The 113,247-nt window shown below is 52.8% G+C and overlaps 3 protein-coding genes, 1 long non-coding RNA gene and 2 other non-coding genes across 7 annotated transcripts in view; 3 read left to right on the top strand and 3 right to left on the bottom strand.

Annotated features, from left to right (window-relative positions):
* Window positions 1–2,920, bottom strand: part of CREG1 (cellular repressor of E1A stimulated genes 1) — a 10,729-nt gene extending 7,809 nt beyond the window's left edge. The window contains exon 1 of the mRNA XM_070396169.1: window positions 2,538–2,920. Coding sequence (XP_070252270.1) covers window positions 2,538–2,900 — 363 coding nt within the window. The 5' untranslated portion in view covers window positions 2,901–2,920. The remainder of the gene's footprint in view (window positions 1–2,537) is intronic.
* An 18,667-nt stretch (window positions 2,921–21,587) lies between these two features.
* Window positions 21,588–23,822, bottom strand: LOC138995385 (uncharacterized). Its single transcript, XR_011468620.1, has 3 exons — window positions 23,678–23,822; window positions 23,428–23,514; window positions 21,588–22,448 (listed from the first exon to the last, which is right to left on the bottom strand). It is a non-coding gene; the product is annotated as an uncharacterized lncRNA (long non-coding RNA).
* RCSD1 (RCSD domain containing 1) lies at window positions 23,751–67,662 on the top strand. Of its 2 annotated transcripts, XM_070395758.1 has the most exons (7): window positions 23,751–23,832; window positions 54,520–54,624; window positions 55,616–55,705; window positions 58,201–58,272; window positions 59,124–59,327; window positions 63,408–64,091; window positions 65,907–67,662. In XM_070395758.1, exons 1-7 carry the CDS (start codon window positions 23,827–23,829, stop codon window positions 65,937–65,939), a joined length of 1,194 nt encoding a protein of 397 aa, XP_070251859.1. In that variant the 5' UTR covers window positions 23,751–23,826; the 3' UTR covers window positions 65,940–67,662. The 2 variants fall into 2 exon arrangements, with proteins under 2 accessions (XP_070251859.1, XP_070251860.1); XM_070395759.1 differs by lacking the exon at window positions 55,616–55,705.
* A 3,594-nt stretch (window positions 67,663–71,256) lies between these two features.
* Window positions 71,257–71,328, top strand: TRNAP-CGG (transfer RNA proline (anticodon CGG)). Its single transcript has one exon. It is a non-coding gene; the product is annotated as a tRNA-Pro (tRNA).
* A 610-nt stretch (window positions 71,329–71,938) lies between these two features.
* On the bottom strand, window positions 71,939–72,010 carry TRNAP-AGG (transfer RNA proline (anticodon AGG)). The gene has a single exon. It is a non-coding gene; the product is annotated as a tRNA-Pro (tRNA).
* A 3,765-nt stretch (window positions 72,011–75,775) lies between these two features.
* On the top strand, window positions 75,776–107,100 carry MPZL1 (myelin protein zero like 1). Its single transcript, XM_070397552.1, has 6 exons — window positions 75,776–75,950; window positions 95,618–95,784; window positions 96,882–97,095; window positions 97,761–97,893; window positions 100,298–100,400; window positions 105,172–107,100. Exons 1-6 carry the CDS (start codon window positions 75,860–75,862, stop codon window positions 105,271–105,273), a joined length of 810 nt encoding a protein of 269 aa, XP_070253653.1. The 5' UTR covers window positions 75,776–75,859; the 3' UTR covers window positions 105,274–107,100.
* The last annotated feature ends 6,147 nt before the right edge of the window (window positions 107,101–113,247 follow it).

Raw genomic sequence — 113,247 nt, 5'->3', positions numbered from 1 at the left:
GCTGAGCTCTTTAAAGGCAAAGGGTCTTGTGCGGCGAATTTTGCCATGTCATGGTGACCCATCAAAACAGTCAGTCAGAAGAAATCTCCTTGAAACCATTTAGCCAAATATTTGCGTCTATACATTCTTAGGCAAGGCACCCAGGAAAGACAGAAAAAGAGAGGGCGGGAGACTAAGACACGGTCTCCCCTTCTGTGAGTTTATAGTCTGGTTGAAAAGTCAGACATAAACAAAACTTAAATACTGCAAAACAAAGATATGGAAGACATCATAAGGCAGCACATAACTAACTGCCAAGTGACTGGTACAGTTAAGTGGTTTTCAAGTTCAGTGTGAAGAGTCGTCAGTAAGGCCTGGGGTGACACAGAAGCTGTAGGGAGCTTTGTGAGGTATTCAAAACCAGGGACCTGTGTCTGCAAAAAGACAGAGCTGGGAAAGTGTAAGAGGTGACTGAGAGAAGTGAAAAACCCAACTTGCTTGAAGGAGTGGCTTTCTGAGGGGAGTGGGTGGGGGAGGGTGGTTCAAAGCCAAGCTCGGGAGTCGAGGTGGTCTCTTGTAGCCTGGCATCGGCTGGGGATATTTTAAATGCTGATTTTGGGGCTCCCTTCCCAACCTGGGTTCATGCATTTCATTTCATAGTGGTTCATTTTTTTTTTAAATCCTCACCTGAGGATATTTATTGATTTTAAAAAGGAAGAGATGGAGAGAGAAACATCTTGTATGAGCCCCAACTGTGGACCAAACAAGAAACCTAGGTATGTGCCCTGATGGGAAATGGTGTACAGGATGATGGTCCAACCAAGTGAGCCACTCTGGCCAGAGCAGGTACATGCATTTTAAACAAACACTCAGGCGGATCTTAAGCTTCAGATGTAAAGGTTTCCGAACAGAAGGCAATTCCAAGTGGTTCATGTCAACCTGGTGGGCAGGGTGGACAGGAGCAGACAGAGGTCAGAGGAGGAGGACAAGTAGAAACTGTAAACCAACCCTGACTGGTTAACGATGGAATCCGAGTCAGACTATCTCTGATGTGGCCTTGCGTTTACGCTCCACCGTGGAAACCTGCAATCCTGGGCAGGGTCTGTCTCTTCCCAGACCAGTCAGACCTGGGCTGAGTCCCGGCCCCTCTGAGCCTGTCTTCGTCACAAGTTTAAACATGCCATGTACAGCAGTGATTCTCAACACTCCCCCCATCAGAAGCATCTGGATGGGAGGGGGCTGTTTTTCAGTGAAATGTATTTTAATAAAATGCCTTGTAGAGTGTTGGCTCGAAGACTGAAGGGGCCCAGGCCCGATTCTGACCAAGGGCTCTGATCAAGGGCAGGTATCTGGGTTGCAGGCTCGATCCCCAGCCCCCATCCAGATGTGTGTGGCAGGCAACCCATCCATGTGTCTCTCTCACATCAATGTTTCTCTCTCCCTCTTCCACTCTCTCTACAAATCAATGGAAAAATATCCACAGGTGTGGATTTTAAAAAATGCCTTGGCATCGTGTTTAAAAGTCCTCCCAGGTGACTGTATTTGCAGCCGAGGTTGAGCCCCACTGACGGAGTGGACTGAGCCTGCTTTGAGCAGACGTTCCAGGAGCAGAGTGGGCTGGGAATAAGACGGTGAAGGGGGGAGGGGAGCCTGGGCTAAGGAGGCAGCTGCTTCTGTTTTTGCTCAAACCGTGCGACCCCCACTGTCACCTGATCTTCCAATTTTTCAAGAAGTTACAAGTTTAGGTTTTTAACTGAAATCTCAATTTTTAAACGATGGAACTAACTCAATTTTATTTTAAAAACAAAACAGAACCTTGTGTGGGCCAAGGAAAACTGGTTGGTGGACATATTCAGTTCATGAGCCTGTGGGATGTGTTGTAAAGGGGATGGACCTGTTTGGCCACTGGCTTTGGGAAGTTACTTAACCACCTAAACCTCACAATAAGGACAGCAACACCCCCTCAAAGCGCTATCAAGAGACAAGGACCGGAAAGTGATGGTCCCCCTGGCACATAGTGGGTGCTTAATCAAATATCACTTGCTTTCATCTTATCTTTACCGACTTCGTTGTCTTTTCCCAGTTAACCTCAAATCTGGGATCTTTGTCAAAAGACCCTCCACCAAATCGAGCTTCAATCGGAAACTCTGTGTGGCTCTAGCGTCCCGCTGCATGCCTGACACCTCTCTTGGGAGGGCAGGGGTCCCCAGTAGCTGTAAACCTTGCCCCTAAAAGGTGGGCAAAGGGTAAGGGGGATGGACTTCCCATCAGTTCTGCCTCCCGCCGAGGTACCAATGTGCACAGGAGGCCCACAGGCTGCTATAACCATTGTTACTGTCCATGATGTTGGATGCTAGCTTCTTGGTGCAGAAGGGAATTCGGAAGGCGGGGCAGGCAAGAGAAACCCTTAGGAAGTGCTTAACTCCCCAACAACCTCCGCGCCCTGTACAGCTTTCCCTGGTAGAGCCCAGAGTCAGGGGTGGCTGCCCGGGTCCCTCCCGGGCAGGTGCAGGTGACAGTGGAAAGCCTGGCCCTCCGGCCCGGGTGCCCACGCTCACCTGCAGGTTGCCCACCAGCTGCTGCATGGGGCTCAGGTAGAAGTAGGGCACGCCGCTGCCCGCGCCCGGGGGCCCGTCGCTGAGCGACAGGACGTCGGCGAAGGCCCAGCCGCGCACCGCCTCCTGCGTGGAGATGGTGGCCAGCGCGCCCCAGTCGCAGACGTGCGTCACGAAGCGGGCCACGCGCGCCGCGTCCTCTCGGGGCGGCAGCGGCGGCAACAGCCCGGCGGTGTCCCAGTCCCCGTGGTCCCGGCCGCCTCGGCCCCGCGCCGGTGCCACCAGCAGTGCCACCAGGGCCACCAGCGCCGGCGCCAGCAGGGCGACGAGCAGCGCGCGCGCGGAACCGTGGACAGGCCCGGCCATGGCGGCGACTCCGGCGACAGTCCCGGCCCGGGCCCTCCAGCGGCCCTGTATTAACTCTGTCTGGGCCACGCCCACCGCTGGGAGACCACGCCCCTACTGAGAGGAGCCAATCGGAGCCGGGGGAGGAGGGGCGGGCCCCTGGTCGCCCAGCAACCTGCGGGCTTGGTCTGTCAGTCTTCCCGAAGCTCCGCCCGCCAGTCTGGAAGGATTGGGAAATGCCCAAGTGGGAGGTTGTTTTGTTTGACACGCGAGAAACCCGGGCCCCCAAAAAAGTAAGCAACTTGCCTAAGTCGTCCTCTGGGAAAGGAGCGACCCCGCGCGCGCACCCGCACACGCGCGCAGCCCCGGGCGCCTTCCCGGAGTACCTTTGGATCTGGGTCTCTGGCCTCCGAGAGGAAATGCTGCCTTTTCTACAGTTTCCCTTTTCTGTTTGCTTCACTGTCCGCACCAAAGCGCAGCAAGGTGCCAGGGATAAGGAACAGGGCCCAAACTTTAGGACACTAGTCCCAGCGTCTCTCGGACGGTATTCTGTGCGCGAATTTGAACTCATCCAAACCATTTGGGGACCTTTAAGTCATCAGGCTTGGGGGGGGGGGGGGGGGGGCGCAATGCTTTCATAAATGTCTTGTCCTTACTGACTCTCCTCACCCCATGTAAGTACCATGTCCTTCTCTCCCCACAGCAAGGTCCTTTCCATTCAGGGCTGCCTCCTCTTTCTGATGTTCCGGGATGGTCATACCACCTGACCTACATCCTTTATAATTGTGAGCTTTGTCTTATGTCCTCAGAGTGAGTCCTAATCTTTTGGCCTCAAGATCCCACCTTAGTTGGCATGAATGCTGCCCCTGTGCCATGCAGGAGTTTGTCAGCTGGTGGTTCTGGCTCTGGCCCTGGAGGCTGTTGTTCTACAAGGTGAAGTCATTTCACCCAGCAGCTGGGGCCAGTCATGTGAGCAAGGGTGGGCCACAGGTGTGTGAGCCAAAGTCTCCACTTCCTGTCTCAAACTCAGCTCCCTCTAAGCAGCCGAGGGTCCCAGGTTCCTCGGTCAGAACTTGGGTATGAGAACAAGCTGTTTACTCCGGGGGCCCGGATGTCATTCCCATGGCTTTCACATTCAGGTCAAGGGGTTGTGAGCAACCCTTACACCAGGTTGGTTTCCTTTTTAACGACCGAGTTTGGAAAAGCGTCAAGCTAGATGGAATGCTACGTGGGAGAAATTTCAGAGGAGGAAAATCAGATGTATCATTTTCAAAACAAATACTCCATCCAAATAGTGTGAGTGCTGCCAGTGACGAATAGTTCCTCCTAAACCTGTGAAGGGAAAAACATGTCCGTGATTTCAAAGTCGGAGTCCCAAGCCTGCTCCGCCACTGTCGAGCCATGTGGCCATGAGGCTTTCGCCTCACCTTTTGGGGCCTCAGTTTTTTCATCTAAAAGGAGGAGTTGGGTTAGACAATCTGCCTCCTCTTCTGGCTCTAGATTCTATTTTTCTAACGTGCCTTTTGTAAGTTTCATAGTTTGAATAATTTGCGTTGGTGGTATAGTGGTGAGCATAGCTGCCTTCCATAGTTTGAATAATTTGTTTGAAAGAACATAAAAAATATTACTTGTTGTTTATTGCTGTACCACTTAGTGCTGGTGGACAAAATCACAACAGCCTCCTATAGCTGCATCACAAAACAGTGCCTGGGCTTGGTTCCTGCATCGGAGCAGGACAAGTCGCTCTTTGGGGGCAGAAATCGAATATTGGGGCCTAGCTATAATTATAAAAAATATTAACATGCTCTGTTATCCAGGATTGTTTTGTTCTGATTAAAGAAAGCACAGTCTAACCTGGCTGGGAGTTGTACACCCACCAGGACCTGGGAGTCAGCCTTGGACCTGAGAGTCTACCTTGGACCTGGGAGTCAGCCTTGGACCTGGGAGTCTACCTTGGAATGCCTCCCATTCTCCTTGAAGAACTGCCTATTATCATGGAAAGATTAACAACCTTCTTGCCCAAACAATGGAGCGCTGCCCTCCCCGCCTCCAACCCATTGCCTATTTCCTCACTGTAATACCTATTTTGCATATCCATTCTCACTCCTTTTGCCTACTTCCCCATGTAATCTTTATCCTGCCCAATATACCCAATATAAGCAGCTGGCTTATAGCCGGCGGTGGGGGGGCGGGGGGGGGGGCGGCGCGCGGGGGGCAGGAGCGGGTGCAGAGCCAATGTTTGTGGGTGACCTGCTGCTCTCCCACGCTGCCAGCACTATTGGAATAAACGCTCATATATGATTCAACCCTGTCTCTGCTGTCTGGCTCAAGTAGTGACAGGCAGCTGGGATCCCTTGGTTGTCCAGTTTCAGGTCTGCAAACCCCCAGTTTGAAGCACCTCCCCTCAGGGTCTGTCTTTGCACTGCCTATTCCCCACGCCCAAAATGCTGTTCCCTCAGTATGGAGGTGGCCACCTCATGCCCATCCAGATCTCCACTCAGATGTCACTCTTGGAGGTGCCTCCTTGACCACTCTTTCTAAGAGGCCTTCCTCTCCGTGGACAGTCCTGCCTGTTTCTGTCACAGCAATCACCGCACAGGGAACTCACCCCATGTATTCATTTAGTGACTTGTTCGTGGTGCCCTGGCTGGAAGGTGAGCTCCAGGAGAGCAGGAATGTTGCCTCCGCGTCCACCTCTGTTCTAGATCCCAAGGCACAGAGTAGGCACTCCGTAAATATTTATCGAATGACTGCCTGGCTTCATAAATAACTGATGAAATTCTTATCAAATCAGCAGTGGGAAGAGATGATGGAATGGAGCCACTCAAGAATAACCACGGGGTGCTTGGGCTCTTAATTAGCAAGCCCTCCTCATCGGAGAACTGGGGGAAGCCCCCAGTCAGGAGTGTCTGCATCCGGCGTCCAGACCCGGCTGCTTCTCCTCTGGACTTTCTGGCTGTATCTGAACAGCCTGACCTGAGCCCCTACCCTCCGCCCCAGCAGGAACAGGACCTTCTCCTTACACCTGGGTTGGTCCTGGTCCAGAGCCCGATCTGCCTGTGTGCCTTTCACACGGTGGACCTACCAGCCCTGGTTTCATCGCGGGCAGGAGCTGTGGCTTTGTCATGTCCGTATCCCGGGTGTCTAGCAGGCACACCGGACAGTCACGCCATCGCCGGTGGTCCGCGGGCCGTCTGCTGTGGCTCCGGAACTGTCTGCTCTGCGGCAGGCACGCACACCTCACACAGCAGGGAGCCAGCGAGGGTGAGTCAGCCACGTAAGCGTGACCTTGAGAGGATGAGTTCCTCGTCATTAAAAAGGGGGAAATAATAGCTCCTACCTCATTGGATTTTTTATGGGATTAACTGAGAAAATGCAACTAAAATGCCCAGCCTAGGGCCTGGAACATAGTAAATGCCCAGTGAATGCTAGCTGTGATGTTGGGACTGCTAACATCTATTTGACTCTTTGTTAACCACTTAAATTGCGTCACTTAATCTCTTTTTGAGATTGAATGCTTTCTGTGACCTCTGTAAAGACAAATCAAAAAACAAAAAAACCTCCTGAAAAATGTTAATGTAAAAAAAACCATTGAAAACTGTAAAGAATTTTTGTGAGTTTATTTGAGACAAACTGTCGACATATGCCGGGAAGCAGAACCTCAACGAATTGAGATAATGCTCAGGAGGTTGGCGGGTTACATCTGTATTTATACATTTGCAATCAAAGGAGGGACATAGGTGGGTTACGTGAAATCCATTGGTGATAGACTAGAGAGGCGGGAGAAAGCAAAGTGCGGAAGCCTCTGGGATTGGATAAAAAGTAAAATGATAGACACATGCTTAGGTGGGTGCAGGAACAATTAACATGACAATGAAGGAATTTGTGGTCTCTGTCCTGGTGCCCAGGCAGATTAGGTTGTGCCCCAAGGGGTCCAGAAAAAGGGAAGTTACAAGTTACCCAGACATTTCAAGGGTGTGTCATTGAAGTATGGTAGCAATCATCTCAGGTAGAAACTGTAGTTTAACTCTGCTGTTTGGCTTCTGTACTTATTTGCTTTGTTTAATAATAGAAAAGTTACTTTGATTTTCTGAACTTTTGTATGCTATCCCATTGATTGTGATCTCACTGGTTTTAGAAAGCACATTCTTCTGTACCTGGGAACCAGGACAGCATAATTATCCTAAATTGCCTCAGTGGCCACAGATAATGCGTTCCGGTTGACTCAGTGGTCCCAAGACCAGGACAGCACAATTATTCTAAATTGCCTCGATGGCTCCAGATAACGTGTTTCTGTTGATTCAGTGATCCGGAGACCCACAACTATAATTTAACTAACTTGCTCAATTCCACTTCTGTAACTGCTTTGTGCAAACTAAATTCCTCATTCCTAACCCCGTGATGTAATCAATACCTTTGTGATTTTTGCCTATATAAATCTGGTGTTGCGGCCATATAAGCACTATGAGATTTGAGAGAGCAAAATGCCCCCTCGTAGTCCCGGATTTGCAATAAATGTGACTCCTTAATTGGACTTCTTGAGGCGTCCTTGTGTGATTCGAGGGGGACATTACAACAGTATCAGAAGTGTTATAAGTAGAAGAAAGTTTTCCGTTAGCCATTGATGGGAGGGAGGGGATGGGAGGCAGGGTGTGTGGGAGAGGCAGGGGAGGGAGGTGGAGCAGAGCGATGGGGGCGGGGCACATGGACTGACCTGGTGTAACTACCACACCCCATTGGTCACTGTTTCCCCCTCTCCTCCCAGAGCCCTTCTGCCAGGACCTCCCTGACACCACTGCCCTTGCAAGGGCACCTTGGCTTCTGCTGGCCCTGCAGGCGCGGGCTCCGATTCCTGGCTGGGGTCTCTGGCCATCTTCTGTGACACTGGGGCCCCGTTTGTTTCAGATTTTTTTAGAGGCCTGGGAGGACACAGGACGGAGGGTCAGCAATCTCACACTCAGCTGTGTGTTGTGCTCCGGACACACGAGGGCGCTGTGCCTCCAGTTTACAGTATTCAGGGTGGAACTCAGGGCTGGGAGCACGGAAGGCTTTGCGACATGTTCTCGGCTGGGCTGGTCGGGTTTTCTGGAACAGACGGGACACTTTCTAATGTACCAAAGGAACAATGACAAGGGTGTCAGAGCCTTCGAGCTGGCCTCCTGGCCACGGGGCTGCCGCGTGGAACCTCGTTGGGATCAGAACGGCTGCATCTTGCCTGTCTTGGGAGGACAGTTAGCACCTGCAAACACCAGCTTTGGAGTCTGACCTTGAATCAGGGATGCGACCTGGAGCCAGGTGCTTACACTCAGTTAAAACAGGACTGTGGGAGGAGCAAGTGGGGTGCTTCTGTCTGAAACAACTAACACAGCATGTGGCACATAGTAGGGACTCAATAAATAGCCACCAACGCTATTTGTGACTTAGCAGTGCTGACATATGGTGGTGCCCAACACCTGTGTAAGCAAATGAGTGGGAGAATGAATGGGGTTGTGGAACAGACAAGCGTATACTGGACTGAGGAGGACTAATATTTCAGAGCCTTCGGTGTGGAGTCAGCTCATTGACTCGCTTGGGGACAGTGTCCAGTGGGTCTGCAGGGAGCACTCTAGGTCTGTCCATCTGTCTCCTCTCCAGGTGACCGGGAGGAAGGGAGGTCAGAGAAAAGCGCTGTGCTCAGGACTCAGGTCCATGAGTCCGCGAGCCCCTCGGCCTCAGGCAGCTGGGCCCTGGCACCCGCCTGAGGAGCTGGAGCTGAAGGGGGAGGGCTGGGGACCTTAGAGGACTGACCCTAGAACACAATGAGCTCTGGGCCTGGTTTTGGGGTGCTTGTGAGGGGCACCCTTACAGCGACCCACGCGGGTGTGGAAAAAGCCAGAACCGCAAAGCCTGTTGGCCTGCTCCGGGGCCACCGGGGGTTGGCCTGGAAGCTGAGCGGATCTGCAGGGAGGTCTCACTTCCCCAAACATGCCTCTTCCGGTGTCGCAAGGAGCCTTGGGTCACCCCCTCCCTGTGTGCAACCAGAGCAAAGCGCAGTTTCTGCCTCTGCTCCCCCTTTCCTGTCCCACTCGGTTGTCTTTTCCTGACCGATTCCCAGGACGCAGCCCTGAGGCCCGGCTGGTTGGCCCCTGTGTCAGCGGCTTCCCCGGCTTCCCGCCTGGGCCCCGACCCCAGGACCCTGCCTTCCCGTGGTGGCACAGGCTGTCCTGGCCGGGCAGCCCCGCTCTGCTGAACGGCCCGCAGGAAGCAATAAAAGGCCCGGTCCACGTGCTGCTGGAACGGTAGTTTCCAAATCCAAGAGCAGGGCTCATCACCAGCCGGGACGCGTGCCGGTCTGAGGACTTTCAGACAAAAGGCGTGAGGCCGGACCACGCCAGGATGGTGGCAGCCAGGCGAGCACCTCCTGGGAAGTTCTCTCCTCTGGGGATGTCTGCCAAGGTGCCACCTGCATCTGCCAGACTCACTGCTGTGGTCGCGGCTCCTACGCCAGCCACGGGTCACCGGGCACCCCTGCTCTGGTCTGCAGGGAGCCGGGTGCAAACAGGAAACCTGTTCGGTTCTACTCGCTGTGTTACCTCCATGGAGACCCTGCGAAGGCTTTGCAGGTGCTCTGACTCCGTCTCCCATGGGTTCTTAAAAACGTGCGCCTTTAAAAAATACCAATACAACCACTTAAGTATCTGCAGTGAATGCAGCAATGACCAGTTTCACAGGGCAGGGCCCGCTGGGCTCCGCCAGAGATAAATGATGCAAGGTGCCCCTCGCGCTCACACCTCTGAGTCCCTCTTGTGGGCATGAAATTATGAAGTGCTGGCGGAGGTCTGGGGTGGTGCTCGCTCACTCGGGCAGCCCCCACTCCTCCGAGATCAATAGGAAGTAATAACACCTGCCTCCAGGCTGGGGGAGGGGTAAATGCAGGCTGGTTGTCTGTGTGACTTAATAGATGCTGATTTCCTCCCTCCCTCCCTCTCTCCCTCCTTCCCTCCCTCCCTTAAGGAGCTTGGAGGCTGGCAGATAGAGCGGGCTCTTCTATAACTAACACCCGCTGCAGACCGCCATACGGGCTCAGCCAGGGGTGAGGTACACCTTCTGTGGTTTGTGGCGTAGGGTGGGGCGGAACTCTTCGATTGGCATCACCGGGGGCTGCTGGCCAGCTTCCTTCCTGGGCTCCACCCAACCCACTTTGCCAGGAGTCAGTTTCAGGGCCTTCATCAGCCCTCAGTGCTAGGACTCAGAGGTCCAGCGGTCCGGTCGCCAGCGCCCTCCCGCACACCCCCAGGAGGCTGGGCACAGGTGATTGGTCACAGCAGGCCCGGCCAGGGAGAGGTAGGACTCCCTGAAGTTCTCCCTGGGAGTGGAAATACAACGCAGAGGAATTCCAGGAATGCGGTTTCACCCTAACCCCAGCAGGCTCAAGTTTTAAATAAAATTCAAACAACAAAACGCACCTTTACCGAGCTTGCCGCCTCCCCTAGGCTCTCACAGACAAAGTCTGGGCTCTCGCATCCCAGCGAGGTCAGCAGACTAATGATCGTTACTTAATTGTGCAGGCGGGGCGGAGCGGGGGGGGGGGGGGGGGGGCGGGGGGGACAGGACTGGACAGAGGTTCAGGGAAGGCACACAACTTGCCAAAATCACAGCCGGGGGGCACACTGTGGCGAGAAGCCAGGTGATCTGACTCTAAAAGGAAACACCGGAGGCCTTTCAACTCCTGCAGAGCTTCCCAGAGCTCCTGCGGTGGTGCCCTGCTCTTTGTGGCCATCCTCCTTTTCTATCGCAATAGAAGTTTTACTGCACATGTGGCAACGCAGCTAAAAACTAGGTTTCCCAACTTCCCTTGCAGCTAGAGTTGTTCGTGCAGGTACGCTTGGGCCCCGCGAGAGGAGAAGTGCATGCGCCCTTTTCCAGGTCAGTTACGATGAAGGCCTGTGCTCTCCCCTCATGGCACCAGGGGTACAGGTGTGGCGGTGGGAGCTCAGGAAGCCATCCCGGGTGTGCCGCCTCCCAACTGCTCACGTGGAATTTATGGGAGTTAAGCTATCGTATTTCGGGTCTCTTTGTCACAGCAGCCTCTGTATCTGGTAACAGTCATGATAAGAAAAGATAACAGAACTAGTGGAACGTAAAGTAGAGCATTCTTAGGCCTGTTACGGCGGTTGTGTCTGATGCTGGAGGACCACACCCTGAGGCACGCAGAAGGCCCCAAGTTCTCTTGCCTTGAAGGGCGACAGTGCTTGGCCTAACCCTCAAAGGATTCCAAGTGGCACAACTTGAAAAGGCCTGAGGTCTGACTCTAGCTCTGTTTTTTCCGCCTTAAGTGAGTTACTTAATCTCTCTGAGTCTAAATTTCCTCTTCTGTAAAATAAAGAGGATGGGGCCAGCCTCCGGGATCCCTGTGAGGCGTGGCTTAGCACAAGCTTGGCACATAGGAGACATTCACTACCGCCTCCTGCCCTGACCCCCCCCCCCCCCCCGCCCCTCAGCCTTGTGACCCTTGAGCATGCCCCACCCCTACTGTCTGTCTCGCCGGCTCTCCAAAGAAGAGTACACAGGAGTCCAGCAGCCCGTCCCATGGGGCCTGGCATTTGATGGGCACAGAGAGAGAGCGTGTGCAGTGTAACGCTGGCATAGTCAGGGGGCTTTCTACAAGCAGGGTGCCCCATGAACCCTGCAGGGAAACGCCAGGTGTGGCCAGGATGTGGCTCAAGTGCTGACTCAGGACCACAGCCTCCGGACTCTCAGCATGACCTTTGGGGCCAGAGGTGCCCAGGCAAGAATGGCTGGGTGGTTTGAGCTCAGGGCACCCCCATTGTGGGGGCTCCAGGGAGAGCCCTGGGGACAGCCCAGGGCTGACACTGACCTGGACGGGGCATGGCCAAGTGTCAGGAGAAGCTTTCTTAACAATCAGGAGCAATGAGACACCCTCGGACAGGGAGAGAGCAGTCCTGGTGCAAACCCCTCAACTAAGAAATTCATGTCCTTGGGTGTCAGCTCACAGCCCCTGGGGACAGGTGCTGTCCCACTGAGACCAAAACACCTCAACCCACCCTCCAGCCAAGTGCTTGACCCCCACCCACCCTCCTGCAGCGCCTCTTGGGCGGTGAGGCCCCACCACCCCCCAGCCTCTGCTCCTCGGGCCCTGCTGGACTCCAGAGGCCCTCCCGCCGATGCCACAGTGAGGACAACGATCATTCTGATGTCCGTCGCCCTCGACTTTGTGTCTGTTCTAAATGTCAGAGCACGGGTCTGGCTTCCGCTTGGCATTCTGGTTTTGAAGTTCATCCATGCCACTGGGCGTGTGGCTGGCTTGCTTCTGTTTATTGCCGAGTGACATCTTTTTGTACAAATAAGCCATCCTTTGTCCGTTTGTTGGCATTTGGGGTCTTTCTAGCTCTGCACTCTGATGAGTAAAGCTGATTCGGACATTCGTGTACACGTCTTTTCATGGATCATATCTCCTTGGCGTGGGGCTGCTGGGCCCCGGCACCGACACTCAGAGTTTTAAAGAAATGAATGAAATAAGTCTCCCACCACCTGGAGAAGAGGACGGCCGTGCAGCAAACCTCCGAGCAGATAAAGATGCACTTGTTCCTCTCCAGGTTCTTGGTGCCCTGCCCTCGGCACCCTCACCCCGAGTCTCTCCGTGTCCCCGTTATTACGGAAATGCCTGAGACCACGCAGAGACCAGTGCTGCGAACTCCCACCTGCCCCCTGAGCTTCAGCGACCATCAGTACTAGTGCAAGTCCGTTCGTGCCGAATCTATCCCTCTAGCCAATTTGTCTTCCTGGAATACTTTAAAGAAAACCCCAGAGGTCACATAACTTTAACCATGAATGCTTCAGTGTGTAACTCTGACAGATAAGAACGTTCCGTTTAGCGTAAGCACGACAGCACTGCCCTGCGTCAGAGGGAGCACGGGTTTCTCAGCATCCTCTGCCTTCACGTTTTTCCAACGTCGCAAAAACATCGGTGTTTGCACCGGGGCCTAACACTGGATTTTGTTAATACGTCTCTTTACGCTTCCTTCTTTCTCTTTCTTTATTTTCTTTAATGTCATTTTTGTTGAAGAAACCAGCTCGTTTGATCTATAGAAATGTTTTGCATTCCGGGCTCTGCTGATTAAACCCTCCTGGGTCGCACAGGGAATGCGCGCTGTGCTTCCTGTGAACTGAGACCTGGACCTGGAAGCTGATTAGACTTGGCTTTAATGTATGTGTTTTTTGACTTTTGCAAAGATCACAGCCTGCGTGCGCCTCATTGGCTCCTGTGGGGAGGCGCGGGGTCTGAAAGATGCTGAGATTGACAGTCTGCCTCCCCTCCTCCACCCCCACTCCCACCCCCGTCCTCCCCCACGGCTCTGCCAGCTTCCTGCTCTATTCCCGCCCTCCCTCCACCCTGAGTGCTGCGCACCCCACCCCACCCAGCCCACCAGACACGTCGTAGACGCTATACACCCCTTATCCACCCAAACCGGCCTTCAGTCTGTGGCATCGACAGTTCATCGAGTGGCCCAATCGCAGAGTGAGATGAAGGGCCCCTGCCCCTGCTGTCGCCGCTCCTCAGCCCAATTTTGTGGTTTCATCTGAGAACCTCCACGTTGGAAGTTACTGTGAAAGTCTAGCAGTTCAACCCGAGGAGAACGGAGGCTTCCATCCCGCCCGAGCCTGCCCGAGGCCGGCTGTGCTCTCCTCTGCACACACCATCCTGCCGGCCGGCCGGCTCTCTCCTGATAGATGTTCCCTTTGTTGGTGCCAAATGGGCTCCCCTAGAACTTGTCACTGTTGCCAGGGGCATGGCCTCGGAAGGAAGCCAGAGGGCGGCGCCCAGAGGTCGCTGATGGTCTGGCTTCTTCAGTGTTTACACTTTTCCTTTTTGCTTCCTCTCCAGTGTTAATTGCGGTAGAACACACACGCCCTGTAAACATTCCCCTTTACCATTTTTAAGAGTCCATCCAGCTCAGTGTTCCCTACGCACTTACGGCCGAATCACAGCTCTGAACCTCTCCATCCTGCAAAGCCAAGTCCAGACCCCTGGATACAGCTCTCCGCTCCCCTTCCCTGCAGCCGCAGCCAGCTCTGCTTCCTGTGTCTATGAAATGGACCCCTCTGCACCTCTCCTGTCCTTGGGAGCACGCAGTGTCTGTCCTTTCAGGACCGGCTCATCTTGCTCAGATGTGTAGCGTGTGACAGGGCTTCCTTCTCGTTTGAGGCTGAATAATATTCCACGGTAAACATGCCACAGGCATGCACCACACTTTCTTCATTTGCTCATTTGTCAATGGGCCTGTGAGCTTCTTTATTCTGGGGCGTTTATAGTTTTAAGTCTTATGCTTAGGTCTTCAGTCCATTTGGGTTACTTTTTGATTATGGTGTAAGGTCAAGGTCAAACTTCGATCTTTGGCACATGCTATCCGGCTTCCCAACCCTGCTGAGGAGAATGCCCTTCCCCGGTGTGTGGCCTGGGACGCTGTCGCAGACCCTGTGGCCACGGTCACGAAGGTTATGCTGGCCTCTCTGTTCGGCCTCACTGGTCTGTCCATGTGTCTGTCTTCATGCCAGACCTCGCTGCTTTGATTACCGTAGTGTTGGAATATGTTCTGAATCCAGGAAGCGTGAGGCCTCCAATTTTGTTCTTCTTTTTTAAGATTTTCTTTTTCTGGCAATTTTGGGTTCTATTAGATTTCACATGAATTTTAGAGCTTTGAATTTTTCATTGTTGAGTATAATGTTCACTGTGGCTTTATATAGCTTGCCTTTTAAAAAATAGGATTCTTGGACTAATTTTGAAATATAACCTGGGCAGACACTAGCCGGCATCTGAAACGGGAGCCCAGGGTTACTCGTGTGTAGACTTTTCTGGATGTGGCTTCCTGGAGACCTAGCCACACCTGCCGTGAGGGCTACGCGAGCTCGGGCTCCGGCTCCGTTTCAAACGCCTGCCTGACGCTCAGTCGCTGCCTCAGGGACTTCTTTAAAGCCAGCCATGCAGCTCACTCGTGTGATTTCCGCGGGCCGGCCGCTGTCATGAATGGGGGCGCACATCTGCCGAGGGAACTGGAGGGGGAACGGCCTCCGCTTTTCTTCTAGCCACTGGGGGGCTCGGGGCCTCAGCGTCTCTGCGTTTGGAGGTCTTCTCCTTCTAGACTTGAAGGAGAGGCTATGGAAGAAAAAGCAACGGAGACTGACCCATGTGATGTGCTGTGAGTGAGAACAGACCTCCTGGGTCCTACGGGCCGTGCATGTGAGCAGCTGCAGGGACTAAGGCACATGGGAGCCCTGTCGGCTTTTTAAGTGACAGTGACTTGGGATAAAAGGAAGGAGAGAAACCTCCTGCGTTCACTTACCTGCCACTTCCCCAGCGAGAATATGTGAGAATAAGGCCCCTGGTGAGCAGGCACCGGTGGGTACCGGCAGGAGGAGGGGCCCACGCATCCCTGAGACAGGAGGTTGAGAGAGGCACCCGGAGGGGCGAGGAGGGGTGAGGAGGGGTGGCAGTGGGCGAGGCACAGGCTTCATGACTCAGGGCTTGTCCTGAGCATCTTCTCCGTGACCATCCCTGGGCCAGCGGTCACCCTCCTTCAGGGGTCCTCAAACTTTTTAAACAGGGGGCCAGTTCACTGTCCCTTGGACCGTTGGAGGGCCGGACTATAGTTTAAAAAAAAAACTATGAACAAATTCCTATGCACACTGCACATATACAAAACGGGAACAAATACAATATTTGTATTTGCATGTGGCCCGCGGGCCGTAGTTTGAGGACCCCTGCCCTCCTTGGCCAACAAAGCTGCCCGGCAGCCTGAGCGCTTTCTTACCACCCACTTCCTTCTCACCAGCCAGGGCCTCCTCTGGTCCCCTGGCCTCACGGGGACCATGGCCTGTACATGGGTGTGAGAGGCCAGGCAGACAGACAGACCCAAGACACACAGACACAGCTCATGGAGCCGAGACACAGCTGCAGAATGAAAACAAGAATGTCAGGGAACAGAGCGTTCCAGCTAACAGCTTCCTGTTGATAAGTCTCTGGGGCGGGGGGAGGGAGGGGTGGCGGCGGGGGTGGGGGGAGGTCTGGAGTCCTGGGGCTGGGGTGGAGGGGGGCCTGGGCTCGGCAGCCTCTGGGGAGTAGGGGTCCATTTGCAAAGCTGTTGACACTCACTTTTGAGCTGGCCGTGGTCAGGGGCGCTTTCTGTCCTGTAAGGGTGCCCCTTACAGAAAAACAGGATGTTAGCTCTCAGGCTGGTTTGGCCATGAGATGCAAATCCCTTCCCCACCGCCCCCACGCTCCCCTACTCCCCCCCCCCCGCGGCACCCACACATCCCCTTCCCCGCTGAGCTGCACCGTCTCCTGCCTGACCTCTGCCAGGGCCTGGTGGTATCCGTGCCTTTGGCTTCACCGCCAACTGGGCTGTGTGAGGTCAGATTTAGTGCTGAACCCGTTTCACGATGGTTTAGATTTATGTTCATTCTGACTGGGAGCTCCTTACCACAGCCCTGGCGATGAGAGAAGGAACCTCAAGAGGAAGTAGAGGGGATGTGACTTTGCCTGGGAAGCGCACATGGCCCTGGGGTCCCCGGGCTCAGGGGCCCCTTCCGCAGGGCGCCTGCTCCTTCCCACCACAGCTCCCTCTCCTGCTGCTGCTTCACAGCCCCCCGTCTGCAGGAGGGAAACAGAAACGGAAAGTACAGGGCAGAGCAACTCCGCTCAAGGTCAGTCATCCTCAAAATGCAAATACCGTCTATTTTCACCGACGCCAGGACCGAGCATGAACATTCCAGAACAGCACTCACGGGAAGAGGAGGCCGGTGGCTTCCGAACTTCATGCCCCTCGCACAGGCTAGTGTGTGCCCTGCTGGAGGGGGCACAGGCCGGGGACAAACCCTGGGGCCCCTCTCCACTCCATCCACAGACTTCTGGAGCCCCACCATCCTGTCTCCACCGAACATGCCCGGGTCTCTTCCTCTTCCCCTGGCCCCAGCCCTGCCCTGAACCCTCCATCTGGGTCAGGTCCCAGCAGCACTCAGTCTTACACGCTCAGGACAAATAGCATTTAGCTTGAGTTATGATTCAAATGGTCAAGGGTCTGTAATTGCTCTATCGCCTTCTCAGATAAATGACACCTTATAAGATAGGGACCCCTTTCTTTGTACATCTAGGAATAGTCCCAAGAAGAGGAACATCTAAAAAAGTCTCCGATGCAATCATAGGTCAGAAAGCAGAAGAGGGGAATGAGGACACACGTGCGGGAATTAATAACAACTCCAAGACCGTACAACCGTGGCTAGACCTGGGCACCAGGAGGTGTGAGGGCTTACACCGGCTGAGGGCTAGGAACCGGCTGCTAGTGGTGACATTTAGGAAGGAGGTCAAACCCTTGCCGATGCCGGGAAAGCCCCACGGTGTCTACATGAAATCTATGCATTATTTAAATCAGAACAACTTAAAACTGGTTTCCAAGATTTAAAAAACACACCACTCAAGAAAGTGAAATTTATTCAGAATTGAGACGTGAAAGCCCCCCACCCCCTTTTCTTGGCGGCATGTGTGAGAAAACACGCAGAACCAAATGTGGACTCCGAGAACTCAGAACTGCGGGTAACGTAGGGATGAGAAAAACAAGGTGAGTCTTCGCTCCAAGGCCAGGCTGCAGCCAACTGAGAAACGTATACGAAGTAGGTGGGATTCACAGCGCCGGCCCAGAAGTGAGATGAACATGGGACCACATTGTCTGCTACCTAGACCTGCCCTTTTATAATCGTGGAAGGTAACGGCCCGGCATTTATCACACTTGCTGTTCGTTAGCACTCTTGTAAGCATTTCACGCGTATTAACTCATTTAATCCTTAAACGCTATGGGGCAAATTCTTATCCCCATCTTACAGATGGAGAAACTGAGGAGCAAAGTGGTTAAGTACCTTGACCAAGGTCATGTCCCCAGGAAGTTGGTTTCAGGGTCGATCGTTAAGTCTCTGCCATCCTCTAGGCTCTGAGTCTGTTTGTACTGCGTTTACGAGATTCGAGAACTGGATCGCTACGGGGATTCTCCATGTGTTTTGCCTGGAGCCAGGGTCTGGTCATTCATCCACGTATTTACCGAACTTGAACCAGGAGCATAGAACGTTGACCAAGACAGAAAGGAATGTGCCCTCATTAAGTTTGATGTTTGGAGGGAGGATAAGGAGTAAGGGACATTATAGCACACCCTTCGCAATGACGAACATCACAGGCACCGGTGCACGTGGGATGCGCGTCTCTCCCAGGGATCTCGGGCAGGACAGCACTGTGGGTCTACAGGGCACGTCTTCCTGTGTGTGTCCTCATCAGAGGGGAAGTTTCCTCTCTGGTCCCACGGGCCAGAATCCCCTCCCTGACGTATCCCTCCCTGCACCCGTTTTTGGCAAAGGGAGTAGCACCCACAGTCGGCTTGGTCAATCCTGCCTGTGTCACTTCACTGAGGCTAAAAAGACCACGGACAGCAGGTCTGCGGGTCACTGCCCATTGGTCTGGGTGGGGCCAGGCATCGATCCCCGTGTTCCTCTACTTCTTAGCAGGATGGAGACAGGCCCAGTGCTCTGCACAATGCACTTTTTGGGTTGGGAAGGCTTGAATGTCCTTGTATCTGTGTCTAATTTTACTCCTAAACCTGGGATAGGCCTCAGAAGGAGAAGGATGTCTCTGGGCATCCCCTTTGGTTTTTTCATCAACGTTATCCCTCGTCCTCGGTGACTGGCCAGTGTTCTCCATCAGCAGGTCCTCCCCTCCCCGCCCTCCTCTCAGCTGCAGACGCAGCTCCTTCCACAGGGTGCCTGGCTCAGTGCATGGAGGTTCCTGTTTCTTCCTCTCTCCGCCCCCCCCCCATTCTAAATTAAAACTCTCCTCCAAAATTATGAAAATACATGTGTTTATTGCAATCCCTGAAACAACACAAAGATATTTGTACAAAGAAAGATTTGAATAATCTTTTCTTTCTGTCTCCATTCTCTGTCGTCCCAAGAGGCTGGGCCCTCTCTCTCTGCCTGCTGCCCCATGGTCACCAGCATCATCAGGCCTTGCCCATCCTGTGGGTTTCTGGGGGTGGGGGTGGGGTGGCAGGAACGAGTGATAAAGGGACTGGGGAAGGGAGGGGCCAATCTGGAATCAAAGGAAATCAATTCTTACCCACACTTTTTTTCTTAACTTTTTAGTTTGATGTCATTTTAAACTTTGAGAAAAGTTGTAAGATGCATACGAGGAACTGCCATGTACCCTTCACCCAGGATTTTTTACAGTTTTGCCAATATCCCTAATAATCTCTCTTTTTTCCAGGTTTATGGAGGTACAGCTGACAAATAAACTTGTAATATACAGTGTACACTGTGATGATCTGATATATGCATATATAATAATCCCCTTAATAGAGTCAGAGAGCCAAGCCAGACCACAAAGGGAACCCAGTCGCCACTTGGCTCTGGTCTCTAACCTGCAACCCCGCCCAGCCTATCTGTGACCTTTCAGCATTGATGCTCTTGAAGATCGCAGACCGGCGACTGGGAGGAACGTCTTCCCACGTGGCTTGCCCAGCGCTTCCTCACCATCAGGGCCAGGCCATGCACTTGCGCATGGAAGTGCCTTTCGTTCCCATTCAACACAAAACCCAAACCTGGGTGCCTCCATTCCCGCGTATCTGACTCCCCTCCTCAATGCAAGTTGACTTGCAACACGAGTTGTTTTTTGCCACCCTCTCAGGATTTGGGGCTAAAGTATTCCATATATTTGAGTTAGTATTTGTAGTCCTGAAAAAATATTTGCTTCTTGCTCTGTGTTTTAACACCGGGTGGTCATCACAGTGTGAACACTTACCAGGAGCTGATTGAAGCTCTTGGCAATTCTGCCTGGAAACTAATTCAGTTCCTGCTAACTTAGGGGCTCTTTCCTCACATTGGCGACTCCTCAAAGCCTCTGCCTCTGATGTAAAAGCAAAAATCCTACCAGTTGGCTTCATTCATTCAGTCAGTCATCACCTGTTCGCCGAGTGTTTGCTGAAGGCCTGCCGTGTGCTGGGGCACAGGGTCTCCCCTGTGGGGAGGGCTCCCGCCTGGTGCCCGCACTGGCCTCTGTTCACTGCTGGCTGGCTCTGATACCAGGGTGTGAAGGAGAAGTGAGAAAATGGTCCTGGGGAGCCGCCCAGCCCCAGAGAGGGCAGGAGCCACCCCTAGAGGCACGTTCCCTTCCCCTGGGGTTGGCAGCTCCTCTCATCCACAGAGCGGGGAGTCACTCCCCAGGTGCCCCAGCAAAAACGGGTGTTTTCCAGCTGTGTGGTCTCCATTCTGGCTTCTGGGATCTCCTGGAGGGGCAGGAGGGGGGATAAAGGGAGCTCGGGCCCGGCCTTCCCGTGGCCGGGCTGCTGAAACAGCTGTGGGCCCAGGCCTCTCCCCTGTTTCCTCTCCTTCCTCCCATGAAGGTTTCTGCCCAAGCAGCCCGGTGCAGCGGGAGCGGGGGAGGCCGAGCTGCTGGCCTGTGGGTGGGACTGGGCCTCGCTGGCCGAGGGAGGGCCTGCGCAGGGCCTGGGTGCAGCTGCAAGCACCTTGGGTGGCGGCGATGCTATCTGTGCCTAACGGTTTCCTCTGGGTCGGCACTTCCGCCTCCCGTCGGTGAAGCCAGAAACCTGAGCCGGGGCAACCCCATCTGAGCAGATAGGACCCCATGGAGGCAGAGAGGGAAGCCCCAGGAGTCAGAGCCAGAGATGGGCGAGGCCAGGGTCCCCCACCAGCTCAGTCCCGCACCTTCACGGAAAGAAACAAGATCACAAGTGCCAGCACGCAGAGCAGGGTCCTAGGCCTAGGAAAAGCCCTTCCTGCCGCCAACTCTGCCTGGCACCCTTACCCCTGGCACCCTCACCCCTGGCATCTTCACCTCTGGCATCCTCACCCCTGGCATCCTCACCCCTGGCGCCCTCACCCCTGGCGCCCTCACCCCTGGCGCCCTCACCTCTGCCGCCCTCACCTCTGCCGCCCTCACCTCTGGCATTCTCACCTCTGGCGCCCTCACCTCTGCCGCCCTCACCTCTGGCGCCCTCACCTCTGCCGCCCTCACCTCTGCCGCCCTCACCCCTGCCGCCCTCACCCCTGCCGCCCTCACCCCTGCCGCCCTCACCCCTGCCGCCCTCACCCCTGGCGTCCTCACCCCTGGCGTCCTCACCTCTGCCGCCCTCACCTCTGGCGCCCTCACCTCTGGCGCCCTCACCTCTGCCGCCCTCACCTCTGCCGCCCTCACCTCTGGTGCCCTCACCTCTGCCGCCCTCACCTCTGCCGCCCTCACCTCTGCCGCCCTCACCCCTGGCATCCTCACCTCCTGCGCCCTCACCTCCGGCGCCCTCACCTCCGGCGCCCTCACCCCTGGCGCCCTCACCCCTGGCGCCCTCACCCCTGGCGCCCTCACCCCTGGCACCCTCACCTCTGGCGTCCTCACCCCTGGCACCCTCACCTCTGGCACCCTTACCTCTGGCGCTCTCACCTCTGGTGCCCTCACCTCTGGCGCTCTCACCTCTGACGCTGTGCCAGAGGGGAGGGGACTCAGCATTAATTCCCAGCATTGGGGACCTCAGAATGCCCAGCTCTAAATAAGAAAAATACTGGGTCCCTATGCTGGGGTCCAGCCCCAGTGGTCCAGGGGTTCCCAAAGGTGTGGACGGAGTCGGCGAAGAATGTTTTACACGGAGACAGCGTTCAGAACTCTCTAGCTTTCCTCAGTCTCCGCGGATCTTCCCTGTGCCTGGCTGAGGCCACAGAGAAAAGATCCCAGAGCAAGCTGAGCCTTTATTTTATAGCGAGAGGTAAACAAGGTAGTGGTTTCTGTAGTTACACAGTTCTTGTGAGTTTCACTTGTTTTGACCATAGTTACACTTCCTGCACTTCCCTCAGCCCATTAGCTTCCCAGATAAGATCTAGAGAGCCTCATAAGGTCAAGCCTAATTATGCTAAGAGGACTGTGCCCTCTAAGCTGGGAATTGTTTGTGACTTTGCCCACAGGTCAGTCCGAGGCTTAACCCTATATCAGCTCCCCACATCCCTATTCATTTGAACTTGCACATGGGGCTAAGCATTATAAAAAGTTACTCTTTTCAGAGTGCCTATTAAACTGTATAGGTGAGGAAAATGAGGATCAGAGAGGTTAAGCAACCTGTCTATGGAAACACAGCTAGAAAGCAGCAGAGCTGGAATTCAACTCTCGATCTGTTTCTGAAATCCAGGGTCTTGCCCCATGCTCAGCTGAGTTCAATGAACGTGGGAAACACTTTGGCATCAGGGCTGTCAGTGTTCTAGAAGTTCAGGCCTTGGAAGGCTGTGTGACGGGAGGGAGGCCACGTGTCTGAGGCTGAAAGTTGGCATGAGGAGCAGAATCCAGGCAGTTCTTTGTAGCGGGAGCAGCGCTCAGTATCACTGTCCAGCTCAGGGATGGCTCTCCTTGCTGCGGTGGTGGCGGGTCAGGGCTTGGGGATGGGGGCGGAGTCACCGTCGGCTGCAGGACCACGCAGAGGCTTCCCTGCCAGCCCCCTCACGCACAGGCTCCGAGGCGAGGGCTGGTGGCCAGGCCATACCCTGGTAGCAGAGAAAGAAGCTACTCCAGACCCCAGGGGGGGAGCCCCTCCCTCCCACACAGCTTGTTCTCCGCCTCCTCGCTCCCTTCCCTCAATTAACAGGAACAGAGAAGGCCCTCCAGCCAGCAGCTCACGGAACTGAAATCCCCGCATCCATCAAGGTCTACTGCTGGGGGAGCTTGGATACCTTGTTTCTCTCCTCCTCCTCCTCTGCCTCCTCCTGCTCCTCCTCCTCCTCTTGTCCCTTCTCCTTGTGCTCCTCCTCCTCTTCCTCCTCTCCTCCTCCTCTGCCTCCTCCCTCTTCTCCTCCTCCTCCTCCTCTCCCTCTCCCTCCTCCTCCTGCTCCTTTGCCTCCTATTCCTCCTCCTCCGTATCCTCTCCCTTCTCCTCCTCCTGCTCTTCCTCCTCTTCCTCTTCTCCCTCTCCCTCCTCCTCCTGCTCCTCTGCCTCCTCTTCCTCCTCTTCCTCCTCTTCCTCCTCTCCCTCTCCTTCCTCCTCCTCTGCCTCCTCTTCCTCCTCTTCCTCCTCTCCCTCTCCCTCCACCTCCTCCCCCTCCTCCTCCTCCTCCTCCTCCTCTTCCTGGCATGCAGAAGAGGGATGGGCAGGTTGGCTGTGAAAATGTGAGGCTGGGAGGTGGAGCGGTAGGGCTGAAAGGGGAAGGGTCCTGTCCCTTCCGCACGGTGAGGGGCTCCGTGTGCACTGCTGTCTTCTGGGCCAGGGGTCCACACGGGCATCCACCTCACACAGGCGTCAGCCGGGCAGGGTCCTGCTCTCCAGCAGGGAAAAGCATGTGTGACATGAAAGCAATGAAAGGAGGGAAGAGATGGAAAGGAAGCAGGAAGGATGTCCATAAAAGAGGGGAGATCAAAGAGGGAAAGAACAACTCTAACTTTCAGGGCAGGAAGAGGAAGAAGGCACACTGAACGAGGGAGAGGCGGAGAGGGCTGAAACCGCGGCAGGGACCGGGGTCCGGGACATACCTCTCCAGAAAGAGGCACCGGCGGCTGTCCCATCCCATGTTTGGGCACATGAATGGAGCGAGGTGGCTCCCTCGCTGGAGCCCTGCCCTGGGAGGGGACAGTATCTGTTTAGATTTGTGTCTAAATTTAAACCCCGATGGCCGGCCTCCCTCCCCTGCTCCTCCTCCTCCCCCGCCCTCCCTCTCCACCTCCTCCTCCCCCTGCTCCTCCCCGCCTTTCCCTCCCCCCACCCCCCCCCTCCTGTCCTCACCCAGAGGCCGGAGGCCGGCTGTCCCGCAGCAGCTAGCGGAGCAGAGCGGCAGCCCACTAGCCCTGCCGCTGAGTGGGACCTGGTGGGGCAGGCGTGGGGACAGCGGAACCGTGAGCGTGGGCAGAGGAGTGCAGTGGCACCTGGAGGGCATGGAGGTAATGCCGGGCTGGCGTGGTGGGCGGGCGCGGGCTGGGCAGGGCGCGTCGGGTGGCCCCGCTGCCACCCGGGAGAAGGGCAATGCCTGCCTCCCACCAACCCAGAGCACACCCAGCGCACCTGGCAGACCCTGGGGCAGGCGGGGCAGCCGGAGGACCGCCAAGGGACAGGGGGCTGCTAGGCTCCAGGCACGTTGGAGAGGAACTGACACGCTCAGGACAAAACTCCGTAAGCGGGCGATCTGCGAGCCCAGACCTCAGAAAGCAGAAGCCCCTGAGTCTGGAGCCCGTTTTGAAAGAGAAACAGGGCTGGCAGCGAGGCCTCCTCCCCACCCGCTGCCTCCCGCCGAAGGTGGCCTGAGCTCGGCTTCTCCAGTCCCGCAGTCACAGCTCTCAGAACTTTCTGCAAAGCTCCCTCTCGGGCGAATAGCACTGGGGATGATAAAACCTGAGACTCTGCTGCTGGGGCGCACGGGGCGAGGCCCGCCCTTCTCAGCCTCGGATTTTCCTGGTCCTGTTCCAACCTCAGGGGGTCCGGGAACCACCCTGCCGCGGAGGAGTAGCTGGCTGTATGCCCAGGAGGAGCGGGTGTGTTCCCCAGCCTCCCTTCTCCAGGTCTCCAGGCTTCCTGGATTTCTCCCTTGAAGCCAAGACCTGACATTTCGCCCACGTCCATCTCAGCAGGACCTGGGACTTTTGAAAGGAGCTTCTAAGGTGAAGCTCTGCGAGAGGAGACGGGCTCCCCCGCGGCGGGGCCATCAGGTCTGCTGTCTCCTCCCCGCTCCAGCTCTACCCCGGAGCCCTGCTTGGCTCGCGAAGCCAGCCCCTCGCGTGGCCTGTGGCTCTGTGGGTTCCCTGCAGGGGCCACGGTGTGTCCTGGGCAGGCACCCTGCCTTCTTGTCTTCAAGGGCTGGGGACCGCCTGCAGGGAGGCTTTCTGGAGTGTGGGGGACCACGGGACCCACAGGAGTCTGAGCTGGACCCTCTGTAGACAGTTTGGTAAACAGGGAAACTGAGGCAGGTTAGGGCGGGGGTGGGGTGGGGGGGTAATGCACTCGAATCAGCAGGTGGTGTTCACAAGTCTACTCCATGGTCTCCTGCTGCCTCCAGCTTCAGGGCAGGAGGGGAGATGCCTGGGGAGGCCCTCCTGGGGGGTGAGGCTGCTCTGGAAGCGGGTACCCTCCCTGGGAGCGAGGGCATCTCGGGGCCCAGGCCGCAGGTTCAGTCTGCTGCGAGCCTGCCGGGGCTCCTGCAGATGTGGGTGCGGGGGAAGAGCAAGCAAGTGGAGCCAGGCTGCTGCTTGAGGACCAAATGCCAGTTTGAATCTCGTTCTAGGAGGACAGGGGGACCCCTGCACCGGGCACTTCCTTCTCCCTCGGCTGAGGAAGGAAGTGTGTGTGGCACAAACCCTGAAACTGTCCCCCGAGCTGCTTCCGGTGGGGGGGGGAGGGGAGCCTTAAAAACCAGGCTGTCCGTCTGCACAGCGGGGTGAGTGGGGTGTGTAGTAACCGATGGGCTCTACCAGGAGGGCAGCGGGAGCGGTGGGCAGCGTGTGCCTGTTGGGGCGCCCTGAGCCCCCCACAAGCACAGATCTGCGGGGTGGCAGGGACTGCTTTTGACGTTTCTTTGTGGAAACACCTGAGTGTGGAACAGCGGAGCCCGCGCCGGGAGGGAAGTAAGAGGAACCCAGGAGCCAGGAAGCGAGGACTCTGGGCGGGAAGTCACTCTGTGTGGGACGTGATATGGGGAGTGGGGCTTGGGGTTTCTGGACGATCTCAGAGTGCACCCCTTTTGTGAGTGGCGAAACCCACTTTGGAGACACGAAGGGACCTTGATATTTGGGGAGAAACTGAGTCATATTGTTTCCCACTAATAGGAGCCCAAATCAGGCCCACAGGCTCCTGAGTTCCTTCTTGGGAACCCACGTACCCACCGGAACCTGGGACATCTTTTCTTTTCTTAAGTCACTGTGACCAGGATCGACAATATTACTCTTTGTTCAGCCCGCGAAGCCTCTGTAGGGAACAGGTGCAGGGGCTGCGTGAAGGCCCACCGTCCAGCAGGCACGAGGCTCCCTGTGTATCACGGCACAGGGACCATTTCCTATTGTGTGAGCGCCACATGAAGGGCCGGTGTGGACCTAGTCCTCGGTACCACTGAATCTCCAGAAGGGAGCCTGAGAGAAAGGAGGGTGGTGGGGAGGGCACGGCGGGTGCAGGGAGAACAGCCGCCTTCCTCTGGGGAGCAGGCGGGCCGGAGAGGAAGGTGGGAGCAGTGAGAAATGAAAGCATGAGACAGAACCGCGTGGCCTCTGCGTATGGTGGACGCTGGCCAAGCGGCAGCTGGACTCTCCCCATTTGGAGGAAGGGGTTACTTTTTCTTCATGCGAAGTCTCCTTGCCTCACTGTGCCCCAAAGGGGTGCCTTTTTCTGATCCAGACAGAGGCCAGCTCTAGTCTGCAAAGGCCAGATGGCGGATGACCTGGACTCAGCTCGTGGGCAGTGGGCAACGCTGAGAGAAAGATGGGACCACGGTGTGGCCAGAATGACGTGGCAGGAATGCCAGTCACAGACTGGGCCCGGGAGCAGGCAAGGTCTGACTTGGAGAGTAAGAGGGGAAGGTGGGAAGGAAAGCCTGGAAGTTGTAGGAGGGAGGAGAAATGACCGGTGGGCGGAGCTCACGGGAGCCCTGGATGCCGAGAGGAGGCCGTGCAGCCTCTGTGGGCGGGACCCTCACTGGTCTGAGGTCTCTAGAGATCAGCGCCTGCCCTCACCATAGCCGTGCAGTCTCACCAGGCAAGGTTGGTTAACAAGCAGGAGCTCCTTCCCCTCCGTCTGCAGCAAGAATGTCCCCAGCCCCAGACGCCTCCCCAGACGCCTCCCCAGATGTCCTCCGGCTCCACGCCCCTCAGAGCCCTCTGTTCAAACCAAGTTAGAGCCCCGCAGCGCCATCCGCCGGGGCCTCTCCCTGAAGGTTCCTGGAGTTCGGGAGCCTTAGCGCCTGTACCCGTGGCCTGATGGGCACGCGATACTTGCTTGTTGAATGAGAAACAAATGAAGGTGGGAGAAGGATCGGGTGTTCTTCTTTAAAGCCAGGTTCAGACCTGTTGGTGTTGACTGTTCTTGGGAGGCATGTCCCTGGGGAATACAGACCCCTGAGGACGCAGATATGACTCCTCTCCAGGAGCGGTGAACGGTGAAGCTACGGCAGGAACGGAGAGGGAATGTGTAGTAGAGAGAGGAGACTCAGGACATGGGGGTTAAAGGACACTCTTCGTTACTTACGCATGGGCTGTAGTCAGCGAGAAGAGCCAGGGAGCACTTGCAAAAAGTCTGATTCTTGTGGACTAAGTCCATCATTTGCTTAACAAAACGGTAGACACGTGAAATCGGCTAGGGTTTAGGTGAACAAGTGGAGGGTTCAGTCGGTGAAAATTAGACTTCGTTGCCATCGGTTAAACGGTGTCTGCTTTAGGTGGAGACCATTGGTGAGCCCTTTTCTCTGAGGTAACTCCAAGTCCCTCCCAGCTGTTAGCTGCCCTTCACCCATTTATTCCGCATTTATTGAGCACTGGTTACATACTAGAGCTAGTGCTTTAAATGGCACCAAAAAATTATTGGGCTATCACATCTGTATCCTCACAGAATCGGTATCACTGACAAGAGAGAGAGAGAGAGAGAGAGAGAGAGAGAGAGAACATGTATTAGTACATATAATGTGTTCATTTTACTTCATGAAGTATTTTCTACCCCAATCTCACCAACAGCCTTTGCTGTTTTGGGATCCCCCCTCTCTGAGCCCTGGGTCATAACTAGGGACTGCGTGGCCTCTGGGAGCTGGAGTCTGTGGGCATGGCCACGTACCCCACTTTCCTGTCTGGCTCCCAGGCACTCTGTGGGACCCTCGGTAACAGTGGCTTCCACTAGGACAGTGGTCGGCAAACGGCGGCTCGCGAGCCACATGCGGCTCTTTGGCCCCTTGAGTGTGGCCATGAAGTTTCAATAGCACTGTACATGCGCGCCCGCACGTGGTATTTTGTGGAAGAGCCACACTCAAGGGACCGCAGTTTGCCGACCACGGCACTAGGAGAGCCTCCCATTGGCTGCCCGCAGTGACGGGGAGTTGGGGTAATGGGACTGAAGGGCCTGGGGCCTGTCACAGAGGCCGAGCGCATTCTGGAAGGGGGTCCAGTGTCAGAGCCTGCCAAGGCGAGGCCCCTCGCAGCCAGGCAGCCAGAGCCTGGCCGGTGCGTCGGTTCCGTGGGAAACCTGAACACTGGCAGCTCAGCGGCCCTGTAATCTTATCGGGGCCACAAGAGAAAGCATTTTGATTCCAGAGAAATCTGCAGGCAGCTCCGCCTGCTCCAGTAATAGCTTCAGGTTTGCAGAGCCAACTCTACTAACCCTGCTCCCTCCCCAGCATGTAACAGCTCAGCGCTGGGTGGGGGGAAGCCACATGGTCGAGGAGAACCTGAGACCCTGGGAGGGACTCCGAGGCCCTGAGAGGGACGCCGAGGCCGCGGGGACTGGGCACCGTGGGCCTATGCAAAGCTCGCAGCGTGTCTCTCATCTGAGCAGTAGCTCAGCCTAAGCCCTGAGAAATAAGATTGTCAGTTTCACCACAAAAGCAGCATTCACTCCTGCTCGGCCTTCAGGGCGTTCGTAGATATTTCTATCTCCGTGGAAACAGGACGCCGTCCATCACTGAGCACAGAAATGTAGTGGCTGCCAGGGCCCTCCTGAGCCAGGCCAGAGAGGACACCAGCTCGTACCCCGGTCTTTTGGGCAGTGAACTCCCCAATTTTTCCCTCTGGGCTTCCTGAATGCCTGACTCCTGGGATTGTGGGACACGAGCGGCAGGCCTGGGGGCTCCGCTGTGAAGTCCCACGTGGAGGGCAGGGACTCCCCAGGAGAGGTGAGGTGGACATGTGGGACACCCTCCTGGTGCCATCAGGGCCCATTCTCGATGGTCAGCGTGGGCCCAGGCTGGAATCCCTGAGAAGTTCCAGATGTTGGAGCCGGGCATTCTCTCCAACCAAGAAGCGAAGCGTGGGCTTCATCAGATGCCCCAGACCCTGGTTTCGAACCTGCTCGCTCCAGGTCCTGGCCACCCCCCCGGAAGTCACAACCCTTCCCAGGCTGGGTCTGCTACCGAGGCAGCAGCAGATGACTCTGAGTTGAGACTTGAAGGATGGGTGGGAGTTCAAAGGCAGTTTCTCTAAGAGGAGCTGGAGAAAACGCGTTTCCTCTGCTTGGGACTCCTCCACGCGCAGCTCTGCAAGGCTTCCTGGCAGCTCTGGGGGTGCCCGGTCTGACCTCGGCCCGATTTCAGCCCCCCGCCCACCCCCACACACTCTGCCTGTCGCCGGCCCCCAACCGCAGCTGCTGAGGGGATGTGTCTGAAACAGGCCCAAGGGGTCGCCTGTGGTCACGCTCACCAAAAGCCACCCCAAGACCCTCCACCTGCTCCCCCGGAGAGAGGCCCCTGGGAATAAACCCCACGGAGAAATCGCCTGGGCCCCTCACACCTGGACCTCAGCCCGCTTAGTCATGGGCACTGTGCTGCCAGGTGAGACCATGGCCAGTCCCGGCTCTCGAGATCCATGCAGCTGGGTGGAGAGGGCCAGAACCCAAAGGATCACTCAGGAACAAGCAACTGGCTCCGTCCAGGCTCCATCCAGGCGGGAATAATCAGTCCAATGAAATAATCAGTCAAATGAGGACCTGCGGCTGCAGGGGGTCAGCTGGTGAGCTGCTGTGAGACGCACTTCACAGCGTTCGTGATGAACCGGCAAAGGGTTATTTCTACTCAGGCTATGTGTCCGTCCAGGGTTGGCAGGGGCTCTGCTCCACGTCACTATGTCCCAGGGAACGGATCAGCTGCCATAGGGAAGGAACATTCTGGAAGACTTGCCCCGCTGTGGCCCTGGCCTGGGAGGGTCAGAACCAGCCACCACGCGCTCTGCTCACCGCAGGGATGGGGAAGTCAGTCCTGCCAGGTGCCGTGGCAGAAGCTGAGGCGTTCTCCTGGTCAGGAGACTGCGAAGCAGCCATCTGGGAGCTGGGTCTCGGGTTAGACCGCGTCTTTCAGGCCGGCAGGGCGGAGGCCGAGGGAGAACACGTGTGTCTGTGCCACTCGGGACTCACTCACGGAAGACTTTGTGCAACTCTGGTCAGGGTGTTCAAAAGCTGTTGCAATGTTTTCAGGGATTTCCGTTGCTCTTCGTGCTTTGGGTGTGACTAGGACGGGCAGGTAGGTTTGAGGGGAAGTCATGGGATGCAGATATGCCCCATTTCTACAGGAAAGGTATCAGCGAAACATAAACCTAAGTCGGTAGGGGCAGCTGCTTAAAATGTTTTCATGCATCTTAGCCCCAGAACAGCCCATTTGATGGATCAAGCCATCGAGAGGGACCGCTTATCGCCATCCTTTCTGATTTGGGAATTTCCCCAAGTGAATAAGGAGCTGAACCTTTTCTACAGGGAGTTACACAGCACTCAGAACTGCCTCCCCCCCACTTAGCCTTGGACAGGAGCCCTGCCCTTGAGCCTAAGGATGTGGTGAGGGGAAGTGGCCTGCAGGTAGCGTTGGAACCAGGGGTGGTTTTGAGGAAAATGGTAGTGACAGCTGCCCTCTGCCCGGCTCCCTCTGGGTCAGGGACAGGCAAGGGGGCTGCCCTGCAGAGTGATCAACCTGGAGACCTGGGTTCCAGGTCCAGCGCCAGGCACCCGCCCTGGTCCTGGCTGGGCCCTCCATCTGTCGAGCTGGTACCTGCTTTCCTCACATTGTCAGGCTATTTGTGAGGAAGTAAGATCATGCATGATGCATGAGCTAATCTATGAAAGCACCTTGGAAAATGAAAATATCCCATGAAACCCTGGTGGTGTGGTTATTAACAAGAAGTGGATTTTGTGAGAAATTGTAACAACCCGAGGGTGTCTTGTGTAAGAAAGTTCCGGTGTTCTCTCTGCCTCGTGGAAGGTGGCAGCGGGCGTGCAAAGACAGTGACGTTGATGAATAAGAGCAAAGCTAAGGCTTCCATTATGGACCAAAGAAGATGCAGGAAAGAGGCTCTGAGAAGGAAAAGACTTCACAACCCCATCACTGCTCCCCAAAGCACTTTCCCTCATCTCGGAACCGAAGCAGCAAGTCTGAAACCCCATCACTGGCCCTCTGCCTGCAAGGAGCACAGTTCAACACGCCCTTTCGCATGAAGGCTGGAGAAGGACGCAGGGGTTAAGAGCACAGACCCGGAACCAGACATCCTGACTGCCCATTACTAGCCTGTGACCTCTCTGGGCCTTGGTTTTCCCGTTTGTAAAATGGAAATAGTAACAGGACCTATGCAATTGGGTTGTTATGAGGATTAAATGAGTTCATAGCTGTGTGAGGTGTATAGAGTTGTGCCTGCACATAACAGGTGTGGTAGCGTTGTTGTTGGATAAGTAGGCTTCATAGTCATTTAGAGGGGAACGCCCTCCCTTGCTATGGGTGCCGCTTTGACTGGGACCCAGGGTGGGTCTGAGGTCCTCTTCCGGCCTGAGAGTGTGGGAAGAGGGGTGCTTGGTGCACCCGGAGTGCAGACCTCTGCGGGGAAGCTCGGGCCTCCTCCAGGGGCTGGTCCTGGGGGCTCTGCTGGGACCCCCACGTCCAGATGAGAGCCTGGAAGACGGGGAGCTTAGGCCCTGGAACGGCAGGTCCGAGCTGTAGGCTCCCAGGCAGCCAAGGCCTGGCTCAAGCCACGTGCTTTGAAGAAAGGGAGGGAGGAGAGGGGTGTGTGGCTTCTCCCTGGTGGAGCCGCGACATGAGCAGGTGGGAAGCGGCAAGGACAGCAGTCCAGCTCACCTGACCCTGACGGAGTGCTACCTCTTCCTCTCTCCCCGCACCTGGCTTACCTCTTCCCTGCCCTGTGCTCCCCTGTCCCACCTGCAGGCAAGGCCCCGGACAGGTGGGATCCGGAGGCAGCTGTGGGATTGGAGAGCGAGACGCTAACCATTCGCACCAGGCCCCCCTCAGCCGACATCCCGCCTGAGCTTCTGGCTAGGCTTACGAGTTGAGCGTTTTCATGTGCCAACAGGACGTTCGGATTTCTCAGCCACGTTACTTGCGTCATGAAGATTTTTGGCAAGATGCACTCAGCAGGTTGAACACCTGGCCCACAGGTAGCTGCGCACTTGGGAACGCAGGTCTTTCCCGAGGGCAGTCTCCAGGGACAGCCTCAGGGCTCTGTCCCTGGCCCTCCCTTGCTAAGTGTTTTTGTTAATGACTTGGTTGAAAAATAGAAAGACTCCAGATGACCCGCAGCTGGGATAGTTAATGCGCTACATGACATATTCAAGTTCCAATGATTTACATAGGAAGGGATGCTGGGCCAAAACCAACATGATGAAATTAAACAGGGACGGATGTAGAGTCCACCGCTTAGCTTTCGGAAAATGTCGTCCGCCAGCGCAGGGAGACCTGGCTGGGAAATACGTACCCACGTGTCCAGGCATTCCACAAATATCTGCAGGGCCTCCTGGATGGATTCTCGGAGGAGGTCAGACCTACAGATGCCATCTCCACACGCTGAGCGCTCAGTGGTGGTGATGCAAGTGGCCTCCTATCTCCACATCAGTGTAGTATCTCCAAATCAGTGCAGGCGTCCTAAGTGGCAGGCAGGCGACAGCTGCGGGGGGCGCCTGGAGATCAGAAGGGAGGGAGGCTGTAAGGACGGGGGAGGGTCCTTGGTATGTGATGTCTGCCTGGAGGCTGCTGCAGGCGGTGGTGACACAGAAGGAGCCTGAGTGACTGAGTTCAGGCCGGAGCAGGAAGAAGCATTTGCTGGTTTGGGACCAGAGGGGCTGCGTTTGATTGAGGCATTGGCAGGATGATCAGAATTGGGAATTCAGAACTGGAGATTGGAAGGCATTGGGCTGAAAGGGGTCCCCCAGGCGGGGGCGGTGAGAGGTGCCTGGAGAGAGAGGGGCAGGCCGAGGACAACGCTGTGGGCGTCTCGTATGTTTGAGGGGCACCAGGACAGCGAAGGGCGCTTCAGTTTATATGCAAAGGGTTGGGCGTTCAGCTTCACATAAACTAACACTTTTCAAAAAAAGACTCCATCTGGGGCTTCATCCCTGTGCCCCACAGATGTAGGATGTGGGATTTCTCCCCTGCCCACGCGCCCTCCCCACGACCCTTCCCAGATTCTCTCTCAAGCTCCAGGAGCACAGGCCTCGGGGGATGGGCCTGACTCAGCGCTGTGACCTGAGCTGGGACCGCAGCCCAGGGGGAAGGGTGGAGGGAGAGGGGGAGCATTATGTGCCCAATAGGCAAAGGTCTTGTAGGTGCTTTTCGTGGCACCAGGCTGCGGTCCCCGTCCATCCTGGGTAGGCCCCCAGCCACGCACATCGGGAATGGTCTGCACCAGGCACATTCTTGTTATTTCTAAAATGACAAAATCCCAATGGACTAAAAATCCTTTCAGAAAACCTGCAAGGTTTTCTTCATGTTCTGGGTACTCTCCATAGTCTTAAAATGTAAATTTATAATTCAGCTAATAGTAAACCTTTTAGGCAAAATTGTAAAAATGTATCATGCTAACACAATTACTTTCTCACTTCTGATCCTCAATTTTATCCCTTTTGTTGTTAAAAAGACTGGGAGAAAAAGACAATTCCGCTTCATGTAACTACTTCCAATTCTGTGTGTCCTTATCATTTGTAGCCACACGGATCATTCTCACAAAACTGTAATCATGGCACACCTGTAACTCGACACGTTACCTCTGCCCTTCACGTCCTCAAGGCGGCACCCTGCAGTCCTCAGCTGCATCTTCGTGTTAAACGTCCGCATGGAATTCTGTTGTACAAATATGCCCGAAGCTACTATATCATTTTTCTATTTCGGGGACTGGCCTTTGTTTCCACTTTCTCCGCATTATAAATAACATCGCTATAAACAGTCTGTGGGGTTCTTCTTCTTCTTTTGAATGACTCGGTTGGAAGCAATTCCCAGGAGCGGGATTACTAGGGCGAAGGTTCTCAGTGAAGGCTGCCACACCGCCTGGCCTGCCTCCCTTCCTCCCGCAGAGTCTCGGTCTACATGGTGAGCACACACCTTACGGTGCCTGGAAGGGACGTGAGGTGACAGCCATCAGGCCCAGCTCAGCACAGAGCCCCTCCTCCCAGGGCCCTGCTGTGGCCCCCTCCTCCAGCAGGGAAGGGGAGGGGGCAGGAAAGGGGTGTGGACACCCTGGGAAATGAAGCAATTCTGTGGCACTTCCTGCAGGACAGATGCAGATGGGGGAAATGACATACCAGTGGAGGGGGCAGGGCAGAGTGGTCCGGGGACACGAGGAGCCCCCCCCCCCCAAACACACACACACACACACACACCAGCGGTGGATGGAGGCAGAACCCTGAAGTTTGCCCTGGCCTGAGGGAGCCACGGACTGGCACCTGGGAAAGCTCTGGGTCACGGGCAAGAGTGGTCTGTGTGGTCACTCTCCCACCTGCTCGCTGAGGACGTATTTGATGAGTGCCCACTGTGTCCGACTCTGTTGGGAATTCTGGACACGGAAGGGAATAGAGCTTGGACCCTGCCCTCAGAGCTTGCAGTCCAGTCAGGAGTCAGAAGGATGACGGTGATGGCCACAGGGTGAGCCGGGTCCAGTCACTGTGGTCAGGACCCAGCTCAGGCCATGAGCTGGGGAGGAGGTGATGTCTGAGCTCCATCCAGCAAGGAGGACGTGAGAGCTGGGGCGGGAGAGAGGAGTGTGCAGTAGGACAGGAGCAGCTGGCAGACCACGCCAGACCATGTGAGCCTCACTGGGACTTGGCCTTGGAGGAACCAGGAGCTGAGGAGCTCGTCTCTCTGGGGAGCACCCGAGGGGCTCAGTCTCTCTGGGGAGCACCCGAGGGGCTCGGTCTCTCTGGGGAGCACCCGAGGGGCTCGGTCTCTCTGGGGAGCACCCGAGGGGCTCGGTCTCTCTGGGGAGCACCCGAGGGCTCGGACTCTCTAGGGCAGCGGTTCTCAACCTGTGGGTCTCGACCACTTTGATGGTCAAATGACCCTTTCACAGGGGTCGCCTAAGACCATCCTGCATATCAGATATTTACATTACGACTCATAACAGTAGCAACATTACAGTTATGAAGCAGCAACGAAAATAATTTTATGGTTGGGTCACAACATGAGGAACTGTATTTAAAGGGCCAGAAGGTTGAGAACCACTGCTCTAGGGTATATCTGAGGGGCTCGGTCTCACTGCAGGGAGCACCTGAGGGGCTGGCCTTGAGCTGTGTCTTCCCAAAGCATTCGTCCAGCTTCAGTTGGAGATGCATTTGGCCTGCTGGCGAGATGACAGGAAGTTAAAGCTCTTGAAAGCTGCCCCTGTGCTCTCAGAGCAATGGTGGGGGAGTCATGTGATCAGATTTCCACTTTAGAACGATCGCCGTGGCTGTGGTTCAGAGAATGGATTGCAGAGACATGTCATAGAGACGTTAGGGGCTGTTCAGTTGTCCGGACTGAGGACCAGGCCAGCTGGGCTGCAGAAGGGACTGCGAATGCAGAGCAGGGAAAGGAGTCTGAGGGGGCCCTTCCTCTGACGGCCGAGAACTCTCCTTCTGGGGCCTGGCTGAGGACTAAGGGGAGGGGCAGCGGGGTTCCCAGGGGCCTGAGCTCAGGGCACACCCAGGCGCAGCCATAGCCTCTAAAGGGCAGGCCGGACTGGGTGTCTCACACCCATAATGAAAAGCAGCTCACCTGGACCCCCGGGTACCTGTGCAGGTACATTGTGTGTGTCGGGGGGCGGGGGAGGGGGGGGGTGTTCCGTGTAGCCAGAAGAAGCGAGGCATGGTGGCACAGGAGTCCTGGCTCAGGACCAAACGCCATGGCCCAAGTGCTGCGGGATCTTGACTCAACAGCACAGGCTTTGGGGCCTCGCCAGGATGGTAATTCCATCCGTGCCCGGCTCAGGGGGATTAAATGAGATAACATTCATAGTCAGGAGCTTGGAAAGGGAAGAAAGGACCCCATAGATGGAAGGTGTTGTCACCTCCGTGTTTGGAAAACGCAGGGACATATCTGAAGTGACTTTCCCTCGGAGAGGAGCAGGCGCCCCGGAGCCGGGCGTGCGGAGGGGGAGCCCTTCCACGGGGCCTCTGCTTCCTCCTGTCGGTGTGGCCTCCCTTTGAAGCTCAGAGCAGCTGCACGGAGGACAGCCAGGCTGGGCCCGACCCAGATCGCTCTGCTCAGAGCCAGAGGCTGTGTCTGAAGCCGCAGAGAGGAAACCAGTGGTGGGCGGGCAGGACTTCCTGACTAGTGCTTGGGTCTGGCCCGAGCCCCCAGGCCCACCAGGAGGCCCAGGGTTGTGAGGAGAGGCCTGCTGTCCACACCAGGGGGCCCTGTCCCTCCAGCCTGGAGCCTGACTGTCCCAGCTAGTCAAGGGCAAAATTCAGGAGCCACAGGGACGCCCCACCTGTCCAGTGAAGTGTTGTGAGTTTCAGAAACAAAAGCGCCATTAAGAACAGAGCCGGGAGGTGAGAGGCCAGGTGCCTGCCCGGCCCGTGGGCCTGTGACCTGGGCGGTGTTCCCCGAGGAGGGAGGAGGATGCAGGTGCTTTCACCTCGACACCGTGCCCTGAGCACCAGCAGGCGTGGCATGAGGCGGGAGGGGATGTGGGGACGGCCCAGAGGCAGCTGCCACAGGCCGAGCTCAGCGCTGGGATCTAGTGCTCCAGCTGCCACCAAAAGAACCAAAGGCTGGTGCTTAAACCACTGCGTCCCGCTCACCGTCCCAGGCTGGACATCCAGGATCGGTGTGGGTTGGGCTGGCTCCTCCTCTTGCTTTACAGGGTCCTCCCTTCATGAGTGTCTGTGTCCCAAGCTCCTCCTGTAGGGACACCAGCCACATGGGTCGGATCAGGGCCCCAGGACCTCATTTGAACGTAACCACCTCTTTAAAGACCTTATCTCCAAGCGCAGCCTCATTCAGAGGTCCTGGGGCCAGGACGTCAACACTGGGGACACAGTTCAGCATGTAACAGCCCCAGCCCCAGCCTCACTTCTGGCCGTGGGTGAGAACAGAGAAGCCTCCCACCCTCCACAGTGCCTGGCTACTCCTGTCTGCCTGTCCCGGCCACATCCGAACAAGGGCACCGGGCGGCAGGGCGCATGCACCGCAGGGCGGCCTCCTGCAGGCCTCCTCACTGTCCCGTGCTCCGCATCCCTCCCGGTGCAGCTCCATCCCGCTGGGGGGATGGACTCAGCCACCCGTCCTGCCCGCTCAGAGCGCAGCGCCACGGACTGTGGTCACGGCGTCCCGGCCCCTGAGCTCCTTCCAGCCTCTGTCTTGGAGGCCTTTGCTCTGCCGTCCCTCTGCCTGGAGCTGCCCTCTCTCCTCCGTCATCCTGTAGGTAGTCTTGATGCTATGGGGGTCTTACTCCTCACTCACTATTCCATTTGGGGGGCCACGTCTGCCCAGCCAACATGAAGGGGTGAGGCCTGGCAGGGACCAGCCCGCTCCCCATCTGCCCTCTGTCACGGGGGCACCAGGGGCCAGGGAGGGGGGAGGCTGAGCCTGTGACTGGCTTCCCACAGTGATTCCTGAGGAGGACTGCACTCCCCCTGCCCCTGGCCTTATCTGAGGGAGGCCCCAGATGTTTCCTCTCACCCAGACAGCCCCCTTCTCCCCCGAGGGCGGTGCCTGCGACCCTGCCCGGCCCTGGGAGGTTTCCCACCGGCTCCTATCTCCCTGACTCGTTCCTCTTGGAGCCTGGGAGCCAGCTTATCTGGACTGGAGAGCCTTTGAGGTGAACAGCAGGGGGGCCCCTTTAAAGCTGAACCAGCTCGGAGGCCGGGAAGAAGGACAGCAGTGTCTGAGGGAGCCAGGCCTGCGCCTGGAGAGGCCCCCAGGCCCCGCCGGCCGCGACACACGTTGTCTAATTAGGAAAACTCTGGCCGCCCTCAGAGTTGGTGAACCCGTGTCTGCCCGTCCTTCCGCACTCACTGCCCGGCTCTGTCATGTGTGTGTCTATGTTTCTGTGCGTTCCTCGTCACTGAGCCTCGTCGCTTTCCCCCTTTCCACACACAGCCCCACGTGTTAGAAACGTGTCTTCATTTTAATGGGAGCATGTGTGGCCTGCAGGCTCTGTAGTTCACTCCAACTTGCTCTCTAAAATGTAATATTCAGACTGTCCCTAATTTTGCACCTTTATGTGACTAGCGATGCTACGAATAACTTTGGATCAGCTGCCTTTTTCTTCTTTGTTTCCTCAGTGTATATTCTAACCATAGAGCAAAGCGTTTCCGAGCTCCTGTTGTGTGGTCCCGGCTCAGAGGGCGGGTCCCCACAGTCCAGGCAGCGCCGGCTTTCCCAGCATTAGAGCTACTCTCCAGGCTGCTTGCTGTGCAGCCACCTCACAGCCACGGCGGTTTAGGATGGACTAGGAAGGGCCCACGTCTGCCCAAAGCGTAACTTCGGCTGCTGTCGCCCTTGGCTTTGGAAATTTATCTGCTTTGTCACCATGGGAAGTCATTTAGGCCTAAGCTCTGATTCCGCCATTCACGTGTGATCATAATGCTTGTCTGGCTGTTGCTTGTGACGTGACATCATCTTCATAAAGATGTGAGGCCACGTGCAACCTCGCTCACGGCACTTCCTTTGCTACATGGCGCCGTCTGCCCTCTCGCCAGAGTGCGAACCTCTTAAAGGCCTGTGCCGTGGGCTGTACCTGTCTCCCTACTCTGAGCACAATGGCCAACACATAATAGGTGTGTAATAAGTATTTACTGGTTTCAAGACATCAGCCATTGGATGAAGACTGAGGCTCTGGTTTCTGGACCACGTCTCTGGGCCTCGGGGTCTCCATCTGTTGATGAGACCAACATCTGCTTAGCACCTTCGTTTCCAATGAGACCCCCGTAGGACGCTGACATGCACCCAGGGTTCTGACCTAGAGGAGGCTGCCATGAACCCCAGGAAGCAACTAAGCTTGGATTGTACAGTGGGTTCTACATACAGTAGGTAAACCAAGCAAAGCCAGGCCCACACAGATTTCAGACATGGTTTGGGCAAGAACGGATAAGGCAGAGAAGAGCAGAGGCAAAGAAACCTCTCCCCACGGATCGAGGGAGGTGACGGGGCCTTTAAGCGCAGAGGCTGCAGCATGGACGGAGGGGCCAGACTGAAATACGTGGAGAAGACAGAATGGCTGGGCGTGGTGACCTAAAGCAGCGGCCGGCAACCTTTCGGACCTCACGGTCAGCCAGTGGTCCGCGCACCACCGGTTGGCGACCGCTGCTCTAAAGGGTGTCAGAAGGTGAGGGAGAGAGTAGGATCCGATGGGTGCTCATTCCACCACCTTCAGAACTGCTCTGTGCTCGGCCAGGCCCCACAGAACAGGCCAGCCATCACATCCTCCTCGGTGGCTCCCAGGCCTGACTTCCTGGGACCGGAGACTGTGGCGGAAGAGCACAAGGACCCCTTGTTTCCAAAATCAGATGGAGGCTACACCTGTCCCCGAGGAGAGGAGCTCAGCTTCCTCACCCCCTCCCTCCTGCAAAAGAAATCTCCAGCTCGGAGGCGGAACCTGAGCCTGCTCACACCGTCCTGGCCGCCCGCTCTGGCACCCGCAGGTCCTGGGCGGGTGAAGCATGTGGTCCAGCCGTGTGTGTCGGCGAGGGCGCCTGCAGAGAGGAAATGGCTCAGACCAGATATCGCCTTGTTTGTTTTCCCTGTGAAGAAAAAAGAGCGCTTCGCTTATTTTTTTGGGATCAGGCAGATATTTTTAATCCCTCTAGTTTCCTGCCGCCCACAGGTGTTTCCTCCGGTGTCACTGTCAGAAGGACAGAGCCATGACATCATCAGCTTTGTCCCTGAGATCGCCAAAAAGTGTCCCTGCCCCGACCTGTGTGTGCGCCACCTCAAGTCCCTCAGGACAAGGTGAGGCGAATACATGACCCATCCATCACCTGCCCGTTCTCCACGTTCTCCTGGGGCGCAGGTGGGACTCACTCCTGGTACCGGGTGGCCAGAGGTGCCCCTGGGCAGAGTGGAGAGGACGAAGGCGCTGGTCTCCAGCAAGAATCCTCGGTGGCGGAGTCCCTAGCTAAGTGACGTTAGTGACAGAGCAGCTCGGTAGCTCCAAGGCATATACTCTTTACTCCCCACACGTGGGACCCTCCCCCCAAACGGTCACCACAGCCTACTGAACAGGCGAGGATGCCTGGCCATTCAAAAGGCAGAATACTGTTTGTTTTTACCCCAAAAATTACACGTAAGCCAAAACTTTGGGGAACATCATGTTCTGCACGCCCAGAGAAGGCCTGGTGGGAGGTCCTCCAGAAAGTGAAGAAACCGGCATACTTCTCTTGGCTTATCTGCTGGGCAGTCGTGTGAGTCCGTGGAGACATGCATCTGTCTGCTAGAAGGAATGGAACATTTATTGAGTTCGTTTGTTACACAGCTTACCTTTTCAACTCTCGGGCCATCATTCTGTGATTGGGAATTACCGAGCCCTTTTACTGCGTAGGAGACCCTGGCTCGGAGCAGGGGAGGGGTCTGGGGGCTGCAGAGCGGCAGGAGCTGAACTTGAACCCAGGTCTTCTCATCCCTTCTGGAGTCCTACCCCACAATCCCCAGTAGAATTCGATGAGGGGGTAAGAATACCTTTGCTATTATTTAATATTCAGAACAACGATCTAGTGTTGTCCATGTAATAATTAGAAATAAATTTGTCTAATCCCAGCAGACACCTCCTGGGATTACCCAGGAAAACAGGTCGAACAAGATAAACACAGTCTTCGTGTAAATCACGAGTAGCCAGCCCCTGGCCTCTGGACCCAGTGCCACAGGCAGGCTTGACTGAGGTTTGCCTTAAATACAACAACACTGAGTTGGTGTGTTCAAAACAAAATCAATCAGTTTTACCTAAAAATACGAATTTTAATCTTCTCTTGAAAAGTCAGATCATTTGGTGACGCTGGGCCTTGAGTGACCTTTTGAAACGTCACCCATGTGACCTGGAGTTGAGTAGCAGCGGCCCCTCCCACCCACTCCTTGGCGGTGCCTGCCTGGCCTCTGACCTTTGCAGCGCCCGCCCTAGTGATGGGGCGGAGGGGCCTGGACACGGGTGCGAGGTGCCCCCAGGATCACAGCCTGGCACATCGGGAAACTCCATTTCCCATCTAGGCCCGAGAGCGGTCATGGCTCCCAAGTGCCACACTGGGTTCTTCGCTCCAAAACTGCCGCGTTGACATGCAGAGTTGAGACGGATTTCACAGAAGGGAGGATGGCTGTGCCGTCGGGCGTCAGACTGGCCGAGTCTGAGCCCAGCTCCACGGCAGCACGTGTGACTGTGGGAAAGCTTTGCACACGTCCTTGTACAACAGGATTAGTCACCTGACAACACTCTCCCAGGGCTGCGGGGATGACTGAGCCAGCTGCGCCTGTGATGTGCTTGCACAGCGCGAGCTTCGGTCACTCCTTCCTGTTACCCTTTTCCTTTCCAAAGCGACCAGAGCTCGACTCCTCTGGGGACACAGTCTGCTGGTCGCCAGGGACATGTGATGAGGGCTGAGTTGTCCAGGACCTATAGAAGGTCAGGGCGGGGGCCGGCAGGAAGTCGCCCGTGTCTTTCTCCTTTCGCCAGTCTCGCGACGTGCTTGTTCTAAGAGTAGATGCGGAGACGGAAGGGGGCGTGTTGGCTTTGAATGGATTGTTTCCTTGAGCAGAGAGCCGGATTTGGGGAGTTAGAGCTTGAAACTCTCATTTCAGTGTTTTTAAATTTTTTCTTTATGTGATACTTTCCATGTTATATATCTTGGCAACGTGCTTTCTTTCCCTTGAGAACATGTCATGGCGCTAATTCGCTCCCTTAAACACATGTGCACAATCTCACATAACTGATGGAGTGGGCATGCTGGGGTTTTACAGGCACGTAAAGATCTTTAGGTTTGCCTCCCTCAAACCAGCTCCTGTCCCTGTGTTACCCTTCCTATATACCCTCTGTAGCATATGCCATATTCTAGAACTATATACATTCTTATATATGTGTTATATACACGCTCGTATAGATACACGCGGACATGCACATATCCTGGTAGGGGGAGGTGGTGAGTTGTTGCTTTATAGAACGGGGGTCACATTATACACACAGGTCTCTGCATCTTGCTATTCTGACTTCACAGTTTCCCATGGAAATTTGGAGTCCTCTAGCTCATTCTGCATCATGGTTTCATAACGGCCCGTTATGTGGATGGACCGTACACTTCCCCCTCGTGCCGGGAGCTCACTGTGTTTCCTGGGTTTTGCTGCTGTGCACGCTCCGTCGGCCTCCGTGGCCGCGCACCTGGGCTCAGTGTCTAAGGAGTGGGTTCCAGGAGCATGGGGCTGAGTCGAAACTGTTACCGGGTCCAAAGGCTGCAACAACTCACATTCCCCAGCAATATGGGGGGGACCACGGTTCCTTTCTCCTGTATCCCAAGAGCAAGAGCTGCCTCTCTCGCCCGCCCCTCGCTCCCTGCCTGCCTGATAAGCAGAAAGAAAAATCTTAGTGTAATTTCATTTGCATTTCCCTGACAACCTAGGGAGTCTGAGCATCTTTGTATGTGTACTGACTTTTTGAATTTGCTTTCCTATGAATTGCTTATTTATATCCTTCGTGATGTATTGGTTGTGTCATTTTGTGAGAGCGCTTTATATAGCATAACTATCTCCTTTTAATCTGTGTGACAAATAACTTTTCAAATTTGCTGTTTTTGCTTTCCGGCATTTATAGTATCTTATACAAAAAAATGCTTTTCTTTTTTTTTTTATAAAGGGTTTTTAAATATACGTATAAAGATATATATATATATATATCTTCTGGGACCTCTCTTAGTTAAAAGGAAAATGTTTCATTTTAACACTCTTATCCTGTACTCTGCTGTTACATCTATGTTTAGGCTAATCTCAGTTTGCCTTCAAAATGTCATGAGCCAGGCGTGGGAATTCAGCAAAGCATGCTGGGATCTGCTATCACAGGCTCCCCGTAGACCACGTGTCCTTCCTCTCCAGATGCTAGACCTGATACTAGCCTGGAATTTTTCCATCTCCAGCTCTTAGCCTCCGTCTCCCTTCCCTCCCCCACCATCCCCTCCTCCATTTGCTCCTTAAATGGAAGTTTCCTCCCATTTTCCCAGCTTTCTTCTCTGTCCTGTCCTTCTTTCTGGCAGGATGATGTGGAATGTCCCTGAACTCTCCGTGCCTGGCTCCAGGGCCTCCGGGGTCACAGGGCCCTTTCCTGCCGTCTGAGCTGAGTCGCCCACCCTTCCCGAGAGGACGCGTGCAGCACTGGGGGACTGCCTCCATGCCTCTCTGCATGGACAGAACTCGGGACGAAGTTTCCCTTTAAACGCCCCTCAGGATAAATCCAAATACCTTAGCTTCAGGTCTAATAATCACCTGCGGCCCTGGCCAGCGTGGCTCAGCGGTTAGAGCGCCAGCCTATGCACCAAAGGGTCTCAGGTTTGATACCCAGTCAAGGGCACGAATCTGGGTTGCAGGTTCCATCCCTGGCCCTGGTCGGGTGCATGTGGGAGACAACTAGTCAATGTGTCTCTCACATTGATGTTTCTCTCTCTCCTCTCTCTCCCTTCCCCCCCCCCCCCCCCCCCCCCCGCTCCACTCTCTCTCAATGGAAAAAAATGTCCTCAGGTGAGGAGTATCAATGAAAAACCACCTGCGTTTATTGAGCACTTACTATGTGCCACACTTGCGCTCTCTCACTAGAGCCCACACAAGCCTGCGATGTCAATGTTGCCGTCCTCACTTTACAGACGAGGCTCCTGAATGGTACATGCGTTCAGCTACCTGCCCACGGTCACCTGAGGAGCAGAGTGGGAGATGAGGCAGACTTTCTGTCTCCGGAGCACTGTCCACAACCTCCCTCTGAGCTGCTCTTCCCCATCCTTGCCCCATGGCTCCTCCTTCCTGGCTCCTCAGACCAGCCACAGGGCAGCCCACGCTGCTCCTTGGGCCATTAATCACGCCCCACGCGGACACAACATCTGTGCCACTGAATTCTCAACTCGCGCTCGAAGTGGTTGCTGGGACGGGAACCAGGCTGACCCTTAGCTTCCACAGAACAGGGACTGAGAATTAATTTCCTGTAACCGCCCCCCAACCCCCAAAGTGGCTGATAGATTTTATTTTCAGGAACTCCTCTGTCACTAAAATGTTTAGCCAAGACTTCTGTAGGGATACCGACTCTTCCTAAGTCTCCCTTGGCTTTAAGATGCCTGCACCCATGAATCTACAGAAATTCCTGCTTAGTTTGGGATCTCGACGACCAAACAGGTTGTAACCCCAACACGGGCCAGTTGTTGGCCATATTAAGTAAAGTCAGTGGAAAGCAGGAGAGAGAGAGAGAGAATTGGCTGCTAAGGCGCATCCCCCACACATTTCACTCGCTGTGATAATGACCCTGTGTAGGAGGCATCGCCCCCTTTAACAGACAGGACGTTAAGCCCAGAGGAGCGGGCCTGGGACGGGCCTGGGACGGGCCTGGTTGGGACGGAGTCCTCCCTGCCATGGTGTTCGGATGGCAGGCCGATTGCAGACAGGCCAGCACAGGCCAGCCTGCCTCATCCCCAGCCCCATGCTGCCCGGGGATGGGTGAGTCTACTCTCTACTTTCTGTGGGGGTTAAGGAAGTCCTTTTGCAATCCCAGGATCCTCTGGGAGACGTGGCCCGGAAGCCAGGACGTAAGGAGCCAGCTCCCCCTGGGAAAGGCCCAGCCGCCCCCGTGCAGGGCTCCCCAGAGGCACGGGAGGTGTGTGGGGGCAGTGATGGGGGGGAGCACCTCCAGGGCTGAGCACGGCTCCTCTGTCGATAAGAAACCCAACTCACCTCCGAGTCATCGCCAGGCGCCTCCCAAGAGCAGCTGGCTGGTGCCCAGCGAGGCTGTGCCAGCACAGATGCTGCTGAGAGGGCGGCCAGGGGCGGCCGGGCTCCTGGACCTCGCAGCGGTGCGTCCGGCCAGGGGCCAGGATATTTCTGTGCTCACTACCAGGAGGACCTTTCTTGGATTTCCTGGGAGGAATGGCTGCTCAAAGGCTGGGAACCCCTCCCACAGGCCTCGAGTCCGCACCTTGCCGTGGGGAAGAGCCTGACTGTCCCTCGGGCCCCTGGTGTCTCCGAGGCCCTGGTTCCCGAGCCCCTCCTGCTGCAGGACCGTGTGGCTCTCAGGCTGAGCACCCAGGGCTGAGCCTGTGCCTCGGAGGTCCTCCTGTCTCAGACAGCAAAAGAGTAGCATGCCCAAGGGTGTGAATGAAAGACATTCCTGAAGTCCCTCCTTCTTCGGGTATCATTCCCCATCATTCCCGAGCCCTGCAGGGGGAGGAGCCCCTCCCCGTCCAGCTCCCAGCTTACTTTTCCTGTTTCAGTTACGCTTCTTTCTGCCTTGAATCCCTCCCTCCAGCGTGGCCAGGGCTCTTTTTATCCTCTTTAAGTAGAGGAGGTAGGCAATATTCGGTTATGTTTGCAGGTGTACAGTATAACGTTTGGCAATGTGCTCACTCCACTAAGGCTAGGAACCACCTGTGGCTGATGCAAACTCATCCCAGCGCCATTGATTCTATTTTCCTCTGCTACCCGTCGTCCCACCCGCTTGCCTCCCCGCTGTGCGAGGTCTCCTCTCCTGAAACTCGGCGTCTGAAGAGTGGCTGGCCTGGTGGCTCACTTGGAATGAATGCTCGTTGGATTCGGGTTTGAGAGTGGGTCCGGGTCACACTCCTCCTGTGTGAAGATGCTGGGGTGTAGGCCGCATTTCCTTGGGGTTCCTGAGCTTCCGGGCAGAGCTTCCCCAGTTCTTCCGGATCCTAGTTATCCAGCTCCCTCCGTGTTCTTCCACACGAGCCAGAGAGCCGCAGTGTTCCCAGTTTTCTTCACTGGGATGTCAGTCAGCCAGAAGGGCCTTGGGTGGCAGCTCTGCAAGCCCTGAACCTCGAAGATGAGGACAGAAGGGCTGAGAGGGGCAGGAAGTTCACACAGCGCCCCCACCCCCACGGTGGGTCAGTGGCCTCCCCGCCCCGGGCTGCTCAGCTCTTGAAATAGCTCATCTGGCTCTTCCCCCCTGACTGCAGGACAGAGCATGTTTGCCCAGAGGCTTAACCCCTTAGTCCCTCTGCCTGGACACATACCTGTCACTGGGAGAGCTCCTCAAGCCATCCACCCCCTGTGGCCCCTGAGGGCCCCTGCCCCCCACTTGACAAGCCAGCCTGGTCAGGCCTGCCTCAGACTGGCCACGGGGCTGTCTCTTTATGGCCCCTTCATGCCACAGGGCCCTGGGTGAAAGGTGAGACCCTTCCCCAAGCCCAAAGCGGTCCTCCCTCTCTGGCTGGTCCTGTCTCTGTTACCCGCCCAACAGCCTGAGACACACAAATGGCCCCGGGGCAGGAATGGCCCTGCTATGAATTAGGCGACTCAAATCTGGAGTCCAGAGTCACACCCCATTGGCCAGCCTGCTCCTTTGTGTGATGCGGAAGGTTCCCATTCGTAAATTCCTTGGGCTCTGAGTGCCCACCCACCCAGCTCCTCTCAGACTTGCTCTGCAGGATGAGATGAAAAAGCCTGGCAGCAGCAGACCCCTGCGCCCCCCTTGCTATTAAGTCCTCAGAGCCGACTGGCAACAGCCCGACGTCCCTACAAGGTGCAAGGGAGCCCACGCTCCATCGGACACCTACTGGGTGGCGACCAGTCGTAGGTGGCAGCAATGACAGCTAAAATGGGAGCGGAAGCTTGTCAGGTGCAGGGCCTAGATGCGTGATCTCATTTGGTCTCTCTGACAATCACAGGAGATAAGTGCTCTGTTGTACAAGTGGGGAAACGGACACTCGGCAAAGTTAAGTGTCTTGCCTGAGATCACACCTCTAGGAAGAGGCAGGGTTTGGATTTGGACCCAAAATCATCAAACCCTGTCTCTGAGCATCAGTAATAAAGATTAAAAAAAAAAAAAAGACTTGTATGCAAATATTTAGAGCAGCTTTATCAATAGTCCAGACCTAGAAACAACCCAAACACCCATCCCCATGGTGCCCCTCCACCCCGTTCCCGCTCCACCCCAGGCCTCACCACCCTATTGTCTGTCCATAGGTAATGCATATATGCATATAAGGTCTTTGGTTAATCTCTTTCCACTCTCTTTCCCCCTTCCCTCTGAGATTTGCCAGTCTATCCCATGTTTCCATGCCTCTGGTTCTATTTTATTCATCAGTTTATTTTGTTCATTGGATTCCTTGTTCATTTATTTTGATTTTTAGATTCAATTGTTCATAGATATGTATTTATTGCCATTTTATTGTTCATATTTTTTTCTTCTTCTTCCTCTTCTTAAAGAATACCCTTCAATGTTTCATGTAATACTGGTTTGGTGGTGATGAATTCCTTCAGCTTTTCCTTGTCTCTGAAGCTCTTTATCTGACCTCCAATTCTAAATGACAGCTTTGCTGGGTAGAGTAATCTTGGTTGTAGGTCCTTGCTACTCATCACTTTGAATATTTCTTGTCCCTCCCTTCTGGCCTGCAAAGTTTCTGTTGAGAAATCAGCTGACAGTCGTATGGGTACTCCCTTGTAGATAACTAACTGCTTTTCTCTTGCTGCTTTTAAGATTCTCTCTTTGTCTTTAACCCTTGGCATTTTAATTATGATGTGTCTTGGTGTGGGCCTCTTTGGGTTCATCTTGTTTGAGACTCTCTGCACTTCCTGGACTTGTAAGTCTGCATTTTCACCAGGTAGGGGAAGTTTTCTGCCATTATTTCTTCAAATAGGTTTTCAATCTCTTGCTTTCTCACTTTTCCTCTGGCACCCCATGATGTGAATGTTGGTACACTTGAAATTGTCCCAGAGGCTCCTTACCCTGTCTTCATATTTTTTTAATTCTTTTTTCTTTTGGCTCTTCTAATTGGGTGTTTTTGCTTCCTTGTATTCCAAATTGTTGATTTGATTCTTGGAATCCTCTACTTTATTGTTGAATCCCTGTAAATTATTCTTCATTTCTGTTAGTGTATGCTTAATTTCTGACTGGTGCTTTTTCATGTCTTTGAAATTCTTACTAACATCCTTGAAATTCTCACTAAGTCCCCTGAAGCGTTCATTAAGATCCTTGAGCATCCTTATAACCATTGTTTTGAACTTTGTATATAGTGGTTTGCTTGCTTCCATTTCACTGAGTTCTTTTTCTGAAGATTTCTTCTGTTCTTTCATTTGTGACATGTTTCTTTAGCTTGACATTTTGGCTGCTTCCCTGTGTTTGTTTCTATGTATTAGGTAGAGCTGCTATGTGTCCTGGAATTGGCAGAGTGCCCTGTAGGGCCCAATGGCCCAGGCTCCCCAGTCACCTGAGCTGCGCACTCTAGGTACATCCCTGTATAGGCTGTGTGCACAGTCTTGTTGTAGTCGAGCCTTGATTTCTATTGGCATCACTAGGAGGAATTGACCCCCAGGCCAATTGGCTGTGAGGACCAGATGCTACTACAGTGGAAGAGCTGCTGTGCAGGAGGCATTCCTATGGAGCAGGACTTGCTTCAGTGGGGCTTTGGTGCTCTCTGAGTCTGCCCCTTGAGTGTATCACTCATGGATGGATGTATAGAGTTGTAATCTGGCCTGGTCTGAAGCTGTCCAATGGGTGCACTGGCTCTGGGGCCTCCCAGGAGGTGCAAAGTCAGCCATTGCCTGGGGCCACCCATCAAGAGCTACAGAGTCGCCGAAACCGGTTTGGCTCAGTGGATAGAGCGTCGGCCTGCGGACTGGGGGGTCCCAGGTTCAATTCCGGTCAAGGGCATGTGCTTGGGTTGCGGGCACATCCCCAGTGGGAGATGTGCAGGAGGCAGCTGATCGATGTTTCTCTCTCATCGATGTTTCTAGCTCTCTATCTCTCTCCCTTCCTCTCTGTAAAAAAAATCAATAAAATATATTAAAAAAAAAAAAAAAAAAAAAAAGAGCTACAGAGTCATCTGCAGATGGCTGCTACTTGTATTGGGCTTGGACATGCCCAGGAGAGGCCAAACTGTAAAGCAAGACAGGCTGCTGCTAGTGCCTGGTCTTGGGCCTCTTACTGATATGCATGGGGCATGCTGACGCCAGCTGCTGCTTGTTTAAGAGGTTTTGGGAAAGTCTGAAGCCTGAACCAGGACAGGCCATTCGTTTGGAAAAGCTGCTGCAAACAGCTTGGGTGGGGCTGCAGATTGGATGGGGTGAGATCTCAGGGAGTCACCAGGACAGAGCGGTGAGCCAAGCTGATATGGGTGCCAGTTAGCTCTGCTACAGGCGAGGTCCCAGCACAGGAACAATGACCCCTGCAAGCACCCCCATCTGGGAGAAAGCTGCCCCCAGTTCTTACCCTGATGCCAGACAATCCATTTCCTCCCTCAATGTCCCGGGTGCCTTTCAAGCTACCGCCCCAGGGCTGGAGCTCAGAGGGATTGCATCTAAGTAAGTCCATGTGCCGGCCCTTTAAGAGGAACTGCTGAGATTCCTGCAGCTTCCATGTCACTCAGCCACAATCCCAGCTGGTTTTTACAGCCTGAAGTTTTACGGGGATTCTCTTCCCAGCTCTGGAACCCTGGGTGTGGGGCTGGGATCCCTTGCTCCTCATAGGTGGCCTCTGCAGCCTCAATATCCCTCCTGATTTAAAAAATGCCACATGGGGGTGTCAGACCAGCCCATCCCTCCTCCGCCCCTTCTACTAGTCTTGAGGTGCTTTCTTCTTTACTTCTCTAATTGTAGGACTTCTATTCAGTCGGATTTCAGTGGTTTGAATGATGGTTGTTCTGTATCTTAGTTGTAATTTTGATGTTGTGGGAGTCGGCAAGTACCATGTTTACCTCACCACCATCTTGGTTTTCCATGCATACAAGTCTTTATGGAGACGTATGTCGTCCTCTCTTGGGCAAATACCTAGGGGTGGGATTGCTGGGTCATGTGCTTGGTGTATTGGGCTTGGACATGCCCAGGGGAGGCCAATGAGAAGCTGCTAAGATATTTTTACAAGCAGTGTTCCCACCAACCATGTGTGAGCATTCCAGTTGCCCTGCAGGCTTGCCAACACTTGGTGTTGTCAGTTTATTTCATCGTTGCCATTCTTGTGCGTACGTCGTGGTATCTCTTTGTAGTCTTAATTTGTGTTTAGCTAATGACTAGTGTGCCTATGAGCCATTCCTATTATCTTCCTTCATGAAGTGTCTGTTCAAATCCTTTGCCCGTTTTTCTCTTGGGTTGTTGGTCCTACTGTTACTAAATTCGATGGGTGCCTTTGAAACCCACAATATGCCCTCCCAAGTGCGCTGGCTTCAGAGGCAGCATGAAGCTGTGTTTAGGAACACAGGCTTTAGTAGACCATCTGAGCGTGGACCTAGGGAGGGAGGGCAGGCGTGGGGAGCCATTGTAACAGGAGAGTCCGCAGCTGACTGGGAGGCAGGCCCAGGTCCTTGAGCAACTTGTTCTAATCTTAGAAGTTATGCCTCAGCTTTCTGCTGTGGCCTGAAGGACAAGCATCCCAGACCTCAGGGCACAGATAGTCACTCCCACTCAGGAAGCAGAAATGGCCCCTAGCGACAGGGATTCCTCCGGGGCCTCTGGGCAGCCCTGGTGCAGTGGCTCCCTGGGCCCAGCCCACCCCTCAGACTCACAGGGGCTTCAGTGATACCAGGTTTCATATGGGACTGGCCCACGTGAGAGGAGCACATGACAGGGAGCCCTAAACTTACCCTGAAGAGCAATGGAGGGTCGGTTTACCTGCTGGCCTCAGAGCCAACCCGTCTCCATCACCCACCAGCCACAGAGGCACTTTCCACTTTCCACACTCTCCTCCCCCCCCTCTCTCGCCCCCCCAAAAAAGCCAAGCTCGGCTGGTGTGCTCAGTGGTTGAGCATCGGCCTACGAATCAGGTCACATGTCAGGGCACATGCCCAAGTTGTGGGCTCAATCCCCAGTAGGGGGCGTGCAGGAGGCAGCTGATTAATGATTCTCATCATTGATGTTTCTATCTCTTTCCATCTCCCTTCCTCTCTGAAATCAATAAAAATATATTTTAAAACAAATTTTAAAAAGCCGAGCTGTTCAGAGGCTGCCTGACTGACCAGGCTGACTTGACCCCCCCCCTCCGCCTCTGCGCACCATGGGTGGGAGGAGGGAGGAGGAGAGAAAAGCAGGCGAGTAGCCCAGCCCATTGGTGGTGGCGCACCCAGCAGGCCCTCCAGCTCCATGTGGCCTTGCTCCTGACCTGTGCTGAGGCTCATCCTGGTTTTTTCTGCACTTCAATCCCAAGCAGGTGCTTCGGGGTCCGTCCTGGGCCCTCTGCTCCGTCCACTTGGTGAGGACTTTCCACACCCTGGGCTTTGGGTGAAATACTTGATGGGCCTCTTAGGAACAAGGAAAGAATGCAGAGTCCTGGGGAAGCTCAGGGTCCCAGGAATGTCTGGGGCAAGGCAGGGACACCAAAGTCCTTCTCAGAACTAAGACACAGCCCCGGTGAGAGCAGTGCTTAGCAAAACAGTCTTGGGACTGAGCGAGCTCCCAGCACCTCAGCTCGCCAGCCTGGGGCCAGGGTGGGGTACCCTGGAACCTGGGGCCCAGGTGGGGTGTCCTGGGACTCTGGGGGTTAGAAGTCACACCTGCAGGAACTGCAAGGCAGAAATCCAGGCAGAGGCTCACACAAGCTGAGCCCTGCCCCCCCACCCACCCACCCAAGGCTTCTCCCACTGTGCCAGGCAACCCAGCGGCTATAGCTCCACTAGTTGTATAGCACGTTTGCAAAGCACCTTCAGCAATTACACTAGAGTGGGGCCTTGACTTATGAGTTTAATTCATTCTGAGACCCTTAAGGAGCTCTTTAACTCAAATTACTCTGTCAACTCAATGCAAAAAATCAGCTGAGAGACAGCTGGTATCTCAAAAAACTCGTTAGTTGGGACACTTGTAAGTCAAGGCCCCACTGTACTTAACTGGTATGCATTGCTAGGCTATCAGGGGTTGAAGTCAATTATTTCATAGATTGTTCCGTTTGGCTTTCCTGTGTGACTCTGCCTAAGTTACTTGCCCTCTCTGGGCTGCAGTGAGCCCAGCTGTGTGAGGGCAATACTGGTCCTCCACACAATGACCGAGAAGGCTCTGGAGAGTGGACTTGCTCGGCTCCAGCCAGCTCTGGAATCTGCAGGCATTCTAAAGGAAGCCCATTCACTGGGCTCCAGGAAAGCACACTCGGACGAACTGTAATCTTTCTTTCTTTAAGCCCTAAATGCTTCCAGAAGCCTCTCATTCCCTCGCCTCCAAGCCCCTTGCCCAGCCCCATTCGGGACAGGGAAGTCCGGGAGGCCTTTGATCCCTGCGCGGCTCTATTTTTGTCTGGAATGTGTCTCCCTGCACCGCAGCCATGGGGGCCTCGAGCCGAGGTGAAGTGCACGGTCAGCAGGACCCGAGCAATAAATAGCAGCGGACAGAGAGACCGATCCGTGATGTGGGCAGGAAGTTAGACAGATGCACAGACCGATCGGCGCTGTGCCAGGAGCGGCTCAGTGAGTCTCACCGTCCCTCAAGCTGCCCTTGTTCCAGGACAAGACGTTTGCCTCCTGGCGCTACTAACTCGGGAGTGTGCTCACCGGTGTGGTCCCGTGAGCTCTGCCTGCCAGGCCCCACCCCAGGCCCGGGACACCCGCCTTCGGTGTTAGGGGGAACACCGGTGTCTTCGCTGGAGGGGACTCCCTTTGGTCGAGTTTGCTGTTCAGGCTGGGAGGGGTGAACTTGAACTAGAGCAGGACACAGGAAGAGGACCATTTCTCTCCAGAGCTTGTTCCCAGGTCTGATGGCCCGTGGCTCCGCAGTTTCTCCCCATCTCTAAACAAGCCTTCTTCGCAGAGCTCGGTCCGTGTCCTTAGCATCACGGCGGGAGGTTAGTGGGGTCGCATCTGCTCCTCCCGCACCAAGGCAGCAGCACCATAGCAGGACTCCTCACATTCACTTTGGAGGGACACCCAGACCAGAAAGAGTGGAGATGCTCTTAGCATAAAAGGAGGGCCTAGGGCAGTGATGGCGAACCTTTTGAGCTCGGCGTGTCAGAATTTTGAAAAACCCTAACTTAACTCTGGTGCCGTGTCACATATAGAAATGTTTTGATATTTGCAACCATAGTAAAACAAAGACTTATATTTTTGATATTTATTTTATATGTTTAAATGCCATTTAACAGAGAAAAATCAACCCAAAAAATGAGTTCGCATGTCAGAGGTTCGCCATCACTGGCCTAGGGAGTGTGTGTGTGTGCTTATGTGTGTGTGTGTGTGTGCGTGCATGTACGTGTGCATCTCTGTGTGCATGTGTGTGCATGCATGTGTGTATGTGTGCATGTGCATGAATGTGTATCTGTGTGTGTCTGTGTGCACGTGTGTGTGCGGTACACAGGGAGGCAGACCTGCTGCTGGAGGGACAGCCTGCCCAGGGAAGGGAAGATAGAGCTGGACCAAACCCTGTGTCTGGGCAGCAGCTTGCCCGGAGAGGGAGTCTGAAGTCTGTGCAGTAAATGCCATCGTCCTGGTCACAACAACAAAGGCCTAATGTCTCTGAGACCAGACGTTTAAAAACATGATTAAAACCAGGTGGTTATGTGAGCTGTGCGTGACATCACAGATGTGGGGTGGCCATTTCCAGCGCTCGCTGACTCACCCATGTGTCTGTGACAAATGGCCCACGGGAGTGAGCGGAGTCCAGGGTGCATCTTGGCCTCTTCAGGGAGCCTGCAGGCCCCTTTGGGGGGACGGTCACTGTAACCCGATGACCTCCCTGGAGACAGAGCAGGGCAGGAACCAGCCTACTCCTTCCACGAAAAGGAACATGGTGGTGGGGGGGCGGGGGGGGGCAGGGGGCGGGCAGTGAGTCTCCCAGTGAGGACTCTGTGGAGGGAGTGACATCGCATGTTACCCCACCGGCCTTGCCGAGGGCTCCGGGAAGGGCCCCGTCGCCCGAAGTGGTGACAACCCTTCTAGAGGCCTGTCCTGCACTTTCCGTAGGAAAGCATTTCATCCACAGACCTTCCGGGGGCTGCGCTGCTACTGTCCTTGTCACTAAAGGCCTTGCCCGCAGCCACTGAGCTAGCAGCACCCAGGACAGCTCATGGTCGAGTCCAGCTGACAGGGCCTCCTCCACCAGGCTGCCTGCACTCGTGCTGTGCCTTTATTAATTTGACAAATAGTTACTGAGCACGTCACCATCGCACACCTGGTGACGTGAGGGGATGAGGTCATACACGCGTGGGAAGCTCAGCGAGGGCACCAGTCAGCCGTTTCATACTCTTAAAGGCCCCGCTCTCCAGTGCCTGCCACCAGCCCCCTGTGGCCAGTGCTGTCAGTAATACAACAGAATGAAGGCCCGTCTGCCTCCCAGACCCCTGGGCTCCTCCAGGACAGGGCCCGGCTGTATTTCCCTCAGCTCCCCAGGGCCACCCAGGGCCCAGCACATCGTAATCATTCACTACATGTGGCAGATTGAGAGTTGTTGTTGTTTTAATCTTTGCATGTAGGAGCCAATTGCAAAATGCAGTTCAAAGATCTCATGGTCACCACCTCTGGCTGTGGCCACAGAACAGGTGCCGGCGTGGCCCTGACATGGCCCCAGCGTGGGTGCTGAGCTGAGCCAGTGCCCGGCTCCCATTAACTGCCGCTTCCCCTTGTTTTGCCAGGAAAGACCCGCAGAGACCAACGCCAATGTGGACAACTCGGCGTCCCCCTCGGTGGCCCAGCTGGCCGGGCGGTTCAGGGAGCAGGCGGCAGCGGCGGCGAAGGAGGTGAGTCAGGCGGCTCGCAGGCTGCTCTGGGAGGGGGCTGGCGGAAGGGGAAGTCTGGGTCAGGCCAGAGGAGAGGGAGGGAGGGAGGGAGGAAGCGTGGTAATTACCAAATTAGGAAGAGAAGCCACAGAGGGTCCCCTGCATGTGAGGAATGTCATGGCCACTGCTGGGCCAGGCAGGATCTCCCAGCAGCGAGGCCTCCACGCAGGGCAGGGGGAGCGGGGCCAGAGCCACCTGCCGAGCAGTGGGGTCTGGATCCCAGCTGCCTCCATCACCCACTGATAGAGACCTAGTCGTGCCGGCTGTGCCAGGCCTAGTCTGGTCAGAATAAAGACCTCCCCGCTGGCTCCTGCCTGGAGCTTAGGAATCCCAGCGAGGGAGCAGGAAACCAGGGTCAGGAAAGGGAAGGGACCCATTGGCCAATGGGTTCTCGAAGGATCCTGCTGGAGAGGACAGTGTGAAAAAGCATCGTCAGGTGGAGATTCACACTAGGGTTTCCTGAGCGCCAGTCTCACGTGCTCGCTGGAAGGGGACCACACCGGTTCACAGGCCCCTGGGGCCAGCGAGGGTGCACTCGTCAGGCTGTTTCAGGTGCATTTATTTTGTGCTTTTGTTTTCTGGTCTGAGAAAGCTGTCCATCGTTTCTAGACACATGGGATGGCATAAAGGGCAAGGAAGGTGGTATTGGTCAGAGGTGCTGGCGGTGCCTGGAGCTGGGCGTGGGTGTGGTTTGGGGACATTTCAGGCCAGTGGCTGCAGCAGGCGAGGGTCCCGCAGCCTGGAGGGAACGGGAGCCGGGGCTGACTGCGTGTGGGTGGCGGGGAAGCGGAATTCACTGACCCAGCTAATGCCAGCCTCAAGGACACACCACCCCTGCCACCATCCTTTCCTCCTCCCTAACATCCCTGAAGCCGCTTCCACTTCCTCATCCTCCCTGTTGCCTGACTTGCTCTCTCTCTGTGTGTCTGTCCATCACTCTCCCGCCCTCCAGATGCCAGCCAGTAAGCCTGCCAGGAGGAAACCGCCCTGCTCCCTCCCCCTGTTCCCCCCCAAGGTAGAGCTGGGCCAGAACGGAGAGGAGGTAAGTGCTGGGAGACGCTGAGTATGTTTTCTTCCTCCTTCTCATAGGAAGGGGGCAAAATCATCACCCTGACACCTGTGCAGGCCAGGACCCCCCTTGTAGACTCAGGGATGAACTTCCTGCACCCTTGTCTGACAATGAGGCTTGGTCCATGCCCCCCTACTGAGCCTTGTTTGTGATCGGTCAGGGGCAGGGAGGCTGTTTTTCAAGCCTGGGAATTTCAGCAGAGAGCAGGCCCTGTGGTTTCACCCCACCCCCACCCCATCCAAGGGCCCCGAGAGTCATGCTTGCCCCCCAGGTCTGACCTACACGGTCTCCCATGCAGAGACGCGCCTGGAGGGAGGGCTGTGCTTAACCTCAGGCAGAACTGTACCGTGGGAATCACGACAGGCCACTGCTCTGGACCATTGAAGCAACCCAGAACGCACAGGGGGCTCGCTGCCCTCAGAGAGAAATCGCCCACGTTACCAACACGGGAGAGGCCCTGGTGTCATAGGTCACGCCAGCGATGGAGGCCCAGGCAGGAAGGCAGGACCCAGTCGGCCCCTCGGTTCCTAGTGTGCAGTGCAGAAAGGGTCTCCCACCTCTCGCACCCCTGCCTCTCCCTGTGCCTGCACAGGCCTGAGACCATGGGGTTACCCCTCCCGGGAAGGCACAGCCAAAGGGTGTCCTAATGTGGCCACAGGGGGTGCCTTGTCTGCCCAGAGAAGGGCTGAAAACACTTCCGTCTGAATAATCAGGCTCCTAACTTCTAGACGGCACTAGAATGTTCTATATGGACATAGAAACACCCATATTGAGGGTGGACCCTGGCTCTTCTCCACCACCACTTCCCCCCACCTCCCTTCCCCAACCACTTGCCTGGAGCTGCTTAAGTGGTAAAGGAAATGCTGCCCTCTGCTGCCGTTTGCAGGAACTGCATTGGTGGCAGATGTATTCCTAGAGCGGTCTTTCAAGGGCACTTGGGTCTTGCATTAGCCGCTATTTAGAATCCTGCTTTGCAGTTCAATTCAAATCAACAAGGATTTCGTGGATCCTGAGCTGGCTTCCCAGGCCTGTGCTATGGCAAAGGGGCCGGATTTATTAAATTTCCACTCTCTTCAGAACATAGTGGTCAGCTGGGGAGAAGGGTTCACAGTACAACGTAAGGGAAGCTTTGTCAGCAGCATCATAGCTGCCATTTCTACAGCAGCATCTTCAGAAACACCAGCTCCTGGGAAATGTCACCTTAAAGCACAGAGATTAGGGACAACCCAGCCTGGGCTGGAAGCTCTTGTGCTCACCATGGACAAGAGTTCCTTGAAAAACCACTCTAGGAATACATCTGGGTGTGAACTCAGGGGCCAGGGGCACCCTGGAGCTGGAGGGCGGGGCCTTTAGACTCACTGACTCCACCTGCTCCTGGGCCCTGGCCGAGGAGGCTGAGGTGGGACAGCTCCAGTCTGAAGCCGAATGAGCAGGGGCAGGGGCTCCTGGGTCCCGGCCAGTGACTGTTCCTCGCAGCCTCTCGCCTGAGTGCTGGGCCTTACAAAGGTCCCAGGAGCTCAGAATCCATCTCCTCCTTCCTTCGCTGAAACAGCCGCTTCACTCAGAACACTCAGACCTCTAGGGGCTGCTGTTATTCTTCCCACGATGCAGGAAAATTAGAACTTGGGGGTGAGGGGTAGGGACTAGGTGTTGGGCCCCTTATAGCTGCCTCAGCCTCTGTCCAACACCATGAAGTGTCTCCTCCTCCTCCTCCTTCCTTCATTTTTCTTCTTCATCATCATCGCCATCATTCCTACATGTGAGGATGAATATATCTGTGGAGCCAGACTCAGTTGTAGGGATTTTGCACAAAACAGAAAGGAGTTTATCTTTTTGGATGACATCAAATCAAAGCAAGATAAGATTTCTACATCCATTCATCGTAAAAATATCTTCCCCTAACAGAGTGCAACTTCATGCAACCAGCATAAAGCCTGGAGCGTGGGAGAGGCCCCATAAATGTCTGTTCATCAAAATGAATATTCAGTGCTTTGGAAAATGATAATTTTTTGTGTGGGATTTTCCAAATACCACTAGTTCAAGGGGGGAATTTCCAAAATACCTGTCAGGTTTCACTCCTGGTCAGTGGTTTCTTGTTTTGTTTGTGACCAACGGCACGGGATCATTTTGTCCTTTCTCTTTGAAATTCCCTCCGAGTGAAGTTGAAGGTCATGAGGGACAGAGAAGTCCCCTCTCAGGCACCGTCTGTTCCCTCGAAATGAACATGAGATCATCTTGCTGGTACAGGAGACCTCCTGTATTTTGGGCGTCTGTCCTGCCTGCTCTGATCCTGCTCGGGGAGAGATGGGGTGGGGGGAAGTCCGCCTCACCAGGCCCTGGGGAGGAATGTGGGCCTCCAAAGTGGAGTGAAACCAACTGCTCCTCCTCCACCTCTGGCTTCTGGGCTCCCAGAACCCCGCCTCCCTCCACCCCACTCATTCCGTTGTTTTGGTCCGTTTGCTCTGCAGAAATCACCACCCAACACAAGCCACCTTCCCAAGGTGAAGGTGAAGAGCTCGCCTCTGATCGAGAAGCTTCAGGTGAGTGCAGCGCCCTCTTCCCCAACATCTGCATGTCCCTGTGTCACCTGGAGAGTTGACCTCCGACCACCAGCTAGTGACCAAATTGCCCTGGAGGACGAGGGCTCCACCTGGAGCCAAAGGGCCAAAACGAGGTCCCTGTCAGGCATGCGCTCCGGTAGCTGACGCCTAGCAGTGCTGGTGGAGAATGGAGCGCCGCAAGAGTCCTCCAGGAAACGGGCATGACCCTGCAGGAGGCACTCCCGGAACCGCCGGGCCCTGTCCCCCAAGGCCTGGAGGCAGCCACCAGCCATGCCAGCCTAACACAGGCTGCAACTCGGCTGCTGGCCCTGGGACGCCCCGACCCCTCCACCCATCACAGTGCGCCCAGAGCCGAGCAGACTTCCCTGGGAAGTAGATGAAGCTCACGTTGGGGCAGTGGAGCTCACAGCCTTGTTGGGAGACAAGATTTTCCCATGCGGTACAGCAAAGCCGTGTAGGAGCGTAAATACCCGAGCTCTTCATTGTAACTGCCTGGCTCCTCCTGCCTAGACCAGGGTTCCCCTCTGTGGCATTGCCTGGGCTGGGTCCTTTCCTTGCGCGGGCGGGGCTGCCTTGTGCATTGGAAGATGTCCAGCAGCGTCCCTGGTCCCTTCCCACGAGGTGCCAGGAGCACTTTCCCCGCAAGTGTGACAACAAAAAGCGTCTCTAGACATTGCCAATGGCCTCCTGGGCACAGAGTCGCCCACCCCCACCCCAGGTGCCCCACCATCTAGAACTCTGAAGCTATGCAAGGCCAGATGACCAAAGAGCTAGAGCAGAAACTCACCTCCTCCCGCCCCGATTTGAAATGTCTCATCTCCTCTCAACAGGCCAACCTAGCCTTCGACCCCGCCGCCCTGCTGCCTGGGGCCTCACCCAAGAGCCCTGGACTCAAGGCCGCGGTGTCACCATTTCACAGCCCACCTTCCACGCCCAGCAGCCCCAGCGTGCGGTCTCGGGCCAGCGAGCCAGAGGAGGTGCCCATCAGCTTCGACCAGCCTCCGGAGGGCAGCCACCTGCCCTGTTACAACAAGGTACTGCTGGGTCCGGAGTCTGTGGAAACGTGGGCACTGGACGTTCCTGAACCAGGTCTACCCTGTGGTTGCCCCGGAGAGAGGAGGGCACATTGGAGCCGTGGTCAGGACTGGTTATCACAGGAGGAAATGTCCCTGAGCCGGGGTCAGCCCCCTCCCTGCCTGCCCGTCTCCGCTCCTGTGTAACTGTCACCAGAAAGGCAGGCTTAGGGTGGCGAGCACTTTCCTTGGTGGAAGGAGGGTGGGAACTTGGGATTGAGCCCACCTGCACAGAGTTATGTCAAAGCTGAAAACCAAAGCTAAAGACCTGGTCAGTGACTGGGCAGGGTCGCTAGGACTTGAAAACACCCTGCTCTGGCCTGGTGTGACGACTCCTACGTGCCCAGTATGGGCTCAAAGCAGTTGTTTTTATGGTAGGAATTCTTGCCCCAGTTAAAGACCATCCAGACTGGTCCCTCTGCCGAAAGCTGTGAGGCCGGGCTGGTTTCCATAGATGCTGCCCCCATGCTCCCTGCTCCCTTTCATTGGATCCCTGGCCCTACCAGGAGGTGGTAAGTTTCAGAGACACAGTGCAAGCAGGTGCCCCAAAAATGTGGGGTGGAGCCAGGCAGGGCTAATGCCAGGGAATGGCATTGGGTGTGACTTTGGAACTAGGGATGGAGGGAGCGGCACCTTCGGGGACATTCCAGAAAATCTATCTGGGGAAAAAGGTCAAGTGTGTACAAACAGGTGGGGCCCAAGGAAGCAAACTGGCGTATAGAGCTTGAGCCTGCTGGCTGCGAGTCAGGAGATCCTGCAGCCCAAGGTGACAGGCAGAGGGGCCCAGAGGACAGCCTTGTCTCTCACAGGAGTCGGTAGGGAGTAGGGGCAGGGAGGGAGGTGCTGGCACCTGGTCATATACCAGGCTTCAGTGTTTTGATGGCAGCAAGGGAGGAGAGATTAGTTCTGAGACCTCCTGGCCCTGAGGCCTGGGCCCTGATCCCCTGCAGGGCAAGCCTCCTGTGGTCTCAGGACAGGCCTGGGAAGCCTTCTAAACCACAGGATTCATTCCAAACCCCTGAGATGGAATTAGGGTTGACCACTACCAAAATGAAAGTCAGTAGGAAAATAAAATTTATGAAGGTTCAATTGACATCATTAAAGGACACATCCCTTGAGTGGAGTCAGGCATAAACCTTTCCAGGGAACTTCTGACGAAGTCCGGAGGGCCACAGTGAGTCCTGACCTCAGGTCCACATGCTTCCCGGGGAGGAAAGGACCTGCACCCGCTCTGCTGGGCGCTCCCGAGACACAGCTTCTGGTCAGGGTGATGGCCAGAACGGAAAGACCTGGCTGCTCAGCTTTCCCAGGGTCACCCAGCCTTGTGTGGACAGGAAGGGTCGAGCTGGGGGAAGGGAGGAAGCCGGTCACCAGCTCTGCCCCTCTGAGGTTGCTGTGCCAGGGCTGGGCCACCTGCAGGCCCCAACCCTCTTGTCTGTTGGGTTTACCTTTGTCAAAGTATAATTTTCAAAATATTAAAACATGTCTCATGCAAAACAGGTATCAATTTTATCCTCAATTTATGAGGAAACCTGCAAGATGGTGAAGCTCATTCAAAGAACATTAGAAGAGGGATAGAACCAAGATGGCTGTGTAGGTAAACGTGGTACCCACCGGCTCCCACAACCACATCAAAATTACAACGAAAATACAAAACAACCATCATTCAGAACCACCTGAAATCTGGCTGAATGGAAGTCCTACAACTAGAGAAGTAAAGAAGAAAGCACATTGAGACTGGTGGGAGGGGCAGAGGTGTGAAACGGTCTGGCCCGACACCCATCTGTGGCCCCAAGCAGTGGCTGACTTTGCACCTCCTGGGAGGCCCAGAGCCAGTGCACCCAGTGGACAGCTTCAGACCACACCAGATTACAGATTACACATCCATCCATGAGTGATACACTCAAGGGGAAGATTCAGTGAGCATCAAAGCCCCACTGAAGCAAGTCCTGCTCCATAGGGTGTCTCCTGCAGAGCAGTTCTTCCACTGTAGTTGCAGCTGGTCCTCACAATTGGCCTGGGGGTCAATTCCTCCCAATGATTCTAACAGCAATCAAGGCTCAACTGCAACAAGACAGTGCATACATCCCACACCAGGGGGCGCCTAGAGTGTGCAGCTCAGGTGACTGGGGTGGCTGAGCCACTGGGCCCTACAGGACACCTACTACACAAAGCACTCTACCAATTCCAGGAGACAGAGCAGCTTTAACTAATACATAGAAACAAACACAGGGTAGCAGCCAAAATATGGAGACAAAAAACCATGTCACAAATGAAAGAACCGAAGAAATCTCCAGAAAAAGAACTCAATGAAATGGAAGCAAGCAAACTACTAGATACAGAGTTCAAAACAATGGTTATAAAGATGCTCAAGGATCTTAATGTGCACTTCAAGGGACTTAGTGAGAATTTCAAAGAAATTAGTGAGAACATCAAAGACATAAAAAAAAGACCAGTCAGGAATGAAGGGTACACTAACAGAAATGAAGAATAACTTACAGGGAATCAATGGTAGAGGAGAGGATGCTGATAATCAAATCAACAATTTGGAATATGAGGAAGCAAAAAACACCCAATCACAAGAGCCAAAATAATAATAATAATAATAATAATAATAATAATAATAAAATATGAAGATAGTGTAAGGAGCCTCTGGAACAACTTCAAATTACCAGCATTCAAGTCATGGGGTGCCAGAAGGAGAAGAGAGAAAGCAGGAGATTAAACACCGATTTAAAGAAATAATGACAGAAAACTTCCCCTACCTGGTGAAAGAAATAGATTTACCAGGAAGTGCAGAGAGTCCAAAACAAGAGGAACCCAAAGAGGCCCACACCAAGACACATCATAATTAAAATGCCAAGAGCAAAAGACAAAGAGAGAATCTTAAAAGCAGCAAGAGAAAAGCAGTTAGTTACCTACAAGGGAGTGCCCATACGACTGTCAGCTGATATCTCAACAGAAACTTTGCAGGCCAGAAGGGAGTGATGAATAGCAAGGACCTACAACCAAGATTACTCTACCTAACAAAGCTCTCATTTAGAATTGAAGGTCAGATAAAGAGTTTCCCAGACAAGAAAAAGCTAAAGGAGTTCATCACCACCAAACCAGTATTACATGAAATGTTGAAGAGTATTCTTGAAGAAGAAGAAGAAGAAGAAGAAGAAGAAGAAGAAGAAGAAGAAGAAGTATGAACAATAAAATGGCAATAAATACATATCTATGAACAATTGAATCTAAAAATAAACAAAAAAAGAAATCTAATGAACAAAATAAACTGACGAATAAAATAGAACCAGAGGCATGGAAACATGGAACAGACTGACAAATCTCAGAGGGAATGAGGGGGGAGAGGGTAAGAGGGGGGAGAGGTTAACCAAGGAACTTACATGCACATATGCGTCACCTATGGACACAACCAGTAGGGTGGTGAAGGCCTAGGGCAGGGTGGCAACCGGGTGGAGGGGGCTGTGGGGGATAAAAGGAGGACATTTGTAATACTCTCAACAATAAAGTTTTTTTTTTTTTAAAGAGCATTCGAAGAACTGGTTATTTAGAGGCAATTGAAAAAACCAAGGTTAGAATAAAATGGCTAAATTAGATACCTAACCGATGACTGCTTACTGGGCAATGAAATCATGGCTACATTCTTTTCTTTTTTTAAAATATATTTTATTGATTTTTTTACAGAGAGGAAGGGAGAGGGATAGAGAGTTAGAGACATTGATGAGCTGCTTGCTGCACACCCCCTAGTGGGGATGTGCCCGCAACCCCCTTGACCCGAATGGAACCTGGGACCCTTCAGTCCGCAGGCCGACGCTCTACCCACTGATCCAAACCGGCCAGGGCCATGGCTACACCTTCACTGGGTGGGAAGGCAGCACCTTCCCGAGGCTGCGGGGGTTTCACAGCCGGGCGCGGGCCTGCGGGATGGGCGGGCGGGGCCGCTCCCCGGGAAGCCGCGGTCCCTGGGCCGCCGGAACCCGGGTTTTTTCGGGGGCCGTCTGCGGGTTCGGTAACTTTCCTTGTATCTGCTTCCAGGTGCGCACCCGGGGCTCCATAAAGAGGCGCCCCCCGTCGCGGCGGTTCCGCAAGTCGCAGTCGGAGTTCGGGGAGCTGGGCGATTTCCGGGCGCCGGAGCCGGCCCAGGAGAACGGGGCCCAGGAGGACGCCGGGGACCAGGCGCGCCCGCCCCTCCGCCCGGCCCCGGGCTCCCCTCCGCCCGGCGAGGAGGCGGGAAAAGACGGGAGCCGGACCCCAGGGTCCCCCGAGAAGCCCCCTCTGAGGAGGACGCCCAGCAGGACGGACCCGCAGGAGGGGGAGGCCCGGGCCCCCGAGGAGGCCGCCCCCCCAGCCCCGGGCCCCGGCGCAGCGGCCCCGGGCGCAGAGGAGCGCGGGTGCGGGGGCCCCGCGGAGGCCGGGCCGGCGGAGCAGAGGGAGGAGGCCGGGGCCAGCGGGGCCAGCGGGGCCAGCGGGGCCAGCGGGGCCAGCGGGGCCAGCGGGGCCAGCGGGGCCAGCGCCACCGAGGAGCCCGCACAGCAGGGCCCGGACACGCAGCGGCCGGAGGCGGGGGCTGGGGGGCAGGGGGGCCCCCGGAGTCCCCCTGGCGGCGCGGAGGGCAGCCTCGCCCCCGTGGAGGGCAGCGGCGAGGAGGAGCACGAGGAGGGGGCCGCCCAGGAGCCCGGCTGCCACCCTGGGACCGGCCGCGAGGGCCCCGAGACCGAGGTAGGTGGCTCTGCCCGGCTCCTGCCCTGATGGGAGGGACTCGGACCCCTGTCCGGCCCCCCCCCCCCCCCCCCCATTTCCTGGCCGTTCCCAGGACACCTGTGGGCCACGCTGTGCGCATAAGCAGGGGTTAGACTAGGGGCGTCCGATGTGGTGACTCTTCTGTTTCTCCTCCCTCCTCCTCCCCAGCTCACCCCCTTCTGCCTGCAAACATGCCCCTCGCCCCCCCCCCCCCGCCCCGTCCCTCTTGTGTCCCCGGCGACCTCGCTCTGATCGCTGACTTTGCAGCTCACCGATGCCCTCCCAGCCACCAAAGACCAATGGCCCCTGGGTTCTTGTCACCCTCCCCTCCGCCACCCGCCCTGACCCCTCCCGCCAGCCCTCCCCCTCTGTCTGGGGAGGAGTCCCGCCTGCTGAGCTGGCCGCTCCTCGGGCTCCCACTGCCCAGCCCCGAGTGACCGCTGGGCCCGGGCCTCACCGCCACCTGCTGGCGACTCCGACTGCTCAGCACAGGCCTGGCTCCCGGGCCTCCAGTCCCCATGCCCCGCGCCCCACACTCATCTATTCACTCAACAGACTTCCTGTGCATATGCAGCTGAAACCCAGCCCCTTTGCCAGCCCCCCCGTTCCTGACCCTGAAGTACTGGCTCCTTTCTCTCTGTCACCTTCTCCCCCCGCCCGCCCGTCCACAGGCAGTCAGTCCACAGGTCTTCCTGAGTCTCCCACTGAGGGCCTTTGGTCTCTCCTCCTCACCACTGCCCGCGCCCCATGTTACCCACCCCTCATCTCCACAGTCACAGCCTCCTCAGAGTCCTGGTCTCCAGGCCCACCCAGTGCACCGGCACCTCATTCACCTTCCGAATGCCAGCTCGATGCCTGCTCTCCTGCCCACACCTCTCTGCCCTTTGGTTACCTGAGTTCATGTTTCTCTGCTGGGGTCCCCAGCCTTCACCGTCCCCCATGACAGGGCCCAGGGCTCCATCCTTCCCCACCTACCATTCCACAATAGGCAGTGGCCCTGCCCCAGATCCCCCTGCACACCAGCCAGATGCTCTGGGCAGCTTGGGCCACCTGGAGCCCGCCCACCGCCTCTCAGTCTCCACGGGCGCTCCCTAATTGCCCGGGGTCAAACGCCCCAGCTCCTCGCACACCTTCCACTCAGTGCAGTCCATGAGGATGGCCCACGCCACACTGTGGGTCCGTCCGTAAGCCTCTCAGCCTCTCAGCTGGAAACCTGATGGTGATGAGGCCCAAGCAGCTCCTAACACGTGGGGAGCTGACAGCGGTGTTCCCACGAGGGCTCAGTCAATAGCTGGCTACCTGGCCTTTGCTCCAGGGTCAGTCTTTTCTTTCCAGTTCTTTCTGTTCGTTTCAATTTCCGAGCAGTGTTTCAGGACAGTGAACTTGAGTGGGAATGTGCGAGTAGGTAAGCAGTAGGGCAGGGAGGACGTGGGAAGCCAGGCATCAAAGAAGAGGTGGCATCACCTCAATGTTGAGGGCTTAAGCTCTGGTCCCTGGGTTTAAATCCTGACTCCACCGCTTGCTAGCTGTGTGACCTAGGGTAAGTCACTTGACCTCTCTGTGCCTTCATTGCCCCATCTATGAAACAGAGCTAATAGAAGTATCTGAGTCATATTGCTTTGGTGAAGAATAAATGAGTTGACGCATGTAAAAGACGCATCAGGCACATGGCACTATTATTACTATTACTACTACGGTTGCTATTGTTGTCTGATCTGGCATCCCTGAGGAGATGGCTGGTGTCAGGATTGCCCCACTCTCCTCCCAATTCATTCTTTCCTCCTCTGCTCACAGGATAACACTCCTGTCCAGGACACGAGGATGTAAAGAGGAGGCCTCTGTGCTGGGCGGCGAAGGGGCTAGAGACGGCTCCTCAGAAGTAGCAGCCGAGATGGTAGCAGCAAATGAGACGTCAGCAGCGGACTACGGGCAGGAGTCCACCTGCAGACACGGGTCATGCTTCCTGGCCTCCACCCCGGCCGGCAGAGACTGGGGCTGAGGGCAGCAGATTTTATCAGCTTGCGTTTGTGTTATCTGACGGACTTGGTTTAGAAAACAAAAACAGAACACTTATTTAAAACAACTCGCAAGAGTGACTACTCCCTGGGGATACTGGTCAACCCCTGGGTCCAGACACTGTCCACAGGCACCCACCCCTGCGCTGACCTCGGGACGGACTCTGACTGAGCTGATCGGATTGTGTGTAAAGTGTTAGCCTTTTACTGCCCGAAAGTTTTTACCTGCTCTAATGTAAGCAAAACCCAATTTCAGGTGGCCAGAAACAAAAAAGAAAATAGTATTGCTGAAAATGGGAATCCTGCGACAAAAAGACCTTAAATTGTGTCAAGACCCCGAGACAGCCTTCCAGCAGGGCCCAGATGTGAACTAGCCAGTCAACTCTTAAAACACTGGACTAGCTTGTTTGGCTCAGTAGATAGAGGTCCCGGTTTCAATTCCAGCCAAAGGCACATGTCCGGGTTCTCGGCCCTCAGTGGGGGGCATGCAAGAGGCAGCCAATCAACGACTCTCATCATTGATGTTTCTATCTCTCCCTCTCCCTTCCTCTCTGAAATCAATAATATATATATATATATATATATATATACACAAAAACAAAACACTGAACTAGGAGAGATAATCATAGAAACAAAAAATAATGCGTCTGTGCCAGCAGCAGGAGCTTTTGTGGCCCCTTGGTTTCCTAGGTGCCAGGCTTAGTCACCCCTTCTGTTGGGAGGAGGAGGCGGCAGGGAGCAGATCCCGTGGACAGGCCTCCGTGGACAGGCTGATCCAGTAGGTCTCTGGGCTCTGCTGTAGCTCCCCATCCTGAAAGCAGACCCGTGTGGACGACGCTTGCCCGCTGATTCATCCAGGGAGATGCTTTGAGCACTGGGATGTGCAAACTACATAATAAAAACTCCCTCCCCGGCTTCCCTGGGAAGCCGTCCTCCAGGGAAGCCCAGCTCTCCTGCCGCCTCCTGAGGACTGGCGCGTCTTCGTCCATTCTCACGTAGCTCTTGCTGTCTGCTCTGTGGAGGGGACCGGAGGCTTTGCAAGGACGGGGCCTGACTCCCCGCTCCTTGGCTCATAGCCTCTCCCCCATAATGCACTCCTGCTGAAAGGTGTTAATTCAAATAAACGTTTCATCGTTAGGCTTGGGCCTTATGAGTTCAGTGACTCAGCAGCTGAATCTGCTATTTCTCTGGAGGTCTGTGACACCACACACTCTCCTCCAACTTCAAAAATCATCTCCCAGGTGAGGAGGCCTTACCTCACCGCTGGTACCTCAACTTCCACTCACAGTTCTCCTAACTCCAGGATAGTGTTAATATTTGGGATATTGTTTTTCAAAACTTTTAAAATATAATGCATTTTCTAAAACATGTAACCTAGTGAGGACTGGTGCTGTAATAAGATTTGTATTTTAGCAGAGTTCTGGAGCCATGGAGTGTCTATGAAATATCTTTGTCTCTCTATCTGTCATCCATCATCTACCTATCCAGCCATTGACAGAGATGTATCCTCCCTGAACAATACATGGTTTTATTTATATTTGTCTTTGGGTCATTTGTACACTCACACACAGCACCAGGTAAGAATTCTGTGAATGGCCCTAGCCAGTTTGGCTCAGTGGATAGAGCTTCCGCCTGTGGACTGAAGGGTCCCAGGTTTGATTCTGGTCAAGGATACATGCCCAGGTTGCAGACTTGATCCCCACCCAGTAGAGGCATACAGGGGGCAGCCAATCAATGATTCTCTCTCATCATTGATGTTTCTATCTCTCTTTCCCTCTCCCTTCCTCTCTGAAATCAATAAAAATATATTTTTAAAAAAGAGTCCTGTGAATGTGTGCATGGTTGTAAGTGTGTGTGACCAGAAGAAAAGGAGGGAACAAAGTGTGGGGTGTGGGTGTGAAAATAAAACTCCATTTTGCTTCTGGAGGGTCTGTCCCTCATAGTCGCAGATGAGAAAGGAGCAATAACAATGGACAAGAATGTGACGGTGAAGGAGCGTGAGTCATGTGTCAAAACACATTCCCACCTCCCCATTCCCTATTAGTTACAGTATTTGATCTATTTGGGGGGGGGGGTGGGGGGAGGAGGCCCATTCCCAGGGTTGTTATGTGACAGAGACTCACCAGGTGCTGCAGCCTGGCTGCCTATAGCTCTCCTTTCCCGAAAGGTGTCACATTTGCATGGTTGATCCCGGAATGTCATAGCTGGGCATGAAAGAAATCCATTGTGTTAGGTAGCAACCAGGAAGACTGTTTCATTCAGACTTTCTTTTTCTTTTTAATATATATATTTATTTATTTCAGAGAGGAAGGAAGAGAGAGAGAGAAACAACAATGATGAGAGAGAATCATTGACTGGCTGCCTCTTGCACGCCCCCTACTGAGGATCGAGCCTTCATTCCAGGCATGTGCCCTGACCAGGAATGGAACTGGTGACCTCCTGGTTCATGGGTTCAAGCTCAACCGCTGAGCCACGCCAGCCCGGCTCATTCAGACTTTCTTCATCACAGGACGCAGAGGGAGCCATGGAATTGGGCTCGGATGCCCCTGGGTGCTCCCGTGAGTCATGAATGACTCTGCCCCTTCATGCTGTCATTTTACATAAAACTTTGAGAAAATTTCTTGGACTTAGACAAACCTGTCATGTCAGTTATCTCACTAACCGCTTCTGTTTTAAAGAAAACGTGAACTGAATAGCTCTTTAACCAGCATTCTACAATGATTATATGGTTGGTATTCAAAGGATGGGTATCACCAAGAGGCAGGCACTCCCTCCCCTTCAAGAAAACTACAGGACGTCCAACATAGTCACTGCTGTTGGGCTGTCTAAGGAGCCCTGTGTGCCCGGTGGCGCCAGGCACTGCCCCTCAGGAGGGACGGCCAGTTCACTGCCGCCTCTGCAAGAAGTCAGAGCAGGAAGGCACAGAAGGACCTGCTCTGCGTCCTCACGCTCTGTCTCCTTTCATTCCACCAACACAAGGAGATGCATAGTTGTAAGAACCCTGTTTTCTTTGTGACTTAAAAATGTTTGGTGCCAGATGGGTACTAGACTTACAGGGGGGATCACTTCATAAGGTCTATACGTGTAAACCACTATGCTGTACACCTACAACATATAATAGTGTATGTCACCTATAATTGAAAAATTAAAAATAATAATAAAGGCCAATTATCTTAATATCTCTCATTATAAAAGCCTTTATTTTAGAAAATTTGTGGAGGAAAATAATATTTTAAGTAAATAAAAATTCATTCATAATTCCAGTACCCAGAGATAACAATATTTTATGGGTGTTCCTCTAGTTTTTTAGTGCATGTATCCATGTTTTGTTTTTCTTGCTAATTTTTGGTTGTTACAAAATTAGGATCTTACTCTATGTATCTGTGTATCTTTCTTGTTGGTAACACACTATCCTCAGCCCGTCTTCACAAACAATCACAGCTTAACCTCTTCCATTCGCCCAGGAACATCCAGAGCAAGACCCAGTCTGTGTACAACGCGGGGTACTATGATCCGCGGGGGAAATGAAAGCGTTCTCAGTTTTGTTCCTGATCTAGACCTTAGATCGCTGCCACCTTAATGACCTCATGCACCCTCAAAACTTAAAACAAGGGACAACTTTTGAATGAAAACTGAAAGGACTGAGGCCAAAGTTCATTCCTAACGATTTAGTGATGGCAAAATCCAAAGGGAGGCATGCAATCAACCTTAGACAAAAGGATCAGCGAGCGGAACCTCATAGAAATGTTTTTCGGGAAAGTAGCTGGAACTACCGTAGGACGTTAGGCTGGAGTCTGGAAAAAGACACAAATTTTCAATCAGATCCAAGTTTCTGTTCGGATCAGGACATGGCTTTCAATGGACGAAGCAAACTACCCTCCCTACCCTCCCTGACGTGGTGAGTCCGTCAGTGCCTCACCCCCCAGGCTGCAAACCAGGCTCAGCACAGCCAAGAGGCCCGTCCGTGTGCCAAGTTAGCGGACCAGGCTGCGGCTACCGTCCCACGGATCCCGAATTAGGGGCAGCTAAGGAGGGAAGAGGGCTTCAGAATGGAGAGCCTCTGCAATGTGACCACAATCCGCAAGGAGAAGGGGCGTGGGGGGCGGGCTGGGGAAGAAGGGGACGCTCAGGGCTAAGGCAGACAAGGCCAAGGGGGAGCCCAGACCAGGACCCGTGACGCCTGAGAACCAGCGCTCCTGCTCAGCTGGGCCCAGGGCCTCAGGGTTGGTGCCCTGAAGCCAGGGGTGGGGGGTGTGGGGTGGGACGAAGGCCCCTCCCACCGCCACCGCCCCTCCCCTCCTCCTAGCACCAGGGCATCCACCAGCGCTCCCTCCTCCACGCCCTTCAGACCAGCTTCTCAGGTTCCGGGGGTTCCTAGCCAGCGCCTCCTCTCCTTCCAGGGGCCTCAGTAGCTACCTAGGTCTCTGGGCCTGGACTCCTCACTGCGACATGAGGACAGCAGGACCCAAGGGCAGGCTGCTGTGAATGTCCCGCGAGTGCCATGCGCGCAAAGAGCTTAAAAGAAGGCGCGATCCATCCTGCACGTTGGGGGAAAGTTGGCTGTTAATTCTCCTTGGGGATTGTTTTCTTCCTATCGCCTTCCGAGCCGGGATAAGGGTGTCTTTCTCTCGCCCGTTCTTCCTGCCCTCGTACCCAGACCCACCCTCCAGCGGGCGTCGGGTGGGGGCGCAGAGTGGGATGGGCCCTGGTCCGTGGGCGCACCAAGGGTGGTCTCATGGGAGAGTGGGGGGGGGGGGGGCGCTCCCCACAAGGGGCGCAAGCTGGAGGCGGGGAGACCCTGGGCGGCGAGCACTCGGCGGCGTCCGGCGCGTCCCAGAGGCTCTGCCTGCACCCTCCCAGCCGGTTCCCGGCGCGAGGGCGCCCCATTGGCGGAAAGGCCCGGCGATCCGGGCTCCGGGACCGCGGCGTCCCGAGGGGACGGTGCGAAATGAGCGCCCCCGCCGCCCTCCTCCGCGCGGCGGGAAGGGCTCGGCGCCCAAGGCTGGGGGAGGGAGCGTCTGGGCGGTGAAAGAGTCGCTGGCCGCGTCCGAAGGGAAATAAAGCGAAAGGCGGAAGGAGAGAGGCGGGTGAGGCTGAAGGGAGGCGCCTCGAGCCCGTCTGCCGAGAGCGGCTCGTTGGTCTAGGGGTATGATTCTCGCTTCGGGTGCGAGAGGTCCCGGGTTCAAATCCCGGACGAGCCCAGGCTCTTTGTTTTTTCTTAAACCTATAAATTAAAAGCTTTTTCTTTTTCACTCAGGCCATTTAGCGGTTTATATTCAACAACTCCAGCCTAGAGCTCGAACGTTGATGGCCCTAATCGTGCGAGGCAGGGCATCGAATGAGGTCGATTCGTACAAATATATGATTGCCCTGCATCCGAGAGTGAGGCACGGCAATTGCTTATAACCCTTCAAAACACGTGCTTGCAAAAAAGACGCCTCGTGCAGAACCCGGGGGCACCCCAACCCCTCCTAACCGGAGCAGAGGGCGCCTGAGTTAGCCGGTCCCAGGTGAGGGCGGGCCAAGCTCCTCCAGCCGAAGCCCAGCCCCGCGGGCGGTGGACGTGCCCGGCTTGGGCAAGGGTAAGCCTCACCCACCAGCAGGCAACCCAGGTCGGAACTGTGCGCCCGCAGCGTGCGCGCTGCACTCCGGAACAGCCGCGTCTGTAGTGTTTTCATGTTACATCTTTTAATGGTATTTAAATGTAAAGTGCGCCCTCGGTTCAGGAAGTTCCATCTTCGTGTTTTGCAACAATACGTATTTATAAGATGTATTTATTTAGAAATTTTAAATTTTTAAGGAAAGAAAAGTGGGCTCGTCCGGGATTTGAACCCGGGACCTCTCGCACCCTAAGCGAGAATCATACCCCTAGACCAACGAGCCGGTGTCCTGCACTGTCGCCGCCATGACAAAGGAATGTGAAGCTACTTAGTCCCGCGCCCCCAAGCGGTTATTTTTATAATGATGTTTATCTTCAGTTCTTAAAATTCTATAGTCAGTTTTCTATTTTATTTTCCCTTTTGATATTTGCAAATCAGCGACACAAAAGAAAAGTGTCATTGCTGGTGTAATATTTACCTCTTATCTAAAAAACCAGAATTCTGTGTATATTCATGACTAACAAAGTGCATGAGTGTGTGGCAATGCCTGTGGCAGCCAGATTCCAGGCTCTACTGAGTTCTGGTTGTTGCAGTTTCCAATAACAGTAAAATTGTCGGTTTCTAGCCTGCATCTGTTATCCTAGTGTTCAAAGCACCGCCTTTCCAGCCTTGTGAATTCCCATCTCTGTTTTTACTCAAACTGTTGTCTTCAGCTGGAAAATCTCTTTCCTTTTGCATAAATCCCAAACTCTTACCTTTCCAGAAAAAAAGATACTTTAACATATTAAAACCAATTGTATGTGTCTCCTATCATCACAATTTGCTGGAGGCCAAGACTCAACACCAACACTGAATTATATAATTGGCAACCAATTTTATAATTGGTTATAATTGGTGCCCAATTGTCCCAATATCTTTAAGGCATGGCTTATTTATTATAGTTAAAATTTTTAAATAGTATTGAGGTTTATGCTAGCAAAGCCAGCACTCAATGCATAATTGCCGAATGACTGTAATTTGTTTCAAATTCACTAACAATGTAAATGTTGGTACTTGGACAATCAGTAATTATGAAGTGTCACTCTAGCAAATAAGTAACCAGATAGGAAACAATAAATAGGGTGACTAATCTAAATAGACCTATTCATTTATTTTATTTCATATGCCATTCGTCAGCTTATTCATTTGTTCCCTAGCTCTTCGTGCCAGACACTGAATTGTCGACTTTCTCCCTGTGGTTTGACGCCAGTAAATCACCGTGTGGAGCTCTAACGTTCAGCCCTGCCCCAGTTTTATTTGAAACTGTCCTCTACTTCCCCTCCTACTCTTTCCTTCTTATTAGAGCTCAAGGCAAAGAGGATAATACACTTTAAACTGTTAATCAGTTCTAAATGCCCGAATAGTTTACTCCCAAACCTACCAAACGTGCCCCGAAAACTTCAGAAGTTTATATTTCCCCAGAATGAGGAAACTACAAAATATAACTTACGTGAAATAATGAAAACTTCAGGTTTCTGAGAACCCCAGTCTCTGTAGTTACTGAGAGGGCTCTATGCTCTCCTTTCCCACTTGAACTTGCTAGAGTTTATTACCATCTTTGGGGGTTTTCTTTTTCTTCCTCCAACTTCTCTCTAGTGATTGAAAAAGAGTTTGCCTTTTACTCTGCAGGCTCCGGAGAGGATCTCATTTACCCCTCACAACAGAGATGCAGGAAGACCGACAGGAACAAAACTCAAGATACCAACTGCCTGACTGGTGAGAAACCTCTCCGGTCAGAGGAATGCCTGTGACCCCTGCAGGAGGCATCCGTCCCCAGTGAGGGGAGGTGGTACAGAGACCGTTGCAGGGCAGGGCAGACAGGGTCTCCAGTCACAGCGAACAAAGGAGCCTGGTGCTGTATCCCCCATGACAATGAGCACCTCCCAAGGTCCCCATTACTCCGGGTACCCCTCTGTGCCCAGAGACATCAGAGCCAATAAGACTCTCAGATTTTCAAAAATGTGTAATAAGCATGCAACCCTTCTCCTGAACTAAGATGTTCTTCCCATAGAAATATCAATGAAACTGGTTTTTAGCTCAGGCAAACCTTTCTCCCTGTGGTCTGAAATTCACCTTTAACTCTATCTGACATTTATCCCTTAACCGTCAAATTCTGTGTTCCAGGAGCCTGGGTATCCTCGCCCACGGACCACAGTTTTCCAACTGTCCTCTGTCAACAAGTCTCAAAACACAAGGAGGGAGGCAATGCCAGTGAGAATGCAGAGGGTGAGGAGGGTTCCGCCACAGTCACAAAGATCTATTGGGAACTTTGGTGCCGGTCACCGTCTTCCTACTGTCTCCCGCTAGTCCCAGCTCTAGAAAACCCTGCTCAGGGATACTCGTCAACAGATGGTCCTGAGTGCCTCTTATCTCAACCCTAGGAAGAGAAAGCCAACGCCCCGAGGGTCCCCAAGGTAGACTCCTTCTTAGTGTGGACTGTAGGGAGCAGGAACCCAGGGGGACCCAGGGGCCAGGGCACAGGCAACCATCAGCCAAAGGCCTCTGCATGTGACTGTCCTTATTGCTGATTATTGGGGGGCGGGGGGCTCTCCCCCAAGGAGCCCATTCCTTTCAGAGGCAGCAGCCCTTTACCAAGGACCCTTCTGACCTTCTGGGAAGCCTCCCTCCCAAGCCACCGTGTTGCCTCCACTGCTCCAGCTGGAGAGGAGTTTCCAGGATGGAGGAGGAGGTGCTGAAAGGAGGAGGGCTGCTGAATGATCCTCGGACGCACAGTAATGGTTGGAAGTCAGGGGTTTTGTTTTTGTTTTTTCCATTTACTCCCTTGACAGACGGGTGAGAAACTGCATGCGAGGACAGCGCGGTGACAGCCACCTTGCGTGGCCTTCTCTCTTTGCAACCGCTGCAGACGAGCTCGGTAACGCTCACCTGTTCGTTCCACAGGCACGTCCTACCTCCTGACGGCCTGGTGTTCCTCATCGTGGAAACATTTGCTCCGGATGCATGTTCGTCCTTCGGCCGCTACTGAGCTGACGCCTCTGCGGGACCACCTGCTGCCTCCACGGGGGGGAAGGGGGGCTCTGCCCAAGTTCTGCCGTCCCTTTTCCGACCTGTTCCTCCAATCTCGTCTAACCGTGTTTCCTCCCTCACGCTCCCCGCCGCCCCCGGTTTCACCGCATCTCTCTCCTCTCTGCCCCCCGCTTTCCCTTGGTCAGCGGTTCCGGGGACCCTCCCAACACTGTCCAGTCTTTACGGGGCAGCCGGCGCGCGCGGCCCCTTCCTGGGCCAAGGTGACCCCGCTCTGCGGGGCCGCGCGCACCGGGGGGTCCGGGTGGGAACGCCCCCATCCCCGTTTTTGTTGACAAACCCGGTGACGTTTTGTTGGCGAAAGCAAAGCAAACAGGAAGCGCCCTCCTTTGTGTCCCAGGCGGTAGGAGAGCTCCCGGTTCCCGCCGCTCCTGCAGCCCAAGGGGTTCCCCAGGGGAGGGGAGGCAAGATGGAGACTGCAGAATCAGAGGTCCGAGGAGGCACAGCTCACACATTATCCAGGCCGGGCGTGGGGACCGGGCAGGGGGAGGTGTGTCAGGGCCATTGAAACAAGTCCCCCCGCCGCCCTTACTGACTTTGTCACTAAACTGCGGTTCCCGTGGGTGAGGCTCACAGAAACCGGGAAGAGCGGACGCAGGGGCGGGACCCCCGGGCAAAGACCCGCGACGAGGAGACAATGGGGGGAGCGGTGGGTGGGACCCTGGAGAGGCGGAGGGGACCCGGCCGGGGCCGGGCGGCGGGGCGGCAGGCGGCAGGCGGCAGCCACCGCGCAGAGCGGCGGAGCCGGTGCTGGCCTCCCGCTCTAGGCTGGCAGCCCGGGTGGGACGGAGGAGGTGCGGCCTCGCCTGACGAGAGGGGGTGATGGACAGTCGTATCGCCCAATAGCGTCCTTCCAGGGGCGCGGGGCCGACCAATGGGAGGACGGGTGGGCGGGGCCGGGCCGGGGCTGGCGGCGGTGGCGGGGCCGCGAGTGGGGGCGCGGCGCGGAGGTGCCACTGGGCGGTGGTGGCGAGGCGGCGCCCCTGCGCGGAGCGGAGCGAACGGCAGCCGGGCCCGGTGCGCGGCCGCGGGGCTGCAGCGCACGACGATGGCCGCGCCCGCCGGGGCCGGGGCGGAGACTGCGACCCTGGACCGCCGGCGCTGCCTGTGGTCGGTGCTGGCGGCGGCGCTCGGGCTGTGTGAGTGCGGCCGGGGCGGGCGGGGCTGGGGCCGCGGGGACTCCGGCGGCGCTCGCCCCTGCGGGGATCGGGCCCTGCGCGCTGGCGCCGAGGCGGGGGCCCGGCGCGGCCTGCGAGCACCCGGCCGGGGTTCAGCCGGCGGGGAGCGCGGCCGCGGAGGCCTGGGAGGTGCGGCGCCTCTTCGTCCTCCTGCCCCGGGTCCCCGCGTGTTGGGGAGGCGGGGAGCCTACCTGCTGGGTCCCGGGTCGTGCGGCAGCGGCCCTGCTCCGCGCTCCCGCCAGCCCCCCGCGCGGGGACCCGGGCGCCCAGGCCCGCCTGGGATCCGGGTCGGGAGTCCGGGTTCTGCGTGCTGCACCTTTGGGGAGTGGCCGGCGTTTCGGTGGGGCCTTTGTTGTCGGTTCCTTTTCGCGTTTTCAGAGACAGTTTGCTTTGTGTTTCCCTTTCCACCGCTCCCAGCCCGTTTCGGAGCCTCCCCGATGGGAGAGCCCACAGGCTCCTGCCTCATCTCACCCTGGAGCCGGCGGGGCGCCGGGAGGAAGTGCCCAGGGGGTCGGGGTGAGGACGCAGAGACCTGGGCATGGAAAAGACTTTGGTCAGATCCGCAGTCCTGCCAGACATGGGCACCCTGGTTTGACAAGACGTAGGACAGGAAAAAGCACATTTTTCTTTTAAATCACTTTTTTTCCCCTTGACAAATTTTATGGGTCAAACTGAAGGTGAGCCTCTGCCCCAGTGTGTGGACTTGGATGGGGTTTTGTGGACTCCGGGTGGCTCTGCCCCGGGACCCCCGTGCTGTTTCCGGGAGAACTCGCTGCTGCCTCAGGATGTGACTGAGGAATGGTCACAGGCCAACTCCTAAGAAACACACTTTCACTTCTTTTGTTCTGCAAAAATGTCAGTTGCATCATTAATACGAGTATCTGAATACGAGTTTACTCATTAATTTCTTTCATGGAAGAAGTCCTTAATGTAATTGCTGGAACCAGGAACTATGGAATTAAAGCAATGATTCCAGGGGCCATAAAGTATAAATGAGAAAGTCCCCCCCACCCTCTGGAAGCTGCCAGATAAGATACAATCCATTCTGTATAAATGTTTCTTCTGAGACAAAAAAAAAAAAAGGTTAAAAGTGTGGTGTGTGTTTTTGTTGTTTTGTGGGGATTTTGCGGGGGGTGGGGGGGGGAGGGGGGGTGATGGTGGTGTCATTTGTGTTTTAAGACAAGTAGGAAACAGCCTAACCCTAAGGTTTATCAGAAATCTTGTGTGCTTCAGACAGAATTATGCAGGAGAGGTCAGGCATTGCTACTGAGGACAAGGCAGTTGGGCTGATCTTAAACTCAGGGTGTTAAAAGTGGTAAAACTGAAAAATTAAAAAACTTAACCTTAATGGATATTAATACGAAAAGATCATCAGAATAATAGTGACCTACAGCTTGGACATACCTGGCTGTTCAGTAATGAAAGTTGGATGCTGGTATGTGCAAGTGAGCAGGTGTTGTTATTAGTTAATTTTAGAAAAATACGCCTTCTTCTCGCCAAGTCACCTTTTTCTGATCATGGATACTGTATATAACAGTTCATGTCTCGTGCAAAACCTTCTTGAGTTTGATCCAGGTTCAGTTAGTCAACAAACATTCATTAAGCGCCTTTTAAATATTAAGCACCAAAAGTATTGTAGGAAGGAGATCCCTGCCCTCACATAATGTACAGTTCGGTGGGAGAAGCAATATAAGAAGTCTCTCGATAATGGCGTGCTGTTAAGGCACTAAACAGAGTCATCACTTCAGACCAAAGTTCAGGCCCTGGAGAAATGTCTGGGAAGCTGAGTGGTTATGCAGAAACCTTCCTACGTCAACGTGGTGGGAGGTAGGAGTGCATAAGAGTTGGTGGGAGTTGAGGCGGGGAGCCAGCCAGAGGCACTATCTCACCAAAGACCCTGCTTGCCGTTCCTAAGGCTGTATTTTGTCCTAAAGGCTGCAGGAAGGAGGGGTTTCTCTACTGAGATGTAAAGGCGGGGTTAGAGTGGTGTGAGGCTCACCAGAGGGCGATCGTAATAATCCAGAGGAAGATAAAGGCCTGAATACAAGCAGCGTGATATGAGGAGAGGACATTTTCATGAGCCAATTAGAAAATAAATTTGATAGGGCTTGGAAATGGATTTGCTGTGGACTTGAAGGAGGGAGTGTATGATGATCCTGAGGCTTGGGGTTTGGGAAGTTGGGCAAATTTTTGGAAAATGGGGCTTTTCCCAGAGGAAGAATATGGGATGAGGGATGGGAATCTGGGAGGAAGAAGACGATGAAGTTACTTTTGGATGTGTTGAGTTTAAGATGCTGTGGACACATCCCAACAGAAATGGGCAGAAGACAGCTGGGGTGATGGTGCTGGAGGTGAGAACATTCTGGTTGGAAACACAGATATGGGAGTCTTTAAAACTGTGGATTGCCCGGATGAGGTCACCAAGCGATAGTGTATTGAAGAAACTAGCAGGGGCCAAGGACAGAACTGCAGGGTGTACGGACCCCAAGAAGGGGGCTTGATGGCTAAGAGAAGAACCATGAGAGTGTGGTGTCTTGGAAACCAAGCGAGAATGGAGTTTTAGCGGAGAGCAAGTGGCTAATGGTGTCAGATGAAGGGACATTGGGTACAAGAAGGACACACTGGATTTGGCAATTGGAATGTCTTTGGTGGCCCTTGGGTAGGAATGAACACAGAAGAAAAAGAAACCTCAGTAATTTGCACCCCCATTGCAATAAATGGCAGCACCATCTGTCTGGTTGCTCAAGCCAGAAACCTAGTCCATTCTTGATTCCTCCTTATCCTTCATCCTCCACATCCAATCAGTTCTCCTATCTCCCAAATGCATCTGGAATTCACCCACCCCTATCTCATCAGTGGCCCACTCCTAGCATTTTAGTCAAAATCCCTGCCATTTTTGCCTGTATTACTGTGCTAGCCTCCCAGCTGTGTCCCAATGTCCCCCCTCTTGCCTCTTTTTAAAAAAAAAACCCTCATCTGAGGATATGTTTATTGACGAGAGAGAGAGAGAGAGAGAGAGAGAGAGAGAGAGAGAGAGAGAGAGACTGAGACTCAGTTGCCTCCTGTATGCATCCGGACCAGGGATCCAAACCACAATCTAGGCATGTGCCCAGGACTCTGCTCTAAGCAAGGAGGCACCTGCTTAGGGCCCCTCTGACTCTTTTTAATCCATTCTTCACACAACTGCAAGAATTATTGTTATTAAAATGCAAATCAGATCATGTTGCTTTCTTGTTTAAAATCCTTAAACAAGAAATCCTTTTCCATTGCCCGGCCACTGCCATCCCAGCTTCTCCGTGTGCCTGCGGTGGGCTGTGTGATCCTGTTTCTGTCTTCCCCTCTGACACTTCGCCTGCTGCCTCTTGCCCTCCCTGCCATCTTTCTGCTCTTTGCTCATTCCCACCTCCTCCTTTGCACTGGGATTGCTCTTTCCCCAGAACCACCCAGTGCTGTCTCCTCTTCATCTTTGGCATAAATGTCACTTCCTCAGAGGGACCTTCTCCACCCACCTTAGCCACAGGAGTCCCCTGCTTTCATTTCCTGGCCCTTTGCTTCCTTATTGTGATTTCTAACTTGTTGTTTTTTCTTTCTTATTCCCTCCACTAGAATCCAGGGTGGACACCATGGTTGTCTTGTTCATAGAAGTGTCTCTAGTGCTTTGCTTCATGCATATGATAGGTGCTAATACGTATTTATTAAATGTCAGGGGGCTGTAGACCTGTCTTGATAACAGTTTGTTAATAGTTTGTAATGTGTAGTTAGAATTATTGTCGGCACTCAATAATTGTTTATTGGGAGAAGGAATATTTTTCCCAAGTGTGATTTCATGCATTATCTGATTATTTTCATTCTTTACCGTTTCTTATTTCTTCAGAGACGTACAGAATGAATGAACTAACATTCTTCAACTACTTTAGACACATAGCGTTGGAATGACTAGTTATTTCATACTTAAATTATTTTTAATATATATTTATTGATTTCAGAGAGGAAGGAAGAGGGAGAAAGAGATACAAACATCAATGATGATGGAGAATCGTTGATTGGCTGCCTCCTGCACATCCCTCACTGGGGATCCAGCTCACAACCAGGCATGTGCCCTTGACTAGAATTGAACTTGGGACCCTGCAGTCGGCAGGCCGCCGCTCTATCCACTGAGCCAAACCAGCTAGAGCTTAAATTATTTTATCATGTTTGTGGTGGCACCTAAGCATTTTATCAATAGGACTTTTCTTTTTTTTTAATTAAATCTTTATTGTTTAGATTATTACTATTGTTCCTCTTTTATTCCCCCATAGCTCCCCTCCACCCAGTTCCCACCCTGCCCTCTGCCCTTACCGCGCCTCCCCCACCCCTGTCCCCTCCCCCCCCCCCCCCCCCCCCGCCCCACTGTCCTCATACATAGGTATACGATTTTTTTTGCTGGATAAAGTAATCTTGGTTGTAGGTTCTTGGTATTCATCACTTTGAATATTTCTTGCCACTCCCTTCTGGCCTGCAAAGTTTCTGTTGAGAAATCAGCTGACAGTTGTATGGATTCTCCCTTGTAGGTAACTGACTGTCTTTCTCTTGCTGCTTTTAAGATTCTCTCTTTGTCTTTTGCTCTTGGCATTTTAATTATGATGTGTCTTAGTGTGGTCCTCTTTGGATTCCTTTTGTTTGGGGTTCTCTGCGCTTCCTGGACTTGTAAGTCCATTTCTTTCATCAGGTAGAGGAAGTTTTCTGTCATTATTTCTTCAAATAGGTTTTTAATATCTTGCTCTCTTTCTTCTTCTGGCATCCCTATAATTCTGATGTTGGTACACTTGAAGTTGTCCCAGAGGCTCCTTACACTATCTTCATATTTTTGGATTTTTTTTTTTCTTTTTTCTTTTCTGGTTGGATGTTTTTTGCTTCTTCGTATTGTTGTAATGTACCCCTCGAATCACAGAAGGACGCCTCAAGAAGTCTAATTGAAGAGTCACATTTATTGCAATCCGGGACTATGAGGGGCATTCCCCGAATCTCATAGTAACAAGATGGTCGCAGCTCCAGGGTTATATAGGCAAAAAATCACAAAGGTATTGATTACATCCCAGGGTTTGGAATGAGGAACCTGGCTCGCAAAAAAGCAGTTTACAGAAGCAGAAACAGCATGTTATCTAAATTAACCTGGGTTAAACTTAGGCATGTTATCTAAATTACAGTTTTGGGTCTAGAGCCCTTGGGTAACCTGGGTTAAACTTAGGCATGTTATCTGAATTACAGTTTTGGGTCTAGAGCCCTCTGACCTTGGGATAACTGTGCTGTCCTTCCCAGGTAAAGGAAAAATGTTCTTTCTAAGATCAGTATGACCACAACCCATGGGATATTCACATTACAATCAATAAGGCATTTAATCGAATGGAATGATTTATATAATTCAGAAAATCAAAATAACCTGTCCATTGTTAAACAAAGCAAATAGGTACATAAGCCAAACAGCAGGGTTAAAGTTAAACTATAATTTCTACCTGAGATGGTTGCTACCATACTTCAGTATTTCAGATCTTTGACTTGATTCTTGCGATCCTCTAGTCTGCTGTTGGAAGTCTGTATAATATTCTTTATTTCAGTCAGTGTATGCTTAATTTCTAGTTGGTCCTTTTTCACAACCTCGAGGGCCTCACTAGACTTATTGAGGATCTCATTAAATTTATTGGCGGTCTCACTAGATTTCTTGAGTGTCTCACTAAGTTTATCGGCGGTTTCTAGAAAATTCTTGAAAAACCTTAAAAGTGTGGTTTTGAACTCTATATCCAGTAGTTTGCTGTCCTCCATTTCTGTCATTTGTGACCTGTTTCTTTGTCTCCGCATTTTTTATGCTTCCCTGTGTTGATAGAGTGGCTTTCTGTGCTCCGTGTCCTATAGGGCCCAGTGGTTCAGCCTCCCCAGTTACCTGAGGTGGACACTCTTGGTGCAACCCCTTGTGGGCTTTGTGCACAGTCTTGTTGTAGTTAAGCCTTGATTGTTGTAGGTATCACTGGGAGGAATTGACCTCCAGGCCAGTTGACTGTGAGAATCAGCTGTGTCTGCAGTGGGAGGACTTCTGTGCTGGAGACACCCTTCTGGGGCAAAACTTGCTTCAGTGGGGCTTTGGTGCTCACTGAGTCTGCCCCCTGAGTGTGTCCCTTATGGATCTGAGGAGTTGTAATCTGGATGGTCCCACTCTGACCACTGGATACACTGGCTCTTGGATCGCTAAGGAGGTGCTAATTTAGCCTCTGCCTGAGGCTACCCAGCAGGAGCTCAGCTGTGAACGAATGCAAGCTGCTGTGGGGCCTTGGGCCAGCTGCAGTTGGTTAGGTAATTTTCAGATTGCAAAGGGCCAGGCCTTTCATTTACAAAAGCCTCTGCCACAGCTTGGGTGGGGTGGGGTCTCAGGGGATCAACAGGGCGGAGCAAGCAGCTATGGCTGCTCCTCTGTCCTACCCTAAGAGGCCCCACATCTCAGTGTCCGGTAATCGCTGCAAGCACCTCTGAGAGAAAGCTGCCCTCGAGTTCCGACCGATGCCAGACAGTCCAGTTTCTCCTGTATGAGTCTGGGTCCCCAGAGACTCGCCCGGAACTGGAGTTCAGAGAAGTCAGGAGCTTGAGACTCCCTCCCGATTGAAAAAGACAACCGTGTCCTCAGCTGCCAGCCCTTTCCACGTGTGCCTCCGTACCTCTGCACTTTACTTCCACACTGCACCTCCTCTGAGTCTCGGTATGCTTTTCTCTTTCCTTCTAGCTGTAGAATTTCCACTCAGCCAACCTTCCTGTGGTTCTGGATGATGTCTGTTTCATCTTTTAGTTGTATTTTTGAAGTGGTTGTGCGAGGCAGCAATTTCTGGTGTTTACCTATGCCGCCATCTTGGTTTCTCAGGACTTTTCTATATTAAAAATATTTTATTTTAATCCTCACTGGAGGTATGAGAATATTTTTTTCATTGATTTTTAGAGAAAAAGGGAGAAGGGAAGGGGAGGGAGAGAGAGGAGAGAGAAACATAGATGTGAGAGAGAAACATCAATTGTTTGTTTGTTTAGAGGGAGAGGAAGGGAGAGGGACAGATAGAAACATTGATGGGGGAGAAACATCATCAGTCTGCTGCCTCCTGACTGCCCCCTGTTGGGGATGGGGCCTGAAACCCAGGCATGTGCCCTGACGGGAAGGGAGCCAGTGACCTCTTGGTTCATGGGTTGATGCTCAGCCACTGAGCCACACTGACCGGGACCTACTGAGTTTTAAAGATGTGATTTCATTGGAAAAAACTTAATATACACAGATTTTTACAAATTGTATTTCTGCCCCCCGCCCCCCCCCCCACACACATCTAGAAAATGCTGACCTACCCGCTAAATGTTCCTCACCTTCCTTTCTATCCCCACTGAGCTGCTTTCCTTCATTCAGTCGCATTTCTCCTGCATGATTAGAATCTGCCAACTGGAGCCTGAAGGCATTTTTATTTAAATTGTATCTTTTATTTGAGAGTTTGAATTCTCTGTCTAAGTACATGCATCTCAGGTGTCCCTAAACCTTGGAAAAATTTTACTCTTGCTTCTAAGACCACTGGTGTCATTTAAAAGAGAATAAACAGCTTACTTTCGCATAGAACTCATTATAGATGAGTTTGGTCTTTAACCCCCATTAAAGGGAGTCTCTATATATAAAAGGCTAATATGCAAAGTGTCCCCTTGGGAGTTCAACCAGGAGACCTGGAGTTTGATCGCTTGCTATGATGTGCGCTCATCACCAGGGGGCGGTGTGGAACGAAGGAAGGCCCTGATCGGCCCTAATTGCCAGCCAGGCCTAGGGACCCTACCCGTGCACGAATTTCATGCACCAGGCCTCCAGTTTAATGATAACTGGAAGCATCTCCTGAGGTCTCACATATCTGATGGCTATGAATCTTGGTCTCTAAGACTTGTGTGAGTGGAATATCTTGAGTGATATTCCTTTCTGCCTTTTCCACTTATTTTGCAAAGTGATTTGACATTAGCAATGCCCTGGAGACCAAACCAAGGCCCTTGTATTTTGGGCACAGTAGGAAGGCGGAGGTCAGTTGGCTGTGTGACCATTCATAGTGCCTGAACTGAGAAATTGTGATCATCTCCTGGGACATTTATATCTGTGCCCTTAAACCTCTTTATTTATTCATCATCTTTTTGAATGCATTTGGCTGCTGTACTATTTTATTCACTTATAATTTTCCCTTGGTTCCATTAGGCCTTTAGCCAGCAACTGAAGGATGACTGTTGATATATTCTCCTTTATTGATTTATTCTTTTTTTCTTACAAACTCTTGAGTCTCTTTAGAAATGGCAAGACCCTGGCTGGTTTGGCTCGGTGGATAGAGCATTGGCCTGTGGACTGAGGGATCCCAGATTTGATTCCGGTTAGGGGAACATGCCCTGGTTGCGGGCTCTATCCCTGGTGGGGCGTGCAGGAGGCAGCCGATCAGTGGTTCTCTCTCATCATTGATGTTTCTGTCTCTCTCTCCCTCTCTCTTTCCCTCTGAAATCAATAAAAATATATTTAAAAAAAAGAAAGAAATGGCAAGACTTAGTAATACCCCTGATCTACTGTCAGGGCCTGTAGATTGACTAGTTTTCTAGCAACTGTGATACTTTAAATTCCATTCTTAGGTTTAACTAACTGAGTTTAGAAATGCTCTATGTCTTTGCTGAGCCTGAGTTATTTACCGTTGCAGATAAGATTGCCTCAGAGAATGAAATCAAGACCTGAGCATTCTTAGTATTGTGCTATAACCAACGAGACAAACTTTGCTCAATTTACAATGAACATTTTCTATCCTGGGACTCAGATACTCTGCTTTGGGATCTGGGGAGTTTATTATATGAAATTTAGAGCCATTTTTTAAAATGTTTTTCTCAAAATTAAGAAATGTATTCCTTTCTCTTCAAATATTAAAGAAGATAGTGTGGAATTACATAAATTTACTAGGTTTACCGGTTAATAATGCGGATTTTTAATCAAAGAAAACACGATAATTTCAAGAGAAACATCAAAAGTAATGATGTTATTACATTATTCAAAGTAATGTCCATCACTAGCTACACATTTCCCCCATCTTTCAGGTAATTTGTGGATACCATCCCAATAGAACTTTTCTTGTTTTGAGGCAAACAATTGAGAGATCCAATTTTCCACTTTTTCGTATGTTTTGAAGTGCTGCTCAGAAAGTGCATGTGCCATCGATTAGAACAAGTGGTCATCTGAAGGAGCAAGATCTGGTGAATACCGCGGGTGGCTTAATACTTCCCAGGCAAGATCTTTTAACGTGTCTTTAACTGGTTTTGAAATGTGTGATGGTGTGTTATCATGACGCAAAATTACTTTGCCGTGTCTTCTGGCACATTCTGGTCATTTTACAATCAAAGTGTGGTTCAAATGGATTAGTTTTAGTTGGTAGCAATCAGTATTAAGGGTTTCACCTGGTTTTAGAAGCGCATAATACCCCACACCTTCCTGATCCCACCAAACACAAAGCATTTTCTTCTTTCCGAAGCGATTTGGCCTTGCAGTCGATGTTGATGGTTGACCTGGATCAACCCATGATTTTGTGCGTTTGGGATTCTCAAAATAAATCCACTTTTCATTGCCAGTCACAATTCGATGCAAAAAAGACTTTCTTTCATGCTGTTGAAGCAACATTTTACTGATGACTTTTCGGTTTTCCATTTGTCTTTCGTTCAGTTAATGTGGCACCCATTTTCCTTCCTTTAAAATCTGTCCCATTGCTTGTAAACAATCAGAAATTTTTTGCTGAGCAACCTTTAATCTTTCTGCAAGTTGTTTTTGAGTTTGACATGCATCTTCATCCAATAATGCTTGTAATTGTTGGTCTTCAAACTTTTTCGGTTGACCTGGATGTTCTTTGTCTTTCACATTGAAATCATCACTTTCAAAGCGTTTAAACCAGCGATCACAAGTATCTTGAGATGGAGCATGTTCACCATAAGCTTCCCAAAGTATACAATAACTTTCAGCAGCACTTTTCTTCAAAATAATGAATTAAAACTTCCCACAAATGCTTTTTTTGGCACAAAATTCGACATTTTTCAGCGTAAAAATATCTATGATGTTAACACCTTCAGCAAATTTGACACATGAAGTTTTGAAGCTTGCTGTCAATACAACAAAATAGCATACATATCAAATCGCATATGTATCAACATATGTGTAACTCCATTGATTGAAAAAAAATCCGCATTATTAACTGGTACATCTGGTAACATAAGCATGAGCTTCTTCCAGATAGCTAAATATAGATGTAGACACAGATGATATGTCTGTCTGTCTGTCTGTCATTATCTATCTATCATCTATCTATATTTCTTTTTTTCAGTCAGGTGTAACTCCTGTTTCTTAGCCCATAGGAATTTGGACATAAAACTAAGTTCGTGCTATATCTTTTCCTTTTCCCACATTTGTCGAGTGCTTATTATGAGGCAAGCCTCTGCTAAATAATTTATATGCACATCTCATGCAGCCCTTAACACTGCATGGTAATGAGTATTGTTATTAATGTCACCGATGAGGAAACTAAGACTCGGCCGGGTTGTGTAACTTGTCCAAGGTCACGCAGCTCATATATGATAGAGTTAGGCCCCTCCTCCAAAGTACATATTTGCAACCACCCTGCTGTGTTGTAGAATTTCTCTTTCCAAGTCTCCAACCACATGGAGGAAAGGCTTCTGGATGCCTTAAGTGTTTACAGAGAGCCTTTAACTGCCCCAGGGCACCACCCATTTCTTTCTTTGTGTGGTGCCCTTTGTGCACGGAACCCATGCCCTGCTGCTGCTGACTCCACCGCGGGGAGGGGGAATGAAGCTGCCACGTTGAAGCCATCCTCACCACCCAATGCTCTGACTGCTGCTCAGGATTGTAATAGTGTGGTTCTTGCAGGTTCTTCTCTTTCTTCTACTGCTCCCTCTGGCTGGGACCCAGCCTGACTCCATTTAACTGAGTGGCTGACACCATACTAGACTCAGGAGGCAACACTGTGGACCAAGCCACTGAGCCTTACCTCTTCTCCTCAAGCTTTGTATATTCCAAACTCATATATACATATATATATATATATATATATATCCCCTTCCCAAACTGTGCCTTCCTGCCCCTCCCTCCCCTCCCCTCCCCTCCCCTTCCTCCCCTCCCTGGCCATTGTTCTCAAAAACACTCAGGGGTGCCCACTTCCCACAGGGTCCGGTTCCAACATCTCAGCCTAAATTTTCAACTTTCAAGTTTTCTTCTGCCCCAGCCCAATGAATCTACATAATTCATGTTTACACATCATCTCGTGTTTTTCTCTCTGCAAAATGCCCTTCCCATGTGTCTATCTTGATTCTTCTCAATTCCAGATGAAATTCAAGTGTGTTTCCCATAAAACACTCCCTGACCTCTCCATTTTCAAACTTGGGGGAAGCTTTGGTAGAAACTGTTTTAGGGAAGATAAGGTGTTGTAAACAGGAAGTGAAGTGCAGGCCGGCGGCATGTGCTCACTCTCGGGGGTCTGTTGTTCTCGTGCCTCCATGGACTCTCAGTGTTTGCTGTGTACATTCCGTGGACGCATGTATGTTCGCACGAGTGTCTGAGTCTGCACCCCCACAACACCCAGCATTTGTTTGCTAGCCAGTACATGAGATGCTTAATGGATGCTATCTTTTTTGTTTTATTGTAACCAAGCCTGTATCCCAACAGGAAGGGGCCAGTTTCCATTCCTCCCATATTTACCCCCTGTCCCCGGGGGAGCGTTTGCACTTGAGCTCTTCCCGGCTGTGGTAAGTTGGTGCTGGTGAGTCGGGACTCTCTGCCAGATTTTTCTAAGAGCCACAGAATGCTTGGCTGGGGTTAGGTGTCCACTTAAGGGCAAGCTGGTTTCTTCCAATTATTTTAAGGGGGAGAAAAGTGTTACACATTTCATTAACCATAACTTCTCAGTATAGGAATCCTAAAAATGCAGCTGCTATCGGTCTGTTTACTCCTTAAATGTCCTTTGAGAGCTTTCTGACCACCAGGAAGTATACTGTGTGTTGGGCACACAAAGGCCAAGTAGGATGGAGTTCACCCTGGAAGGAGTCGTGAGCCTCGCAGGGGAGGTTGAGGTGACTGCAGTAGCAGTACCAGTGCCCTAGAGACCCCCTCTCCCTTGAAGGAGAAGAGGCGGAGGCGGACGGGAGCCACAGAGCCAGGGGACCGAAGAGGTGGTCAGACAGGGAAGGCTTTGCCCAAGTCACATTTGGGTGGAGTCATGAGATTGTGCAGAATTTCGGAGGTGGGCCTCCTTCCAGGCCCAGAGAGCACAGGCATCCATGCTCGGAGGTAAGCCCCCTGCACGGCATGTTGGGGAAGGGGAGCCAGCCGACCCAGCTCACCAGCTGCAGCCCTCACCTGTGCAGAGCAGGACATGGGCTGTCACACAGAAAGGCCTAGCCTGCTATGCTGAGGCCTGGGCTTTGTGAAACAACAGGGGAGCTTTCAAACTGGGCTTTACAGAAGAAATTGGCATGGGCACATTTTCACTTGATTGAGAGGTTGCCCAACCGAGAGCCAGGTAGTAGCCACAGCTCGAGGGCACCTGCCTATAGCTTGAAGAAGGATGAGGCGTTTCCTCCCCTCCCATGTAGTTAAACTGTGGTTGGCCTGCCCAGCCTCAGGCCGCCATAGCAGCAGGTGCTGCCTTCACCCGTCTCCCTAGACTTGAACTTCTCAATAACCAAGCAGAGCGCTGGTATTCAAGCTCTCGTCACTAGATTCCTAGGGGTAATGGCAACTCTGCTCTAGAGCTTTCAAATGTTTGGTGTACATTTCATTGGTTCCTACAGTGTATTTTTAAAATATATTTTTATTGATTTCAGAGAGGAAGGGGGAGAGAGATAGAAACATCAATGATGAGAGAGAATCATTGATTGGCTGCCTCCTGCCCGGCCCCTATTGGGCATTGAGCCCGCAACCCAGGCATGTGCCCTTGCCAGAATCAAACCCAGGACCCTTCAGTCCGCAGGCTGACCCTCTATCCATTGAGCCAAACCAGCCAGGACCCTACGGTGTATTTTTAACCATTAAAATAATAATAAAGAACAACATGCACAGATACAAGTTCTACACATAATCCAGCTACTGTGGAGATCACTGCCACATTAGCTCCCGCAGCCAGTGCGCTCTTTAGGATGAAGCAGATTTAAATGTATGAATGTGTGATTGATTGAGAAGGTAGTATAGCACTGTCCTTGTCTTTGGAAGAAGTCATGTCCACGAATGTGCACTAATATATATTTAAAAAGTCAACATACCTCTTTGTAACACTCAGTCAAATGCCAGACAAGCATGGCTCATCGGCTTCGGGACCATCTCATCACAATATCATAAGTGAAGTCCTGTCTCTCATTGGTGTGCTGGATGGTGGTTGCAAGTTTAGAATCACCTCATGAGCGTGGGGCGTGGCTTGAGCACCCGGGACCCTTCAATCCACAGGCCGATGCTCTGTCCACTGAGCCAAACTGGCTAGGGCAGGCGTCACTCTTTTCTAACGCTCTCTAGGTGGTCCCCTTGCGCAACCAAGCTTGAGAGCCACCGTGCTGTATTGTAGTTCTGGCCTTATTCATTACCTTAAGTTCTGAGCGCCACTTGCCTGACTTGGGTATGAAAACTGCCTGTCTCCTCTATACGCTGGGTTCCCCACGAGATTCTGTTTGAACAGAGGATTCTGTGGAAGCTGCATCATCAGCTCTTGAAGAGCTTTGGCCTTTGGAGTCAGAAGGTTCTAGATTGAACTGTTTGTTCCACGTTTGCAATAAGTGACTCAGGCAAGTTCCTTAGCCTCTCTGAGCGTCTATACAATGGGTAACACCCAAAAGTGTTGATGAGAAATAAATGTACCAAGTTTAATAAGGTTTAACCCCAGTGAGCACTCCATATGCAGTGGTTTTCCCACTGCTTCCTTTGTGCCTGATTTTGGAGGTGAGGAACATTCTTCTTGCCAAGTAGGCGTAGCCTTTCAATCTCTTGTTCTGATATTTTCTATTGGCCTTTGCTGGTTTGGATTAAATTTGGGTTCAAATATCTTCTGATGGATAGTAAACCTTCTGATATGATTTGAGAGCTTAGAAAAATAGATTTAAGGCCCACTGGTCTTTGGCTTGAATAGAAATATGCCATTTCGACACCTGGAAAGTAGGAAAGGTGAGAGCTAACATTGTCCTGTTATGTATCTGATATGCACGCCCCAGAGCTTTCAACGTGTTCTTTATGCTGAGCATAACCCGTCAGAAGTAAAATGATCCAATTTCTTACCAAACGCTCCGTATTATTTTCGTCCACTTGCTGAGAACTGAGAACTGTGTGGACAGGACGCAGATGACTCGGTTCAGGTTGGCTACACCTGTGGCATGTGCTGACTGCTTGACTGGAGATCTTGGCCTTGAATGGGAGTTCTGGCACCCCAGTCACCGCACTCAGGGACTCATGTACTTGTCCCCACAGGACTGCCGGTCCAGCCAGGGCAGGGCAAGTCCCAGCATGGTTGGGAAGAATGAATGGTTGATTGAAAACAGGAAAGCGGTGGCCGGGAAGAAAGACGCACAGCACACACAGAGGAGGGCAGAGAAGCAGCAGCAGGGCTTGCGGGAGTCAAGTGACTCGCTCAGTGACTGGCCTGATTCAGGACCTCTTGAATCCCTCTCATTTGAGAAACAGAAAGGTCTTTGTTGGTGCAGAAAAGGTTGAGGATGGAGATGAGGCCAGCTGGACGTGGATCAGGGGGAAGGAATGGACTCTGAGAAGAATTGGGTAATCCTGTGTATTAGGAAGAGTACATGCATTCTTTTTATTGAGCATTTCAAGAGATGAGTCTCCTTTGGGATGTGCTCATCCGAATAGGAAGGTGATGGGAGGAAAGCTTTCTAAGCCTCCCACACAGGAGTGTTAGCGTTCAGACTTGACCTGAGGAATCTCTGCAACATCATGTGTTTGGGGCCATTATGGCGAAGCCATTTGTGGTGGAGCAAGTGTAATTTTCATGGCTGAGCCCATCTGAATATGGTGTGTTTTATTCTCTCATTCATTCATTCATTCATTCATTCCTTTTTTCTGACTTTCAATAAGTGTTTGTTGAATACGCTGACAAAAGGCAAGCATCTGTGAGGTAATGAGAAGAGCATGGTGGACAAGGCAGACGCAGTCTCCGCACTCCTGGTCATTCCAGCGGAGTGAGGGTGCCTTGATGGGGGCCAGGCAGGATGGGGAAGCACAGCCCAGAGAGTTTGGGGCTGACACTGGGAGGAAGTCACTTCTGGAAGGAAGGAATCACGTGAGCTGCAGGGGGCCCTGCTCTAGGAGGGTGGACCATCTCCTAGGTACCATGCGCAGTGGCCACACCCAGCCTGGTCATGTGCTGATGGCTTTCACTGAGCATACGGAGATTATAGAAGCAAATCTTATAACTTTACTGATGTCTTCTGTCTTTAAAAAAGTGGTTTGTATTATGAAAAATAAACTATATACGGAAAATGTGATTGAGTGTAGGTATGGGATGGGTGTGTAGAGTCGATGGAGGAATAGTAAAATGAGCTCGTGTACCCTGGCCAGTGGCTCAGTTGGTTGGAGTGTCGTCTCATACATCAAAAGGTTGTGAGTTCCATTCCCGATCAGGGCACATACCTAGGTTGCAGGTTTGATTGCCTGGTTAGGGTGTGATGTGTCTCTTTCACATCGATGTTTCTGTCTCTCCCTTTCTTTCTCTCTAAAATCAATAAAAAATATCCTTAGGTGAGAATTAAAAATAAAAAAGCTTGCATGCTGTCATTCTAACCTAGGAAACTGAACATTATCCTCAGTGGGTGCCTCTGCTGCATCATGACCACTGGGTGAATTTTGTGCCAGTGTTCTCTCTGGCTCCTCTCTTTTCATGTGATGTAAAAGGTCATGTCCATGCTTGTACCAGGAGACACTGCAGTCTCACCGCCCTCTGTGTACCAACACCAGACAGACAGGCTGGAGAGCTGTTTTTAAATAAATTGCTTTATTGCACTCTTTTAAGCAGGAGAATATACTGGTGACATCAAAGTGCTTCCACAGTTTTTCAAAACAAAAGCCTTCTTTTCATCTCAAGGAGAATCTTAACCCAGTTTGTTAACAGGATGAGGTTTTGACAAACCAGGGCACTACAGTGGACCCAGCAGTGACATGACCAGGAATTGCTTCCATGAGAACAGTTTCCAACCCCCATCTAGGCCGTGAGAGTGTTGATTCACTCCAGCAATGCTTCTCCAGTGTATTTCAGATGACTTTCTGGTGTGAGCGTTTGAGTTCACTTAGAGTGAAATCATCTTGACAGCTTCGTTGGGAGCCGTTACTTATATTAATGCAATCATTTAGAGTATTGAATAGATCCTGTCCGGAATAGCCTCTTGGGCAAACCATCCTTGAATGTGCTTTTTCTGTTGTGGCTGGGATGGATGTTGTTTTATATTCTCCATTTGCTTCCCCCTCCCCCTAACCGCCAAACTGTTCTGGTTCCCCATCCAAAATAGAAGAACGTCAACTTTTGGGTTTGATATTTGACCCCTGGTGAGTAGATTTCTCAAATTTTTTGATCACTTATCTCATGATTTTTCAGGCTCTTTTCATTTGACTCTGTCTCCTCTACGAAGGGCTCTTTTCGTTTGTTTTCTTGCCCTTCAACTCTAGAGGCAAGATTCCTTCCTCAGGAAGAAAGTGAGCTCAGCTCCTGTTGCCATGGTGAAGCGTATGTGTGCCTTAACATATACCTGGAATCCAGAGTTGGCCGGGATAGGAAAACATTGGCATATCACTTCATCTTCTCATTTCATTTCATTTTATTTCATTTCATTTCATTTCTGTATTTTTATTCCTGAGGTGATTGGTCCTTCTGGGATTCAACACTTTCCCTCCCATCTATGGGTTGTTAAACTGAAGCTTTCCTATTTTTTGCAGCGATTGTTGCCACTATTCCAATTATTAATTCTTCAGCCTAAAAGAAACCTATTTACTCTCCTATTCAGGCCGATTCCAGTGGCAGTGCCTGGAGGATGTAGGTTAGAACAATAGTTTCTCTACATCTCAGCGTTCTTTACATTCTCTGTTTTCACTAGCCCCTGAAAACTCTCTATGACTCTGGGGACGAGCCCTCTGACTTCCACAGTGAGCTCAGTGTGTGTTCCCATGTACTCCCAAGTCCCTTAGAGGAAGTCTGCACAAAGCACCCCATTCCCCTGTTAGCAGGCCAGCCAGCTCCTCCTGCTGGGGCTGCATGGAATGTGGTCCCAGAGGAAACCTGTGTTTAGTTCCTCTTGTTACCCAGATGGGAGAAACCTCCCAACTGTCTCGTTCAGGCCCCTCGTAGTTGGTCAGAGACGGCAGCGCTGTGCACTTTGGGGTCTGTCCTGTGCGTGGTGACTGTGGGCAGTGTTACGCAGGGTGTCCGCTGGACCTGCTCCCTGGGGTCAGCTGTGCAGAGACTCAGCGTTTCAACAGGGGATCCCTCTCCCCTCCTGTCTCACACGTAACGATCGCCTAGGACACCTCCAGTCTCTAGACTTGGGGTGCTCATCACAAGCAGAGGAGCCCAGGTGACCAGCGTGGTCGCTGCAGTGTGTTGAGGGGGACGCGGAGAAGAGGTCTGTGCGGTGGCCAGGCCTGTGAGGACTGTGGCCTGATCCTGGCTGATGTGAGGGGACCCTGGAGGGTTCTGAGCAAAGGAGTGATAAGAGCTGCCGGGCATTCGGACCGGATCTCTCTGGCCAATCCCTGGATTGGCTGCAGGTGAGTGGGTGAAGGCGGAAACGGCCACCAGCAGGAAGCCACTGAGATAACCAAGTGCAGTATGGTGGGGCCTGGACCAAGATGGCCTCGTAATTAAGTCTGTCTTAAACAGATTGCCCAAAAGCCATTCAGGGATTTGGCTAGTCTTTGGTTCAAATCCCTGGCTGGGAACGTGGACGCTTGGCCTAAGACCATCTGTCAATCACACTCAGGGTGACAGTCTTGCAGCCAGGCCTGGGGCAGGCCTGGTTTGGGAAAATCCTTGAGAAACCTTATTTATTGACTTCAAAGACGGCCTTTCCTTGCGGGGCTCCTCACTGTGGGGAACACCAGTGGAATCACAGGGTAAGTCAGGGTTGCCAGGCCGCGCCGCTTCCTGGAATCAGGGGTCAGAGCGGCCAGCCTGGCTCTGCCCTGCGTGGTGAACTCCAGGGCCCGGGGCTGCCGTGCTGCTGCCCACAATGGCGAGGGACGCCCTTTGTTTGCTTCTTGTGTGGAAGGAGGGCTTGTTTTGAGGGTTGGACCACAAATAATCATCCATTGTTCCCTATAATAATAATCCACCCTCTTTAGCAGAAAAAATCTGCCTAGTGTAGTGTGGCTATCGGCTTATTTGAAAGAATAGCCAAAAGTGCCCATTGTGTCCTGAGAATAAATATTTGGAAGATGGTTGTGAGGGCTGGGAGTCCCAGTTAAGATTCAGGAAGGAGAACTTCTGACTGAGCCCCTCCGTCCCGGGACAGTCCCTCCTTACTCTGCTGGTCCGTGACATTCTGAGAATAATTGGGACACTCCAGATACGGATTCTCTCCAAGTGATGTCTTAGAAAAAGACCTTATTTTGAAGATGGGTGTTTTTAATCTTTTCTGAATTTGCTCTCCTGGTTTCCAATTTTAGGTCAAATAAGTTTTTTTGTAACTTTCATTGCTTCCATGGAAGTGTCTCCTTCTGAAGGAAGATTATTTTATTTTAGCAGCAAGCCTCATAATTCCTGCAGTTGCCTCTGATTATGGATCTTGGAGGGAAAAGCTATTTTTATATTCTGACTGATAGGATTTTAAGTACTATTTCCTGGGCTTAGGCTAACTGGAAAATGTCAACGGGTGAATTAAAATGGGACCCAGTGTGGTCGACTACTTCGTGAGTATGCATGTACCTAGCACACCGACTTCACCAATGAAGGCATGGTTCTGTGGGTGGGTTAAATAAGAAAGCATGGCTTTTAAATGACGTCATCTTACCTAGAATAGCTTTCATTGCTTTAGATATAGAAGATAAGCACTGACCGGGTAGCTCAGCTGATTAGAGCATCATTCTGATATGCCAAGGTTGCAGGTTCGATCCCTAGTCAGGGTACATATAAGAAGCAACCAGTGAATGCATAAATAAGTAGAGCAACAAATCAATGTTTCTTCCTTTCTCTCTTTTGACAGAGATTTATATAGCACATGATGGCAGCAGGTTACTGTATATGTATATATATATGTATATATATATATAGTAATTTTCTTGTGTCTTTGTCATCTTCTCTGATAAATATGCACTGTGGTATTCATGCTAAAGCCTACTCTTTTTTTCTTTTAATTTTTATTTATAGCTTTTAGAGAGAAAGATACAGAGGATGGGGGGAGAGAGAGAGAGAGAGAGAGAGAGAGAGAGATTTGTTGTTCTACTTATTTACACATTCACTAATTGATTCTTGTATGTTCCCTGACCGGAATCGAACTCATAACTTTGGCACATTGGATGATGCTCTAACCAACTGAGCTACCCAGCCAGGGCCATGCAATCCTACTCTTACCCCTTCCTGTTTCTCTCTCTCCAGTGACTGCTGGCGTATCAGCCTTGGAGGTATACACCCCAAAAGAAATCTACGTGGCCAATGGGACACAAGGGAAGCTGCCCTGCAAGTTCAAGTCTGCGAACACCACCAGCAGGTTGACCACAATCTCCTGGAGCTTCCAGCCAGAGGGATCCCACACCACTGTGTCGGTAGGAGTGCCTGCCTGCCTGCTCTTGGCTAGTCCTCCCGCAGAGGGTTCCCCACCGCTGCAGTGTGTTCAGTGAGCCCTTCTGACCCATCTCTCCCAAACCCAGTGAGGCTGTCGTCTGGCACAGACTTCAGGGCGCTTCTCTTGCTTCCGGCTCTCCAGGAAAAAACCAGTTCAGTTTCTCTTAAACACAGCTTGTTTTCTCGTGTTTGTGTGTCACGGTCACCTGCCATCCCTCTCGTCTCCTCCACCATCACATCCCATTTTGAAATGTATCTTTTCCACAGCGCAGCCCCTGACTTACCTTGTTGACTCCATTCACAATTCATCCTGCATCTGTTCAGCTGCCATTTGCTTCACTTTTATTTGTATTTCTTTTAAGTATTTACGCACGCATGCACGCACACACGCACACACGTCCATCCGTTCCAGTGATAGTCTTTGGGAGCTCTCCGTGCAGCGAGTCTGTGAGGTGTTCAGAAATGGGGGATAGCAGCCTGTGCTCTTGCCCGGGAGCAATTAGGAGTAAGACTGTCGATGAGTCACCCTGAGGAGGTGGCAGAACAGAAGTACAGGCCGTGGGGTTGAAAGGAAGGTTAGTCAAGAACCAGATGAGTGCTGGTTAGGCTGGGTGCTTGTTAACCAGGGCCCCACCTCTGCCTCTCGTCTGTGAAGTGGAGACTGTAGAACTTCCACAGGGAGTGCTAGGAGGATAGCCCGGGGCGAAGACCTTTATCTCCAGCGAGTCACTGAGTGCTGAGCCTCAATTCCTCCTCTGTGACTCTCTGCCGGACCTGTTATCAGCTGTGACCTTGAGGAAATGGCTTGAGTCTCCCTTTTATGTATAAAACTATGCGTGGTTGTCACTGTGATTGCCCCTGTATCACGGGGATGTCCAGAGGAGGAGAGAAGACACACAAGTGTGTTTTTCAGCAGAAACCAAATCCCTGTCTGGCTTAGATTCCGTGACATTTGCAATGGGACGTGTTTCTTTCCCTTTGAAGTCTTTGCGAAGAGTCCGCACAGCACACCGCGTACGCAGCATGGAGAACGCCTGCCTTTGGGAAGCGCTCACGTGTCCTCTTTCTCTAATTGCAGTTTTTCCACTACTCCCAAGGGCAAGTGTACATCGGGGACTACCCGCCCTTCAAGGACAGAATAACCTGGGCTGGGGACCTCGACAAGAAAGACGCATCGATCAACATAGAAAATATACAGTTCATCCATAACGGCACCTACATCTGTGACGTCAAAAACCCTCCTGACATCGTCGTCTACCCGGGATACATCCGCCTCTATGTTGTAGAGAAAGGTACCTCCGGAGTATCTGGGCAGCAAAGGCGCCGTCCCCTGTGTCGCGTGTTGAGTGGCAAACGAGAGTACGTTGTGGGGTGTGTGTGCCGGGAGCGACCTGCCAGTGGCTATGCGCCCTGTTTCTGGGAACCTGGGGGTGGGCACTGCTGCCCACATGCGGTGTGTACATCTGCCGTCCGAAGACCAGTGGCCCAGGTTCAGGGGATCACTTTTTCATGTGAATTAGAAGTAAGACCAAATTCACGATGCTCGATGGGCTGAGCCTGGGGAAGAAGGAGGCCAGTACTGTCTCAGTATTCTCCAAGAGAAAGTGTTAGCGTTTGTGCAAACAATACAGCGGTTTCTTCCATTTTTGGAGAAGTAGCAGGAAATGCAGGTTCTGGTGTCTCCCACGACGTCTGCTTTGTGGGTGAGTAGATGGAGGTAAAGCCACATCCCAGTTTTGCTTGGATCCTAGTGCATTGAGGGGTTATGTGTGCAGAAAGGCTGAGTTCTGTATCTCATTTTCTATCAGCTACTCTTTGCATGTCATTACTTAGATACTAGGATCTCATAATTTGGACAATAATAGAGGGTATGATAACTTGCTTTTTAGTTGAATAAAACTCCATTTCTTCTCTTTGTCACAATGGACCTTAACACTGTTTTGTTCTTTCTCTCCAGAGGTGTTGCCCGTGTTTCCGGTGTGGGTGGTGGTGGGTATCGTGACCGCTGTGGTTGTGGGTCTCACCCTCCTCATCAGCATGATCCTGGCTGTCCTCTACAGAAGGAGAAGCTCGAAGCGGGATTACACCGGGTGAGAAACTGCTTCCAGGGAGGGGAGAGGGTAGGGACCAGGGTTTACAAAAACGTCTGTATTTTTTATGGAGAAAAGAATTGGGAAGAGTTTGCTACTAGTACAGTTTGCTTTAATGCCAGAGTCAGGCAGTCTGCTTAGGTGACTAGTGGCCTGCTGGTCAGTGTGGGATTGGACACAAATCCCTGTTTCCCAGTTTCTTCCCCAGATTTGGTGCAGCCAGCGGCTCAGCGGTCCAGGCTCTGTTTAAGTACCAGCCACTCTGCCAGTGGCATTATTAAGCCACAGACATCACTTACCCAGTTTCAGAGTTTAATTTTTACCTCTTGGCAATAATCTCATCAGGTGCTTCTTTTCAGTTAGGCAGCTATAAAATGAATCAAGAAGAGTTGTGCTAATAAATGACCCCTCCACCCCCATGGGATGGCACAGGGCTTCCTTTTTTATAGTTTTGCTGGCAAGTGAATGACTTTGATCTTTCTTGAATGTATGGCTGGACTCATCGCAATGGAGATAATAAGGGTTGAAAACCAACATATACTGGCAGTAAAGAAACGTAGATCTTTTTGTTTATGTCTTCTCAAAGAGAATACCCTTGAACTCGGGGTGTGAGTCTAATTGAAGGACCTTCTCTTCTCCCTACGCCAGCTGGAAAGCTAACCCACATAAGCTAAGTAGCACTCACGTGGTAAGAGAGTGGAGGCCGATTCCTAACACGAGCTGGGCCCCAGGTGCACGGGCTAACCACAGCCACCCAGAGGGACTGCTCTGAGGCTGCATGCCCAACTGCTGCCTGGTGGATGCTGGGAACCTTCTCTCTCTCTCTCTCTCTCTCTCTCTCTCACCTCTGAGGTTCTAGTTTTTAGGAGTGCTGTGTTCTAATGAGCTTGAGTGTTCAAATTCAGATTTTACTTGCTTGGAATGCCTCTGTTCTGCTGACCTGTATCTACCCTCTTGCATGGTGAGTGTTTTTTGATGACATATATCTGGAGTGTTGGTTTTCAACATGAGACTAATCCAAAGTGGTGACATGTTGGACTCTGTAGTTCTTGCTCTTGAGTTACTAAAGGGGCGGAGCGTGTGCCTTCGAATCCTGCATGGCATCGTGAATGCTGCTGTTCTTCTTACTTAGGTTCCCCTCCCCTGCCTTTCCACCTCGTGTGCCGGGATAGATCCTGCTTATCCTCCACTTGTTCAGAAAAGCTGACCCTGGGACTGTCACAGGGCTGGCTCTCCTACTCCCACTAGACACATGGTAACTAATCCCATTGCCCGTGGCTGTTAATACTCATGTGTGTGTTCGGCCCGTCTCCCTTGGTGGCAACTAACCAGCTAGCTCTGAGCTAACCCAACAGCTATTATGATTTGTCCACCGATAAGTCCGTGTCTATTTTAGAAACATACTGAGCACATCAACCCAGTGAGATGGAGTTGTCAGGTTACATGGAGGCTTGAGATCATCGGAAAATGCATGTTCTTCATGTAAAACGTGTGTGTGTATGTGTGTGTGTGTGTGTGTGTGTTTCAGCTTTCTTTTTTATATGTGAATTATATTATTAATGATTGGGACACTCTTTGTGTTAGAAGAGTCAAACCATTTGGTTTGGGTCATAAAACCTCCTGTTTCAGAGAAGCACAGTAGCTAATTCATTGGGTGCTTCAGTCTTAAAATGGGATCCTCCCAAAAATTCCTCTAAGATTTAAAAAACATACATCATAAAGGATTTAAGCTCTGCTGATGACACATCCCATTAGGAAATCGCTGATGAGTGACCGCCCAGCATTCGCTTTCCCTGATTTATTTATGAGATCGGGCTTGTTGAGGATCCCTGCCTGGAAGGGCTCAGCCCGTGTGATGGGCATTCCACAGCTTCTTGTCACTCGCACTCGGGTCTTCTTTAGTTTGGTCATTGTCTCAGGGAAACAAAATATGGGAACCAGGGAATGGAAGGAGTGAGACAAACCAAGACTCTGAGCCTGAGTGTATATCTGTAATTTTTGAAATGCATTCAGAAGAGGTTTGCCTTTGATGCTCACTAAAGTGAATTGCCTTTAAGAAGGTATAGCTGCTCCCTTAAGTCTTTATCCCAAAGGAGGGTGGATGGCAGAGGGGAAAGGTGGGGGGCCAAGGATACACAGCAAGGATCCGTCCAGCTGATGTCGCTCTTGCAAACAGGCCAAGGGCTCCCACTTGCCAGCAGTAGCTTCACAGATGTGGAACCACAAGCATCAGGGAGACAGTTTCAATATACGTGATTCTTTCCATACCATTGTTTTGTTGTTTTGTTCATGTCCATCTGCTGCTTCTTTGTTTCGCCATCACTTGTATTTCTGTATTTTTGTTTCCATTTGTTTAAAAACATTCTTTTTTTTACATTTGTTCTCCAATTTGCCGACTGATCAGCTGCAGCACCTCAGAGAGTGTGTCACCGGTTAAGCAGGCTCCGCGGAAGTTCCCCTCCGACACAGAGGGGCTAGTAAAGAGCCTGCCTTCTGGATCTCACCAGGTAACAGTGGCTGCCCCGGGCTGTGCAGGTGGGCGCTGCCACCACCCTGGTGCGGGAGGGAGTGCTGAGCCGAGACACAGGGAGAGAGTGACAGCCAGACAGACAGACAGACGAAGACAGAAAGAGAGGGAAAGGAGTTAAGGAATCTGACCTGAGCGAAGGTTCCCACCAGCGCACCACTAACAGACTGTGCCCTTAGGATGTGGCTCCCATGGCCAACATAGAGTCGGGAGGTGGCTTTGGCAGCCGTAAAAGGTTCCTTAATTGCTCAGGGAGCTAAATCCAGTGAATTGCATTCCTCACTGAGGTGCTTTAAAGACAAGGAATCAGCAGGGGACGTTGATCTTGGTATTGATAATAAACAGAAAAATTATTTTGCATGAATTTTTAAAAAAAAATTTTTTTTATTAATTTCAGAGAAGAAGGGAGAGGGAGAGAGAGAGAAATATCAATGATGAGAGAGAATCATCGATTGGCTGCCTCCTGCACGCCCCCCACTGGGGATTGAGCCCACAACCTGGGCATGTGCCCTTGACTGGAATTGAACCTGGGACCCCTCAGTCTGCAGACTGACGCTCTATCCACTGAGCCAAACCAGCTAGGGCTTGCATGAATTCTTTAGAAGAAGTTGAAGGTCGGCCTGTAGTGAATAATGAGTAGGCCCCTTGAGCAAGCAGAGGCTTACGCTGCTACTTGTCGGGAGCACCGAAGAGACATAGCTTTATTGGATCCTGCACAGCACCCAGCTCTGTGGCTGGTGCCGTGGCTGTGCTGTTATAACTGTAACTGTGGCAGATCCCAGCAGCCCGACTGGAGTCTCAGAGGAAAGGGAAGAGGAAAAAACGTTGAAGAAGTCATAGCCAAACACTTCCCATTCTTTCAGCCACTTCTGGTATTTATCTTCATATTGTATTTCTGTTTCTAGAGTTTTCAGTTTTGGATATTACTCATTGACTCCATATTATGGAAATGAGAATTTAGTTCTTTCTTCCCCCTAGCCCTTCCTCCCAATACACACATCCCTACTGTATGCACGCATGCCTCTTCCCAGTATGCTTAGCTCACTATATTGAGGTAGATGTTTTTCAGTGTGATGTGTCCCCGTTGTTTTCACCATGGTACCACATATATTTGTTTCTTGTACAATTGTCTTGTTTTTATGGAGCTAATATGTGCCTTATTTTTATTTGCTCAGTCTTCTAAGTACCTATCTGTATCCATCTCAAAGCTCTCCCATGAGAACCCCTGGGAACACTCAACCACCCTCATGCACATGCTCCGTTGGTTTCATTCTATTCCTGGAGACGGGCCTGTTCGCACCGCGGCCTCTGCTGTGCTTTGGGCTTCTGGGCCGCAGTCCTGGGCCTCCCCTCCCGAGGAATTTCCGGTCCCTCTTCTTTTGGACCTCATGTCTTCACCTGTTTCGTTTATTCCCATGTTGTGGTGGAGCGTATCCTCCGTAACTTCTTGAGAAAGGGTGTACGGGAGATAAAGATTTTGAGGCAGCGTAATAGCCTCCAAAGATGTCCACGTCCTTGCCCTGGAGCCTGTGGGATGTATGACCTCAGTGGTCAGAAGGGGCCTTGCAGCTGTGTTAAGGATCTTGAGATGGGCAGATTTTCCTGAATGATCTGTGTGAGCCAAGGGTGACCACAGGGAGGCCGCAGGGTCAGATCCAGAGAGATTTGAAGAGGTTATGCTGTTGGCTTTGACCATGGAGGCTGGGCCATGTGCCAAGGAATGAGGCAGCTTCCATCTGCTGGGAGGGGAAGGAGACAGGTCCTCCCTGAGGGTCTGGCAGCAGATCTCGGCTCTGCTGACCTTGATCACGTGCAGCCCCGGGTCAGCCCTCTGACCTCCAACACTGGGAACTAATACATCTGTTTGCAGCACGTGTAACGTTGCTTTCTCCTCCCTCGGCTTGAATGAGGATCTGGTTGCGTAGATTCCAGGTGGGAAATCACTTACCTCCTGCGTCGGCGTTGCTGACTTTTCCGCTGCTAGTGCTGAGTTGCTACTGTTCTGATTTCTGCCTCTTCGCGTGCCCTTTCTCAGAATGGTTTTTATTCCTCATGTTCTGAAACTGCACAAAATTGTGGGTCTTCTTTTATTCATTGTGCTGGCTATTCAGTGGGTTCATTTAATCCGAAAACCATGTCCTTCGGTTTAGGATATTTTCTTCCATTAATCTCTGGAAATTTTCCTCCTTTCATTTTCTCTCTTTTGGAAATTCCTGTTAGGAATTGGACCATGTCCTAGCTCAATCTTTTCGTTTTTCTCCTTTTTTTTTGTTTTGCTTTTTTTGTTCTTTCTAGAAAATTTCTCCAACTTTATCCTCCAACTTTTGTTGAGTACTTAATATCTGTTATCTTTTTTGGGGACCACAAAAATAAATCTATATTTTTATATGGGGGGGAGGAGTAGAAAAGAAAGCAGCCCCTGTACTGGGCCCTTCTCAGTGGCAGCTTCCTATTCCGTAGGGTTAAGGAAGACTTGGAGGAAATACAAGTTGTTGGGGGAAATCCAGGTGCAGTTGCTTTATATGTTGTGATGGGCAGAAGCCTAGAGTGCATGTGAAGGCCCCGCACACCCTCCACCTTGCCTCAGACTGTGTCCGGGAACCTGGGGCCCAGAGAGCACCAGCTTCCTTCCTGCCTCTTGAGGCCCACAGCAGGAAGAGCGACACGCCCGCATGTTGGCTACAGAAGGCGGATGGCGAGCTGCATCTGTGATGTCCTGACCGGCGGGCTCAGCTCTGACGCCAGCTCAAGAGCTGTTTCTTATTCTCTGGTTATAATATCCTGCATTTGTTTTCATGGATGCATTGTCGTATCTCTTTTTTTAATATATATTTTATTGATTTTTTACAGAGAGGAAGGGAGAGGGATAGAGAGTTAGAAACATCAATGAGAGAGAAACATCGATCAGCTGCCTCTTGCACACCCCTCACTGGGGATGTGCCCGAAACCCAGGTACATGCCCTTGACTGGATTCGAACCTGGGACCCTTCAGTCCGCAGGCCGACGCTCTATCCACTGAGCCAAACCGGTCAGGGCGTCATATCTCTTTGAGTATATCATTTTCTCTCGTTTTGCAAGCTCTATTTTTTAAAGCTTTCTTCTGATACTGATTTGGCTCTGTTTCTGTTGAAGTCTCCTTTTCTCTTATAATTCCTTTGTCTCATGTTAGAAGCTTTCCTGAAATGCCCAGTGGTCCTGGGTTCTCCACTGAGACCCACGGCCGCAGGTCTGAGCTGGAGCTCTGGGTTGTGGCTTCGCTGTGTTAAAGGGCTGGCTGGCTGCTTTGGGGGCCTCCACGGTCAGTTGCTGAGGGTCCTTTCTCTGGAGTTGGTTGATGTCTCCGCAGGGAGTTGAGCAGAGAATGAAGAGGGATCACTGTTCCCTTCATGAACTTGCCCGCCCCAACCTGTTTTCAGGGCCGACCCCTCCCCCTGCTTGTCCATGGCCCTGAGTCAGGACTGGCTCATCTCTCCTGGCGTCCTCTGCCCGCCCAGGCCTGCCTCTGGCATTTTCTGCAGGATGGTGAGAAGTTGTTTAACCCTTGTGTCAATTCATTGTCTCTTTTCAGCATTTGTCATGTAACACCAGAGGGAGTTGAGAAAGGATTTGTAGCCATTCTTACAGTGTGTCTCATGTATAAGCTCCTTCTCCCACGAGCACACCCCAAAACTCCTTCTGGGTGTTACTGAATTACGGTGGGGGTGTTCTCTGGGAAGTTACATACAGTGTCAGAGTCTGTCCTGTCCTTGGAAGTGACTGTAAGCAGGGGTCAATTAGCTCGCAAGAGAACACTGTTTTCCTTCTGGTCCTAGTACTGTTAACCCAGGGACAATGCTGGGTTGCATACAACTTTTGACTCCTCCAAAACTTAACTACTCCCAACCTGCTGTCTATGACTGCATGTCTTATGGTGGTAAACGACAGAATAGGCTAGATCCACACATGCTCCGTGCATTCGTGCCATGCCTTTTTCTTAATTTTTTTGATATTTCGAGGCTACTCCTTTCAATCTGTGTGGTTTTTCAAAGAGTCACAAATCTCCAAAAAGCTTTCCAGTTTATTATTGAGAAAAATGTTCATATAAGGGGGCCCCCCGCAGTACAAACCCAACTCGTTCAAGGGCCAGCTGCAGTGGAAAACAGGTTGTGTGTTTTTCAACTTCTCTTCCTTTTGGGCTTACATTTAACTTGCAGCTTCTTGGCATGAATGTAGAGAGTCTCTGACTCAGTGTTAACAATGTGATGTGATAGTACCCAGGACAGATGTGAGAGCATCACATACCAACCTGAAGGGGGGCGGGCGTCAGCCTGTTGTTGCACTTATTGATGCATTCATTGGTTGCTTCTTGTGTGTGCCCTGACCAGGGATTGAACCCAAAACCTGGCCATCAGGACGATGCTCTAACCAACAGCTACCTGGCCAGGGCAAGGATGTTTATTTTAAACTACTTGCTTTTAGCTGCTGAGCTATTAGTTCCAAGTTGAAAGCTTAAGTACAGCATTAGACTTCTCAAGGAGACTGTCCCTGGATCACAGGCCAGTTAAACGCGTCTTCTGAAGCCAGGGCTCTTGTGTTTTTCTTGTTGCTATTTATAATTTTAGAAACTCTGGGACTCTAAGGTCAGGATGTGCAGCCACCTGTCAGATGTTTGAGCCCCTGACCTCGCCCCCGCTGTCACTTTAGTCACTGCTTCTACTGCACCTGAAGCGACCACCAGGTGTTCCAAACCTAACCCAACCTCTCTCCTCCAGGGCCCAGTCATATATGCGCAGTTAGACCACTCTGGTGGACATCACAGTGACAAGATTAACAAGTCAGAGTCTGTGGTGTATGCGGACATCCGGAAAAATTAAGAGAAGACCCAGATCATATCCTAAGCAAGAAACCAATTCAAACTGGACTCTTGTGCAGCAGTGTGGCCCACAGCACGTGTGGCCCGGACACGGACAGGCACGGGGAGGAGATGTAAAGGATATGTATAAATCTTCTATTTAATCTTCGGATGGGAGGAGCAGTGGTGCATGACGAAAAGATGGTATGATTCTACATATATGTAAATTGTCTCGCTGTTTTTTTCTACGTTTTGCATCCAGGGTCATTTACAGTTGGGGAAATTCAGCCACATTCCTGTCACCATCATTCGGATATGGTGTGCCTTAATGGCGATGTAGCGATCTCTTAGTATCCCAACAGACTTGGCCTTTTTGTCTAAGGGCTTAACCAGTCTTAGCATTTATTGTAGTTGGAGAATGAAGATACTATGCAGGAGACATAGCCAGGGTGGCCTGTCCCCCACTGTCTGTTCTGTTTGTAGTTTTTAGGAAACACCCGTTAGCTATGCCACTTGGAGACAATTTGAGAAACTTTTGTTGATGTTTTTTCTCTCTAAAGCAGGGGTGGGGAACCTTTTTTCTGCCAAGTGTATTCTCGAGCTAGACAAAATTATCAACTTAAAAATTAATCTGCTATATTTGGTCAAACATTTAATTAACTCACGCTGATGCCTTTGTAAGCCTTATATGGCCCTTGGGTCAAAGGTTCCCCATCCCTGCTCTAAAGCAAAGAGCATTTTTGCTTCATAAGTTGTCACACGGATTTTAAAGTTACACCCTTTCATGTCAGCTTGTTCATCACAGCAAGGTCAGCAGGGAGAGCTTCGGGGCCAGTTCCTCGGTGCTCTCAGAGCAGGACCCTTCACATGGAACTGAAACAGGAGCCCGCGGCCTGGGGAGCAGAGTGCAGGTGTCACTTACTTTCTTTGCTGCTGCAAACGAGCCCGCGCAGCTGCCAGGGAGGAGTTCATTGCCTTCCAGGTGGGCAGGAACGGGGTACACGAAACCTCCGTTCTCACATTAATTCGTCCCAGAAGGCTGTTCGAAAACTGAATCATTTTTTCCCATTAGAAATCATGTAAACTGAATGAGTCCACTCCAGACCCCCAAATGATCTGTTCTTATATACAGTACATGTCTAGTGTACTGTTTAATTTATAAATAAACACTTTCAAACAAAAAGGGCATGAAATGTAAATGAAAATTTAACAAAAAGGAGATGAAATGTACCGTAAAAAATGAAAGCTTAATAATAAGAGCAACAAAAGAAAAAAAAAACCTACAAAAATATTCACAGCACAATTTCCTGAGATGTTAGCAATGTGAGGTTTAGTGGTAAATGGACTCAGACTCTCTCCTTTGTTCACCACCTGAGAGACACGTGACCAATCACACAGGTTTCAGCAGGAAAGGGTTGCCAGGTTGAGACGTGAATTGTTGGGGACGGGAGCCCCTGGAGAGGCGAGCTTTGGCTGTAATTAGGTAGCCGTAGTAGGATCCCAGGGCGCTCTCTAGGGAATCGTCTTCCTTCTGGACGCAGTCAGAGAGCTCGGAGCTGCAGGGACCTCTGAGGCTCGAGGCCGCTGGTGTTTTCAGATCAGCAAGTAGGACTGGGACTTCTACTTCTACTTTGGGAATCTCTTCTCTGTTCCTGTTTGTTTTTGTTTGTTTTCCACATTTTCCCCATCAATGGAATTGATGAACAAAGAGATGAGGAAAAATCTAGACAGTCCAGGTCATTCATTTTGTTCCATCAACAACCCCTGCCCCATCTCAAACCTATGATTTCTGTTATTACTGGGACTAAAAAGCAAAGTGAGATCATTAAACATTTATTTATATTTGTCATTCCTCCATTTCCTGGATTCTTTTGTATTAAAATAATTGTTTTAGATGTGAAATGATCTGAAAGCCCCCAGTGGCGGGGGGTCACAGGACATGTTTGGGGAAGTGGAGTGGCGGCAGTGTCCATTTTCCCCTGTGGTGTGGGGTCTGCCACCAGCTGCTTCCTTTTCCTTCCGGCTTCTGTCGTCTTTGTGAGGCAGTTTGGCCGGCTTCCAGGGGGACTCTCAAGGGTGTCAAGCAGGGTTTGGGTGGAAAGGTGTGGAGGTGATCAGATGGGAGAGGACACGTGCTCTTGTTTTCTGAGGAGCTGCTGGCTCTTCCCCAGGGTCCAGCCAACACTCCATTTATATATCGTATGCAGGGAGGGCTTTGTGGTCACGCCACACCCTCCATGTCCGGAGGCTGGCGGCTGTGGTCTGCGCTGTGTGGGGGGGAGTACACGCCCTGAGGCCTCTCTCCTCCTGCTCATGGGCCCAGCATGAGCCCGGGACCCTGAGTCCGCCCGGGACGGTCCACCCAGGTCCACCTTGCCTCCTAAAGCTTCCTGCATCCGTTTGAAAACAAGCCCTCGTGGGTGCGGGGAGGGAGGGTAGGTGTTGGGCTGTCCCCTTCTCCAGACGGATTCCCAGGTAACCGTACTCGTGAGCCTTTGTTTGGAAGCCGGAAAGGACAGATCCAGAGGCAGGTGTGCGGTTAGATGTGGGGTGTTCCCCGATGGCCCCATTTTACAGAGAAAGGGGCGTTCTCCTTTTTCTCCCTTCTCACCAGGCCTGTGAATAAGCTACACACTCCTAATGGCTCGGGAGAGCCACAGCCCCAGTTTCTCCTTTCGTTTCGTTTCGAGAGCTGCCACCCAGAGCACCCACCCGCACTCCCTCCAACCACACGGGTGGCCTCTCCCTCAGCTCCCCATGCGACCTCCTGCCCGACACGTCACCTCCCACCCAGCCAGCCCCTCCGATGGGTCAGCACTTGGCAGCTGGGCGTCAGCAGCCACCACTCCGGCTCACACCGTCAGTGCTCCCTCCGCCCCTCACTCCACTCCTGTGGGTCTTGGGGCCCTTTCTCCCCTGTCCCAGGCCAACCGCGGGGCTGCTTCTAAATGGAAGAGCCCTTCCCGCGTCCTCTACCAACAGCCCGAGCCCTTCTGAATTCCATGTGGTTGTTGGAAGGCAGCACTCAAGGGGTTACTCAGAGATACAATCCAAACCCTCTGTGGCTTTTCCATGGAAATGTATCCAGCTGGGGAAGACCATCAGGCTCATGGTTTTTTGTTTTCTTTTTCAATTGTACATTTGTGACTATTTTAATACACCTTTTTCCATGACTGAATTGTGTTGTGTGCTCATTTTTAATCAGAGAGAAAAAGAGTTACAAGCCTTCTCATTCATCCCACCCAGCCGCAGTGCCTCCTGTGCCTCAGAAGCACCACGCACGGCCGCTCCAGGCCCTTTGACACGTGTGGCCTCTGCCCAGAACACACGTGTACCTGCAGCTTTGCTCCCTCGAGTCCTTTAAGTCTCTGCCCTAATGTCACCTTCTCAGAGAGACGTTTGTCATAAAAAAAAGGGCGACCTCCCCTCCCCCGGCTCTCCTCTCCCCCTTCTTCCTGCTCTGTTTCCTCCTGCTCACCGACATGTATGCCGTCCGTCTCCCCCACGAGAACATAAGCGCGGAGGGGCCAGACTTTGCTCTTCGGTTCACTGCTCCATCCTTTGCGCATAGCACAGCTCCTGGCCGGCTCTCAGTCAGTGGCAACTGGATGGACGGATTCATCCATTCAGCAAATCTATAGCGAGGACTGTCCTGGGTGAAGTGTAAGGGAACAATGAGCGAGGTAGGCTCAGGGCGCTTGCCCAGAGTGGGGGTGACAGAGGTGACACGGTAGTTACTAAATACTGGTGTGCCCGCACTTGGCATGTCTCACTCTGCAGCACTGAGTTAACGCTGGAAGAACCTCACACCCACGTTAGGAAGTCAGCATCGGGCTTAGGGTATGTGACTGGCAGAGAGGCGGAGCTGGCACCAGCACTGTCTGTCCAAGGCCTCATGTTTAACCTCTCCCCAAAGATAGGGGCCTCACTTCCTCCCTGAAATCCACGTGCGGGGAGCCTGCCGTGCGGCTGCTCCCTGGGCCTCTGGAGCTGGAGGGGGAGACAAGGGAGGTGGTTGTGCAGGAGGTAGAAACACAGGTGCCAGGGGCCTTCCTCTCAGGGTGGAAGACGATACGGGGACTTAATCTGTGGAGAGCTGTGTCACCAAGACCATCTTACTGACAAAGCACGGAGTTTTCCAGTGACTTGTGAACTTTATACATCACTGTGCATTCGAGACAGGCTTGTGTAATTTCTGGATCGGGGGAGGAAGAGTTAGGGCTGCAGGGCCGCCCTTGGGGTGATCTCACGGGACCGGGACCGGGACCACAGCCATCACAGGATTTGGCGAGAGCAGGGATGCTTCTCCAGCTCAGGGGCAGCAGTCACAGGACCTCTGGCTCCTCCATCTCCCTTGTCCCCACGGCTCCCCCCGTCTCCACGCTCCTCCCACGTTGGAGCTAAGTGCTAGGGAGTTTCCCCTGGCTGCTGGGGCCAAGCTGCACAGGCCATGCCCGCCACATACATAACCGCTGTTAGAGGGCGGCTTGCCAGGGAGCTGGTCCAGCGCCGGAGAAGAGGAAGCTTCAGACATGCTTAGGGCTGCAGGCTCCCTCCCGAGCCCTCCGGATGAGCGCAGGGGTGAGTGCTGGGTGCTAACTGCTGACCCCATTCAGGAACCAGCGAGTAACCCTCCCAGCAGAGGAGAGCGGCATTTGTAGGTGGCAGAGGTGGTGTTAGGGACTGACCGTCTGCTTTTACCGTGCCCCTCCCCCCACTTCCCCCTGTATATTCAAGATATGTTATGAAGAATTTTAGACGTGCCCAAAAGGAGAGAGAATGTCAGATCGACCTCTGCTTACCCGTCTTCAATCACTCCATCCATCCTTCTTGTCTTTTTCCTCTTTTCTGAATTATTTTAAACCCAATCCCCAAATCAGGCCCATTTACCCCTACATTCTCTGGTGTGCATCCATTAAAAAAATGGGCATTTTCTGACGTAACCATAGCATCTTGTCACAATGGAAACGTTTTAAAAACACATTTAAACAAACAATTCCTTCATGTCATCCCCTCCCCAGTCCACCCTCAAACGTCCTTGTCTCAGAAAGGACATTTCACAAGTGGCTCCTTCCAATCAGGCTCGCAGGGTTCCAATCAAGCTGCCGTGTGTATTTTATTTTATTTATTTTTAAAATATATATTTATTGCTTTCAGGGAGCAAGGGAGAGGGAAAGAGAGATAGAAACAGCAATGATGAGAGAGAACCATTGATCGGCTGCCTCCTGCACGCCCCACACTGGGGATCGAGCCCACAACCCCAGGCATGTGCCCTGACCGGGAATCGAGCCGTGACCTGGTTCATAGGTTGATGCTCAACCACTGAGCCATGCAGACCGGGCTGCTGTGCATATTTTAAAGACACAGGGGCCTTGGGGCCTGCAGCTGGCTTCTCCCTGCTTCCCTGTGGGCTCGGCAGGCACAGGCCATTGGCTACTAACCCCTGCGGGGCCTTCTCTTCCACAGATGGGCCATCATATTTTAGATCATTTCTGAATTTCTGGGTATTTAGGTTTCCAGTTCTCTTATTTTTGTTCATCACAAGTGATGTTGGAATAGTCATTTGTCCTTATTAAAGAAACAAACAAAACAAAACAAAAGGCAGATGCAAGTCAAAGGCAGCCTGGGATGAGAGAAGCCTCCTGGTCCCTGGGCAATGGGGTCTCATGTCTGGGTGGTCCTGCCAGCTACCAGGCCCAGCTGCCTCCTCACACCCCTCCTGGAGCCATCGGGAGCTGCTCCAGGGCCGGGCGGGAGCCCAGGGAGCCAGCACCTGCCGGAGACAAGGCTGTGTTCACAGGGAAGGAAACACAAATCTCTCCAGCGCGGCAGCCCCTGGGAGCCGCTGCTTCCGCTTCCTTTCCCCCTGCACACGGGCGAAGCCATTGTCCATTGTCCCTTCCTCAGCGGGCCTGTGCGCTGGCCTATGTTCCACAACCCAGCGGGGAGGGCTGGGTGTTCTTTGATCTCCCTGCATCTGGGAAGCGGAAGCCTGCAGGTCTCCTGCCACATTGGCGCTGGAGCCCGCCCTCCGTGGCTGCACGGCAGTCGCAAGTGTGGTTTCTCCGTCCTTCAGGGCATGGTGACCTTGGGCGTTGTGCCTGCCCGGCTGCCCCGCTGCTGGAGTGGGCGCAGCAGGCACAGGGACCCGAGGCGTTGCTTACCCTGATGAGCAAGGACTCCAAGGACACGGAGTTTCTCACCTAGACCCATTCTGTGCTTTCGCTGGCTTCGGATTTTTTTTTTTTTTTAATTACAGAGTTTCTTTAAACCAGATAAAAAGGAACATAAAATCTAAATTTATTTTTTAGGAAATCTCTTAGAATGTGTGCTTAGGCCCAAGGAATGTGGAACATTCTGCAAAGCCCTGTCTCTGCTCCTGCTGACCCAGCAGCAGCCCTGGTGGTTCGTTCAGAGCGTGTCTGGATGTGCTGGAGTTAAAGCCGGGCCTTTTCTTCCACTGGAAGCCATTGCTGAGGGAAGCATTGGGAGGGGGGAGGGGGAAGGGGGGGCAGAGGGGGGGACGGGCACAGACACAGGGTGTTGTTTCTGAGAGCTGGTTCCAGGATTTGGTCTCCAAGAACGTACAACCTCCGCCTCGGAACCCACGGGCAACCCACGGGTGAGGCAGCCAGAGGGCCCCACGCGCTCTGAGCCCAGGCAGCGGAGCCCCGGCCCCTCTGACATAGGGCGCCTCAGGACACGCCGGCTCTGGGAGGGAGGCCGAGCTCATGAGTTCATGTTGGCTCGCTGAGGTGGAGCAGCAGAGGACAAGCCCACGGGGAGAAGCAAGTAACTTCGGAGCAGAACTACTTGGCTCGCAGCGAAGGGCTTCCGTCCACGTCCTCTAAAAATCCCACAAGAGAATGGGATGCTGGGTTCCTGCTGTGAGTTTCATGTCCATTTCAATCCCAGCCTGGAGGGTGGCTCTTCCAGGCCTCCCGTGGCCCCCTCCCTGGCCCCGGACGGCACTAGCCTCACTGGAACGGGTCCCTTCCTGTGGACACAAAGGCCCCGGCAATGGGAGCAGCCCTCCGCAGGGCGAGGAGGCGTCGATGAACATGAACTTGTGTCCAGCACCGGTTAGGCGCCCCGGAATCACGTCAGTTGGAGAAATGCCGATTCAGAAGTGGTTTAGCTTATCTGGCCGGATACGCTCCCTGATGTATTACAATCGCCCCTCCGCTCCAAGCTGGTCTTACCTTCTACTATAGCAATGACCCTGTCCAACCTTCAGTGGCTCTGCGGTGGCATTTTAAGGTGATTGCAGTCATTCCTGCGCTGGCCACCCACAGCCATTACAATTGATATCAATTAAAGTGAAAGCAGATGCAAAGTTCGGAGCCTCAGTCCCACTAAGCACGCCTCGAAGCCAGCAGTGGCGTGTGGATTGACGGGAGGTTCCTTGTCACCAGCAGTTCTGTCGGGCGGCGCTGGAGTGGCGTGCAGGGGTTGGCAGCCTCTGGATGGGTGTGCCAGGTTACACGCACCTACAGAATCCCGCACACCCCTTCTCTCTCGCTATGGGGGCGCAGGGGGTGGGAGCGGGACACCTCACAAGGGTGGTCCCGGTGACTGCCGCTTTCTGGGGGGTGGAGAGCACACACTCCATCGCTCGCTCACTCGGCATATTCGTTGCTGCCGGGCCCCACACGCTGCGCAGCGCCGGGCCCCACTGCGGACAAGACAGAGCATGCTGAGGCCTGGGAACGCTTGGCCCTGCCACGTGCTGGGGAGACAGGCTGAGGGAGAGAATCCTGCCCTTGAGGAGCTCAGAGAGGAGACAGCTCCAAACAAACTGGGCCAGGGGTCCCGTGAGAGCAGCAGGCAGGGAAGGACAGCGGCTGGGCAGTAGCAGGGTGGACGATGAGCCAGACCCTGTGGCTTTCAGGGAGAAGGAGCATTTGAAAGCTGGTTGGGAGGAACCAGAGGATTCTGGTAAAGACCCTGCCAGCTGGAGGGACCAGCCAAAGGTTCGGGGTGGGAGAGAGTGAGG

Source organism: Myotis yumanensis, unplaced genomic scaffold (genome assembly GCF_028538775.1).
Source record: "Myotis yumanensis isolate MYYU_CA2020_CCGP unplaced genomic scaffold, mMyoYum1.0.hap1 SCAF_17, whole genome shotgun sequence".
NCBI classification, from domain to species: domain Eukaryota; kingdom Metazoa; phylum Chordata; class Mammalia; order Chiroptera; family Vespertilionidae; genus Myotis; species Myotis yumanensis.
Note: the sequence above shows the minus strand (reverse complement) of the source record. Positions and strands in the feature narration are given on the sequence as shown.

Bases quoted from the DNA above. Each gene is read 5' to 3' on its own strand.
- RCSD1 (XM_070395758.1), top strand. The intron at 55,706-58,200 runs GTAAGTGCTGGG...TTTGCTCTGCAG, and splicing joins TGGGCCAGAACGGAGAGGAG to AAATCACCACCCAACACAAG. The intron at 58,273-59,123 runs GTGAGTGCAGCG...TCCTCTCAACAG, and splicing joins CTCTGATCGAGAAGCTTCAG to GCCAACCTAGCCTTCGACCC.
- MPZL1 (XM_070397552.1), top strand. From the start codon at position 75,860: ATGGCCGCGCCCGCCGGGGCCGGGGCGGAGACTGCGACCCTGGACCGC. The intron at 75,951-95,617 runs GTGAGTGCGGCC...CTCTCTCTCCAG, and splicing joins GGCGGCGGCGCTCGGGCTGT to TGACTGCTGGCGTATCAGCC. The intron at 97,096-97,760 runs GTACCTCCGGAG...CTTTCTCTCCAG, and splicing joins CCTCTATGTTGTAGAGAAAG to AGGTGTTGCCCGTGTTTCCG.